The 103,450-nt window shown below is 35.0% G+C and overlaps 3 protein-coding genes across 32 annotated transcripts in view; 1 reads left to right on the top strand and 2 right to left on the bottom strand.

Moving 5' to 3' along the window:
• Positions 1-4,023: 4,023 nt before the first annotated feature.
• LOC106884416 (mediator of RNA polymerase II transcription subunit 24) lies at positions 4,024-56,332 on the bottom strand. Of its 25 annotated transcripts, none has more exons than XM_089361887.1 (26): positions 55,851-56,272; positions 53,664-53,729; positions 51,586-51,658; positions 50,331-50,504; positions 48,469-48,551; positions 47,620-47,732; positions 46,133-46,356; positions 45,184-45,307; positions 44,489-44,648; positions 42,733-42,846; positions 40,926-41,053; positions 39,146-39,340; positions 34,775-34,880; positions 29,444-29,491; positions 23,193-23,335; positions 20,995-21,115; positions 19,536-19,705; positions 17,210-17,309; positions 16,219-16,403; positions 14,702-14,933; positions 13,032-13,266; positions 9,407-9,465; positions 7,485-7,569; positions 7,285-7,359; positions 6,536-6,681; positions 4,983-5,176 (listed from the first exon to the last, which is right to left on the bottom strand). In XM_089361887.1, exons 3-26 carry the CDS (start codon positions 51,641-51,643, stop codon positions 5,039-5,041), a joined length of 3,216 nt encoding a protein of 1,071 aa, XP_089218013.1. In that variant the 5' UTR covers positions 51,644-51,658; positions 53,664-53,729; positions 55,851-56,272; the 3' UTR covers positions 4,983-5,038. The 25 variants fall into 25 exon arrangements, with proteins under 25 accessions (XP_014791270.1, XP_089218013.1, XP_089218007.1 ...); XM_089361881.1 differs by lacking the exon at positions 55,851-56,272 and adding an exon at positions 54,642-54,660; XM_089361879.1 differs by lacking the exon at positions 55,851-56,272 and adding an exon at positions 54,086-54,282.
• LOC106884417 (uncharacterized) lies at positions 54,474-68,585 on the top strand. 2 transcript variants are annotated; one of them, XR_016244085.1, is made up of 5 exons: positions 54,474-54,624; positions 59,115-59,448; positions 59,983-60,640; positions 65,307-66,197; positions 67,558-68,585. XR_016244085.1 is itself a non-coding variant. In XM_014935789.3 (5 exons), the coding sequence occupies exons 1-5, from the start codon at positions 54,593-54,595 to the stop codon at positions 68,020-68,022; spliced, it is 2,211 nt and encodes a 736-aa protein (XP_014791275.1). In that variant the 5' UTR covers positions 54,474-54,592; the 3' UTR covers positions 68,023-68,585. The 2 variants fall into 2 exon arrangements, 1 of the variants encoding a protein (XP_014791275.1); XM_014935789.3 differs by having other exon boundaries at positions 65,307-66,028.
• Positions 68,586-77,942: 9,357 nt separating this feature from the next.
• LOC106884418 (activating signal cointegrator 1 complex subunit 3) overlaps positions 77,943-103,450 on the bottom strand; it is a 491,782-nt gene continuing 466,274 nt past the window's right edge. For all 5 annotated transcript variants that reach the window (XM_052972249.2, XM_014935791.3, XM_014935790.3 and 2 more), the window contains 7 exons: positions 95,978-96,033; positions 94,001-94,169; positions 87,800-87,951; positions 85,936-86,053; positions 80,605-80,719; positions 78,526-78,617; positions 77,943-78,276 (listed from right to left, as the gene is read on the bottom strand). In XM_052972249.2, the coding sequence (XP_052828209.1) occupies positions 78,016-78,276; positions 78,526-78,617; positions 80,605-80,719; positions 85,936-86,053; positions 87,800-87,951; positions 94,001-94,169; positions 95,978-96,033 (963 nt within the window). In that variant the 3' untranslated portion in view covers positions 77,943-78,015. The remainder of the gene's footprint in view (positions 78,277-78,525; positions 78,618-80,604; positions 80,720-85,935; positions 86,054-87,799; positions 87,952-94,000; positions 94,170-95,977; positions 96,034-103,450) is intronic.

The following is a 103,450-nucleotide window of genomic DNA, read 5'->3' as shown; positions in this document are numbered from 1 at the left end:
GTTATTGTGAAAAGCTGATAACAGCCACTGAAATGCAGATGATGAACAGTTATGCAAGGTACAAATCATCTGGTTTTGATGGACAACCTTTTGAGTTTTATGAATTCATACTCAACTTCTTTGGTGACCTCAAATGACTACTACAACTGGCAGTTGAATGAAAAAATTTTAGCTTTGTGGTCCAGGAAGTGGAAATGCTACTGAGAAAAGATGCTGACAAAGGAGATATAGTAGGCAACTGTCAGGTTAGAGACTACTATGAATTATTTTCAAAAGTCTTTAGCCTGGCAATGCTGACTAGTCTGAGATAAACTCTACAGTTACAGACAGATGGATCTGTCTGAAACGTGTGCAGAGAAACAAAAGCCTCCAGCATGCACTTGTTTAGAGCCCTGGCATTGCTGACTCATGGAGTTATATCAAACAGCTACTGTTGTATATGAGACAGATCTGGCCATCAGCCCAGTCTGTTGTGATAATTGCTCTGCCAGCATCCTGGCAGTTTTCCTCTGTTTGGTAGCTGTAGTGAAAAAGTTGTGTGGAGGACAAAGTTGAAAACATGAGAGACTTTCCTCTTTGGTAAGACCTTCATTGACTTTTTCAGGTTTCACTCTGAAAGGAAAGTGAGAGTAGAGAGTGGGGTGCTGTCCCAGAGTGGATCTGTTGAAAAGTAGTTGAGAGCGGTGAACAACAAATACAGAGGGCATTTACCTTTGGTGTTCAAGGATAGTCAGGATGGCGAAATTCTTCAATTGGCCCTGGAAGTCCTCCAGCATCAGAAGAATTGCATTATCATCATCATATTTTTGTTAATGTTTTATACCATGTTTAGTTATATTTTATGATTTTAGTTTTGTATTACTGAATTCTAAGTGAACCCCAACATTTTATGTCTGTCTTTGTATTGTACCTCTAGTGGCAAATAAAAAAAATCATCATCATTGTCATTGCAATCACCATCACCATTGATAAAATCCTTTCCTGATACCTTGAGCAAACAATAAAATACATAAACAAACAAAGAATTATGTAAATGGTCCGTCTATTCAAGTAAAATACACAATTAAACATACTTGAAATGTTATCTGATAAGAAAAATAATAATATTAGTGTTCCTCTTATATGAGTACAGGTGTTTGCTTTCTATACTATAAATATTTATTCTTTCCTTTTAACATTATCTCGTTTTTGTTTGAAGTTTATGAGTTTTGGTAAGCCTTGGGGATAAGAGAAATTTGATATTTCAGAATCAACTTTCGCTGAAGGAAAATATAATTTCAGTTGCTGAGATATTCCTGTTTCGGTTTGACCTTTTGTCCGGTCTGAAACGTGAGATTCCCTCTCATTCCACAACATACAAACTCATTCAATTCACAGATTTCAATATGAAATGTTATCTGGGACTATTATTATTCAAAGGAAATTATTATCATTATTATTTTCGTTTTTTGTTTGTTTGTTACAACTGTGTTCCAACTGAAATAAATCTTATGTCAAAACACGCCAGAACTTGTTTATGAAATAATGTATCTGTTAAATTTATATATTCTAAATGTATATTTCCAGAGCCTCAAATATAAACATTAATGAGGTAAGGTTACAATCAGACAATAGAAAGTCGAATTGTTTGTTTCCACCATTACTAACTGGCTAAGGATGTCAATGAAATAATATCATTAAGATAATATTTCATTTATGACATAAATGCACTTGTCTTAATTTACGAGCATGCAAAATTAACAAGTCATGCATATGTGCGCATGTATGTGTATCTGCTAATATATTTGAGATTGTGTGTATGACCTGGGATTGACCGAATTGTTGCGAACAGAAGAGCAAGGAAGAAGACTAAAAGACATGGGGGAAGGGAAGAAAGCCAAATTTGAGAGAAAGAAATGTTGTGAGATACAAAAAGATAAAAGTAGCAAAAACGAAACAACTGGTGAGAAATCAAACACTTTTTCCCAGCTTTGTTGACCTGCGATTAATACAACTAAAATGTGATTAGTTATTGTATGTACTTCTGTCAAAAACAAAGAAGTTTATCACCTTTGTCAGGGATGCTGAGAATAAGATGCCACTTCAGGCTTATTTGCAATGGCAAAAGATTAGGAGCAGTAAGTTGGTCTGGAGAAGCAGCCAAAATTCTGAGAAACTGTTATTTCAACATCACTAAGGCTGGAAATGGTGCTGATTTTAGAAACATCCAAGCAAGTGGTTCTGTTGAACCTCCATTCCCTAGGAGAAACATATTGAGTAGGAAAATGAGAGTAAGAGGAGGATGCCAAAGTAATGAATGGCCAGCAAGGTGTGATCCCATTGAGGTGGGATACAGAAAGTTTGCCAGCTATCAAGTTGGCTGTGGAAGCAGTAGGTTTCCTCAGGGTGGTTGTGGATCAAGAGGTGCAAGCCATAGAAGTGGCAGTGCTAACTGGACAAAACTGGAGCTTGATCAATCCCAAATAGGTCATCTGGGTCAGGGTGTCAGATGTTGAAAGACCTGAAACACCTAACGTCCTTGGGAAACATCACTTATGACATGTCCAGGTGCATCATAAGATGATGCATGGAAAAACATATTCATATATATCCAATTGTCCTCTATGCTATATGTCTCTATTTTCTGAAGTCACTAATCACTAACCTATGAAAGGGTTGTACATTCTTCATGTGCACCATACTAATAGCTGATCAGGTGGCTAGCTGGCTGGTTCCCTGAAGTTAGTGTTGCTGATCATTGACTCAATTGCATTACAGAACACCAGCTATCTTGTTCTCTCCTCATTTCTAGAAACAAAGCTGTAACCTCCAAGTAAGACCTGGAATCCAATGGGGTGCTGTCCAATATGTCTGTTGAAGTCACCAGCTACAATAAGGTCATTACTGAGTTATTCTGCAAAAGGGTGTTGTAAAATTGGTCCTTCTGTTTATCTGCCAGTCCAGATTGTGGCGTATGAGCAAAGATGGTGCTGGTACTTTATCTGACATTATTAGTCTCAGCTTAATTATCCTATCACATGCTCTGATTACATCAGTCAATCTATCATCACGTTTTTCTGCCAAAAGTTTGCCTACACCACCCATCCCATCACTACTGTCCACCCAAAAGAATTTTATCTTTGTTCCTTGCCCACGAGGAGTCTAGCTGAGGTCCCCTTCCATCTCACCTATTGCACACAATACACATCTATATGCTCCTGCCCTAGAATTTCAAGATCTCAACAGATCTACCTTTCATTAAGTCAGTATTGATTATAGCAGCTCTAAAGTCGTGTACTTATAGGAAAAGCTGAAGAGTAGTTGTGGGTACTGTGGCTAGCATCTGAAAGGGAAAAAAATTGAGTGAACACTTGCCAGGGCTCCTGTACATGTCCAATTAAATGATTACTATTTCAATGAATTACAATTTCCCTCAATCCCACAAACTATCAAGGGCAAGTACCTGCAAGAAAGAAGAGGATGAAAGGTGAAGTGGGGTGTTCTAGCTAGCTGGAAAAAAGAAGCTAAGAGGACGCAACATCAAGGAGAAACAGTGATGGTGTCTTCATACACTCCCCCAGTATATATCTCATGTATGCATTACACACAAACATATACTTTACACATACATATGCATAACAGCGTGGGATGCCGGAAAGGAGCACACTCAAACTGCATACCTATACATAGGGGAAGAGTTGGTAATGAATAGTCAGGGGAGTAAATCAAATGTCTCCTTATTAAAGGTGGGGGTGGGTGAAGCAGTTAAAAAGGTGCAGACACATGAAGTTTTCTTCAAATAAAACTATTGTTCAGGCTTTATAATTTTAGTAACATTCTAACAAAATAAAATTATTATAACTAGGACTTTCTATATGATTTTAGTACTTTCTTATGAATCAGGTACCATCTTGAAGTGGTTGGTGTTAGCAAGAGCATCCAGCTGTAGAAACCATGCCAAATCAGACTGGAACCTGGTGCAGCTTACCAGTTTTCAGTCAAACTATCCAACCCATGCCAGCAAGGAAAACAGATGTTAAATGATGATGATAATGAAAATCATTTTATTATCAATAAATACATTTGTATTACATATGACTGGCCCTCGTGTTGGTGGCACGTAAAAGCACCCACTGCACTCTCGGAGTGGTTGGCGTTAGGAAGGGTATCCAGCTGTAGAAACCTTGCCAGATCAGATTGGAGCCTGGTGCAGCCATCCAGTTCACCGGTACTCAGTCAAATCGTCCAACCTATGTTAGCATGGAAAGCAGACGTTAAACGATGATGATGATGATGGTGTTTGCTGTTTGAAGTCAGAGGTGGAAATCCAAAACAATAGAGACGAAATAAATAAGGTGTTGACACATGCAGTTGTCATTACAAGAACTGAAACCATTGTTGTAGCTCAAACTTTATAACAATATGTACATGTTTGTGTTTGTGGGAGTTCATATTTCCCTTGTCTGCTGGTTTGTAATAAAGTCCTTCATAACAGTCATTCGATTGCAGTCTACCACAAAAGCATCTCCGGGTTTCTTAACTTGACTTGATATGTTGAATGATCTTTGTAAAGAAAATGCTCATTCAGTTTCCAGTTCCCAGCATAAACATGGCCAGGTTGTTTGTTGTTCAAGAGACTGAGTGATTATTACCTCACTTGGAAACAAATGGGGTTGGTGACAGGAAAGGCATTCAACTGTAAAAACTCGTCCCCAATGTACTCGCATTTGAACTATGCAGGCATGGAAAAGTAGACATTAAGCCTTTAGCATTTAAGCTAGCCATATGGAACCTAAATATTTATGTTCAAACTGGCCAAACCTGGCCTTTCACACCAATCAGTTGCCTCATCAAAATCTCAAAGCTATGAGATAATGCATGATTAATTCAAAACGATGTGAATAAATACGCATTACTTTTGACAGAATAATGTGAATGCTAAAGGGCTAAAATGATGATGATGATGAAAGAGATGATGATCATAATGTAACATATAAAAACAGACAAGGGAAATTTTTTAATAATTTTATTTATAAAAACAAAAAAAAAAAATGCTATTTTATACTTTTTTCATCTGTGCATTTTGGTATATTGCTTTAGCTGCTACTTTACGTCCTACAGTGGTGGATAAATCACATATAGAAAGAATTTGTTGATTTGTTAGAGATCCTGGTAAACATTTTAATAACTGAGTAACCTGAAACAGAGGAAGTTTATAGTAATGTTAGAACAATCAATAATCAAGAAATCTTCATTTTAACTATTTCTATAATGGCAGATACTGCAGTGAATTTCTAATTACTTAGCAAATTCAATTCATAAACTAGTTTTGATTCCCAATTTGAATCATTTTCAATTAAGGTACAAATTTGCTTAGGGAGGTTATGCATGTCCCAACTTCTTTTTACCTCTTTTCTGTAAGTCCAAAACTTTGTATCTGACTAAAAAGCCATTATTCTGACATCCTTTGGTTTGAAAAGTATAAAAAAGAAAAGGTTTCTTTGTCTTCATTTCTAAATCCTTTCTTGGGGAACAATATTCATTAAAAGGCTTTGGTTTATATTTTTCACTTGTACTGATATTCTTGTCTATAGAGACTGAAACATTTTATATATATCTAACAATTATAAAACAATGCCCAAAAGGCTATGAACCGAGTACCTTAAACATTTAGTTACTAAAAATAGCTTCATTTACATTGTCACAGATATTATCAATCAATCAATCAGATGGCAGAAGGCAACTTAACAATACAAAGTTTGAATCTCTCTAAGGATTTGGAGTGATTAATTTTACATTTTCAATGATTTAACCCATTAGTATTTAAACTGGCCATATCAGACCAAGATACTCTACCAGTTTTATGTTCAAGCAGACCAGATTTGGCCTCTCACACCAACCATACAATGTCATTCTAAAAATACACACTCACATCAATGAAATCTTGAAGCAGTAAGATACTGCAGGATTAATTCAAGCCAATTTGAATAAATAAACATTATGTCTGACAGTGTAATCTGAATGCTAAAGGGATAAACTAGTATTTATTTACAAAATAATCAAATTTTAGACTAGTGAAAAAATATTAATTTGCTTTAATGCCTGCATTAACTCAAGAGTTATTCCAAACTTCAAAGAAAAAAATTCCTCCTGAACTAAAGAAACCATTACTAGCAATGTAACCAGTTCCCAGTGCACTGTTGTAAAGTGACTGGTGAAGGATTAAAGATAATGTAGGGTAGATGAGATACTTTAGTCTGGCCAGATTATTACAAGCATTTTATGAAAGAGTCAGACAGGTTGAATGGTGGGACTTAATCTTTTTTCTAAGTGATGTCAGCGTGAATTTCAAATGTAATGTTATAAAATGAAAATTTATTGCATTATAGTAATTATCAAACAAACACAATCTACAAATTAATAATATACAATTTGTAAAGTAAAGGTGTTGAGTCGATATAAACACTTCTGATGAAGTGATTCTGGGGTTATTTTTCAACATATTGATAATGTTTGTTTTCTTCAGAATTAAGAAAAAATAACACTGAAAACCTACCATTCCTTGAGGCATGAATTGAAGAATAAGACGAGAATATTGCCTGCCACATCGTACTGCTTCTTCAATAAGTGCAGCTACAAAACCAGTTCGAGGGCTGATTATACTGCTGTGTAAGAGGGAGTTCATCATCCTCATCAGATTCACTATTGAGGGGAAAGAAAATATTTGAATATTATGAAAAATTAACTTCAAAGATATCAGCTGACAGAGTAAATATTTAATCTCCTCCTACTTCACACACATACACAGTCATAAGAATTAGATCTGAACCTAGTTCAAAGTCAGGCAATTTCCAATAAATGTGTCATACAGTGCATCTCCTCATCAAAACAATAAATCTATAATCATCCCTAAACTTCTCACTCAGTTTCTATATACTTGAGTGAACTGTAGCAACATGAAATAAAGTGTCTTATTCAAGAACACAACAAGCAGCCCAGCCTGTGAATCAAACTCACTACCTCGTGATTGTGAGCCTGACACTCTAACCACTGAGTGTATATCAGATACCATTAGGTAAGCTAGAAGACTCATTAGCATGCCAGGCAAAATGCTTGGCAGCATTTTGTTCATCTTCATGTTCTGAGTTCAAATTTTCTGAGGTCTACTTTGCGTTTCATCCTTTTGGGGGTTGATGTAATTGACTTAGTCCTTCCCCTGAAGTCGCTGGTCTTGTGCCAAAATTTGAAACCAATATTACATACAATGATTTTCAGATAACTAATATAATTTAAACATTTACTTACAGACTGCTTTGTTCAAAGGATCTTTAGTATCATAGGGTGGTGATGGTTCACCTTCTTCTTTGGCAGTAATAAAATCTGCAAGTCATAAAGAGTAGTCAATGTGAAAGATATCAACAATAGTAATCATTTCTATGAATAACATTTCAAATGAATTTAATAAAAGACTATTTTTATAGAACAAAAATTATATTCATATTTACCTAAATTAAAACCTTCTGAGTCGAGTGTAATTTGTGGTTCATGAACTTTACGCATTTTGTTTTTTCTATTTTCATCTTCAGGTTCCTGAAAGGGAAAATGTTACAAGAATAAAATTAATTTTCATTATTGCAATAGTCATAAAATATTGCCCTCTCTTTGCTTCAATTTCATTTGATTTAGTAATTAATCATCTGGCACAAGATCACCTCCTCCAATGCCCCCTTCCTTGTCTCGCAAGTTACTTGGTGATCCTGCCAGTGCTGGCATCATGTAAAAAAGTATCCAGTCCACACTGTGAAGTGGTTGGCATTTGGAATGGCATCCAGCTGTAAAAACCATGCCAAAATTGACCTCACCTGTACTGGTGCCATGTAAAAAGTACTCAGCCCACTCTGTGGGGTGGTTGGTGTTAGGAAGGGTATCCAGTCATTAAAAACCATGCCAAAAGAGACACAGGAGCCTGGTACAAGCTCCTACTTGGCCGGCTGCTGTCAAACTGTCCAACTCATGGTAGCATGGAAGGCGAACATTAAATGATGATGATGATGATGATGATGCATGTTAAATAAAACATGCAACAAAGATAGTAACATTACTTCTATTTCAACATTATAATGGTTTGCTTAGCAGAACATTAATTCTGTGAAGCAAAGCATTCTTAAGTCTAATAATATTCTTGAATAACATGTAGTGGATCCACAGTGAACTTAGCATTCTACTGTGAGTTGTAAACTTCATGACACCAACTGTTATATTGGCTTGTAGAAAGTAGTCAGAAGTTGGTGAAAATAGTTTATAACATGAATTTTTGAGAAGGTCTATAAAGAAAGAAAGCACTAAAACAATATGATACTTAATAAAACAGTACCACACCTTCTGTCTACTTTCTTCTTTTATTAACCCATTACCTCCCATAATTCTATTAACTGGAATTTTTTAATGAAACTTTGATTTCTAGCATAAAACAGCCTTAGAAACACGCTGGAATGATCAAAATAACATTTTAAATAGAAATAAGTGAGATATTGGGTGAAAAATTAGCAAACCTCATTTGAATATCAGAGAAATATATCTAGTAGATATAGCAAAAAGGTTAGATATGTGTAAATATTGACAGATAATTACGAAATTTGTAATTTTTAAGTGATCTCATATGAGATCACTGGTAGGTAATGGGTTAATATAGAATCTGTACAACACAACATAGATATATATATATCCATACATATATATGATAAGAGAGAGAGACAGAGCAAGCATTTGTAGATAATGTGCATGCAGTTGTGCTATGACATTTTAACTACTAAATACTTTCAAATGTGAAGACTGTCTGCAAAAGTCATAAAGTTGGTCTGGTTATGAATGCTAGAGAAAGGAAAGTAATACTCATCACTCACTGTTTGGTAATTAAAACCCATTTCACTATAGTTCAGTAAAATGAAGCAAAACCAAACCATAATGTACCATAGTTTATAATAAAATGCAATACTTTATCAAGCACGTGAGGGATCAGTGATCATACAACAGCCATCTTAATCATCATCATTGTTTAACGTCTGCTTTCCATGCTGGCATGGGTTGAACAGTTTGACTGAGGACTGGCAAGCCAGAAAGCTGTACCAGGCTCCAATCTGATCTGGATGCCCTTCCTAATGCCAACCATTCCAAGAATGTAATGGGTGATTCTTACGTGCCACCGGCACGAAGGCCAGTCAGGCAGGACAGGCAATGACGACACTCGAATGGTGCTTAATATGAGATAATTACGAGAGATGCTTCAAAATTAAAAAAAGATGGATCATTTTTACAAGATCCATAATAATAAGGGTGATATTTTCGAAAATTCTATAAAATATTCTGAATCTCAATACACAAGAAATTATATATTGGGGCCTGACTGCTAAATAAAATTAACACATACCTCCCAGTCTACTTCATGGAATGGGCGTTTTCGTCCTCTTTTAGTGTAATGGAATGAATCTGAAAATTACAAGAACAAGCAAATGCCAGTGGAATTAGGCTATTGTAATAAAGTTCAAAATAAATGTCTAATTATATAAACATTAAAAACTTTTAAAACAAAAGAGAGACATTACCAAACATATCAAAATATAAAATTACTGATAACAATATAAAATATATTTCCATTTACATAATACATTTTAATAGCAAGTGATATCTATCTATTTATCAATAAATACATGTATATATATATATATATATATATATGTGGTCTGATCAATAAGTATCTGGACTTTTTGCTATAGTAATGAAGCTAAAGCATGCAGAGTGAAGCCGCTTAGCACAGATTGACCATGAACTTTGCTGTGCATGCACACTAAATTTTAACATTCTAGCTCACTTCCACTGTTTACAACAGTGCTTGTAAAGGTGTGTTGCGTGTGATTGTTGCATTGACCGTGACAGAAAGTTGAGCAGCAAATCTACATCAAATTTTACCAAAAGCTTGGTGATACCTGCTCAGAGGACTACACAATGTTTTCAAAAAGTTTTCATAGTTCTCGACACAATCAAGATCATGTGCAACTGAAACCTGAGGGTCTTTTTGGTGAGCTGAATGCAGTTTTGGCACTAACTTGGCAGACACGCGTCTCACACCCAAATCTTAAGTGATAATGGACTGAACTGAACCGTAACTAATCTGCACATCCTCTGATAGCTTACAGATAGTGATTCGACAATTTTCCCCTCACAGCTGCATGTACATCTGTGATGTTTTTCTCAGCTCTGCTGGTTGCAGACCTCCCAGAACGTTCAACAATATCAACATTTTTTTCGGCCACCTTGGAAATGTCTGACCCACTCATACATTTGTGTGCAGCTCATATACTCCTCTCCATATACGTTCTGCATCTTTGCATAGACCTCTGAGCAGCTATTGCCATGACAACTTTCTCAGTCATGGTCAATGCTATGATCACACACTACACACCTCCCTTCCAATCACTGCTGTAAACAGCGGAAGTGAGCTAGAACGTTAAAACTTAGTGCGCATGCACAGCCAAGTTCAAGGTCATTCTGTGCCAAGTGGCTTTACTCTGCATGCTTTAGTTTCATTACTATGGAAACAGTCCAGATACCCATCGATCAGACCTTGTATAAAGATGGTGCCACATAAAAAACACTTGTGCTGGCACCATGTAAAAAGCACTTGTGCCGGCACCATGTAAGGTGGTTAATATTAAGAAGGGCATGCAGCCATAGAAACCACACCAAAACAGACAAATGGAGCCTGGGTAGCTTTCCAGCTCCTGTCATCAAACTGGCCAACTCATACTAACATGGAAAACAGATGGATGATGATATATATCAGGGACATGCCGCCTAGGTAGTCAAAGTAGGCACTTGCCTACCCTGAATAAAATAGATTGATAGTAACATTTTCTTGTTATGGCAAAATATGCACCTAATTCAATAAAATTATGAAGGTTACTCTGATTATCATCATCGTTTAATGTCCGCTTTCCATGCTAGCATGGGTTGGACGATTTGACTGAGGACTGGTGAAACCGGATGGCAACACCAGGCTCAAATCTAATTTGGCAGAGTTTCTACAGCTGGATGCCCTTCCTAACGCCAACCACTCAGAGAGTGTAGTGGGTGCTTTTACGTGTCACCCGCACGAGGGCCAGTCAGGCGGTACTGGCAACGGCCACGCTCAAAATGGTGTCTTTTATGTGCCACCCGCACAAGAGCCAGTCCAGGAGCACTGGCAATGATCTCGCTCGAAAATCCTATGACGGCCAGTCAGGCGGTACTGGCAACGGCCACGCTCAAAATGGTGCATCCCATGTGCCACCCGCACAAGAGCCAGTCCAGGGGCACTGGCAACGATCTCACTTGGCTTGCCGGGTCTTCTCACGCACAGCACATTTCCAAAGGTCTCGGTCAGTAGTCATCGCCTCGGTGAGGCCCAATGTTCGAAGGTCTTGCCTCACCACCTCAGCCCAGGTCTTCCTGGGCCTACCTCTTCTACGGGTTCCTTCAACTGTTAGGGTGTGGCACTTTTTCACGCAGCTATCCTCATCCATTCTCACCACATGTCCATACCAGCGCAATCGTCTCTCTTGCACATCACAACTGATGCTTCTTATGTTCAGCTTTTCTCTCAAGATACTTACACTCTGACGGGTATGCACACTGACATTACACATCCAGCGGAGCATACTGGCTTCATTCCTTGCGAGCTTACGCATGTCTTCAGCAGTCACAGCCCATGTTTCACTGCCATGTAGCATGGCTGTTCGTACACATGCGTCATGCAGTCTGCCTTTTACTCTGAGTGAGAGTCCCTTTGTCGCCAGCAGGGGTAAGAGCTCTCTAAACTTGGCCCAGGCTATTCTTATTCTAGCAGCTACACTTTCAGCGCACCCATCCCCACTACTAACTTGGTCACCCAGATAGCGGAAGCTATCGATTACCTCTAGTTTTTCTCCCTGGAATGAGATAGAAGTTGTTTCCTGTTTGTTTACAGTGTTTATTGCACCTGAACATCTGCCATATACAAAAACTAACTTTGTAGTTAATCTGCCTTTGATATTGCTGCACCTCTTATGTGTCCATAGCTTGCACCGGGTACATCTTATAGAGTTACTACCTACTCCTTTTCTACATACTGAGCAGGGCCATCTACCTGAAGGGGTTTGTGTTTTATCTACCTTCCTACTTATTAGGATTTTGGTTTTTGCTAGGTTGACTCTAAGGCCCTTTGATTCTAGTCCTTGCTTCCACACCTGAAATTTCTCCTCTAGTTCTGATAGTGACTCCGCAATTAGTGCAAGGTCATCAGCATAGAGGAGCTCCCAGGGGCAACCTGTCTTGAATTCCTCTGTGATCGCCTGGAGGACTATGATAAATAGGAGGGGGCTGAGGACGGAACCTTGGTGGACCCCTACTTCTACCTGGAATTCATTACTGTACTCATTTCCAACCCTCACCTTACTGGCAGCATCTCTGTACATGGCTCGCACAGCTCTCACTAACCATTCTTCTATCCCAAGTTTCCTCATTGACCACCAGATAAGGGATCGGGGGACCCTGTCAAAGGCTTTCTCCATGTCAACGAAGGCCAGGTACAGAGGTTTATCCTTGGCTAGGTATTTCTCCTGCAGCTGTCTCACTATTTTATTTTTTTGTAGATTAGGTAGGCATAATTTGCCCCTGCTTTTCAATCTCTGTATTAAAGCCACGCATAAGCACTGCTGTAGTATACATGCTGTGTACACTTCTACAACACCATTTTGTTTATGTGCTATAAAGACAGATGTAAATCTGCCTCCAAGTCAGTCATGCATGTGTTTCGCTTATTTTTTTGTTTTTCTACATAAACGTCACCAACTGCCTACCCTGAGTAATTACTGACAGCATGTGCCTGATATATATATATATATATATATATATATATATATATATATATATATAAATATATATATAAATATATATATATATAAATATATATATGAGAGAGAGAGAGAGAGAGAGAGACACACACACACACAGAGGATTCTACTATTAAATATACTCACCTTTACTATTTGATTTTGCCATCTGAGCTCCTACAATGCACATAACACATAGTTTTGCTAACATTGCACCTCGGGGGTTGACGAGCATATGCATTTTATGTCGGGAACTCAGTATGTTGGGAAGAGTGTGTAAAAGTAGACTTAAGCTGATGTTCTCAAGGTCCATGTGGCAAAGAGCAAATGATAAACTAAGAGATAAGGATAAATCTTCAAGCCGATTACCAGCTAGCATCATCTGCAGGAACATGAAATTTGAACTTGTTAAGAATCTTTGAAATGTACAGCATATAAGTCAATTAAATATTATTCATGATAATGAAACAGTGTTTAATAAAATGTACTTCATTGGGTAATAGTAACTGAAATCAATGGCAAGATTATATTTAAACATAGTTAGATATGGTGGCTTGTGTAAGGAAGTATACTTTCACTTCATGGAAATAGGATACTTGCATTCTTTTAGGTGTTTCAGTCATTTGACTGTGGCCATGCAGGAGCACCGCCTTTAGTAGAGCAAATCGACCCCAGGACTTATTCTATTGGTCTCTTTTTGCCAAATCACTAAGAAACAGGGATCTAAACACACCAACATCAGTTGCCAAGCGATAGTGGGGGGACAAACACAGACATAAATAATAAATACATACACACACACACACATATATATGATGGGCTTCTTTCAGTTTCCGTCTACCAAATCTACTCATAAGGCTTTGATTGGCCCGAGGCTATAGTAGAAGACACTGAACCTGGAACTATGTAGTTGGGAAGCAAGATTCTTACTACACAGCCACTCCTGTGTCTATTATTTCACTTTATATTGTATTTGGAGGAGGTCTGTGGCATAGTGGCTGGAAATTTGGCTCACAATCAAAATGTTATGAATCTGATTCCTGGCTGTGTCACTGAGCAAGACCCTATTTCTCATTACTCCAGTACACTCAGCTGGTAAAAATGAGTAGTACCTGTAATTCAAAGGGCCAGCCTTGTCTCACACTGTGTCATGTTGAACCTCCCTGAGAAATATGTTAAGCATACCTGTGACTGTGAAGTGATCAGCCACTTGCATGTTAATTTCATGAACAGGCTGTTCAATTGATTGCATCAACTGGAACATACATCATAACTGACAGAGAGCCAGGCCATTGCATTTACTGAACAATAACAACATTGCTGGTTAGTTTCCAACAATAACTAAATCACTGCATTTTTAATGGCACAAGTGACAAGGGATTGGATGTGCAACTGAGGCACAACAAATATTACACAGGGTATTTTTATTCAAAGGACCATTTTTTCTCCTCAACACTGTTTAACTCTTTCACCTATATGTACTATAAAAAGATATACACATACATATAAAACGGCATCTACACAGTTTCTATCTATCAAATTCCACTCATAAAGCATTGGCACTCAAAGCTATTGTATAAGAAACTTGCCTAAAGTGCCATGGAGTAGGGTCAAGCTCAGAAGTATGCGGTTATGAAGCAACTTCTTAACTATACAGCCATGAAGGATACTTTCATAAATACATATTTCTCCAATTTTATATATTTCTCTCTTGAAAAACAACCTTGTTTGTATTTAAAGTATTATTATAAAATTGAGAAAATTGACTGATATCTTAAAGGAACAAATACAAAAGAAAAGGAAAAAAGGATACTTACTGCAACAAGCCTATCACTAAACCAGTCAGAGCCACATAAATTTAATAATTGTTCTAAAGCATGTAGACTCCGTAAATCTACCCAGCCTTTTTCAAAGATGGCTTGTGTTGTCTGATCCATGACTTTGCCAGGTAGAGCCTTTGGGGGAATATACTGCTGAGCAGTTGAGCGTCTTGAGGCAGGTAAAATATCATTACTCATTTTGCACAAAATTATACTCATAAGATGAGACCTAAAATTGTTTTAGAAAAAAAAACTGATTTATGAAATAACAAAATTTTATTTTAAAATACTTAGGAATGCCGATATTTTTGGAAATTATTTATTAGTTTTAGTTCAACAACATTACAGTTAAAGAGTTTAATAGAATGACTCAGAAGAATAACAAAAAAGTTAGCAACATTTTCTGACCTATAGGAGACATTTGACAGGGTCTGGAAGTCTATAATTATGAAGGGGCAATGAAGCAACTAGGTGGTGAGTTGACAGAATCATTAGCACATACAAGAAAATGCATAGCATATTTATTCTGGCTCTTTGCATTCCAAGTATAAATCTCACTTTGCCTTCCATTCCTTTAAGGCTGATAAAATAAAGTACTAGTCAACTACTAGAGTTGATGAAATCGGCTTGTTCTCCTCCCCTCAAAATTGCTGACCACGAACCTGGCAATGGAGCAGCATCCCATTCAAGGGGAGTGTTGTGATCTGTCATTTGGAAATTGGATAGCCAGCCTTATGAGGCCTTGGGCTCAAGAAAAGAAATACAGTTGAGCACCGGGATTGATGTAATTGACTTACCCCACTCCCAAACTTGCTGACTTTGTACGAAAATTTGAAATCAATATTCAAACAGGTGTCCTGGATAGAGCGAGCAAGCTAAGAGAAGAAATCATTGCAATGGTCACTAATATATATATTTTAGAAATGGCTATCCTTATTTTGTGGGCTCATGAGTGCTGATGTCATGTAAAAGCACCCAGTACACTCTGTGAGGTGGTTGGCATTAGGAAGGGCATCAGCCACAGGAACCATGCCGAAACAGACATGGAGCCCAGGCAGCTCTTGTCAAACTGTCCTACCCACACCAGCATGAAAATGGATGTTAAATAATGATGATGGTGACAATGATGATCGTGTTCAGGGTGAAAAAAAAGTTGGTCACCAATTTAGTCATATTAATGTTGTGCAAGTAATTAACATTTTAAGTGTACCAGAAGCATTGAAAAAGCCATCTGTGTGAAAAACCACAAACCAAAGACTATTTCATTAGGTGGCTGGAGGAGATGTGATAGCAGTGGAGAATGTGAAATACAAAGAAATTTAGGGGATTATTAGTGTGCAGGCAAGATCTCCTTTAATAGAAGAAGGACATTCATTTTGACAATAAAACATTAACAACAATAGCATTAGCCCAGTTTAGAGAAAAGTAAGTTTACTGTATTTTGTTAATGAACAATGCAGACTTAAAAGACATGCTAAATGTTGTATCATTGCTCAACAAGAAATGATAATTACCTTTCATGATAATTTTCTGATGGATATTGTCCTTGGGAATCTGGATTAACACGACTGAGTTGTTCAAGCATGTTATGTGGTTTTGATCGAGCTTCTTCACCAACTGTGTTCATGTAACTACATAACCAGGCTGATACTACGACGGGTAGACAGCACATCTTTTTCTTTACACAATCTAATATATTCTGTATAAAAAGAAAAATCCATATTCAAAATAAATTGGTTTGAAAATATAAAACTCTATAAAGAAATGCAGTAAAAATATTTACAAACTGGAATGCTTTGTATTTATTTCAGAAAACAACATGTATAGCAATAATGTAAAAACATCTTCAATAAAAAGAAGTCGAGTACAAAATAGTTTTAAAATAATGAAAATCACACTAAGTCTGCTTTTAAATACTGATTTCTTCAACTTTTTAACTTCCAGTCCATATTTACTCTACAAATGATCAAATGTTATGGGTGAATATGCATAATTTTTTTTTTCATAAACTAGAAACACTTTCAATTATTGTTTTTGTTGCTTCATTTTTACGTTTAACAAGACTGTAGCAATAGTGCAGATACCTTGCTTTGCCTTGGGCTTGCAGCTCCCTTCTTTTTGTTTCTGTTGCTGAAGATTTTTTTAACCTGCAGTTAAATTCATCCTGACATTTGCCAACTTTCTTGACAATGTTAATCAATCTGTAGTGTCCAATAAACACAATTCCTTTTTTCAGCTTGACCAATTTTCTGTGTAGGCAAACACCAAATCTACATTTGTTTTCCCTCCATTATTTTCAACCGTGCTTTTGTCTTCAGATCCAAAGAAACATGGCTTAACATACATAGCTACTCAAGGCCTCAGCTAATAGGTTTGTCAATCTAGCTATACTTAAAAATAAGCTTTTAAAAATCCACTGATTCAATTAAAAAGACAATTTAAAAAATAAATAAAATACATTAAAATAAACATTCACAAAAGGAAAAACAAAATGATAATAATTACCTTAACGTTATCAGCAGATAAAGCACCATGTTCCCATGCAAACAGAACTTCTTGCATTGCAAATGGAGCATTCATACAGATTTCATGCCAGCGAGCCATACTGCAATAAGATATGTCAATATAATAATATAAAATATTTTAAATAAACCATTTAAAAAATCATCCAATATAAAAATATGATGTTCAGGTGGAGTCTTTAACATATTGCTACCTATTACTGAATATAGTCTCCTTGTAACTGCCTAAAGATGCCTCAGTCAAATCACAAAAATAACTTCTATTACACATTACCACAAGCATGAAATGAGACTTTTTGTATGTCTGTCAATATGTATGTATCATCATCATCATCATCATCGTTTAATGTCCGTTTTCCATGCTGGCATGGGTTGGACGGTTCGACTGGGGTCTGGGAAGCCAGGAGGCTGCACCAGGCCCCAATCTGATCTGGCAGTGTTTTTACAGCTGGATGCCCTTCCTAACGCCAACCACTATGAGAGTGTAGTGGGTACTTTTTACCTGCCACTGGTACAGGGGCCAGAGGTGCTGGTATCGACCAAGATCGGATGTTGTTTTTTACATGCAACGGGCACAGAAGCCAGTCAAGGTGGTGCTGGCATCGGCCACGTTCAGATGGTGCTTTTTACGTGCTACTGGCACACGGCTCACAACTACAATTTCCATTTGATTTGATTTTGATATTGCTGATGTTGATGTAGTATGTATTAACACACACATATCATCTGTTCATTTTTCCATGCTGGCATGGGTAGAACAGACACTTATCTGAGGCAGTATTTTCTGCAGCAAACCCATACCTGTCTCTCAAGTAAGGGATATGTTTTTATACTCCATGAAACTTTGAAAGTGCATGGCCACAGTGCTCTTGTTATTAGGGAACATCAGCATAACATGACCCACTATCATCGACCAAAGGTGTAAGATACACTTTTTTAAGAGATTGTTTTAAATAAGTCCTTTGTTGGATCATACTGTAATTTCACTCAGTATGAGAATGAATACCTAAAGCTAAGCGCATCTTACACCTTTGATGGATGATAGTGATGACTAACATATTAATTATATCGTCTCACCAATAGTGTAAAAATGTATCAAAGCAATTGTAGTGATTTTTGAATAAAGAATGTTGTTCAAATCATTTTCAATTATTTACCTATTTATATAAATGCAATGGATACCATTGAATTCCTGATGTATAATCCACTAGCAAGAGCATTTCTACTGTATGATGTCAGCTGGTAGCCAATAACTGTGGATGAGCTTTGCATAACATACTACAAAGTTTGCCCGAATTTTATTTAACTAATATAAAGAGATCTAGGAAACTTTTTCAAAAATAGTGTTTCATTTGTTTGTTTATGCTTTTAGATCCATTCAAATTACAGGTTCATCTGTAGGTAATCCTCTATAAATCCATGCAGTAGTACAAGCGCACACACGTCAAAGTAACCCTTTTCAACAAATACTGCTATACTTTTGTACGTTTAAATAACAGTGTGCAACACTTTATTACCAGAACACTTGTACACCTACAAATTATACACTTAACAGTCATGGACATAACTGAATGGCTGAAACCAGTAAGAGTGAAAGCTAACAAAACTCTAATACTTTTGAACTTCTAGGCTTTATTTCCTTATTGTAGATATACGTATATACTTATACAGCAATCAAGGTAGTAGGAGTTAAGTATCTTGGCCTTCAATAGTGAAATATAAATCATGAAAGTGTTTGCCAATAAGGGAATCCTTGTGTATGCAATGATTTCCTTGCAATGTTTCATGCTACATGGAAGTCAATGGGGAAAATGCAATTCATGTTACAGAATTCTATGTTATGGTAAAATTTTCAGGAAAGCAACATTTCTGTAATCCAGACGATACCTGTATGTATCTTTGGCCCAACCAGTCGTAACCTTCATATACATTCTAGAGTAGAACATTTAAAGGAAATAATCAAATTTCTCTAACTCTGCAGCTTAGAGTGAAGATGTAATACGAGGGGGTGCTGAAAAGTTCTTGGCTTTGAGTTAAAGAAAATACAGAAGATCAGTTAATTATGATTTTATTGAACATATTCCCCGCTCAGATTTATACACTTACTGCAGTGGACCCTCAGTTTTTTTAAGCCATGTAAAAGAACTTAGAAGGTTGGGTCTCCAACCAGGCTTTTCACGATACCCTTAAAGCCAGGAACTTTCAGCACCTACTCATACATGACAATCAGAAAATAGTGATTACACAAAAAGAAAGTTTAAAACTGATTTAAAAAAAATCTATTTTGCAGTAAAGTTTGAAGTTCCTACCTGTTTTTATGTTCCCCTCCATTTGTAAACTGGTTTAAAAGCAAGTCAACTTTGTGTTGGTCACTAGGACTGCTATTCTCTATACATTTGTATTTACCATCTTCTGGCAGACATTTCATTGACCACTGAGCAAAGAAAGACTCTGAGCAATCAGGACTTGAAGTAATTATCTATATTTTGAAAAGATAATTAATGGGTATGAACAATAATGTGAGTGAAAGGCTGTGAATAGAATTAGAGATGTCTGATAAGACACATAATAAATAGAATTGGTAAAATAACAGATAGTTTGTAGGACATCAGAATTAATGAAGTGTATGATAGACAGGCAGCCAACCAAAAGTGTATAAAGTTATGGCCAACATGAAAATTATGAGTACAGTAATCCCTCACCATATCGTGGTTCACCTGTCACAGTATATTATTCAAGCTTACATTGGTGTTGTTTTTGCACTTGTAATAAAATAAATACATACAAATTCTAAAAATATTTAAAAAATATACAGTACAGTATTGTTTCTACTTCATGGATTTTCACCTACTGCAGGGTGTTTTGGAATGTAACATCTGCGATAGTCAAGGGATTACTGTATTTCTAAGGAAACAGGCGAATTTTTTTTGTCATACTTTGTTAAATCAAGTGCATACTTTTCCATGATTACAGAGAGTTATAAAATTTTAGGAAGCCTTTTTGGTAGCTTCTGATAAGAATGAAAGACTGAAGTTATCATAGGTTTAAAGTAAAAGTGATAGTTTGGTAGACAGTAGTGTGAGAAGAGAGAAGATGTCAAAAGAAAATGCATGGGCGACTGCTGGTCTTCAATAAACAGCCTTGCCCAGACTTGTGCCTCAGAGGGGAGCTTTCTAGGTGCAATCTCATGGTCATTTATGACCAAAGGGGGTCTTTATTCTTTATCACTTTTAAGAAACATTTTTTAATTATCTAAATGAAAATTCTCTTAGAAAGATGAAAGGAATGTTAAATTTTCATTCACCAATTAGCTATTTGGAATGAGGGGACGATAACAAAACCATAGTTATGGTGCACCACCCTGGTGACTGATTGTGGGAATATTAAAACATCACAGTCACAAATATGAGTTTTACATCCTGTATGGAAATTCTCTTGACCAACATATAAACAATTATATAGCTGATCTGAAAAAAGATAAAATTAAATATCGTACTCATATAATGTAGTTTGTTTATGATAAATCTATGGTTTTATACTTCATTCCAGTATACTGTCTCAGCATTGTATTTGCATGCACAGAATCATGCATTTTTCACATAAAAAAACCACTTGAAAATATCTTTCAATAAGTGTATGATGAAACTCATTAAATTTGTTCTCCCCCACCCCTTAAATATACATGTAAAATAGGTGTGTGTTTTAATCAAAAGTGCATCTTATACACTGGCAAATACAGTGCTATTAATATAACAACAAAATAATTACCTCAGCACCATAAAGTTGTGCTATGTGACATAACATTAAGAAAGAAATGTCAAACAACAAAGCTCTTGTATTGGCTGCTTTCCCACCCTCACCAGTTGCTTGACGTGCAAATTCATTAAACCTAGAATAAAATATAAGAAATACATAGAATAAAAAAAATTAAGGGTAGATATTCATTTCTTTATTTTATGTGCATTTTTGTATGCAGGCATAGGTTGAATGGAATACTTATTTTACAGTTGGATGCAATTCCTGTTGCCAACCCATAACTATTTTTCATGTAAGGGATTGTTTTGTTTTGTTTTGTCCTATTGTGCTAAACTTTGAAACTCCAGAGCTATGGGATGTAACGTGCACTGGAAATGACATCTCACACACACAATAATACATATATGTGTGTGCATGTGTGTATACAATGGACTTCTAATCGATTTCACTCACAAGGCATTGGTTAGTATGGAGCTAAAGCAAAAGACACTTGTCCAAGGCGCTGTACAGTCAAACTGAACAGGAGACCACATGGTTGCAAAGTGAACTTCTTAAAAACACAACCATGCCTGGAATTCAAAATAATGAAGTTCTTTATATTCATTAAAAAAAAATTTTCTTTACTTACATGAAACCACATAATTATGCATAGTTATACACAACATTAGTGGTTAGTGTTTTGCACTCACAATCAAAAGATTGTGGTTTTGATTCCCTGGCTGAGCAGTGCATTGTGTTCTTGAGCAAAACACTTCACTTCATGTTGCTCCAGTCTACTCAACTGTAAATGAGCTCCAGCAATAGCTGAGAAGTCAATCCTGTGATAGACTGGCATCCAAGCCCGTTCAGGAGTGAGTCTTATAATCTCAGTTACTTAAACATCATGTAAACTGGGTTAAGCTCCAACCTTATGAGTCCTAGGGGTCACCACAGACTAAAGTCTATATCTATTCTGATATATTTACGTTGATGCCTGTGCTGGTGTCATGTAAAAAGTTCTCATGCTGATGCCACATAAAATGCATCTGTGCCAGTGCCATGTAAAAAGCATCCATGCCAGTGGCACATACAGAGCACCTGTGCCGGTGATATGTAGAGAGTAACTATGCCGGTGCCACACAGAGAGCACCCTTGCTGGTGCCATGTAAAAAGCACCAAGTGGTTGGCACTAAGAAGGGCATCCAGCCATAGAAACCATGCCAAAAACAGACAGTAGGAGCGTGGTGCAGCTCTCTGGCTGGCCAGCTCCTGTCAAAGCATCCAACCCATGCCAGCATGGAAAATGGACATATGATGATGATATTACTCTTAAAACTTAGAATACAAACGATCCTGAAAAACTATTGTACATCAAAACCCAATAGAAATTGTTATTCAGCAAAAGTTTACTATTAATATTGTTGGTAGAAAATTAGTTGCACTTTCTCACATAAGACTTCAAATCACTGTGACTCTACTGCTTATGGTAATAATGAATTTAAAGTCCATGTTCCATCCTGGAATGTGTTGGATGATTTGACAAGATCCAACTAGCCAGGAGTCTGTGTTGGGTGCCAGTGTCTGCTTAAGCAAAGTTTCTATGGTTGGATGCTTTTCCTAATGACAACCACTTAAGAGTGTACCAGGTACTTTTTTTCATGGCACCAATCATTGTTGATAAACCAGTATAGCAGAATAATTTAATAACTTAACCATTATAATGCTGAAAGAATGCTTTACATCTTAGGAGTGATGTCCAAGAGGTGTGCTAATTAAAATAATCAAAACCATTGCAGCCACCTACCTCTGTACATAAAGCACTCACCATTCTCAAATAAAAGATGACTACAATTTTGTTGTCCTTTAAATTAATATTTCACATGAGTAACCTTATTAAAATGTTGTCAAAGATTATTTAAAATAATCAACGCTATTTAAAATCAATAACAAAACCATCTTTAACCCTTTATCATCCACATTATCCTTTCAAAGGTAATGTTTATTTATTCACATTGTTTTGAATTAATTATGCATTATCTTGTAGCTTTTAGATCTTGATAGGATTGTTTATTTTTAGAATGATATTGTGGGGTTGGTGTGGGAAGTTACATCTGTCCAGCTTGAACATAAAAAAAAAAAGACAGAATATTTTAGCCATATATGACTGGTTTAAATGCTAAAGGGTTAATTGATGCTGAAAAAATTATGAATATTAAATTGATGATACTTACTTGACTAGCTTGATAGCAAAGCTTTGCAGCTTTCCAGTGGCAGCAGCAGCTGCAAGAATTAGTTCAAAACTTTTCCCAGAGAGCATATGTGATAATACTCCAAGAAGAGGTTCTTGGTTTTTTGAGTAATCAGCATCTAATGTCTATAAAGAAAGAGAAAAGAATATAAAATGAAAACCAAATTTAAGTATATGAAAAAAAACAAACAAAAAACTCTAAATCTCTTCTGTCTGTAACAAGAGACAGTTAAATGCTATGCAGTCATTGGTTTGTACAGATCTAATTTGTTTCATCAAATAAAATTCTTTATTAAAAAACTGGTCACTCATCATTACCTGATGTCAGTTATGTCTCTTATTTAACCCATGAAATGATTCCAAGTGTAATATATACACGTGTAGATATCTCAAGTATATTATACATTTATGTGTGTGTGTGTTTGTAACTGGATGTGTGTGTATGCACAAGTGTGCACATGCACATGCCTTACTGCATATCTTTTTTTTCACTGCTTAGTTAGGGAGGAAAGGGCAAGCAATAACTATGACTGCACCACTTCTTTTTTCAGGTCTTCTAAGTCTGATGGAGGAAGTTATCCTAAAGCCAGAGACATAACCTGAATGTTTGCATTAAAATGAATTTTGCTAAAAGCATCACAAGACCAAGCGGTGGGGTTAATTATACAAATGACTAAACCATGCTAGAGTGCTATTATTTAAGCATAAGATAGCAGTCTGCTTACTGTCACAGATACTACATTAAGCTCATGCCAAAACAAAGTATCTCCTAACCTGAAGATTTATTTCTCATTTATTCAGCATTAGGAAACTAGGCACTGGCATTAAGGTCTTTGTGGTTTAAAAAGGATTATTCTTTACAGATACACAGATGAATGCAGTGAGGAAAATGTAGAGTTTATTTCCTACATATTTTGAAGTAGTTTTCAGAACCTTATGTGTTGACATGACTATTACATATTTTTACTGAAACATAAGGTTTGTAAATATTTCAAATGGCTTTTATTTAATAATTGTTTTCTAATTTCCTCTCTATTTTACTTAAATCAACTAGTTACTTTTCCACTTATCCCCACCAATAATGTATTTCAAAAGTAAAAAGCCAATTTGTTTGTATGTAACATGAAATTTCACATATACTCTGAAGTTAATTTGCAAAAACTTTTCGTAATTCCTTTAGCCAACCAAAGACTGCAAACATTACAATAAAAACACAAACAAGCAACCTTTAGGGTGTAACTTTTCTCTCAAGTCTTACCTAACTTATGTAGCCTATAAATTTTAATCATCTTAGAATAAATGAGAATAGCTTCTTTAACAAATCAAATTTAAAAGGTATTTCTCCCTTCACTTATTTTATTAAGTTCTCAGAAAGTTCAATGCTTCTATTGTTTTTCTACTCCTAAACTGTTTATCTTCCAACTTCATATGAAAATTACAACACACACACACATATTTTGATCATATTTCTAAGGAGCAGGATAAATATTTTCAATATACACCTTCAACATGTTATATACCACTTTAAAAGAAAAATCTTGTTTAAAGAGATTTTTCACATTTTCTCCTACTCTTTAAAAGGGAAAAAATCTTCAGATTAAAATCAATATTGCGAGGCACCAATATAATTTATGAAATGACAGATAAACTTCATAATGAAAAAAAATGATGATTTGGATGTCAGTGCTTCTATCTATGCTGATGCCACATAAAAATCACCTGTGCTGGTGTCATGTAAAAAGTACCTGTGCCAGTGCCATGTAAAGAGCACCCATGCTGGCACCATGTAAATTTCACCCATGCCAGGTTGCATAGGAAATGCCCATGCAGGTGCCATTTAAAAAGCGTCCAATACACTCTATAAAGTGGTTAGTGTTAGGAAGGGCACCAGACTGGAGCCTGGTCTAGCTCTCCAGCTTGCTAGCTCTGGTCAAATCGTCCAACCCATGTCAGCATGGAAAACGGATGTTAAATGATGATGATATCTGTCTATTAAATTTTACATAAATAAAAACACAAAGTGTATCAAAGTCTACTCCATTGAAGCTGCAATAAAAGCAAGTAAGCTTTTCTTAAAATTCTGTTGCTCGAAGACATTCTCAAACAGTCTTTTTACTTTTTATGTATTGTCTCTATGTGAATATTCCTTATGTATTATCTGCACAAGATAGAAGAAATGCCATTTTCTATTGATTGTGGCAAGATTGATACTTCTGCATTTAAAAATTGTTTTTAAAGATTAAATAACAAACATGAAGTAAAAAAGAAGGAATTTTTAAAAGCAATTAAAAGAAAACAATATTTAAAAGAGTCCAAATACCCCACCCCCGCACTACCACCACCTCAAAATACTATAAAAATTTGAAATAATAACTCAATAATTATAAAATAAAATTTTACAATATTTAATCAGTTGAGGTTTGGGAGTTATATGAACTCACTACACTTTTCAAGGAACATTAACACTATTTTAAAGTTCTTACTTTTCATCCTCATAAACTGAACCTGTACAATAGGAATCCAAGGCTAAAATGCTACCAAGTATGGATTTTAAAACACATGCTATGGATGAAATACATTAATACATTAAATCTGAACTGTTATGAGATAGTCACAAGTGGAATAACCCACAACTTTAAAATGTTTATAGCAGTTAAATCATTAAGATGAATTTAATATCTAGTTTGTTAAAAGTTTCATTTAAAGGACTTATGTATATAAATACATAATTAACTTAATGCATCAATTAAATGAAATATTTCTAGTAAAAAAATATGTATTTAAGATACTTACCCAATTTGGTTATAAATATTTTGATGTAAGGAAAATAAGGCTTAGTACTAAATGTAGGAAGGCCATCTTATCTTTAATAGTGTAGATGTTTTATAAAATGTCTAATTTTGATAGATCTAGTCCAGTTTAAGGTGTGAGTGCTAGGGAAACACATTCAGTTCTAAATAATTCAACTATCTAGGACTAATTTAGAAAGGAAATGGAAGTCTGCAAAGGTAATTGATATTATTATTATTATTATGATACCTACCATTTTGTTACCTTAAAAATGTATAAAAGCAAAAATCAAAACAAAAGAAAGACAGAAAATATTTCTTTGAAAGAAACTCTCCTAACATTTTTAGATAGAAACCAAATGAAAATTGGTTTCCAATACTTACTTGCTTGTGTTCCATAACTGAATATCAAGACAGATGGAAAGATGGGGAGAAATAGATAGAAATGAAAAAGGAAGAAAGAGAGGAGAGAGAGAGAGAGAGAGGGGGAGAGTAGCATGTGTTACACATACACACACTATATAGAGCTACATAGAGAGAGGAAGTCTGTGCAATGTGAGCATGTGAAAAAGAATAACAATAGATAGCAAATTTCAACATGATTGAGTTGCAGTTTTCTGGTGACTGTTAGAAATAACTTCATTGGAGTAGGGAATGGGCAATGAAAAGATATATAAAGTGTGAAATAACAGGGAAATGGATTTAACTGGGTCTGCAGAAGTGTGCATATGTGCTAGTGAATTCCTTTTTCATCTAGAGTGCAGCAGATACAAAATAATTATGGTAATGCTGGAGAGAGAACATTTGTAATAACATGGTACCTTAAAATTACGTTAAAAGTTTCTAGCGAGAATGAATTATTTCATAAATCATTTGAAATTTAACTCAGGAGATTACATATACATATGGTACAAACTTGTTGAAATGTAGGTGATTTTATAACTTCTGTTGACCACCCAGGAAAAAAAAAATAACCATGAGAAATGTACCTTGATTTCTCAGTCACTATACCCCCTTACATACATACAAAAACCATACATTGCTTAGTCAGTGAAGCACAAGCCTAACAGATGAAGGGTTGATGTCTTAAATTCTGTAACAAACATGGTTTCTGGCAAAGGAGAAATCATTAATACTTAACTTCACTGATCCCCTAATTGTTAGTAGATACCATAGATGAAGTACACCTCACTGCTACAAGCAACAGGAATTATTGCATCATTAGCAAGTGTTTTATAAGTTTACATTACTCAGCTCCAATCTTTTCATAGATTTAGCAAAGAGAACTGGTTTGCTCTAGCCCCTACGTAAAAACAGAGTTTACTATGGCGTTTCAGTGACTCAATGAGACAGAATATTAATATATACATACATATATATATATATATATATATATGTATACACACACATACACACACTTATTTATAGATCTCCCAATGTATCTTTTGGTATACTTTTATGCAATAGAGTGCTCAGTACACTAAAGTAGAGTTAAAATAATGTAATCTAATATACATGCAAAGATATTCACACAAAGTACAATAGAAAATATGAATATTAAAATAAATATCAAATTTACTCTAGATGTGGCACTGTGTTTCAACTACTAATTCAATTTCATATTTTTTTCATTTTATCACATTTACACACACACGTGTGTATTTATGGCTTTGTGCTAAAACATTACAGTGCTCAATTCATGCATTTTTGCCTTTAGGAAAGTGTGTAGAATCTGTACAGGTAACTAAACAATGTTACAATAAGTATCACATAGGTCTCCAAGTGGATATAATGCAGTGAGTGAAATGGCAGTTAAGCTACTGGACATGTGATTAGCTGGGTTTTGCTATGTAGAAACTTTCCATGTGTCTTCAGCTTAAATATTGTTTGTGAATTACCCTCCTGTATTTTCCTTGGGTTACTTTTATTACTAACATCTTTCTCATCACCTAAAAGTGCAGTTGTCTTTCATGAAACATAACACTGAATTGCTTTTCATGCCTTGGCAGTTCTTCAACTAATCTCCACTTTCAGCTTTTACACATTAAACAGACACTGTCTGCCTTGCTTCTCTTATAATATAATAATCACTACTGGTCTTCAACATGTACTGCATAATTTTAATATTGCTTTCAAGTTCTGGCACTAGGCCAGCAATTTCAGGGGGACAGGTCGATTAGATTGACCCCAGTGCTCAACTGGTATTTATTTTAGGGAACCTAAAAGGATGAAATGCAAAGTTGACCACGGCAGAATTTGAACTCAGAACATAAAGACAGATGAAATACTGCTAAGTATTTTGCTCAGTGTGCTAATGAACCTGCCAGCTTGCTGCCTTTTAAAATTTTAATCTTATGTAGCATTACACTCTTTAAATGACTTATATAGTTTGCCTTCCATAACAAGGAGAAAAGTTATGTGTCACGAACAGAGATAACAGCTAACTAAATAATTACTCCTAAATTTTAGCTACTAAAAATATAAAGCAAAATACCTGGTGTTATCATACTTTTAAGGAACATACTGCTACCTAGTATTTGAGCCATGTTCACCATCGTTTTTTTTCTTTTTCACGCAACTATATTGCCAAACTTCAAAGTTCTCTTTTTCAGATTTCGACAGATTCAGAACTAGAAATGTAACAGGCCTTGAAGTAATATCTCCTGTTGAGATAGATGGATTGATAGGGTCTATCTTTTTACAGAAATGAAAGAGAGCAAAAGGGATGATAGAAAGATACCTGCACACATTTGCAGATGAATGCATATATGCACATGCTAATTACATGTCAATGAATAATGAACTGCACACAAATACAACAATACAGCAGCTGAATTAGAGTAAATTAAGAAATTAATAGAATAATCTAAGAATGTAATAAAGTAATTTTTATACTAATAGTGGACAAGAAATCATATTGTAGACTACTCTAAGAAGTTAGTACAATGTTTTAGAAACTTATGGCATGCACTGCAAGTAAAGATTTTATATGTAATTAGTTCAAGAATGCAGTTAGACAATTTGTAATTCTGAATCAGACTAGATTATCAAATAATTATTGTATCCAGCCCTAACTCTAGTTTATTTATTGCGTATAAGGTTCAGTATTGTTGGAGAGAATTCTAAATAGAAATCATTTGTAGTCACAACCAAGATAAAAAAGACATCTTCTGTACTCGTGAAGGATTTATGTACATGATTAGACTGGTTAAACAGAGAGGGTAAGAGATGGGTAGGGTACAAGAGAGAGAAATATAAATATGTGTGTGTGCATATATATATATATATATATATATGTTTATATATATATATATATATGTTTATATATATATATATGTTTATATATATATATATATATATGTTTATATATATATATGTGTAGTGTTGGAAATCAAAGTAAGTTATTTCTGGTTTCACATAATACTGAAAATCATAGCAAACTTACTGAATGCACATCTTCTACAGTCGTCATATTATGAGGGGAACCAGTAAACTGCAAGTCAACCGAATACTTTTTCAGAATTTAAAACACTGGACCAGGAAACATTAAGTCAAGTCATACTGAAATAAAAACTTTCAAGCAAAGTTTGCTTGTAGAGTATTATGTATTGAACCTACCAAGACAAAAAAAAAAATGGAGTAACTTGTTGGGGGAAGAAAAAGGGAGGGGAAAAAAATCTTGTAATTTTAAACATCTTGTGGATTTTGTAGTCAGAGTGAATCAGTTTCCAACAAGACATCTTTACAGGTTTGAGAAAAAAAAAAAAAAAAAGGGTGACTGAATTCATTTGATGTAGATATGGAAATTGAAAAATATTCATCTCTATTGTCACATACTATTTTCATTTACAGAAAATTTTGATTTAAAAAAAAAAAAAAAAAAGAAAAATGATTTAAGTCAGAATGTAATGATATTTAATTTAAATGTTAATTTAAGTTCATTATTTTGAAGCAATTTTAATAATTCTTTCTAATATAGGCACAAGGCCAGAAATTAAAGGAGGGGGGGGTTCAGTCGATTACACTGACCCCCCGCCCCCACCAGTATTCAACTAGTACTTATTTTATTGACTCTGGAAGGCTGAAAGAAACGTCCTTGGCAGAATTTGAACTCAGAACATAAAAATAGACGAAATGTTGCCCAGTGTGCTAATGATTCTGCCAGCTCACAACCTTGAAGCAATTTTAATAATAGCAGAATATTTACTGATCAAGAGACTCTATACTTAAAGTGAATTCAGATTTATTTTAAAATTCATTTTGACTGGAAATTTAAGTTTTGACTGATGGTTTATTACCTGAACACTCCTTTTCATTCTTTTTCCTATATAATTATCAAAAAGAAAATGTTACTTCACAGGTGGAATAAGGTGTCAGGTGAAACAAAGTCCCAGTCAAAATGAATTGTATAACATTTAATATTTAAGATGTAATATTTTAATGAACTAGCAAACCTAGCCAAAACTAAAGAACTCATTACCATTATCCACATAAGAACCACACCATCTGAAGTAATTTTATTATCATTATAATTAATATTAACAAGGCAGCGAGCTGGCAAAATCGTTAGCGCACTGGACAAAATGCTCAGAGGCATTTCATCCTTTTGAGGTCAATAAATTAAATACCAGTGAAACACCGGGGGTCGATGTAATCAATTAGTCCCCTCCCCCAAATTTCAGGCTCTGTGCCTATAGTAGAAAGGATTATAATTAATATTATATTTCAATGGAGCTAAAATATGCTGTCAAGCACACATTAGATCCAATATTCTGTTCAGCTTAAAACAAATTTCAATAATTTATTTCAATAGGATTTTCAAATTCCAATATATTTGTTGAAATGAAAATTTCTAAATTTTCTTTAGTCCATACAAAGAAACATACCAAGAGTGCAATGCAATGCAGTGTGTGTGAAAGAGAGAATGTGAGTGTAGTCAGAAGGAAATGGATAGATGTCTGGAACAACAATGAGTGGCTCAAACCAATACATCGCTGGCACTGACATTTTTTACCATCTTTAAGACGTTTTGCAGTCTTAATGTCATTCAGCTGAACATGGGCTCCTATAATGTTCTAATTCTATGGAGTTGTCAAGATTGACAAATGGGAAGTTGAACCACCAACACTTTGTTGTTCCAAAAAGAAAGTCAGACTTGACCCACACAGGATACTTCCACCAAACCTAAGAAAACACTTGAATACATTAAATCTAAAGTATTGTTTTAGAAACAAAATATAAAAATGGTCTGCTTTTCTTTCCACATTTTCCAAATACAAGGTTGGATTTTCCAGCAGTTTTCCATAATCCATGAGGATTGAGGAATCTTAGTCTTTAAAATGGCATCACAATAATGGGATACATTGTGTGTATTATGTGAAAACATTTTACCTTCAAAGTAAACAGGCATGGCTGTGTGGTAAGAAGTTTGCTTCCCAACCACATAGTTCCAGGTTCAATCCCACTGCGTGACACCTTGGGCAAATGTCTTCTACTATAGCCTCAGTCTGATCAAAGCCTTATGAGTGGATTTGGTAGTCAGAAACTGGAAGAACACCCATCGAGTATATGTATGTGTTGTATGTATGTGTGTGTGTATATATATATATATATATATATATATATGAGAAAAAATAAGTTTAAATAGAACAATTCAAACTTTCTGAAGGATCCAAAAAGAGAGAAAAAATAATTTCCAATAAAAAATTCATCATATTCATAAAAATTAGCCAGAGCAAGTACTAAGAATATGAAAATAACAATTGAAAAAATTTGTTATAGGTATAAAGATATATATATATCTATAGATATGTATATACATTTATACATGTATGTGTGTGTGTTTCTGTCTGTAGCGGATCAGCCAAAGAGACAAAGAGAATAAGTACTAGTCCTGGGGTTAATTTTTTCAACTAAAACCCTTTAAAGTGGTGCTCCAGTATGGCTGCAGTCAAATGACTGAAATATATAAAGAATAAAATGCAGTCTCTCTTTCTATGTGTGTGTATATGTTTTGGTTTTTTGACCTTTTACCTGATGAAATGAACACAGATTACATGTAGTATGTTGCAATATTACACAATCATTTCTATTTGTATTCAAATATGTTTGTTTGTGACATATTTCAACTTCTAAAAGAAAATTCACTGCAGTTACCACGGAAAAAGAAAAAAAATCTCTATAATAAAATGTGTAAAAACATCATATCTGTCCAATGCTGCCCCCTATTGGATTCCCAGATGTGTTTCTAGTTCTTTAGCGGTTATCAATGGGAAATACCGAAGAAAGGTAACTCTGGGCAGATTTTAAAGTTGTAGCTTTAACTAAAACACAGTGGGCAACATTGACTAAGTTGTACCATGGGACTGCCAGACCAGAAGAAATTCAACAGTCACCAGCACCAAGCAGTGTTAAGACATAAGCGAACTTTAGGTAAGTTTCTCCATGGTAACTGCAGTGAATTTGTCTTTAGAAGTTGAAATATGTCACAAAGATATTTTAACTCACCTAAAGTTTGCTTGCACCTAAAAACTGCTTGACACTGATACTGCTGAATATACACACACGCCCTCACACACACACATATGGGAGTCTAGCTCTAAAAGAATTTTTCTCAAGGGCACTTTGGTAAAAACATGAAACTATCATTTTTTGTACCAAATTTGATGGTGGAAAAGCAGATTTCATTATCATTTAGAGAATCTATAAATTATATGCTACCATTTGTTATTATATGGCTAGTTAACCTGCAAGAAATAGCAGCCAATTTCTCAAATGACACACTAGTGTCTTTAAAATGGCAAGAACATACTGAACAGTCTGAGATAAACTATATAGACTTGATCCATTGCCTGGCTCCATCTGGCCTTTTGATGTTTTTCACCAAGTTCACTGTTTATAGTATTTGGATCAAATCTTCAGCATGAGGACATGTTCTTCTTTTCCTTCCACTAGTTTCAGAGGCTGTAGAAACAATCATGACATCCTTTTTCATTAAGTGACAGAGAAAAATGTCTGTAAAGGCAGGATGGCCATGGCTAGCATACCAATCATAAGTCTGCTCAACCAGGACTAACCTAGGGCAAAACAACAGCAACTTCACTTTAGTTTCCTTTATCATTAAATTTTCTCATTTACATTGTTCCAAATTAATACATTTACTGCCTTTAGCCAGTGCAAGTAACATAGAAGGGTTAACTACAAGTTATTTTAATACTGTTACCATTTACAACTTATTACCATCATTGTTTTGATGTCCACTTTTCCATGCCTGTCTGGGTCTGATGGAATTTAGTTGAAGTGGATTAATTATGGCATAAAATATACATTATGGTCATGATGACCAACTAAAATCCTACAAAGGCTACGCTCCAGCATGGCTGCTGTGCAATGACTGAAACCAATAACAGAATATATATTTTGATGGGATAAACATTGCTAATCTTGTTCTAAGTGTTTTAAAGACAGTTTGATATTTTAAAAATATTTTATAATATCTTAGATCTCATTAATTTTTAATGAAAAAGTAAATTAATATTCAATGTCAGAAATATATTAATAAGTTGTCATGTATGTAGATGTATAAGAAAAAAAATGCAAAGTCATTAGTACCAAAAATATGAGCCTAACAGGGACAAAAATTTAAAATCTAACTAAAATATTTTCTATTAGAATTAGTTAAAAGCCAATGAATCTGTTTATAAATCAGATAATATTAAAAAAACAAAGGGTTTTAGAAAGATGAAATAAGGAGAAGAGTAGTTCCGAATGCAGAACTACTAAATGTAAAATATCAAGATAGAGTGTATATTTGTATATTTATGAAAATGTAGATAAGGAAAATAAACATATGGGCAGCAAAAAATAAGTGGGTATATCATCTACCTCAGCAGCAAAGACATTACTAGAATGTGACAGTTAAGTTTCTTAACCTGGCTATAAATAACATTATCCTCTTTCACAAAAACACATCAGAAAATCACTGAAATAAATTACAATAATTATATTTATGTATATATTTCATCATCATAATAACATTTAACGTCCGTTTTCCATGCTGGCATGGGCTGGATGGCTTGACAGGAACTGGCTAGGCCAAGGGTTGCACCAGGTTCCATAGTCTGTTTTGGATGGAAGCCCTTCCTACAGCTAGATGCTGTTCCTAATGCCAACCACTTTATAGAGTGTACTGGGTGCTTTTATATGGCACCCTGCTTTTAGGATCTCAATTTTGTTGTGGTGGGTGGGTCTTGAATACATCAATGTGCCATATATCTCAGTCCTCTGTCATCTCCTTCGTCAGGCTCAGCGTCTTGAGATCAGCCTTCAATACTTTGTCCCAAGTCTTTCTGGGGCTCCCTCTTCCACAACTTGCCTCCACTTTAAGTTATCAGTACTTCTTTACGCAATATACATATATATATTTGCATTTTAATATTTCATTTAGGCATTGCGAAACCAATACCCTGGTATAGAACCCAATATACATATGCTTCAGAATGAAATGTTAATCAAGTACAGAGTGGTAATAAGAAAATGAAATGATAAAGGAATAAACGATTATTTTATGAACTTTCTTAGCTTACAGCTGTTTCTGCTTATAAGATGCACTGGACTCATAGTTGAGTACCTGCATCTTAAAGCAGAAACAGTTGTAAGCTAATGAAGTTTATAAGATAATCATTTATTCCTGTGTCATCTCATTTTCTTATATGTATATATATATATTTGCATAAAGCTAGTTAAATGAAAAGAAGGAAGAGTAAAGCAGTGGTACCTTGAGAATACTTGTGACTGTAGGCTCAGCTCGTAGAATCAAACTAACACTGGGTTGTGTGTTTGAAACAGCATCCGATGATCTAGGTTTTTGTGTTTCAGAGTTTCTATGAAAAAGAAAAGAAAAAAGACAAACCTTTCCAATCACAAACCAATGTTTTAAGAAATTAAACTGGAATTTACTTGAAAGATAGTTTCTGGAAGAAAAAAAACAACAAAAGAATCATTTGCCTATCACGTTGCCCCCACATGAATTAGAAGAATACACAGTTGCTAAGGCAACAGAGTTTTGGGGGAAAATATCAAAACAAAATTTAATAAAACTTAAACTGTTAAGATTTTCCCAAAATATATATGTCCAGATAGACAGAAAAAATAAGAATCCGTTCTCAGTTTTTCAGCCTCAGATCACATTTATAGACATCTTACATATATATAGCATTTTATTTATATATACACACACACTTACAGTAAAAATCATCATCAATGTCATTTAATTACCATGTTCCATGCTGGTATGGATTGGATAGTTTGACAGGATCTGAAGAATTCAAACACTGCATTGTGCTCCAATGTCTACTTTGGTACAGTTTCTACGGCCCTTTCTAATGCCAATTATTTTACAGTATGTATTGAGTGGTTTTTTCATGCCAGCAACACTACTGAGGTTACCATCCAGTTTGCAAGATTATGAACCCTGAGAGAAAGGATAAGGCTAAGCACTTTATGGATGCAAAACCCTGGGTAACCCTATGAACCAGCCATAACTTGCTCTAAATACTCTACTGATCTATAACTTAGAGTGTGCTTCTCATATGGATTTATGATTTACTGACAATGTATACATATATATATATATTTGGAAGAGAGTGACAAAGACACAGCTTGATAGTGAGACAAGAGTTGGAGAATATTTGTGAGTAGAAGCTTACCTAGCAAGCACATAGAGTTTCAGACGTGCAGTTGGTGGTTAGCACTAGGTGCGTTTTTATCAAGCAAACTTGTTACCAAAAATATGTATTTCAGCTGTGAACATACACACTAGCTTATTTCCAGCCATAGTATATATAGAAGCTCCTATGTTAATTTGTGTAGTGTCATTCAACATGAGTGAACAGTGTCAATTGTAAAATATATTTATGCTATGTAAAGCAGCAGCAGCTTTCGAGTTTTAAGGAGAAAAAATACCGTGTGTGTGTGTTTGTATATATCTAACATGTACACACTTGTCCCAAACCAGGCTGTGTGATGTGTTCTTGAGCAAGACACTTTATTTCACATTACTCCAGTTCACTCAGCTGTAGAAATGAGTTGTAATGTCACTGGTGCCAAGTTGTAACAGCCTTTGTTTTCCCCTTGAATAACATTGGTGGCATTGGAGATGGGAGGCTGGTATGCATGGGCGACTGCTGGTCTTCCATAAACAACCTTACTTGGACTTGTGCCTCAGAAGATAACTTTCTACACACACACACACATGCAATCCCATGGTCATTCATGACTGAAGAGAGTCTTTACCTTACCTTTATCTTTACACTTGTATCAATGGTCATGCTTGTGTGTGAACAGACAACTATGTTCATTCTTCACCCTTACTTATATAAGTATATGTATATATAATATACACATGTGAGTGAATCACCATGCTTGTTATGCCTATACACAAAAATCTGTCAGTTTTTCTTTCTGCTATTCCCCTTTTTCATTTGCCTCCACTCTAGTCAGTGATCTCTGCAAGCAACTATATTGCTTGCTTGACTTTCCATCCTTCTTTTTGTTAAACTTATCAATCTCAACCAAAATCTTCTATTTTCTTCCCCCCAAAGAAAGGCTCTGCCTGAAAAATTAGAATTGCTTAGTACAGAATTTGAAGGTAGTCTGAAAAACTGAAACTACTGAGAAAGGAGAGCAATTTAAAGATATGAGATGTGATCATTATAATAATAATCTTCACCAGCAACTTATAGTTGTGTATCTTTATCATAGGCTTATAGTAAGATTTGGAGAAGTCCTTCTTTTAAAGAAGGACTTCTCCAAATCAGCTCCAATTCAACAGAGGATACCTTTGGTTTTATGATACTAAAACATCTTGATTTCAAATATTCATATCACCTTCTATCACGATTCCATATAAGAAACTTTTAAGTTAGGTCCCAAACTCCAAGTTAATGAATATAATGTTAGTTATTTCATTAAATCTCTCCAAATTCTAAATTATTTTCAGAATTAATTGGAAACTATGGCCTGTATATTTCATTTGAAATATAGCCAGTAAAAAGTTAATGATGAAAATATTCTAGAAAATATACCAGTAGCCAAGTATAACATTCTTCATTAATCAGTTGTTCTTAAATGCATTCCTTCGGTTTTATAATTGCTATCATTGATATTGTGGTACATAAATATTATTTAGAAATCAACATTTAGTCCTGAGCAAATAAATGCAAATGTTTGTTATGTATAAGACAACCAACAAAGTTGGATATCTAAAACAACAGAATGATAAATATAATTGTATAAGAAATAAAAAATACTGAAAAGTTTGTCTGATAGAAAAAGATGAAATGGAGAAGGTTAATGTTCTTATGCTAAAAAAAAAAAAAGAAGTTTACATCTGAAAACAATAGCATATAGATAGATTTAATATATCAAATATAAAAAAAAATCTTTAGTATTCTCTGCTTGCCACAATAGGTTCTAGGATATTTTTCTGTGTGTGTGTGTGTGTGTGAGAGAGGGAGGGAGAGAGAGAAAGAGATTCTTTCCCTAGCTGTGCAACTTGTTTGAGCAGGACTGAAGATTTTGGTTACTGTTGCTATATAGATGTGCAAAGTGAATTTTACCAGAGCATATCAGGCTTCAAATTTTCAAAACTTCATTGCTGGAGACTGGCAACACAACACTGAATTTTGTGAACTGTGACGTATCTGGCAGTATACTATTTTGATGTGAGTGTTTATGTACTTTGCTTAGACATGATAGAAGTAGCAATAACTTTCAGATGATCTTGTAAGTAGTCTTCTGAAGTTTGGAGGCAACTTGTAACAGCAAAGGCTTTGTTAGTAGTGCAGACTACAATAATGAATAATATTCTTCAGGTTTTAAATAGTAATATAGGGTTTACTACTTTTGTTTCATGGTGCAGCCAGAGCCAATTATGATGTGTGAAATACGGTTTTTTAACACCTGTAAATTATTTTGTCTGCTGAAACAGGAGCATGTACTTATATTAAGTTAAGCATATATTTCATACAAGGAACATATGAATGTGAAGAAGCATAATATTGAAAAAAATAAAGTTACATTGATAGGTACTTTCCAATATTCATTGTTGATAATATACAATATGATTATATTATACTAATAATAATTCATTACACTCTATCAAGTATAGAAAGTATTTGAGACAAAATATTTGTTCATAAATTTTTAATAATATTTTATTGAAGTTTCAATAACCAACACTCACTTACCTATAATTTCTGTGGTAACTGCTCTAAAAAATGGTTGCTCGATCAACAAAATAATATAATACACAAAGAAATAAAAATGAACAACACTCTTAGTACAGTTAAAATGAATAATAATGAAAGCAAATGAGGAAATATTTCAGATCGTCAATTTACCATGTCTTTTGAATATCTCATATGAAAATGAAAAAGAGAATAGATTTATAACCAGGAGCGGTGGTAGATGTAATAACCAGCCTGCACTCAGTGTGTTGGCTAAGTTTTGTGGTTATAAACAGGATATTTCATAGGTATCAGCTTTTAAATTAATCATGACAAACAGAAGAATAATGAAGGTGGCATTCAAATAATGCTACTCTGCAAGCTTGTAGCATCATATATAAAGAGTAAGTAATTGTAAAGATTCACTTGAGTTAATCATTCTGTTAAAATAGTGAATGGCACAATATATATATACTCTTTATTGCCAACTACACAATTTAGGATTTTTTTCATATTCATCATCAACATATGTTTTCCCTTGCATTGTAATGATACTCACAAATATGAGAATTTGGAAGTGACTCTATCGGAAAACAAGAGACATTTTAAAACTGGAAACCTTGTAATTCCTGTCCAACCACTCTACCAAATGTGCTATTACCTGGTGTCCTAGTCAAGAGGACAAAAACAATTCCGTTAAAATATTTCCAATCTTAGTTGACCAACAGCACTTGGTAAATTCAATAAGGAACATTTAATATTAGTTAATTTCTTTAAAATTAAAATATTTCCTTGTCAAGCCAAGATGGCAAAAAGCATAATCAAATAATTCATGGATTTATTCACTGAACATCTGTTTAGTAATGGAGAAGATAGAAGATGAATGATAATAATTAACTGTTGCTTAGTTGGGGACTTACATTGAACTCAATAACGGTGCAGGCTGCATAACATCAGTCCCTAGCTCAACAGGGGGGTGTAGAGAGACGGTAAGTGAAAGATGGAGTTTACTGGCCACAGAAACTAACCTGCGTTGCTGCAATTTAGAGCCCTGTATTTCAGTTAGCAAGGAATACTTCTGGCACTCCTTCAACAAAAATGTAACACAGTCACAGCTGCAAAGAGAATTTACAAGTAAAATATAATAACCAGAAAGTAAATGAGATTGTTTTTATACGAACTGCTAAGACAGAGTGAAGATCTAATATTGAAGCATAGTTAATCGAAATAATTAACAAAGGTAAAATAATTTTAATCGCTTATTTTTTGGTGCACACAAAATATGAACTTTACCAAATATGTAATAAATTACTAAAATTTTTAAAAATGGTATTAGTATAAGAAAAAAATTAGAAACATGTGATTATAACCATAAATCACCATTTTATGTCCACTTTTCAATGTTTTTTGGCTGGGTCTTCTTAATTACAATGTCTTACCATTTGTTGCAGTACTTTGAGAGATTTAACCTCTTCAGATTAGCGTTTACCATTTCTTCTCATGTCTTCCTTGTTCTTTCACTTGAATCACCTGTCATCTTCCATATACATCACATGTCCATACCAGCACAGTTTTCTCTCTTGCACAATACATCTATTTCTGCTTACATCCAATCTTCTTTTTTCTCCTCATTTGTGCTCTGTAATTCATGCACCAGTAAACATTATTCACCCAATGTAGTGTGCCTGTTTCTTTTCATTCTGGTCTGCATTCTTCCTCCACATCAAAATGCTTGTAATTCACTTCTATGCACAATTGCATTTGTATACAAAGATAGAATTCTTTTGTTGCCAGAACTTTTCCTCACTCTGGTCGTACTTTGGTTGCAATTCTTTCAGAACATTTACCTCTAATCTTTATTAGATCATCTATGCAATAGCAACTAAAAAATGTTTCTAAGGAAGTTTCTAAGAATTTGAAAGAATATATTTCATGAGTGCTCCTCCTGCTAACTGCTCCAGCACATATACTACATACAAAGTTCTTTTTGCCTCTGTCAGCCTGTTTGTGACCCATTGCATTTCTTGTGCACCTATAGAATACAAGTAGTATGTATTACATAGTTACTACCAATTCCTTTTCTGTATATTGAACATGGCCACATTCTGAATGGTATGAGAATCCTTTCTTCTTTCTTGCTAACTAAAACATTTCTTAGTTTTGCTTCCACATTTGGTATGTACTTCTCTTCTTGTTCACTGGTATCATAGATAGTACACAAAAGAAAAGCTATCTACATGGTCAAATAACTATGCTTCACTGAAATTCTGTACTCCCTCATCTGCCATTATGCTCTGCCTTCTCTTCCTCACCTTTTACAGACTTCTTATATCTAATATATCTAATATACTTAAAATATCTTCTTATCCATTCTTTAATGCACTGAACTATCAACCTTCTTTCATATCCCTGCAGTACTTGAAACTCTAACACTTCAAGCAATAAATTAACAATTTTAATTTCATTCATAATTTTCCATTTAGATTTGTGAGGACTCTGCCTGCCTCTGTTTAAGAAAACTCTTACATTTTACAAAAATGGAAGTACAAATGTTAAAAGACACTAAGCAAATGTTAACACTTTCGAAACTCAAACCTGTACTATGTTATAAACTAAACCACTACTACAAATTGTAGACTTATCAATTTAACTAATGCTTTAGTGCTTATTGTTTTATTCAGTGTAAAATAGCATACTTACTTAAGCCGTAAATCTGTGACATCCAACAAAGGTACATAGCTTAATAGTCTATCAAAACCCAATTCAAGTTCATGAGAAAAGTCCTGGCCGGGCGATTGCCGTTGAATTCGTAATAAAACCTGCGGGAGCTGGTAATGGAAAATTGTCAAATTTAATTATATCACAATTAATTTAAAGATGGGAATAAAAACATAAGATGAATATTTGTCAGAGTTAGTATTTATGAATATCTTTCCAAGCCTACTTCTGCTCTCATTATGGGGATACATTTTTTACTCAATTTTTCCATGCATACCAATGTAGCAACCTCACTTTCCCATTTCTTAGTTTTTTAAGTGTTCAGTTTATCCTACAATATTGCACAAAATATACTACATATTGTAATGAAACTTGGACAAATTTCTTGGACTCCACAAAAGTAGAGTTTGTATCATCTACACACATTGACAAAAGGTTACAGCTGATGGAAAAACAGCCATATGAATACTTTAAGGAGGAATAAAAATAACAACACAAATAAGAACATATCCATATGTTTTGCTAAGAGGAGAAAAATAGTGGAAGATAAGTTCTGTGAGAGTGAGGTTAAATGTATATCACAATCTAAAATAATTCATTTTCCTGATGAGATGTTGAAAGGTATAGGAAAATAACTGTATTGCTGCAATGTTGGTAAGAAGACATTCACTCTGTAATGTAAATTCACAACTAACAAAAGAATTCATAGAGAAGCCATATTGCTGTGATATCAGGGATAAATTGTTCTCTACAATGATTTATTGAGACACAACTACATACATACAGTGAGAAGCCATATCCCTGTGGTGTCTGTGGTAAATAATTCTCTCTTACCATTTTACATGCTGGCATGGGCTGGGCAGTTTGACAGGAGTTGGCAAGGCCAGGATCCACATCATGTTCTATTGTTTGGCATAATTTCACCAGCTGGATGCCCTTCTAAAGCTAGCCACTTTACATAGTGTACTGGGTGCTTTTTGTGTAGCACTAACATCAGTGCTTTTTTCATGGCACCATCATCACCAATAATTTTTTTGTGAAACCAGCACCAACAGTCACCAAGTATCTTGCAAAACAAAAACCCCTCAACTGGGATGGGGGTGGGAGTAGTATTGAGGGAGAGTGGTGTTGTGCCAGTTGTGAGATTTAAAGTATAGAAGAAACAGATATAGGAGTCTTGCTGTAGAGTAGATAAATGGATGTTGTTGTTGTTGTTGGCACTCCGTCGCTTACGACGTTGAGGGTTCTAGTTGATCCGATCAACAGAACAGCCTGCTCGTGAAATTAACGTGCAAGTGGCTGAGCACTCCACAGACGTGTGTACCCTTAACGTAGTTCTCGGGGAGATTCAGCATGACACAGAGTGTGACAAGGCTGGCCCTTTGAATTACAGGCACAACAGAAACAGGAAGTAAGAGTGAGAGAAAGTTGTGGTGAAAGAGTACAGCAGGGTTCACCACCATCCCCTGCCGGAGCCTCGTGGAGCTTTAGGTGTTTTCGCTCAATAAACACTCACAATGCCCGGTCTGGGAATCAAAACCGCGATCCTATAACCGCGAGTCCGCTGCCCTAACCACTAGGCCATTGCGCCTCAACAGCTAAATGGATACCCCAGTTGGAAAACAAAGGAGAGTGAGTTAGAGAGGAAGATATATAAAACAGCCAATAATCAATCATAACAATTTGGTTGTTATTTTTAGCAGGTCAAGCCACCACACTACAATCATTGATAACATGGTATAAAGAGAGGTACACAATTTAAAAGATGGAATTAATTAACAACTCTTACTTTTAAGAAAGTAAATGCTGCCCATTTCAGTTCCTCTTGGCCGCCATTGGAATCGATTAGTCCCATAAAGCAGGCTCGCATTAATTCACAGTATAACTTGGCACGATTAAGTTTCTAAAAAAAAAAAACAAACAGAAATATCAAGTAGAATGTGGTAAATTTATTGAATTATATATTAAGCTGAGTATTGACTAACCTACAACAATGTATGAATGGCCTACATTACAGAATTGCATTTTGTGCAAAATGTACTAAAGGGTGCATGACTCAGTAGTTAGGGTGTTGCACTCACAATCTAACGATTGTGATTTCAATTCCTAGACCAGGTGGTGCATTGTGTTCTTGAGCAATACACTTCATCTCGCATTGCTGTGCGATCACTTTGACACCTGGTGTGTGGTACGCAATGCACCTGTTCAGATAATGTCAATTTGATGGAGAGAGTGAGCCAATGTATGGCATGAGCATTTGATCACTATAAACAAATTACTTGTGCAGGTCGTTTGGCAAAAGCTGAATGCTCATCTTCGATGGGAAAGTCTGTCATATTTTCTCATATGTGTATTTTTAATATTAGCAAAGTTAATTAAGTTTATAAAAGTAAACATAAAATTATTGTAGAATCAACAATTTTCTAAATTATGTAACTTAATTAAACTAACAATGGTTATAATGTAAAGATAGAAGTTGAAAAATATCATTTGTATTAAAACAGTGGTTTGCAACCGGGGTCCACGCAACAAAATAGTAAATTGGGGATCCACAATAGTATTTTAAGGGCCCCTGAAAAAAATTTGCTTTAGATCTATGTATTGGTACATATTGCAAGAAACAGCTAGGTTTTTTTCTCTAATGTTTTATATAGTACAACCAACACAAGTTAATGTGTGAAAAACAAAATAGGAATTCTGAAAGAAGTTTCTATAAAACTAGTTTTTTTTATATCTAATGGGGGGGGGGGGGGAATGTTCACAAAAATAAAATAGTAATCAAAGGGGTCCACAGATAAAAAAATGGTTGAGAACCCTTGTGTTAAAAGAGGTAATTCTGCAGATTAATATAGTTAATTCTTTCAATACTATCCTAAGACTGCCTTGGTTTTTACAATACAAAATAGCTCATGTAAGAATGTTCATATTTAAATAAATACAGCAGTGAAATCTCAAATCACACCCTACTGCTTGGTGGTGGTGGTGGTGGGGAGTAATCCTTGAAACACTATTCCTATAAACGAGGATGGTCATGGTTGGAAAGCTTTAGATCATAGGCGCACTCAATCAGGACTGGTCTGGGGTTAAACAGTAACAAGGGAAATTCATACTTATGAACGTTACTAGTTGAAGACAGAGCAACAATATTTAGAATCTACTTTGGATATTGACAGCTATACAATCACAATCACAATGGTTTGAATCAACTGAGGAACTTGAGAATTGAAGGCCAAATTCAATCTTCAATATTGTCTTTCAGCTCAAAGTTTTAGCCAAAAGCAAAATAATCCACATAGAAACAATAAGATAGAGATGTGTTATTAATGAAGTTTGAATTGGTGTACAAATTTATGAACTTTATTAAATCATTTCCGCTAGTGCAGACAACTACTACTTTCTTTGGACTAATTATATTTGCTGTTAATTATATAACTGAACATGTTGCCATTTCTTCATTTTATCTAAATGCTGACCAACAAAATTCTAAAGTTACAGAAAATACTCTAACAAATGGTATGAAATAGAAAATATCACTCATTATTTACTGCAAGTTTCTCTATAACAAGCAGCTGTTCCAGGAATGGTTGTACATCATTTGTTGGGTTTAGAACAGCTTCAAGAGCTACCAATGCATTTACTGTTGGACAAACTGTTAAATGACTGACTTCTAAAACTGCTTTATCTGAAGAATTTTGCATTTCTTGACTGAAAAAGAAAAGATATTTATTTAATCAAAAATTTGGTAACAAGCAATAAATATGAGCAATTTCTAATTAAATTCATTTGCAAAAAAAACAAAAAAAAAAACTATTTTGAGTCACATGCTAAATAGCTAATAGTGTAGTCCAAGAAATTAGGCTAATAATAATTTAATAACATATTCTGTGTTATTAAATAACAGATCTGCTTATATTTTGTTCATATAATTGCTTTTCCAATGATTATCTAAATTTTTTTTTTATATTTGAAAGGAGTTACTACTAAAATAGTATAGAATAAGACCAGATATTTCATGCTTTTGTTTTTCATTGTTTGTCTCCAAATAGTTTCAATGCTGAATTAAATTTCTAGAAAGTTGAGAAGTATGACATTAGAAGAATATTGGATATAGATAAAAATATCCTATGTTTATAAACAGATGATTTACTGCACTTGGAAGACCTAGTATAATTCTTGTATAATCTAATAAATATTTATTATTTGAAAGACTTGTCACAGTACAATTGTAGTTGAAACGTACCCGCCAAGAACCAGTAATGTTTCTATAACCTTCTCTCGTTGCTGGATTGATATGACATTTTGTTGTAATTGTGTAACTGTTCCTCGGACATTCACTTCTGTCTGTTCAAATTCTCTGTAAGTCTCTGCCAATAAGAAATGAATATGGATCAAAAAAAATAGATAGACAATTATTTTGGTTCCCAAAATGTACAGGGATTTCAATGACACTCTCAAAAACTAAGTTATGAATGACAGAGAGAAAAGGTTAACATATCTATTAAGACTTAGTAAATATTGAACAAATTTATTTGTCTAAGGTCTATTTTTCCAGCTAGTATGGGTTAGACAGTGAGTTATTTTGAGGCAGAATGTTCTTTCTGTTACCAACCTTTATTTGTTTTTCAAGTAAGGGATTTTTTTTTATTCCAGTGGTCTTCAAAAGTGGATCATTCAAGTAATGTGAACATCAACACGTGTGTGTGTGTGTGTGTGTATGCATATATACTGGCTTTCCTGCAATTATTGTTTACCAAATTCATTAGTCAGCTCACGGCTATAAGTATTAGTCACCCAATGTCCTGTGTAGTAGGAGTGGACCACATGGCTGCGAAGTGGACTTAATCACATTGCGAAAGTTACTTCTATTGAATGTAAGCTGGCAGAATCATTAGCATGCTGGACAGAATGCTTAGCAGCATTATTTCTGTTTTCACGCTCTGAGTTCAAATTCCACTGAGGTCAACATTGTCTTTCATCACTTTGGGGTCAATAAAATAGATACTAGTCAAGTACTGGGGTGGTATGTAATCAACCAGCCACTCCACCTTCCATTTACAGGCCTTGGGCTTACAGTAGAAATGATATTAACTAGGGATAAAAATAATTAAAATTTTAATTGCTCTATGTTGCATAGAGTAATCATTTGACCTCAATAACAAGAAATGAGAATAGTATTGGCAGGTAATTACCATTATCTTCAGATCTGGCAATGTATAACAATGCCCATATAGGACCTCCTTGCATTATCTTCTGGATAGCAGTACACGTTCGGTCTATAATGGTGATATGTTCTTGAGTTTGTCTACCTTCAGCAAGTCTTTGCAAAGATTTTAATATACAAAGTAGCAACCAATGAAGTAGCTTTTGTAATGAACGTGATAACACCAGAGGAGAGTCAGCAGTACAAGCAAAACTGAAAAACAAACAAAACATGAGAATTAGCATATTAGCATATATTATATTACTAAAGAAATATATATTAGTGACAGAGGCAATATCAATACTGAGAGGTAGTATTTATGTCCACTTAAACATGGATGTTCTATTAGAACAAACTATACTGCTGTAGTATGCACGAGAAAAACTCTCATATCAGCATTTTTGGTGCAAAACACCCTCTTGTTTATATCACAAACCAATATGAGAGTTTTTCTCATGCTAAACTGCTGCAGTATAGTTTGTTTAATAGAATGCCCGTGTTTAAGTGAGGATAAATATTACCCTTTGATATTAGATTACTTGGGAGGATCTACAGGGAAGGAGGGGGGGGCAGGAATAATCAAATAGTAAAAGGGTTCACTGCAAGACATCTCGGGCAAATGATTTTTTTTTACCTTAGCCTTGGTGCAGTGAAAATGGGTAGACAGAACTGTACATGTAATTTAAAGGACCAACCTTTTTATACACTGTCATGGTAATTTTCCCTGAAAGATATGCTGAGAGTACACGTGTCAGTGGAATACTCAGCTATTCATAAAGTCTATTGAGGATACCATTCTGTTGGTCAGACAAATAGAAAACTTTCTATCAAAACCAATGAAAACTCATTTATACATAGGAATGTGTGTGTGTGTGTGTGTGTGTGTGTGTGTGTGCGTGTAATATATATATATACCAAGATCTTAATATCTTTATTTAACTTTTATCTTTTACCTGTTTCAGTCATTAGACTGTGGCCATGCCGGGACACCATCTTGAGGAATTTTAGTCGAACTAATCAACCCCAGGACTTATTTTCTTTTAAGCCTGGTACTTATTCCAGCGGTACTTTTACCAAACTGTTAAGCTATGGGGATGTTAACACACCAACACTGGCTGTCAGGTGGGGGGGGGGGACAAACAGACGCAAAGACACACACACACACATATACATACATATGTGCATATCTGTATATATATAATTGCAGCGTGGAAGGTGTTTAAATGGCTTATAAACACCTTCCACACTGGAATTGTTTTCGTTCTAGCACACGATCTCACATCAGGTCACTTGCTATCTCCGTAATATATATATATATATATATATACACGCACACAATGGACTTCTTTCAGTTTCTGTCTTCCAAATTCACTCATAGAACTTTTGGGAGTGAACCAGGGACCATGTGGTTTGGAAGCAAACTTTTTATCACACAGCCTGTACTGAAATGGAAACAAATTAGCTTAACAAACTTACCTAAACTTTACTGTTACACTCTCAACCAGTTCCACTAAACCAAGAATACAGTAAGGTCGATTGAAGTCTTCAAATTTTGTAATGTTTCGGTAGGCTACATTGTGAGTGATGAGCTGAAAACAAATGAATAAGAGATTTGTAAACAGGCTTATAAAATCCAAATTATGCTCTCAAATATTAAATATTTAATATGCAAGTTTTATAGATAAAGAAGACACTAAAATTAACTTTAAACTCTTGAATAAAATATAATGAAAAAGCTAACTTTAAAAAGCTGCTATAGAATCAAACAAAGCCTTTAAAAAATTTGATATCATAGTTTATATTTATAACAATTCATTTCTTTATTGATACACAAAATGTACACATTTCCAAGAAGTAGACTGTCGATCAAGATGATTCTACAAACAATTTTCATGCTGATTTTACTCCTATTATTGAAATGTTTTACTAATTAATTCATTAAAATGCAATATAATGATTTCATCTCCTGTGACTCAAGAAGACCCATCCACCACAACAGAATTGATGTCCTAAAACCAAGGTGCAACGTAAAAAGTACCCAATACACTGTTAAGCAGTTGGTGTTAGGAATGGCATCCAGATGCAGGAACCAAACCAAAGCAGATTATGGAACCTCGTGAGGCCCCTGGCTTTGCCAGCTCCTGTCAAGTCACTCAATCCACTCTAGCATGAATAACAGATGTTGAATGTTGATGATGATTTGTTAAAATTAAGAAAATACTTAGAAAATTTACATTTCAATGATTTTGTAAGTGAAATTTTCAAAATAAAAAACATGGCATCATTACAATTGAATAAAATCTTATTTTTATAAACGTAACTTACTTGAGAACTGATAGCATGACGGAGGTAAGACATAACCAAAGTGTTTGGGCTCGTACCAACTAAAGCTTGCTGTAGTAGTATTTCTGTATGAAAAGTAAAAGTAATAATCTTTTTAAAGTCTTAGCTACATAAAACAGTTTTACTGTGAAATAATTTTCTTCTCTGAGTAGTCAAACACAGCATGACAAAAAGAAAGCAGAACATTATTTATAATTTAATGCAATAAAAACGTATCACACTTTTGACTTCCTTCACATAATTTTATTTCAAATTCAATAGTGACTAATTATACTGATTTCAAATTTTGGCACAAGGCCAGAAATTTTCGGAGGAGGGAGTAAATCAATTACACTGACCCCAGTGCTCTACTGGTACTTATTTTATCAACCCCGAAATGATGAAAGGAAAAAAATCAACTTCAGTGGAGTTTGAACTCAGAGCATAAAAACAAGCTGTTGCAAAGCATTTTACCTGATGCAGTAATGATTCGGCCAGCTTACCACCTTATCTATACTATTAATATCGATTTCAAATTTTGGAACAAGGCCAGCAAATTTTTTTTGTAGAGTAAGTTGATTACATCAACCCCAGTACTCAAATGATACTTGTGCTCGGCATGCTAACGATTCTGCCATCTACGCTAGTAATATTAATTGTTATACTTATTAGTTGAGACTGATCACATGGATTGTGAATAGTCTGTGGTTCTTTTAGATGCATACCAATTCTAATACTAAGATTGTAAATGTACAAAAAACACTTTATAGAAGTTAATAGATCCTATAACTGGTGTTGTTACATTGAATGATAAAAGTTATATAAAGCACATGTTATCAAGAGCTAGAACAACTTTATATCCATGTCATATATGAGAGGTCCCATGAAATGTACTTAATTCTGCTCTTATTTGCCTAACTAAACAAAATAAAAAATATATGCTCCCCCTCTATTTTATATTTGGATGGTTATCAGAGGGATAAAAGCAACTGTGCTAAGAGATAAACCATTTTACCCATGAAAATATTAAAAAAAAATAATGGATGTAAAATAGAAGAAAAATGTCCCACATACAAGAAAAGTCCTACATCATAATTGTGGTTTTAGATTTAAATAGCTTTATCACTATGTAAAGGGAAAGATACATTGGTATGAGTGGAAGTTATGAGCATAGTTCAAGAAATAAAAATCTTTTATTCTTCCTATTGTTGAAGAGACAAAAAAGCATAATTTCTGAAATGTACTAATATCCATTCTCATTATACATTCCATAATATTTTAATTTATCAACTTGCCTGAACTATCTAACTTTTACATTCATACCATCAATATTAGACATTCCAGGTATGAATTTAAGAAAGAAAAGAGTAACAGGCCCACTACAAGACTCAAGCCATATGTCTGCCACCTGCTGTTAATTCATCCATCTATTCAAGCAAAAAGATAATCAAACCAGCAGCCAAAAGAAACTAAAAGATCTATAAAATACACAAAATTGGAATGGTGTAAAAGCTATTTGATATATACTAAGTCTAGTTTACATTTATCAGGTTTTATTCATCATTAACCTAAACCTATTTTATGTTAGCTACCTGCTGGAAGAGAGGCTGAAAGCACAGTTGAGATTTAAATTGCTTCTGTGATACAACAGCTGGAAGAGTCAATTATGCTAGAGGGCACAGAATTATACTATTAGTCTTTATTTAATTCATAGTTGGAAACGATTTTCCTTTACACCCATTCAAGATAGATTTAATAGTACAAAGGGAAGCTACTTTAGTTCTATAATGTCAGGTAACACTTCACTATTAATAAAAGCAAGTGGGGAGTTGTACATAATAATAAAAAAAAAAGTTAGCACCAACCAGCAAGGTCACAGTTTTCTTCAGGGTAGCTAGCAAGAACTCGTTTCAAGCAAACTCCCCATCTTATTTCATTCCATCGCTCTCGCCATGCTTTCACAAGCACAGCTCTCACGAGGCTGGAAACAGAATCAGTTTTAGAATCTGCAACCATATTTTCTGTTAATTTATGCGTCTCTGCAAAAATATAAATTACAAAATTAAAAAAACAAAAACAAATACAGTAAGCAGCAATTAATAGCATAACTTGACTAAACGTATAAAATTTCATTTAGAGTTTTACATGAGTTTTTAAGGTAACAGGGCTCAGATGTTTTGCAAGTTTGAGACATTTGTATATGAATTGATAACTTTAATGATACAAGCACAGTAATGACTTGACTATGAGATTCCAATGGCTGTAGATAAATTTCAACTCATGACACAACAGCGAGTAGTTGAACTCCTTAAACTAACAACTTTTTATACCTACATAGAAAACAAATAAAATCTAAATATCAATTTTAGTATAAAATTATCAATATTGATGTTTTAGAATACAAATTTAATTTACTGCCATTCCTTTTTCTAAAGTTATTGTCTAATGTACTTAATGTTACACTACAGACACATAGGGTTTTTTTTTAATGTTAAATCTGAATTACTGTTTTAAGTGGTTTTAAATGTATAAGGATTATTTGCCATTAGTTTAAAGCATAAAAAAAAAAAATCTTTGCAAGTGTTAGTCAGGTTTGTATTTCTGCACATGAATTTCTGTTAGTTATGGTGTTGAGCACATTTGAGACATGTGATGTTTATCTGCAAGTAGTTTGCTGAATCTTAAAGATGCATAGCAGACATTTAAAACAAGACTGTCAATGGTTGAGGACTTAAGTTTTCTATTCAAGAATATAAGGCCAGAATAGGGTTATTTTTAATAGTGTGTGGACTATTTGCAAGAAGAAGGCAGCATCAGCTAACTCATGGATCTGTTGGATTGTTAATCTCAAGTTGGAAGGGAAGGTAGTTATTTTAGCATCAATGTTGCAAATAAATGTTCCATAGTACAATTTCCTGTTTGCAAACAATAAAATATACTGACTGATTTCCAGTGTTTTGAATAATCAAGATGATCTAAGTGATGCCAATACTGGAATTTTGGATGTGAAGTGTTAATGATTTGAAAGTGTTAATTTTCCCGAGGTTCTGTTTAGCAAAGAACACATGAAAGCAGTTGCTTAATTATATTAGTTTTTCCTAGAGGAGTAGAATATCATACCTGGATGAACTTTCTGTGAATTTAAGATTGCCTTGGAAGGTGGGTTTCTTGTCTTCATGTCTGCTGAGAAAGACTGGGGGCAAAAGTATAGAGTATTGTAGGGGTATTAAAATTTATCAAGTTACAAACTGATTTGAGAAGGCTTTACACAGTCCTCAGACAAATCTTGAATATTTTGGACAGTGGCAAAATTAGTACTAGTTTGTAAGACATACAAACTGATGTCTTTTTGCAGCAACAAGAAATTAAACACAAGACAGTTATAATTTCAATTTGTCATCATTTCAGTTTCTATGAAACAAGAATATTTTACTTTGGTGTAGAATCTTGTTTACTTGTGAAAGCTCTTTGAAGCTAGGTTTTGCTTTTTGCATCTAGAATGTCTTTTCTAATTCCTCTTACGATACTATAATAAAAAAAAATAAGGTCACCAGCATATAGTAGTAGTTCAGGGGCAACCAGTTTTAAGTTTTTCTGTTATGACTTGAAGAACAATGACGAATAGGAGGGCATTGAAAATCGAGCCCTAGTGAACTCCTACATGTACACTAAATTCATGGCTCTCATCTTACTGACAGCGACACCTGTATATTCCTCGGGGAGCAAGCAAGCAAGCAAGTTAGTTTTTGTTTGTGGCAGATGTTCAGGTGCAATAAAGACTGCAAACAAACAGGAAACAACTTCTATCTCATTCCAGGGTGAAAAACTAGAGGTAGTCGATAGCTTCCGCTATCTGGGCGACCAAGTTAGTAGTGGGGGTGGGTGCGCTGAAAGTGTAGCTGCTAGAATAAGAATAGCCTGGGCAAAGTTTAGAGAGCTCTTACCCCTGCTGGCGACAAAGGGACTCTCACTCAGAGAAAAAGGCAGACTGTATGACGCATGCGTACGAACAACCATGCTACATGGCAGTGAAACATGGGCTGTAACTGCTGAGGACATACGTAAGCTCGCAAGGAATGAAGCCAGTATGCTCCGTTGGATGTGTAATGTCAATGTGAATACCCGTCAGAGTGTAAGTATCTTGAGAGAAAAGCTGAACATTAGAAGCATCAGTTGTGGCGTGCAAGAGAGACGATTGCGCTGGTATGGACATGTGGTGAGAATGGAGGAGGATAGCTGCGTGAAAAAGTGCCACACCCTAACAGTTGAGGGAACCCGCGGAAGAGGTAGGCCCAGGAAGACCTGGGCTGAGGTGGTGAGGCAAGACCTTCGTACATTGGGCCTCACCGAGGCGATGACTACGGACCGAGACCTTTGGAAATGGGCTGTGCGTGAGAAGACCCGGCAAGCCAAGTAAGATCGTTGCCAGTGCCCCTGGACTGGTTCTTGTGCGGGTGGCACATGAGATGCACCATTTTGAGCGTGGCCGTTGCCAGTACCGCCTGACTGGCTCCTGTAGGATTTTCGAGCGAGATCGTTGCCAGTGCCCCTGGACTGGCTTGTGCGGGTGGCACATAAAAGACACCATTTCGAGCGTGGCCGTTTTCGTGCGGGTGACACGTAAAAGCACCCACTACACTCTCTGAGTGGTTGGCGTTAGGAAGGGCATCCAGCTGTAGAAACTCTGCCAAATCGGACTGGAGCCTGGTGTTGCCATCCGGTTTCACCAGTCCTCAGTCAAATCGTCCAACCCATGCTAGCATGGAAAGCGGACGTTAAACGATGATGATGATGATGATGACCACTGATCACAGAGTGAGGGACCCTGACGGAGGTTTTCTCCATGTTGACGAATTATATGACAACAAATTCTAAACTGATTTATATAGACCCTCCCAAGAGAGTTCACACAGAGAGACTGAATGCTTAAGTAAATGGAACTTAATCTAATAGCACGCGCGCACAGATACGCATACGCACATACAAACAAATAAAAGAATAAAATGAACGACAACAATAACAATGAACACAATTGCAAGTCAAAGTAAAAAAACTTGTCGGCTGCTAAACAAGATGATACTAGCTGCCATTTGCAAAAGTGAAACTAGAATATGAAACTCAAGGATCACCCAAGGGAGATCTGCACCAGTATAAAAACAAAAGAGAAAGGTTTCGCCTTTCGAAATGTCAGAACTCACCTTTTTTCATGATAGAAGTCGTCCAAGCTCGTAGAAATAGCCGCCAAATCGCATTCAAATCAAAATCTGTCGACACAAAAAGGGAAGAATATATCTAAGCGATGCTTGAGTTTAGAACAAATAGACATTATATTTCAAAAATAAGATAGACTGGAATGTCTTTGATCGCAGGTTTGCTCGACCAAGAAAAAAGACATACCAAGTTTTTGTTTTGAAAAATAAAACCATAAAAACGTAACCATGCTTTATATCAGACTATGCCAATAATTAGAATAAAGAAAAAGAAATCAATGAATATTTTTGCTGAATGTACTATTTAAGAATAGTATCATAAATAATGAAGAAATTCAAAATAATTGTTAAAAAGAGAACAGAACAGAAATAGACTGGAAAATGTCTGAGTGCGATGGTGAAATACTTACTTAATGAATGGAAAAATGAGAAAAGTCTGCACTAATTTAATGTTAACATAGTATTTAAAAATTCACATTGAAGAATCAACGTTGATAATAGCATACAATATATTCTTAAATAGCATAAATAAGTTAAAATGTCATATTTACAATTCAGCTACTTCTCCAAATGAAAGCCGGACATTGCGATGTACATGACAATATTTAAAATATATTATATTTTCTACTTATATTTAATAACTTAATTTCAAAGTGGTTTTAAATATGTTGGAAAAAATAAATATGATTTAATTCGCAAAATTTAACCTTTATAAAAAGGAAAATATTAATTTAAAGAAATAAACTAGCATAAAGAAATATTTATTCGTAACCAATCAAATTATAGGAGTACATTAACCTCACTTTCTAATATTAAAAAAAGTTTCCGTTTATTTGTTGGATTTTTTAAACATTGAGTGTTTTAATTTTCTAACTAACTCTGGCTAAGTGCTTTTATTTAGCTGTTTATTTTTATAAATGGAAAAAGATTTAAATGATAATATTGATCAGTAAGTATGCTAATTACATTTGTTCGTTTTCTCTGTGTAGATCCCATTTCCTAGTGAGCTCGCTAGGTGCCCGGATCTATCATTCAGTCCGCATTTCTCTCTCTCTTCGGGCTTTTGTATCGCATCTGACACTTTACCCAACTACATTGTTTAAATTTGGGTGAAATGCAGCGGATATATAGAATTTTACAAAATAATGTTTTTGATCCCCACCTTCTCAATGAACAAAAAAATCGATGAAAAACACCACCATAGATCAGAAATATATTTTTTTAGTATTTTGTTGTGATAACTTCAGTTTATAAAATAGCGAGAAAGCCTCTGCGCAGACGCTCAACCTGCTAGCAATAGCAGTCAATTTTCCCTTGAATTAAACCCCACTGTCATAAAAAGATATATAAAACGAAAAAGATGAGTCTGAAAAATAATACCAGATGCTCATGATCGGCATTCTTGATTGGCAGTCAGCTCGTTCACGGCTAACTTAAAAAACAATAGCATTTAAATAGTAGCTTATTTTTGCTCTTTCAAGGCATTCATTGAATAGAAATTCAAACGTTGCAATCTAGAAGTGAATTTTTAAAATTTTGGAAATATTTTAGTTAATAAAGTCACTAAAAATTCTACAACTCCAGTATAAATTGCTTCTATGTTTTGAAAGCGTAGGGTGTTATTTGGAGGAGAATTGGTTACTATTTCTAGCAGATTGAGCGACTGGGGACAGGCCAGTTTCGTTGGTTCCCATATGAAACGGTATAATTTATTGTTCATAATTCCTTGCAATATTTATTATATTTGAGATGCATAAACAAACAAACCTGTCACACTGACACTCCCCCTCCTCCTAAAAGAAACTGTGGAGTCCGTAAACAACATGCGTCGTCATGAAATAAGTGTTGGTTACTCTAGAATTAATTCTTAAAGCCTGTTGTTTACCCGAACATCAACAGCAACTATGTCAGGGCTCTTTTGAACACTGATCATCTTAGTAAAATAAAGCGGAATATGTTATAAAGTAACGAAAATTTTTCGAATAAACTAAAAATATATAAATGAGCTTATTGTATACAATGTACTAAATCGGGGGAAGGGGGAGGTAAAGAGAGTATTGAAAGCTAAAAGTGCATGCACGGCACAGAACGGAATGCAAAAAAGACAGAAAAGTGAACAATAAAAGAGCCAGATTTACTTAGTCGACAATTCAGTATATTCAATGGGATTCTTACCTTTGAAAGTTAGAATTTAATGTACATAACATGTTGTCCGATTTAAAAAAATAAAAGAAATATAGTGCAATCCTGGGAAGTACTATAATTTTCATCATTTGCAACAACAGTTTTAGTAAAACAAACTGGCTTAGATGAGACAAAAACTCAGTTAATATTGACTTGATGAGGATGTAATTATAGGGGGTGGAACGTGTTCCTTAACATTCATTTGCTGTGTGGGATTTTATGTGATGAGCTCCTAGTATACTATGAATGATCTTAAAAATAAGAAAATGTGGAAGTTGAAAGATGCATTTGCTCATTGGTTAGGGCGTCGAACTTACGATCGTGAGGTTGTGAGTTCGAATCCCGAACCGGGCTGCATGTTGTGTTCTTGAGCAAGACACTTTATTTCACGTTGCTCCAGTTCACTCAGCTGTAGAAATGAGTTGCGACGTCACTGGTGCCAAGCTGTATCGGCCTTTGCCTTTCCCTTGAATAACACTGGTGGTGTGGAGAGGGGAGTCCGGTATGCATGAGCGACTGCTGGTCTTCCATAAACAACCTTACCCGGACTTGTGCCTGGAAGGGTAACTTTCTAGGTGCAATCCCATGGTCAGTCATGACCGAAGGGGGTCTCAGCAATTCTTTTATTTTGTTTCAGACGATTGACTGGTCATGTTGAACGGTTTTAATCAAAAAAATTGACACCAGGACTTGTATCTTAAGCGTGGTACTTATTCAATCAGTCTCTTATTCTGTATTCATTTAATAAGCCTTTTTACTATAGGCACAAGCCCTGAAATTTGCAAGGAAGATGTCGATTATTTTGCTCCCAGGGCTCAACCAATATTCATTTCATCAACTCTGAAAGGATGAAAGGCAAAATTAACCTCAGAATTTGAATCCAGAATGCAAAGACAGATGAAATGCTGCTAAGCAATTTCCTTGGCATGCCAACAATTCTTTCATCTTGCCACCTTAATATACATTTAATACTGTGTATGTGACCTGAATGATAAAGATATTGAATGATTAATAGGCTACTACTTCTCTAGCTAAAAGAAGGAAGTTTGTATTCTTTAAATGGTGCCTTGCACATGACAAAAAACACTTAAGATCTAGACAGTGACTCTACTACCTCTCCTCATACAATTTACCACTGCATGTTTTCAGCTGAGGACCATTCTGCACACTCCATGATGCAAAACATCTGGCTGTGTCCTGACATGCAACATTTTTTGCAAAATTACCTACCTCTGAGATTTATCTGTCATTGGTCATGTAGGTCAGAAGCTTCCAGTCAGGTTGTTCCATCATATTGTTTAGTGATAGAGCTCTTTCCTATTTTAATTCTATCATCTTGAAGGAACATCAGGGTTTAGTTACCTCTTACACATTTTATCTTTCTCTATATTTAAAAAAAAAAACCTATATGTTACCTTTAACCACATCCACTCTTATGTAGGTAATATTCTACTTCTCTCTCCCTTCCAATATACAGGCTTTATACTCAATCTCAACTCCTCAGACAGACATGCTTGTCCTCCAGGAATTGAAACTCAGAAAGCATTCTATCACTGTCCAGACTCATTTAACAGAAGCAAAATGCAATACTACCTATCTCAAATGGCATCATGAACACAGCTAAAAAAACCCATTACTTTCTGTAAAAATGTTAAGTTTTCTAGTCTCTGATAACCTTCCATGTTGATCAAATATTCTCCATAAGACAGAGTCTCTCAACTCTAAATAAAATATAAAACTCATTTGTCCAAGTGTGCACGTTATGTACAGGCATGTTCTGGACTGCATAAGAAAGAGTAATGTGCTAGATTACTAAGTGTTTTCTCGTGATGTATAATCTTTGGCCCATCACCAAACTGTCCTCATTTTAGCTTTTATCTCATCCTAACTTGATAACTTCTATCTTACTTAGCTTTGGTCTAAAACCATGTCTCAGGCTGGAGCTTATTCTGGTTTCTGTGTTGCATAAGTGACTAAGAAACCCTTTTGAATGACATATCAGTCTATTGCAGGGTTGATCCCCAGCTGTTGCTCATATGCATTTTCAACTGAATGGACAAGAGCAGTATGAAATGAAGCATTTTACTTAAGAGCACAACATACCACCCAGTCTGGAAATTGAAACACAACCATAAAATCATGAATTCAACACTAACCACTAGGCCACATGGTTTCACTGACTTTTTTTTAGCCCCTCCCAACTAAATGTATCCAAATGTCCTGTTATAATGGATTGTACAATGGGTTCATCTGATATATAAAGCTTTCATGTTGCAACATTTCCAGTAGTTTTCAAGTAGCACCAAATTCATACTTATTAGGCCTTTCCTTTACATGATATATGCATTTTTAGAAAATTTTATGTGGAGTTAAGCATTACACTTGATTTATAATAGATTCTGAACTGTGAGCTTGAATTCCAGCAGACTCTACTTTGTCTTTAGCATCAATAAAGTAATACCAGTAAACATGGTGAATTGGCAGATTCTTTAGAGCATTGGTTCCTAAAGTGGATGGTATCCCCCCCGCCCGGGAGCGTTGCAGAAGAGTAGGGCAATAATGGATAATGAGGTAGCGATTCATGTAAAATGTAGGGAGATAATGGGGTAGTGATTCATGTAAAAGCAATAAAATAATGGTTCATAAGTTTTATTTGTGAAATACAGTTGCTTTGAATTTGCTTCAGAAAGAAGTCTATGTTTGTTATGGTTAGTTGGAGTGGGGGCGTTAGGAATGTGGCCTGGGTGTCAAGGGGGGTGGCAGCTCGAAAACGTTTGGGAACCACTACTTTAGAGCATCAAATAAAATGCCTCACTGTATTTGTTGTGACTTTGAGTTCAACTCCTACTGGGATCAACTTTGCATTTCATCTTTTTGGAATAAAAAAAAACAGCAATCTAGGCTGGTGGATTCGGGGAAGTGTAAGAACCTCTCAGATGTCTTGCAGTATTTGTTCTGGGTCTTTGCCTTCTGGGTTCAAATCCTACTTTAGCCTACTTTGGTGGTAGACTCAGTTTAACATCACTTCCTGGTGCTTTGGATGCCTTTAGCAATCCACTCTGGTGCAAGCATTCTCTGGTTTGAGGATATCTTTCTCCCTTCCACCATTCAGTCTTGGAGACCCTGTAAATAGTTGTGGGCACTACCTTCTCTTGCCAGAGCTCATTATATCTCCTTCCCTTTTACAAAAGAAGAGCATTTATAGATTCAAGAATACTTTTAATTTTATTTTTATTTTCTATTACTTTTATTCAGAAATGATTTACCTGAACAAGCATCATTTACAATTGTATCAGTACCATCAGATTGTTTCCAAGAAGGACAAATTCCATGGAGTAACTTACCATCTACAAATTTGACTCTTCAGACAGTTTCTGGATTAGAACAGTATGATATTCCACAACGTGTTGTTGTTGAGACACTCATACCATTTAGTGAAGACACTGTAAATTCAACCCTTATTCAGTTGAAGGAAGATGCTGCAAGTGTAGAATCAAATACTATTTCCAATGGTGAAACAACCTTCGAAGGAATTGCTGCCAACTTGCACGAGAGGAAATACGATCAAGTCCTTCATGAGCAAGGGGAGGTAATATTACAGTTTTTTTTTTTTAACGAACTTTTTTTTCTTCTTAATTATAATTTTCGTTAGAGCGGTGGTTGACTGAATTTGTTGGACATCGGACAATAAAGCCTTGCGGTATTTGTGTGTCTCTTTACATTGTGAGTTCAGATCCTACCGATGTCAACCTAGCCTTTCATTGTTCCAGGCCATGTGTAATTTCTGACCTTGTGCTTATATATTGAAGAAACAAAATGTTTTGTAGTCATTAGTTACGTCCCTTTACATTCTAACAACAATCCCATAGGTAGAAAGGTTGTCGATTTTGCCTGTCATCTGGGGTCGAGTAATCTTTATGGATTCACTGTTTGGAGCCTACTCAATTTATACCTGGTGAACACTGCCTCCAAGTACAAGCAGTACATCCTTCCCTCCAAATCGGTGGCTTTTGTTAGTGTAGAAATAATTATTTATCTTCATCTTTATATTTAATTCTTTAAATTTTAACTTTATATTATTTATTTCATCTTTTCTTAACTGCATTTTCTTTACTATTTTCAGATATTTTCACATCTTACAGGACTATTATCGTCATCAGTAATGCAAGCAATACCTCATAATAATCAGACATTTTTGGATAATTTACAGTCAAAATACAAAATTGCTGTTAATATGACTACTGAGGGAGCAAGTGTCTCGGGATCGTTTATCGCCCTGACACATTTGGAAAAAGCTCTTCGTCATCTTTTAGACTCTGAATATACACACAAAGAATGTAATGTGGACCTGAATGCAAGTTGTCATAAAGAGACTTTAATAAAACCGGATATGGTTGATAAAGGAATATCATGTAATTTATTACTACCTCAGATCTCCCTCCATGGTCGTGAAGTTAGGCAACATCCGCGCTATATCAATTATGTAAATTCTCTTTATTCATCAACTCATGAAGATCAAAAGCAAACTAGTATAAAAAAGCGTAAAGTTGGTAGGCCAAGGAAACAGCTATTGGCACCAAAAGATAACATAAAACCAAAGACTGATGCACAAACACAACAGACTTTATGTTCAAATGAAACTTTTGAAAAAGGTACTGAATCTAATGAAAATATTCCAGATACAGTATCTCTAGATTGTGGTCAACAGCCAGAAAATTTTTCTTTTGAAGAAGATTTATTGAATAGTCAAGAAAATATTAACAAAGAGGTACAAACAAAAGGTATTTATTTACCCTTTTAAAGAGAGAACTGTAAAAGGAAAATAAGTAATGTATATGGAAACAATGACTAATTACAGGGGTATAGGTTCATCATCATCATCATCATCATCGTTTAACGTCCGCTTTCCATGCTAGCATGGGTTGGACGATTTGACTGAGGACTGGTGAAACCGGATGGCAACACCAGGCTCCAGTCTGATTTGGCAGAGTTTCTACAGCTGGATGCCCTTCCTAACGCCAACCACTCAGAGAGTGTAGTGGGTGCTTTTACGTGTCACCCGCACGAAAACGGCCACGCTCGAAATGGTGTCTTTTATGTGCCACCCGCACAAGCCAGTCCAGGGGCACTGGCAACGATCTCGCTCGAAAATCCTACAGGAGCCAGTCAGGCGGTACTGGCAACGGCCACGCTCAAAATGGTGCATCTCATGTGCCACCCGCACAAGAACCAGTCCAGGGGCACTGGCAACGATCTTACTTGGCTTGCCGGGTCTTCTCACGCACAGCACATTTCCAAAGGTCTCGGTCTGTAGTCATCGCCTCGGTGAGGCCCAATGTACGAAGGTCTTGCCTCACCACCTCAGCCCAGGTCTTCCTGGGCCTACCTCTTCCACGGGTTCCCTCAACTGTTAGGGTGTGGCACTTTTTCACGCAGCTATCCTCCTCCATTCTCACCACATGTCCATACCAGCGCAATCGTCTCTCTTGCACGCCACAACTGATGCTTCTAATGTTCAGCTTTTCTCTCAAGATACTTACACTCTGACGGGTATTCACATTGACATTACACATCCATCGGAGCATACTGGCTTCATTCCTTGCGAGCTTACGTATGTCCTCAGCAGTTACAGCCCATGTTTCACTGCCATGTAGCATGGTTGTTCGTACGCATGCATCATACAGTCTGCCTTTTACTCTGAGTGAGAGTCCCTTTGTCGCCAGCAGGGGTAAGAGCTCTCTAAACTTTGCCCAGGCTATTCTTATTCTAGCAGCTACACTTTCAGCGCACCCACCCCCACTACTAACTTGGTCGCCCAGATAGCGGAAGCTATCGACTACCTCTAGTTTTTCACCCTGGAATGAGATAGAAGTTGTTTCCTGTTTGTTTGCAGTCTTTATTGCACCTGAACATCTGCCACAAACAAAAACTAACTTGCTAGTTAACCTGCCTTTGATGTTGCTGCACCTCTTATGTGTCCATAGCTTGCACCGGGTACATCTTATAGAGTTACTACCTACTCCTTTTCTACATACTGAGCAGGGTCATCTACCTGAAGGGGTTTGTGTTTTATCTACCTTCCTACTTATTAGGATTTTGGCTTTAGCTAGGTTGACTCTAAGGCCCTTCAATTCTAGACCTTGCTTCCACACCTGAAACTTCTCCTCTAGTTCTGATAGTGACTCCGCAATTAGGGCAAGGTCATCAGCATAGAGGAGCTCCCAGGGGCAACCTGTCTTGAACTCCTCTGTGATTGCCTGGAGGACTATGGTAAATAATAGGGGGCTGAGGACGGAACCTTGGTGGACCCCTACCTCTACCCGGAATTCATTGCTGTACTCATTTCCAACCCTCACCTTACTGGCAGCATCTCTGTACATGGCTCGCACAGCTCTCATTAACCATTCTTCTATCCCAAGTTTCCTCATTGACCACCAGATAAGGGATCGGGGGACCCTGTCAAAGGCTTTCTCCATGTCAACGAAAGCCAGGTACAGAGGTTTATCCTTAGCTAGGTATTTCTCCTGCAACTGTCTCACTAGAAATAAGGCATCAGTAGTGCTTTTACCTGGCACGAACCCAAACTGCATCTCATCTAAATTGATTCGCTCCCTAATTAGTTGGGCTATGACCCTCTCTGTAACTTTCATAACCTGATCTAACAGCTTGATGCCTCTGTAATTATTTGTATCTAAAGCGTCCCCTTTACCTTTGTAGCAGTTGACTATGATGCTGCTACACCAGTCATTGGGTATGACTCCTTCGTGTATCACCTGGTTCGTAATACGGGTGACTAGGCTATAGCCAACACTGCCAGATATTTTGAGCATCTCTGCAGTGATTCCTGATGGGCCGGGGGCTTTCCCGGTCTTCATACTCTTAATTGCTTTATCTACCCTGGTACTATCAACTCGGATAGCTGGTCCCTCTATTGGGTCGACATACAGCAGGCTCTCTTTCTCCCATTCATTCTCTTTATTAAGCAATCTATCGTAGTGGCATCTCCAGACCTCTTTCTTTGCATCCTCATTTAATGCAAGCGTACCATCATCCATGCGAACACATTTCTCTCCTACAACATCACTATTCTCTCTCCTACACTGTCTTGCAACACGAAATACCTCGAGTCTTTGGTCCTCACGGCGCAGAACATTGGCAAATCTTTCCTTATCTGCTTCCCCTCTGGCTAAATAAACCTGTCGCCTAGCCTCCCTTCTGGCACATTGGTTCCTACAACAAAATACTGAATTAGTTGACTTATTTCTATGGGTCATAGTGGACCATTAAAATGATGCTTAATTCTAGATACCTTAATGCTATGCAAATATGAGATTGTCTTTTACCTGTTTCCAAAATTTAGGTTAAATTGGGGCATGTAAAATAAAGTATCCTACCATATGAAGTTGATCGTTCTTATTCCATGAGCTAATGGTCTGGATCTTAATATTAATATATTTGAACAATAAGAAACATAACATTAAAATGAAAGTACAAATTAAGTTCAAAGTAATTATTAATTTTTAAAATAGACAAATATATGAGGGGGTATCCAAAAGTAACCAGAAACATTCTCTGTAGGACAAACCCGCTGTAGTTTGAGCTTCTGCCCCTAGAAGCCACTTGATGCAACCCTCAGGCATCAGTCTGTCAATCAGCGGCATCGTATGATGTCGTACTGCCACGTGGTGCATCTTTGTTTTGCTGTGCTTCTCCCCTGTTTGTCGATTTTTGCAATGGCTGAAGTGAAGGAACAGCATGCTTCTGTGAAATTCTGCCATGAGTAAAACACAAGTTAACAAGTGGTTTTCATACTTTAGGAATAGTCACTTGTTGCTTGAAGACCAACCTCATTCAGGGTGACTGCTGATCTCCCAAATGGATGAAAGCATCACGAAAGTTCATGAACTGATCTTGGAGGACCATCACTAAACAATCAATGAACTTGTTGATACTATTGGTGTGACCTGGAGCTCCTGCCAACGAATTTTGAATGAGGAATTGCAAATGGAAAGAATTGCAGCAAAATTTGTGCCTCACTTCCTCATGGAAGATCAAAAGCAGTTGTGTCTGAATGCATATTGTGAACTGAAAGATGTTAGTTGATCTGGACCATTTTTTGAAGCTCATCACTGGTGATGGAAGCTGGTGCTACAGAATTTGCAGATGTGGAAGAGGTGAAGAAAGAAACGATGGAGGCACTAAAAGGTGTCACTTAGCAAGAGTTCCAGCACTGCTTCCAACATTGGAAAATGCATCTGGACCAATGCATTGCTTCAAATGGAGAATATTTTGAAGGCAATAAATGTGTAAACACGTAGAACTAAGTGAATAAAATAACATTGCAAAATTCTGGTTTCTTTTGGGTACCCCTCATATGTAAAAAATGGGATTTCTTAGTAGAAATACAATGAATAAATAAGAGAGTTTTTTGTTTGTTGTTCCCATGTATAGGATTACTATCATCAAATTTAAGTTGAAATGTGTGTGCAGTTTTTTGCTCAATCACATGCCAGTCCTATGTTAGCATTGAAGTATTTTAGATCACAGATATCTAGCTGGCATGACCCAATGTCTCTAGACATTTTCAGTATTTGGTGCCATTCCTTGTTAACTGAGTACTTTATGAGCTCATTTACCTGTTATGCAATTTATGTTTAATAATAAAGCAAGCTAAAGTAATAACTTATGGTTCTCATAATTTAACCCTTTAGCATTCAGATTATTCTCTTGAAGGTAATGTTTAGTTGCATCCTTTTGAATTAATTATGCATTATCTCATAGCTTCAAGATTTTGATAACATGGTAATTTACTTTTAGAATGACATTGTGACATAAGTGTGAGGGATCAGATCTGGTCAGTTTGAACATAAAGCAGGCAGAATATTCTGGCTGGATATGGTTGGTTTAAATACTAAAGTGTTAAAAATAATCTGCTTATTGAAAAAGTATTAAAAACCTATAATATAATGCATGTAATACTATATAATAATCATTTGTTGGGTGGCGGGTAAGCTTTAACTGATGAAGATTAAGACCAAAGAAAGATAATAATAATAATAATAATAAATCTTGATGAACCATAATATGAAATAAGACTGAAAGTTCCAGCCCATGCTGGCATAGAAAAAGGAAAAAAAAACATGGACAAAGTGTGCTCTAGGCTACAGGTATGTTATCTAAAGTACTGTTTTGTTTTTTTGAGATTAGGGCAAGAGTGTTTGGCTTTGTGGGCCAGATTGAAGCCAGAGATAAATGTTATGGCCTAGATAGGGACAATCTTTCCTAAAACCCACTTTCATAATATGTAGATTTTATGTTAGTAAGAGTTATGGGAATTAGTATAATGATAATGAGAGACTTTGTCTTTTGATGATATGCGACTAAACTATGAATCTGATTTAGGTGATAGTTTCCTAATATATAGATTTTTCTGTTTTATATTTTCAGATGACAGTTCTCAGAAAATATTTATCAACAAAAGTAAACGTTCCACATTCACAGGACGACGTATCTTGAAGAAAAACTATGAAGCCTTAGCCCCATTTAAATTTTTTTGTAGTGAATGTTCTTTCAAATCCAAAAGAGAGAGCCATTTTATAAAACATATTAAATTGCATGAAAAAGATAATAATTTGTTCCGGTGTAAACAATGTGATTTCACTAGCATCCGTTTGAGTCATCTCAGGCGGCATGAAGTCCTTCACAGTAATGCTTTACTGCAGTGTATGAAATGTAAATACAGTACAGACAGTAACAAGCTACTTGCTCGGCATGTGAAAAATAGACATAACACACAACGTAAACATCATACCTTGTTGTACGCCTGTCCAAAGTGTCAATACAAGACTCTACGCCGGCATTTATACTGTAGCCATCTACGTTTAAGTCATAATGAAACAGTTACGAACGATAACTCAGGTAATATTCTAACGAAACTCACTAAAACTTACCAATGCGATCTTTGTAGTTATAAAACTCAGCGCAAGGAACATTATGTGAGACATAGAAACAATGTTCATTGTAATCAGCGTCCATATTTGTGTGATCTTTGTGGCAAGGCCTTTAAACGACCAGATGCTTTAGCACAGCACAAGTTTACACACCTGGATAAATCTGCAAGGGTTCTTCCATTTACTTGTACACTATGTACTAAAGCTTTTCGATCACAGGTAAATAATACAGTTTTGAAGCATTCTAATATGTATAATTAATAAGTGTTACCTTGTATTCCTTTTTCTGTGTTTGCATGAGGTAGAGAGGATTTGAAAATTTGGATCTTTGCTTCTTGAATATTATGGACTGACACCTTTTATAAAAGTAACCACTCTGCTATCTTAGGTAAGTAGTGCAATGTGCTTTGCCTAAGGACACTTGGTAAAGCTTAGTGCTTGGTTATCACTTATTTAAAATTAAAGCTGCTTCTTTTTTTTAAATGGTTTCTTTATAACAAATGACCGGCATATTTTAATATTACTATTTATATATGCTATTTTATTTATCCTTCTTTAATCATTTATTAGTAAATTAATCTATGATAATCCCACTTATCATACTTAGTTCATTCACCTCTGCTATCAATGTTTCAGTGTCATACAGCATCATACATCTGTGATGCACAAAATACAATCTTTATCAATAAATGACTGCAAAATTGTAAACTGTTCTCTGTCATAGGGTCATTGTCATCATTATTGTAACATCCACTTTTCCATGCTTGTATGTCTCAAATGGAATTTGTTGATGCTGGATTCCCTACCCAGCAAGATAATATTTACCCATGGGTGGACGTGTTACCATAGAAAACTGGAAATGAAGGTTGCTAATTGTATGACATTGACATGTGTTTACATCTATTATGTAGTGTCAAGTCAAGGAGACAAACACATAGAGATAGACACAGTTTAGGGATCTTATCTTGCAGGTACTTGGTAACCTTACCAGTGCCACATAAAAAGTACCCAAGTGGTTGGCATCCAGCTGTAGGAGCCATACCAAAGTAAACTTAGAATCTGATGCAGCCCTCTGGCTCATCTGTCCTTGCTGAACCATCTAATCCATGCTAGCATGGAAAAGGGTATGTTAAATGATAATGGCAAACTTCTTTCAGTTTCGATCTACTAAATCCACTCACAAAATTTTGGTTGACCTGGGGCCATAGTCGAAGACACTTGCCCAAGGTACCATGTAGTGGGATTCAATTTAAAACTACTTGGTTGAAAAGTAACTACTTAACCATACGATCATGTCTGTGCCTGTAAGGTTGTAAAGAAAAATTAGATTTAATAGCAGAAATATTCTAAGATTATATGAAAATAACTATTACAAAGAAAGTGTACAGACACCTGCCTCCATCAAATTTAAATTTTGATGATGGATGTTGTGTTGCTGTTAGTGATGGATGTGTTTGATTCATTAAATAATGTTAAGTTGGTCACTTCTATTGAAATTATTTATTTAGTGTTATATGAAGCATCAATTCCTGACAAGTTAAAGTGTAGAGTATAGGAATAGTTAATGAAATCAGTCCCTGCACACCTAGTATTTGATTGGTATTTATTTTATTAACCCTTGGAAAAAGTATTTCCCAGTGAGCATGAAATATAATATATGAAATACATTGCTATACATTCTTGTTGAGAACATGATAATGTTCACTTTGATTTGTTATATTCTGACTTATTCTATGTTGTATTTTCAGGCTCATCTCAATGAACATATGACAATGCACTCAAATATCCGAGCACATTTATGTCACTACTGTGGGGCTTCATTCAAAACACGTTCAGTTCAACAGAAGCACATTCAGTCAATCCACGTGAATCCTCGGTCTTACAACTGCTCACTTTGTGATAAACGGTTCAATACAAATTATGCACTCATGAGACATAAGCGGACACATGATGGATCAGATGTCCAGTGTGTCTTACCACACATTGAGTCACATGACAGTTGCTCTAATTTGCAACAAGTCTCTGTGCAGAGCTTTACCAATGATGCTTCAACATGCCAAGAGCATGAAGTTTTAGTACAAGAAGTGATGGCTGCTTCCCCAATAGGCGTCACTTATGATCAGAATGGCGATAATATTCAACAACCTTTGGTTCAGACTAATGAAACAACAGCTGCTTTACTTTATTTAACCAATAATCTACCACCATACTGAATTGATATTTATTCTAACTTCATTTCTAAAGATAGGGCATATTACACATATTACACACTCACATACACGAAGAGTATTAAAGCTCTTTTGCTGTTTGAGTCAATTAAGGGGCTTGTTTGCTTACTTGACCTGCTACAAAATAGCAGCCAAATCTTCCACAAATCATTACTGTAGGTAATGTAGTCTTTGATACCCACTAAAAAAAGACAGGATGGTCGTAGGTGGAATGCCTTTAATCATAGACCTGCTCAGTCAAGGTTGAACTGGTATTAAACAACAAAAACAACCAATTTGAATTTGAAAAAGAACAAACCAAATGATGGGATTCTATTAGTTATCCGATTGCATTAGTAATTGCACCACACTGAGTTTAAATCAGATTCTATCTTGAATTAAGGTATAAATGTTTTTACTTTCACTCAAGTTTTAAACCCCACTATACCCTTGCCTCTAAGCTAAGTAATCTTTATTCAATACCTTGATAAGAATTACCTCAAGAAATACTTGATATAAACAGAGTGTGATGTAATCAATAACAACAAATAATCAATATCTGGTTCAGATCTAAGTCATTTGGAATTATCTTTTTGAATCTCAAATTAGTGTTTACAAAATGTATATAATACATATATATATATATATATATATACACACATACATACATATACATATATATAGATACACATATACATACATACACACATATATATATATATTTATATATATACACACACATATACATATATATGTGATATATATCAAAAAAATTAGTCATTAATATATAAATGTAATTTATTCATGTGTATGTATATATATATAAGATATTTTTAAAAATAATATTTGTAAAGTAAACTTGGGAGGTTTTTTTTTTTTTGTTGACATTAAATTTATCAACAAGTAATAAATAAATTTTCTATTAATATATTTACTCTGTATGTTTTTATATTAATTCATACTGAATGCCATCTATGAAATGGGATTTTGATTGAATTCATTTTCAATTTACACTCACATGTGTACTTTCTGTTATATACGAGCTACAATAGGTGCAGGAGTGGCTGTGTGGTAAGTAGCTTGCTTACCAACCACATGGTTCCGGGTTCAGTCCCACTGCGTGGCACCTTGGGCAAGTGTCTTCTACTATAGCCTCGGGACGACCAAAGCCTTGTGAGTGGATTTGGTAGACGGAAACTGAAAGAAGCCCGTTGTATATATGTATATATATATATATATATGTATGTGTGTGTCCCCCCCCAACATCACTTGACAACCGATGCTGGTGTGTTTACGTCCCTGTTTGGCAAAAGAGACCAATAGAATAAGTACTAGGCTTACAAAGAATAAGTCCTGGGGTCGATTTGCTCGACTAAAGGCGGTGCTCCAGCATGGCCGCAGTCGAAGGCAAAAGAGTAAAAGAGTATAATAGATATAATTTATTGTGCAAATACATCTTTTTTATTTTTAATTTCTTTTATTTGTTTCAGTCATTTGGCTGAAGCTGTGTTGAGGCATTGCCTTAAAGGGTCTAGTCAAACAAATTGATCCCAGCCCTTACATTTTAAAATCTAGTACTTTTTCCAACAATCTCTTTTGCCAAACTTGATACACTGCCTCCTACTTTTATCATACCACCTGTTTCACATCTCACATTCAATATCAAATATATTTTTTTAGTTATTATTTCTTCAATAACTGCATAGATATAAAGCAGCAAAGCAATTGTAGTAATTGAATTTCAAGGAAGTACATTCTGAAGCAAGTTAATGTTGGTTCAAACTTATATATATATATATATATATATGGTCACATTAATGTCATAACAAGCATGTGGGACATAGCTGTTAAATACATGTAGCCACTGATATAGCAATCCCAGATAATGTTAATCTTTTGATTGAGGAACCTGAGGAGATTAGCAAATATCATGACTTGGAGATTGTAATAAAAAAAAAAAGGTGGAACAATAAAATCAAAACAGTGCTAGTTGTCTTGAAGCTTTCATCATCCTTAAAGACAGACCCAACAGACATTTTGAATAGCTTCGGGGTAGACAATGTACTGGACAGTTTCAGAAGATTGCATTATTGGGAACTGCTAACAATCTGAGAAAGTTCTTCATCTTATGTAATATTCAGGTGTTTTACTGAGAACCAATTCCTGCAAAATGTCATTTAACATGAACAATAATAATAATAATAATAATAATAATAATTTTATACAGTAGGCACAAAGCTTAAAATTTTGGGGAAGGGTGCTATCAACTCCAGTTCTTGACTGGTATTAATTTTATCAACCTCAAAAGTATGAAAGGTAAAGTTGACCTCAACAGAATTTGAACTCGGAACTTAAAGCCAGAAGCAATGTTGCAAAGCATTTTTTCCCCAGTGTACTAATAATTCTGCCAACTCAGCGCCTTTGTTGTTGTTGTTGTCGTCGTCGTCGTTGATGCTGCTGCTGTAGCAGCAGTAGCAGTCAGTGTGTGTAACATATAAGCACAAGGCCTGACATTCTGGGGGAAAGAATTAGGCAATTAAATCAATGCTAATACTTGATTGGTACGTTATTTTACTGAGTGCGTATAAAAGTCAAAGCTGGCCTCGACCAGAATCCAGAATATAAAGGGCCGTAACTCACCACTCTACTTCACTACCTTATAAAATATTTAGTAACAACGATTTCATCTATTGGCGCATGGCCACACATTTGTAGAGGAAGAGCGTAATTGATTTATTCAATGTAGTACTGGTACTTATCAACACTTGGAAAGGTATAACATAGGATTTGTAACCCAGGTCACAAATTTTTGAGAGTAGATGTAATTTATTTAAAAGCCCCATTGCTTGACGAGTGGTTATTTTATTGAGCCATGGAGAGATGAAATGCATGACTAAAATGTAACATGCAAAATGAATAACACAAATTGGGAAAATAATAACAAAAGTATGAAATAATAATAATAATAATAATAATGATGGTTGCTTCTGTCAATTTTGATGTATGAGTGTTTGAAGGAGAGGATTTAAAGAAAAAAGTGAGAAAAAGAGAAAACTTTAAAATAAAACAACAGAAGAAGTTGCATCTCTTGGCAATGGATGCATAAATGTAATTTGAGTCCAGGTATGGATTTTGCTATGAAGTCACAATGGGGACACTGTTGATTTGATTTTGTCTGGGATTGGGCAAATATATCTGTTGATTGTAGGATATAATTCTTTTATTGTTCTGTTTCTTCAACTCAAATTATGTTGATGCATCATAACACATTTTATACCATGCAGATTGATCGAGGCAATGACTTTCCTAAGATGTCAAGTTAAGCTGTAGAGACTTTAGTGATTGCTCTAACTTATTCTTATACCTGAGAACAGGTCTTCCTTTACTGTGGTATCCCTCTACTTGTTGGCCATACAAAAGAACTTTTGGAATGCGATCAGCTTTCATTCTCAGCAGCCTGCTTTGGATACTGGAGATATCACATTTTTCTAAGATTTTGATAAGCTCTAGATTTCCTCAAGCACTAGAATAATATTTTTCAGATTTCGCTTCAAAATCATAATAAGTAGGAAGGTAGATAAAACACAAACCCCTTCAGGTAGATGGCCCTGCTCAGTATGTAGAAAAGGAGTAGGTAGTAACTCTATAAGATGTACCCGGTGCAAGCTATGGACACATAAGAGGTGCAGCAACATCAAAGGCAGGTTAACTAGCAAGTTAGTTTTTGTTTGTGGCAGATGTTCAGGTGCAATAAAGACTGCAAACAAACAGGAAACAACTTCTATCTCATTCCAGGGTGAAAAACTAGAGGTAGTCGATAGCTTCCGCTATCTGGGCGACCAAGTTAGTAGTGGGGGTGGGTGCGCTGAAAGTGTAGCTGCTAGAATAAGAATAGCCTGGGCAAAGTTTAGAGAGCTCTTACCCCTGCTGGCGACAAAGGGACTCTCACTCAGAGTAAAAGGCAGACTGTATGACGCATGCGTACGAACAACCATGCTACATGGCAGTGAAACATGGGCTGTAACTGCTGAGGACATACGTAAGCTCGCAAGGAATGAAGCCAGTATGCTCCGTTGGATGTGTAATGTCAATGTGAATACCCGTCAGAGTGTAAGTATCTTGAGAGAAAAGCTGAACATTAGAAGCATCAGTTGTGGCGTGCAAGAGAAACGATTGCGCTGGTATGGACATGTGGTGAGAATGGAGGAGGATAGCTGCGTGAAAAAGTGCCACACCCTAACAGTTGAGGGAACCCGTGGAAGAGGTAGGCCCAGGAAGACCTGGGCTGAGGTGGTGAGGCAAGACCTTCGTACATTGGGCCTCACCGAGGCGATGACTACGGACCGAGACCTTTGGAAATGTGCTGTGCGTGAGAAGACCCGGCAAGCCAAGTAAGATCGTTGCCAGTGCCCCTGGACTGGTTCTTGTGCGGGTGGCACATGAGATGCACCATTTTGAGCGTGGCCGTTGCCAGTACCGCCTGACTGGCTCCTGTAGGATTTTCGAGCGAGATCGTTGCCAGTGCCCCTGGACTGGCTTGTGCGGGTGGCACATAAAAGACACCATTTCGAGCGTGGCCGTTTTCGTGCGGGTGACACGTAAAAGCACCCACTACACTCTCTGAGTGGTTGGCGTTAGGAAGGGCATCCAGCTGTAGAAACTCTGCCAAATCAGACTGGAGCCTGGTGTTGCCATCCGGTTTCACCAGTCCTCAGTCAAATCGTCCAACCCATGCTAGCATGGAAAGCGGACGTTAAACGATGATGATGATGATGATGTATATATGACACATTTGTTAGCAATCCCCAGTGCTTTAAAAATAATAATGGTTTCAAATTTTGGTACAGGGCCAACAGTTTTTGAAGCAAGGGATAAGTTGATTGCATCGGCCCCATTGGTACTTATTTTATCAACCTCGAAAGGATAAAAGGCAAAGTCCACCTCAGCAGAATTTGAACTCAGTATGTAAAGTCATGAAATGCTGCTAAATATTTTGTCTGGTGTGCTAACAGTTCTGTAATCTTACTGCCTTATGAAATAATAATAATAATAATAGTACCAATGCCCAGATGCAGTACCAGGCAGTGGCTCTCATGGCTTTTCATCTTAATTGATTGGAAGTGTTATCATGTACATTGTTTTGTCTTGGTATAAAAGATGGGCTACAGCAAATATTCTGCTTAATACCACAGATTTGCTTGTCAGTTGTTTGACCGTAACCAGTTGAGCATGGCCCTTGGTGGCTGACAATATGTGCATCTCTGATCATGAGCAGAAGTAGTGGGGAAGCATCATAGCCATGTGTTGAGAGGAGTTCTTTGGGGTTTGAATAATTCACCTTTGGAAACATGGGTGTTTTGCTCAACATCCTTAAACAAACCTTTTGAGCGGGATGGGCTATTCGACCTGAAGAAAATTCTAACTGAGCCCCACCTGCAAGGTCATGCGCTGTTTATCTTGATATGAGATCACCATGTCGCGCACATATGGTTGTGATGCATTTGCCTGGTGTACCCTTATCAGACGGGTAGTCATGATGGGTAGAATAGGCTTCGTATATTTTACCCCAGTGTCACTTTGATGGCATGCACTGCTCTCTCACTCAATAATAATAATAATAATAATAATCCTTCCTACTAAAGGTACAAGGCCTGAACTTCTGGGGACTAATCGATTACATCAACCCTAGTGTTTCACTGGCACTTAATTTATTGACCCTGAAAGGATGAAAGGCAAAGTTGACTTGATGAAATTAATGATAATAATAATAATCCTTTCTACTGTAAGCACAAGGCCTGAAATTTGGGGGAGGAGGCTAGTCGATGTAATCTACCCCAGTGCATAACTGATACTTATTTCAACCCCGAAAGGAAGGGATGAAAGGCAAAGTTGACCTTGGCAGATTTGAATTCAGAACCTAAGGATGGACGAAAGGCCACTAAGCATTTTGTCCAATGTGCAAATGAGCGCCAGCTTATCACCTTAATAATAATAATAATCCCTTGTACTAGAGGCACAAGACTTGCAATTTCAGGAAAGGATGTAAGTTGATTACATTGGTCCCCAGTGCTCAACTGGTACTTATTTTATCAACCCTGAAAGGGCAAAAGGCTAAGTTGATCTCAGTGAAATTTTAACTCAGAACATCAAGACAGACGAAATGCCACTTAGCATTTTGTCTGCTGTGCTACCGATTCTACCAGTTCACCTTAATAGTAATAATAATAATAATAAAAGCTTGATCCTTTCTAATTTTGACACAAGGCAAGCAATTTTGAAGGGAGGGGGAAGTCAATTATTTCGATCCCAGTGTTCCACTGGTGCTTATTTTATCGACCCCAAAAAGATAAAAGGAAAACTTGACCTCAGTGGTATTTGAATACAGAAGATAAAGCTGGAAGAAATGCTACTTAGCATTTTGTCTAATATGCTGACAATTCTGCCAGCAAAGCACTTTGATAATAATAATAATAATAATAAATAAAAAATGTAAGTTAACATACAATAAGAACTGTGTTAGAAGTAAAAGAGAAAAACTTTTCTTGGGTAAGGATGTTTGCTTTAAGAGTTGGCTTCACAACATTGTTCCTGTTTGGACATCACTATGTAGCATCTTGGGTAACTTCCACTAATCTCAGGTTGAGCAAAAGAATCCATTGTATGTATGTGTGTTTTTTGCTGATACATATTGACAAAAATAATCGTAAGCAGTGGTGACAAAAAAATTTTGGTGCTCTTGCAATAATTGTTCTGCTTTAAATTACAGATACTCCCTTGTAACTCTCACCACTAGAAATACAGTCAACCATTGACTGGCCTGCTGGTAACTTGTAACCAATGTTACTAATATTTACTAACTGTGACATAAAATATAAAAGTAACTAGCTAGCGCCATGCCGTCAAAAATGACAGCTAATTGTAGTATTTTATATATATATAGGCGCAGGAGTGGCTGTGTGGTAAGTAGCTTGCTTACCAACCACATGGTTCCCAGTTCATTCCCACTGCATGGCACCTTGGGCAAGTGTCTTCTACTATAGCCTCGGGCTGACCAAAGCCTTGTGAGTGGATTTGGTAGATGGAAACTGAAAGCCACTCGTGTATATGTGTATATATATATATATACATATATATATATATATATATATATATATATATATATATATATATATATATGTATATATATAAGCATGTGTGTGTGTATGTCTGTGTCTGTCCCCCCAATATCGCTTGACAACCGATGGTGGTGTGTTTACGTCCCCCGTAACTTAGTGGTTCGGCAAAAGAGACCGATAGAATAAGTACTAGGCTTACAAAGAATAAGTCCTGGGGTCACTTTGCTCGACTAAAGGCGGTGCTCCAGCATGGCCGCAGTCAAATGACTGAAACAAGTAAAAGAGTAAATAAGGTACAAAACCAAGTTTTTAGTTTAATAATTCTTTTATTACCAAATTTTTTGTAAAAAATCTATCCACAACTAACATCCCTTGATTGCTTGCTTCCTTCAAAAGAATTTTAAAGTTTTCCTTCCTTCCTTGTACAACTTATGGCCACATAAAGCTGGCCGTGACTAAATACGGGAGCTGGCAAGTAAATACCAGCTATTTTGAAGCTCTGTCCTTGTGATTTGTTTATGATCACAGCAAAAGCTGATATCACAATTATGTCAATGTTATCTAGTGGTTATCTTTTGAGATGGGACATCGATCATCATTTGTTACTGAAAGAATGCTGGTTCACACATATATTCACATACTTCGCTTGTACATGCACACACATATACTCACACAGAGTTGAAACGCTGTTTGATTTTTCTTTTCACTGTTGAATGTTCACCATCCCACTTCCATTGCACACATACACACACACATACACATACACAAACATTTACATACACATATACTCACACAGAGTTGAAGCGCTGTTTGATTGCTTTTTCCACTGTAGAATTTCCATCATCCTACCACCAGTTTGCTATCACCCCTTCCTTCCTTATTCATCTATCACCCCTTCCTTTCTCATTCATATATTGCACGAAGAAAAACTCAAGAGTATTATTATAGTAGATAATTACATCTTGTTATAGTATTAGGTCCATTGCTAGACTGACTGGATCTAATCAATTTATTACATCATTCTTCTTCCCTTCATAAAATAACCACCAATCAAATATTGAAGTTGACTATAAATCTGATTTAAAATTTTTGTCATTGTACCAATGTAAGAAATTATTATTATTATTTTTATTATTTTCAAGGTGGTTGAGTGGCATATAACACTTTATTATATCTAGTGTCATCCTTGAAATCCTGTTTAGCTCAGTTTTGCCCTTCTATCTTACAATGCACAAGTTATTTAGTTCCAAAATAAAAGATATTCTTATTACTGAGTTGGTAGACAGGTAGAAATGTTAGCAAGTCAAACAAAATGCTTAATGACATTTCATCTGGCTCTTTATGTTCTGAGTTCAAAATCCCTTTCCTCTAAAACTGCTGGTTTTATGCCAAAATTTGAAACCATTATTTTCAAATTCTATCAATGTTAGATTTACCATTCATACTCTTTGGGTTGAGAAAATGAGTACCAGTTGAGCTCTGGGGTTGATATAATTTTCTTCTAAAGCTTCAACATCACAACATAATTCAGGAGTTGACAGATGATAGAAAACATGTTTGTTTTGTAGGCAGGCAAATCTAACCTATGCAAAAAATGGAGAGATATGGATATAAAAACAAGAATTATGATGGTTCTCAATCAGACATAGTGCTTCAAGTTTATAAGCAAGAGGGAAATGATATTTGTGTGACACTCAATACTTTCTTCAGGACATAAACATTGTGAATGAAACCGTAATTACTAAAACTAAAAATTCGGTCATACACTAACAATTATGGTGGTTAAATAATAAAAGTCTCGTTTTGAAAATAAGTATATAAATACACATAAAATATACCTGGTAATTTGCTTCCTTGCAAATCATGAAACCTGCTAATTATGGTATTATATAATCAAATTGTCCTTTTAATGTAGGATTAAACTATCATCTTTTTTTATTTCCTCCCCACTCATTGCAATTGGACAATTTGATCGGCACTATCTTTTAATTAGAATTAAACCCACAATTCACATCTTATCCATGAACAATGAATACACAATACAAATCATCAGCATCTTCATAAAGGCTAAACACAAAAACCTGAGAATCTTTTATGAAAGTTATACATACTTCACGTGGCAAAAACAATGAGTTCAAAGTCTAGGTCTTCTTTCCAAAGACGAAGACTTAAAGGGTTACTAATCTATGACCAAACCCCTAAACTAGAGTACTACTTAAACACCTAATACATTACCCTTTAGCATTTAAGCAGGCCATATCTGAGTTCAAATTCTGCTGAGGTCGACTTTGCCTTTCATTCTTTCAGGGTCGATAAATTAAGTACCAGTTGCGTACTGTGGTCGATCTAATCGACTGGCCCCCTTCCCCCAAAATTTCGGGCCCTGTGCCTAGAGTAGAAAAGAATATCAATATATGCTTCAAATTTTGGCACAATGCCAACAGTTTTGGGGAGGGGCTAAGTTGATTACATCAACCCTAGTGCTCAGCTGGAACTTATTTTATTGACTCCCAAAAGAAATGAAAGGCAAAGTTAACCCCAGCAGAATTTGAACTCAGAACATAAAGATAGATGAAATACCACTAAGCATTTCACCTGGTGTACAAATGATTCTGCCAGCTTGCTGCCTTTAACAATAACTATAATATTTATAATATTGACGTCTAGTTGAAGGTAGTTTGGACCCAACTGGCATGAGACCAGAGCAATAAATTTTTGAGTTGAATTAAAAAATCACATTTAGTTTTCTTGAATCAAAAACAAAATTTCTTCCAAAATAATTATTCACTCCAATGAAAAAGAAACAACGCATTTATTCAGCAAAGTCTTTTAATAACAAAGTTTCTGATTATTCATTTTCATTTTTTCTTAAACCATATATACATTATGAAGGCAATACTTCCAAGAAGATATCATATTGCTGATCTAGTCCCAGGTATGAATCACTCATCAGGTAGAATGTGTAAATGAAACGACCAGGTTTTTCCGGAGTGAAGAAGGCTAGCTGAGGCCGGCTATGATAGCGTACATAAGCAACTCTTTTTAAAGCAATGAGTTCCTGTGATTCTATCTCTCCTAAAATTAATATCCACCCTTCGTCTTTACCTTTAGGAAATTTGGGAACATAAGCTTTAGTGTCAGGTTTCTGAAAATAAAAAAATAAAACAAGGTCATAGTTTTGATTTTTAATTTAATTTTCAGTATTTTACACATATGATTAGAGCCTTAGAACAGATATTTTAGTAATAGATAACATTGTTTAAATATATACTCTTAGTCCAGATGGAACTAAGATTTATTTCAAAATCTTTATAGTTTCTTTTTATCTCAGAAATTTAATTTCTTACAAGAAAGAAAAAAAGTTAGTAAATATTAAATATGTTACAGTACTTACTTTTGTTTTATTAATTTTGCTTAACTCCAATTGTAAAGTATATTCTTGATCAGCATTCACTTTGATCCACTGTTTTGAATTACGGTGCCCTCCTGTGTGAACAGAGTTGTGAATACAATTAAATTTTTAGGATAACTTAATATCTGTATATGTGAGGTTGTAACAAATTGTTTTAGGATCAGTGATTGATTACCTTCAACTAATTGATAGTAAATAAACAAAAATAAATTTTTTTAAATGAATCTAAAGAAAAAGTAAATGTTTATGTCATCTTAATATGATTCTGAAAAACGCTCAAGTTGGAAGGCTGTCAAATCACAAACCCTTTCAAGTAGATGGCCCTGCTTGATCTGTAGAGAAGGTGTGGGTAGAAGATCTCCTGCACCTAAATGTGTGCGTGTGAGAGTATACATATTTTATAATTACAATAACAAAAGTTTATCAATCCCCATTTTAAAAACATCCACTTGGTAAAAATTGTAGTTGACATTAAAATTTTTCCTGTATAAGTATCTTTATAAGCACTAGCAGAGACACCCGGCCTTGCTTGGGATTAAAATGGCATAGATTTTTATTGTTTTACTTGTTTCAGTCATGTGACTGCAGCCATGCTGGAGCACTGCCGTTGGTAGAAGAAATCAACCACACGATTTATTCTTTTGTAAGCCTAGTACTCATTCTGTGAGTGTCTTTTACCAAACCGCTAAGTTATGGGAATGTAAACACAGCAACATCAGTTGTCAAGCAATGGTGGGGATACAAACACAAGACACGCATACACATATATACGACAGTCTTCTTTCAGTTTCTGAGTATGAAATCCACTCACAAGGTTTTGGTTGGTTTAGGGTATCATTTTAAGCATATATATATATATAGTAGCTGACATACCCGATAATTCCCAGGAAAGCGGGCTTATCCCTTGGTTCCATTCTCATAACTGTTTCGCTAATCCAGTAACAACAATACAAAGTATGTAGCTCTTAAAATGGTTTTTGTGTATTTATTTGAGAATACTGAACTGTCTTACAAAGGATCTTGTTTTTAGGAATTCCCAATAAGTTATGAATACCCAAATGATGAAGTCAGTTATGTAATAATATGAAATTAATTACTCTATAGTAAGAATTCAAATAAATGGCTTTAATACATTCCCAGAGTTTATAGATTTTAGGAGGAAATACTAATAAGGTATGTATACTAAAATTGTGAAACATGTTACGTAATAACAGGCTAATCAGATATGAGATAATAACAATTCAAAGTAATTAACTGTGAAATAAAGCTTTTGTGTGTTCCCAGAGAATATTACCCTTAGTGGTGCTAGTGTCGGTATATTCGTGAATAAGTCACTAATCGAAATAAGTGGATCTATTTAGGAGAATACTATTTACTTGTTTAAGTGTTGTATTGGATAAATTGAGAAAATAGCTAAAATAGTTCAAATACTAAGAAATAAGCATACTGATAACGGATGGGTTATTTCCCTTGGTGGTTATTTCCAGGAGGGAATGGGTTATTTCCCTTGGAAGCTTAAAAATAATTACTCCCACTGTTCACTCATGCCCAAATCTTATTCCCCCTGCTGTTTTCCCGAACATTTTTTTGAAATTAATTTATACTTAAAACCTCTCCAGACACATAAGCAATGTGTATGTGAAGTTTAAGAAGAATCAGTCGAGCTGTTTTGGTGCAAAACGGGGACATACCGATACACATACACACACAGACATTTTCAGTTTTAATATGTAAGATAAATATTTATTAAAATCTTATACAATTCTTCCTTAGAGTAAAATTTATACATTATTGTCTATGTTAATTTAGTTTAGTCATGATACCTTACTCGCCACTTAGGTACGCACTAGGCATAACAACAACTTAAAAGGAATGCACTATAAAAAGAAAAAAGGTAAAGAATTACTGAATTAGAGACCTCCTTACTTGTATGGTATAAAAGCATCCTTACATTATGAACTTAATTACATACATGTTTCTGCTTGAAGACTCAAAAATCAAAATAAAAGCTAAAACAAAATAATGGTATAAAACTTTTACAAATCAAGATAGGGATGTTACCTGCAGTAATGGCAATTTCTACTGTCTGACTGTCTTCTGCACCATTATCTGATACATTCTTTTTTAGATGCATCTTGACTTCCAGCTGTGGTAGTTTTGTTAGGACTTGATACACCTTGAAAGAGAGTAAAGTACATTAAAGCTATCTTTTATCTTTTACTTGCTTCAGTTATTAGACTGTGGCCATGCTGGGGCAACACCTTGAAGAATTTTAGTTGAACAAAATGACCCTAGTACTTATTATTATTTCAAGTGTGATACTTATTCTACTGGTCCCATTTACTGAACCAACAAGTTACAGGGACGTAAAAACACCAACACTGGTTGTCAAACAGTGGTGGTGGTGGTGGTAGAGCAAACACAGACACATGATGGGCTTCTATTAGTTTCTATCTACCAAATCCACTCACAAGGCTTTGGTCGGCCTGAAGCTATAGTAGAAGACACTTGCCCAAAGTGCCATGCAATCGTACTGAACCTGCAATCATGTTGTTGGGAAGTAAACTTCTTAGTTGATTCTCACAAACTCTTGTGATAATAGTTTTCAGCCATTGGACTGTGGCCATGCTGGGGCCCCATCTAGGGTATCATTTTAATTCTTCATATATATATTCTTGTACTAATGATCTCTACATACTGTATAACAAAGTTATCTTTTGATGCAAAGAGACATAGGCCTTATCTTACAGTAGTATCCAAACACAGAGATTTCAGCACAATTTCAGTAAAACCAAATTCCATTCACAACAAACAAGTCAGCCTGAGGCTATAGCAGAAGATACCTGCCTAAGGTGCTACACAGTGAAATTGAACCCAGAAACATGTGGATTCAATCTCACTCTGTGCCCAGTTAACTACTTAACCTAAAATCCATTTAGGGATTCATCAAGAGGAATCTCTTAAAGAGATGAAAGTGCTAAATAAATAGTTTTATCAAAATCCTGACTATCTCCTTTTTCTTAATACATAAAATGTGTATACCAAATCAAACAATCTACTTGCACATGCACACATAAACACATTTGGAAATCACAAGACACTTCACTTCTAATGAAATTATGGAACACACACACACACACACACATTATATATCTATATATATAAAAATGAGAATGTCTGTCTGTCTGTTTGTCTGTGTGAATCCCTAAAACTCGAGAACTACGCAACCAATTTCATTCAAATTTTACACATGCCTTACTTAGGGTTCCAGTTGTGTTTTAGTCAAAAAAATTTTTAACTTCTTGCAGAGTTCGAGCCCATGTCAACATAATATCTCCTCCACTATTTAAGTATTACGTGTCAAAAGTGAAACAAAAACACTCATGTCAAATACTTTCACTTTAAAAATGAAACTATTCTACTAACTGAAACAATCACATTTCGATACTGTAATGACAGATATTTTCAGAGAGAGAGAGAAAGAGAGATAGAGAGATGTATATGTATACATATAGATGTATATGTACACGTTATTCCACTAACTGAAACAATCACATTTCGATACTGTAATGACAGATACTTTCAGAGAGAGAGAAAGAGAGAAAGAGATGTATATGTATACATATACATGTATATGTACACGTATATGCATAGATATATATATATATATAGATATAGATCTATATGCATACATGTATATGTATACACATGTGTAGATGCATATATATATATAGATGTACATGTAATATGTACGAATATATACATATATATACATGCATACAGATATCTATACATATATACACCCATCACACACAAACAAATGCACACAAACACACACATTAGTCATTTGTTTTCTTATCCAAAACTACGTCAAAAGTACTGAACGGATCTTTATGAAATTTGGAAATTATATTCTATGTATAACGGCCATAACTCCCATGAAAATTCATATATTTTTGATGTTGATGAAATTTTAACCCGAACATAACAGATGAGCATTATTTGTAATTCAACAGTACAACAGTGTAAGACTACCCTTTTAGATATACTTACATTGTGATTTCTGCAATGTGGTGCATAAATTGTCAAGTAAATGGGACACATCTTTGCCTCCACTGATTCACTTGCAAAGTGTTGAGTAAAATTATTTCGTTGCAGACCTCCTTTGGGTCTTTTTATTATCACTACGACACACATAGTCCCCAGTTGGTAACATTGATTTCAAGGCCCTCCTAGATGAGAGACTGGCATTCCACTTAATGTCTATGTTCCATGCTGGCATGGATTGGAGAGTTATTAATGTAAAAATATGGTATTGTAGCTACTAACAGTTGAGGGTTGCGTAGTCTAGACGGCGTTTTTAGATTTCATTATTCTCTTTAACCCGGGCAAAGCCGGGTATTTCTGCTAGTATATAATATAGTTGAAAAATATCGTTATAGGTATAAAAATACCATAAACAATTATAGTAAAATGGAGGAGAAAAAGATGTTGAATCAAAATTAGATTTAATACAAAATAGGATTCAATACATACGCGCGTTTCAAAGGACAATAAAAATATGTAAGAAAAAAATTATAACCATAGTAATTATAATTAAATTTATGCCTTGTCATTTTCATCAGTCCAGAGAATTTTTGTAAGGACATCAAAAAAAGTTTAATAAAATAAAGTAAATTAAAATAAGATACAATAAGGGAGGATGCAAGTGGGGTAATAGGGAAAAAAATTGGATTTCTCATGACATATGATAGGGCCGAGATATAATACACTTTAATACCATATTATTTTGTGATGTACAAATTGACACCATGAGTTTACCTTCAGATATACTCATTAGGTTATTTTTTTGTATTATCTGAAATAGAATACCCGCATATCTATTAATCCCCAAAACTGAATTATTATTGATTTCTATTATATATTTTGTATATTTCTAGATAAATATATATGATAATCAAGACCCCACTGTACGATATGCAGATGCATGTAATGCTAAAGGGTTGTACCTGATTGATTTGGAAATTCGTTTTTCCCAAATTATTTAAATTATGATGATGATATATATATATATATACACACACAAACACACATATATATACATACATACATATATATATATATATATATATATATATATATATATATATATATATACACACACACACACATATATATACATATATATGTAAATATATATATATATATATATATATATACACACACACATATATACACAACTTCAAATGAAATAATCAGTTTATAGAAACTGGCTCCTGATTACAAACATTGTCTCTTATGAAGTGCTAAATTTATCTGAAATTTCCATTATGTGTGTTGCCTATTTTGTTACTAATCATTTGTTTTACTGTATATTGAAGAAGCCATTTAACTTTTTTCAGTGACTGGTAAAGTTTAAATTGCTAAACGTACAATTTAAGCTTGTTCGTAACATTACTTCAAAATTTTAAATTCAACTAGTACTGGTTCTGTAATGAAATTCAAATCTCTGACTTTCAAAGGAATTCTATCCTAAATTTTGCTGTTAGAATAGTTGGAGTAATGAACATACATTTGGAAAGGATTTCAAGTTCCTCAATGAATGTATTATGAGCTATGATTTTGTAATTGGCTTCAAAGCTTTGATGATTTTTGACTACTCACTCATTTAATCAATCATTAGTGGGACCTAGCCAAAGATTTTCTTTGCAGTTGACAAACATAAGATCAGTCATTGCTAGAGACTGACAAAGTTCAAACTATGAATTAAGAATTTAAATCCGGTTGTAGACTTTACTTTGAGATTTTAATTTTTTTCTTTTATTGACTCCGAACTGAAACTACCCTAAATCTTTTTATTTAAACTTTTTAAATATTTTCATTGATTTAGTCTAAAGGAAGGAGTTGCACACACGTCCTTTGTAAGCCCTTTGTGACTGGTGAGCACTAGCATAGCTAGAGGGGGTGGCACCACTTTTGGGTATGCTATAGATATGTATTCTTTGTTGGGGTCCAAGGGTGGCAAAATGAAGGGTTGCCCTGTGTAGCACACACCCTAGCTATGATAGTGCTGGTGAGATGATGTGGTTAATCTTTTTGAACAGTTATAAAACATGTTCAGGAAAGGAATTGCAGAGGATCAATATTCTGCTGAGGATGGGCTAGACATAGTTATTAGAGCAGGATCTGGACATAATATCATTGATGAGAGGAAAGATGAGTCAGAAATACTCAAGGGGAGAAGGCATGAGATCATTCAGTTTCAAAAAGCAAAGGCCACAACAATTGTTGTTGTATAGTTCTTGGTCAACTCTGATTGGGTAAATCTATGATTAAAAAGCATTCCAATTGTAACCATTTAATATGATGATGATGACGATGATCTTTTTTTTTAAGTCAGTACAGTGCAGTTTGAGGGAGATTTGGCTGCTATATCTAACAGGTCATGTGACAGCGTAGAGGTTCTCTTGTTAGTTCACCTCGATAACTGTGTAGAAAGGATGGTCATTTAACAAAAGCCCATCACTTTCCAGAGTTCTTACCAACACTGAACATTTTCCCTGCTTAATTACAGAGAACAGCTTAGGTGTGCAACCAAAGTCTAAACATGTTATCCATTTACATTTTTCATACTCAGCTTATATATATACCGTGGAGGTGGTTTTACATAAATTTGGCACTAGCCAAGTATCACACATGTAACAATTTTGCTCTGGGAGTGTTTTGATTTTCATTAAATGTAATCTGCTTGTTATAGTTGAAATTCAGTTGGTTATACATTTTATAGTTTCATTTTATGCCCACTTACTCCCTTTCTTAAAAAAAGCCTTTCTGTGTGCTTTAAAAAATTTTCCATTTGTGGGTCCTCTCTCACTAGAAAAATTATTTCAATTTTAGAGGTTTTCAAGTAAATTATTGAATTGTTGATATTATATTTTTGAAAATTTTTCAGTTATTGATCTAAGGCCATACTGGGGTCCTCTTCTTCCAGAATTAGTCTATTAAAACAAAACTGGTAGTCATTTTACTCTGCTTGGGAGAATCAAAAGCAAAATATAATCAACGGAATGAAACCAAGTGTAACACAACATTTTGTCCAACATATCAATTCTGTCATCCACCCAATAATGAAAATAAGGTTAATATTTATAAAAAGAGTGAAAATGATCTGCTATAGAAGAGAACTACAGAAGAATTCTAGTATTTAGTTTTCTTTTATATTAAAAATCAGAAGGAAAAATAGAAACATAATCATAGAAACAAAAATTACAACATCAAGTAATTTCTCTTTTTAAGAATATATTTTGATAAAGACAATAAATCAAGATAAATAATATTTTCAGGCTATGATGATACAAAAAACTGTAAGAATTTTAGAAGCCATCTCCTTACCTGTTCAATATGGGCTCGACGCATTTCCTCTTTCAACATAGAAAACAACACTTCGAACTTGCCATCACACAATGCCATTAATTCCGGTAAACATTCAATTAAATTACCGTTAGGTTTCCTGTTTTTATTTATTAAAATAAAAACATAATATAAAATTAGACATTTAAAAAAACAATTCTAATGAAATTAATTTTTTAAATGACAAATCAAATCGGAATGGCTACCTGCTTTTTGGCACATTAATTCTTTTACTTGTACTTCAAATATTTTTAGGCTATCAAAATTTCTCAGGTCTAGAACCTTCATTAAACAAGTTTTTTCCTTAAGGATTTCTCATCTATTTATACTATTCAAATCTTTAACCCTAGATTGTTATTTTGATCAAACTGAACTCTTTATAACTTGCAATCTTATAGCAAAAACTACTTCTATAATTAACTCCAGACATAGTAATTTATTCATCGTTATTTTTATATCTTTGTCAGTTTTAATCAATAAAAATACATAACTATGAGAATGTTCCTGATATATTTCTGTTCAATAAACTACACACTTTAGCCATGGAGATATCCTCACAACCAGGATATAACTGACATCATTCATTTGTTAATATATTACAGCTGATAAAAAAGATGGTAGACTAACAAAATCAGAGAGCAGTGGGCAAAATGCCATGAGTTATTTGGTTACGTCTCTTTATGTTTTAAGTACAAATCCTGCTAGAATTGACATTACCTTTCATCTTTCTGGCATTGGTGTAATAATATTGAGCTTATTTGCATACAGTGCTCAGGTGCAGTACAACTCATCAGAAAAAGATTAAAGCAAAAACAGAAAGCAGCAATAAGTCAAGTCAAAGAGGGAAGGGAACACTGGCATATCGAGGATAGTGCTGTAAAATTTCAGGAAGCATGGAATTTTTGAAGGATGCAGTGTCCTGACAATCAGTGCAGGTAATTATTCCATGTTTTGACAATTCTGAGCATTAAAAAAGTGTTTCCAAGAGTCATGGGTACTAGTTTTTTTGACTTTACGAGTGTATTCATAGGTAGCAGAGTTTCTGAATTAGGAGTGGTCAATACCGTTGATGAAAAGATGACAAGACATTGAAGCTTTAGTGTGTCATATCCAGATAAAGAAGCTGTTCAAGATATAGTGACAGATGGAGAGAATTCATCTGGTTGCTGGACAAGATGGAGGTTCCAAATTAGAGATGGAAATTGCAAGTATGGATGTACTATAGCCATTTGTAACTTTAAATATATAGCTAGTGAGCAGCTGGCAAATGGTCTTATTGAGTGATACCTTAGATTTTTTTTTACAAGTTTGGAAATGTGGTTTATCAAGTATAGCTCATTGTTGACACTAATGCCTAAGTTATATTTATCAGCAGACTTTTAAAGTAGAAGCTGAGTAGGAAGTAGGCAGATTCCATGTTTTTTTTAGCACCCAAAATGTATAATGATGCACTTGTCTACAGCCAGCAGGCTATTACAGCATTATGTGTAGGAAAGGTCTATATCATATATGATCCCCAGGCATAGCTTAATGCTATGTGCATGTCTAAACTTGGGAACAGAAATGAAGTTAGCATCTATTTTGTTAATATATGCAACAAACAATGGGGGACCAAGAACAGATCCATGTGGATATTATCATCCTTTCCTCCCAAATTTGTGAACTTGTGCTCATATTAGAAAACAATATATAATAGATGATAATTCTCTTTCCATATTCTCAAAAGGTTATTGGATTCTCCTTTTTCTCTAGCACAATCAGCTTTTCGAACTGTTCAACTTTTTCATAGGGGAAGTAAATCAAAGTTTGATCCACATTGTTTGTCTTAAGTTGCTTTGTTGCTTACCTGAAACACTCCAAATGATAAGTCATAACATGAGGCAAACAAAGTAAGGTTGACTCATGACACCAATGTCCTTGTAGAACCATTTGAAGTAGGTTGATGATACACATACTAGTCACAAGCCACCCTTGATCAGCACTGGTATCAAGAAGAGCCTACAAATGAGTTTAATAAAAGATATCACTTTACAATGTTATGCTACAATAAATTTAATTCTGTAACAAAAAAAAAACAAAAAAAAAAATAAATAAAAAGGTATAAATACAAACAAATTTCCATATAAATCATTTAAAAAATAATACCCAACTCTCAGCAGTTTTTTCTATTAATCTCTCTTCTGTCACCCACTCACATAAATAACTTTGTTCTCCACCAACATACTTATGCTTTTCTCACTGTCTTACCATAAGCTCAGCTTCTATCACCACTCTTTCTTCTATTCTTCCTCTTATCTTAGGAGCTTTATAGACTTGTGAAATACAAAACAACTTCACTAGTGCAGGTACTATGATAAAATCCTCCAGTGCTGTCTACAAAATAGTTGGCTAATTGAACTGAGAGAACATACGAACTGAGAAGATACTTTAGTCTTGATGAGGACAATGACAACCTCTCAAGTACTGGTGCCATGATAAAATGCACCCTGTACACTCTGTAAAGTGGTTAGTGATAGGGAGAGCATCCAGTCATAAAAAGCATACAAAAAACTGAGATATGTGAGCAAGTAACTCTGAACAAGAACTAACTTGAACCATGATGAGTCCTCTTCCTCATGCCAGTATGGATACTAGATATAAATTATGACAATGAATTACAAAAGTGAGGTCAATATCAATAAGAATAAATGAATTTCTAAATTCTCGTACATGAATGGTTAGGAACTTACAAGTAACATTAAAAATATCACTATGACTTCCAACAGTAACTAGTTCCTATTACTCTGCAGGCAATTTATCTGATTTATAATATTTACCCATTAATATGACCCCAAATTATCATTCAAAGAATATTTTCTGAATTCTGTTAATCTCTGTAATGTGTGTCAAGGTTACAATATATCAAATATGAGAACAGAAAAAAAACAAAAACAAATACTTAATTGATGTTGTTTTCAATGATATGACATAATTTTTAACTCAAGTTATCATCCTTAGATAAAATACTTTATATAAAGTTTTTATGTTGATTTTGACAAGATGGAAGTATACTGAGTGAAACCAGTTTGATTCTAGCACAAGGTAGTTCTATCTGTAAATAGCTGTGTACATCACAAGAATGTATATTTTGAACTAAGCCATGCATATCTACTCTATTCTTGCTTCAAACCTTTACACACACACATACACACACACACCAGCAGCAGCAGCAACAACAGTAATGTACATCATTGCAGTAATGGCGATGGAAAGATGGAAAGAGGAACGAGATTCTAATCACGTGATTCAAGTGAAGTAATTGTTTAAACAAGGTCGGCCTTTACTGAACAAACCTATACCAAATGCATTACATCCATTTGTTTTATCTCTGAACATTATGTTAATCCAGGACTGCTTCATCCAATGCATCCTTCACTCTTTTATAAAACAGTGCAGTATGATTTCCAATACATTTGGTCGCTAATTCTATTTGGCTGATTGACTACATAGAACCGCTCAACAACAGCTGCTAAAGTAGATTTACTTTCTCTACTCCCAAGTTCAATAATTTATTTTATACAAACTAAAAGCACCTGGATATGTTCCCTGTTAAATTAACCTGATGTTGTTTATACTTTACATACTTTTAATATTTATTTAGTAAAAAGGCAACAAACTGGCAGAATTATTAGCACACCGGGCAAAATGTTTAGTGGTGTTTCGTCTGGATGTTCTGAGTTCAAATTCAGCAAAGGTTAACTTTGCCTTTCATCCTTTTGGGGGTCAACAAAATAAATACCAGTTGAACATAGGGGTCAATATAATTGACTTATCCCCTCTCCTGAACTTGATGGCCTTGTGCCAAAATTTGAGACCATTTTTTATTTACAAAATAGGTGGCAAACTAGCAGAATGATTAGCAACATTTCATCTGTTTTTATATGCTCTGAGTTCAAATTCTGTTGAGGTCCCCTTTGCCTTTCATCCTCTTGGGGTTGATAGAATAAATACCAGACAAGTACTAGATTCAATGTAATCGACTTACTTCCTCTTCCCAAAATCACTGACCTTGAGCCAAAATTTAAAATCAATATTCATTTACTATTCTTTTTATTTCCCACTAATATTCTGTCGTTCTTTTACACTGTACAACCTTTTATCTTTTATATTTGTTTCAGTCACTGGACTGCAGGCACCACCATCACCACCACCACCATCACCACCACCACCAAGGGTTTTTAGTCAAACAAATTGAGCCAGTAATTAAGTTCTTCCTTCTTTTTAAAAAAAATCTGGTACAGATTCCACTTGTCTCTTTTGCCAAACCACTAAGTCATGGGGATGTAAATAAACTAACAGCAGTTGTCAAGTGGTGGTGGTGTGACTAACACCGAAACAAAGATAAAAACACAGACATATATCACATGACCGACCAGACTATCAAATGCTGTTACACATCCCTGGTCACAATGCACTTTGCATTGTTTTAGTCATCAAATGACGCTACCCCACTGGCTAGGCAAGCAGGCCAACACTCTCACTTGATTGAAAGGAGACTGAAGCAATGTGAAATGAAGTGCTTTGCTCAAGAACACAATGCACTGCCCGGTCTGGGAATTGAATCCATGAACTAGAGATCGGGAGTGCATCAGCCTAATCACTATGCCCTGCGCATTTACATGTTTGTGTCGTAAGAAGCTTACTTCCCAACCTCACGGTTCTGGGTTTAATCTCACTGCGCGGCACGTAGGGTAAGTGTCTTCTACTATAATCTTAGGCCAACCAAAGTCTTGTGAGTGGATTTGGTAGATGGAAACTGAAAGAAGCTTATTGTATATATGTGTGTGTGTGTATACATATATATATATATATATATATATATACACACACACACACACATATATTTATGTGTATGTGTCTTTGTTTGTCCCCCACCACCGCTTGACAACAGGTGTTGGTGTGTTTATGTCCCTGTAAATTAGTGGTTCAGCAAAAGAGAACGATAGCATAAATATCAGGCTTAACAATAATTACTGGGGTCAACTAATTTGACCAAAAAAAAAACATATTGTTCAGGGCAGTGCCCCAGCATGGCTGCAGTCTAATGACTGAAACAAGTAAAAGATAAAAGATATGCACAAAATGGGCTTCCATGCAGTTTCTGCCAACCACATTCACTCATAAGGTGTTTGTTGATCTGGTGCTTCCCTAATATATTTTAAGCCCCCAAACTACATGCTTAAAATATATTTAAGGGTTTCAATATTTCAAATAAAAGCAAGGAAATATTTGGTGAATTAAGGTATAAAATGTATTAAAAGGAGTTAATATTCACTCTTTTCCCTAACATATAGGTTATGTATCAATTTTGGAATCCCTTATTTAGAAATATACCAAAATTATATTAATAGGTAATTCCTTTAATTTTTATACAACAATAAAAAATATAAAGGAAAAGAAAAACTAACAGTATTATAGATTTTTTTTTCTCTTAGTGTATTTTCTATGTTTTTCGTATTAAAAAGATATTTGGGAATCTTGGTGCTAGAAGGTTACCTCCCTTTATCATTACCATCTAAATTTATAAAACATTGCGAACACTACATCACCCCATGAGCGTGCGAACACACACAGAGAAGAAAAAGGCAAAATAGAAGTGTTTTATCTTCATGTAGAGATTAGCAATGAGAGAAACTAAAAGCAAAACAGAACCAGTTAGTAGTTTAACCCTATGTCAACTGCCACTGAGCAGAACTATAATCACAGATATTCCAGCCTCAAAACCATTTCAGTTTTTCTTTTACATTTGTTTGTCACCAAGTATATTCTTTCTTTTTCAAGACAGCAGGGTGTGATTTGAGGAAGATTTCATTGCTATTTCTAGCAGGTCAAGTGACCACATTGAACCCCTCCTTTATCCAGGCTAGTACTCATAACCCATTATAGTTATAAATAATATAGACAGCATTAAGACTTCCCTTTACACAGACTGTTGACTTTGCCTTTCATCCTTTCGAGGTCGATAAATTAAATACCAGCTGCGTACTGGAATCGATCTAATCGGTCCCCCTCCCCCACCAAAAAAAAAAAAAAAAAAAATTTTGGGCCTTGTGCCTAGAGTAGAAAAGAATACATTATTTGCATTTTACAATTTCTTTATTCTTAGCGTAGACAAATTTCCAAAGCCTCTGGTTTGAATGCTATTTCTAGCAACAAAGTTTGTTAATTCCTTCCCCAGGTCTTCATTTAATTGCAGTTAATGAATAGGGATGGGGTAAACTCCATAAGGGTGACTCTAGTTGAAGATGCTCAACAGGCATGAGAAAAGTGAGATAAGATGGAACTCACAGATGAAACTTAAATGCCTATGTTCTGAGATGAGTTATAGTTACTTAGCTGATATTTTACGAGAAAATTAACATCAGTTTTAGAATGTATTTGTATATTTATGGCTTTTATTTTTACTTAAAGAAGTGCTGAGCTCTAATTGTGGAGTGAACTTGTAGAAGAGATCAAACCAGGATATTGTAGAGTGAAGTGGTGAGAAAGAATCTTCAGATGCTGGGCCCCACTAAGGAAATGACAAGGGACCAGGAGTTGTGGCAATTTGCTGTACTTGAGAAAACGCATGAAACCAAGTAAAGTCGCAGTCATCCATACATACAGGCTTGTCCTTTACAGGTGCTGGTGGCATGTAAAAAACACCCAGCACACTCTGCTAAGTGGTTGGCACTTAGGAAGGGCATCCAGCTGTACAAACCATGCCACAACAAACAATCTGAAGTCTAGACAGCTTACTGGTTGGCCAGCTCCTGCTAAATTGTCCAACCCATGCCAGCATGGAAAACAGATGTTAAACAATGATGATGATGATGATGTTTCAGTCACTGGACTGTGGCCATGCAGGGGCACCTCTTTACAGGGTTTAGTCGGACATGACCCCAGTACTTAATTTTAAGTCTGATACTATTGGTCTCTTTTGCGAAACCACTAAGTTATGGGAATGTAAACAAAACAACATCGGCTGTCAAGCAGTGGTGGGGGACAAACATAAACACACACACCAATGAGCTTCTTTCAGTTTCTATCTACCAAGTCCACTCACAAGGCTTTGGTTGGTTAAGGATATATTGTAGAAGACGCTTGCCCAGTGGGACTGAACCTGAAACCGTGTGGTTGACAAGCAAGCTTCTTACCACACAGCTACAAATTTATATCCATTTATGTATATAAATTGTTTTATTCCTGAATATGTGCATTCATTCCAAGCTGGCTTTGAAATTAGAACTCAAATCTCTAAACGATTGAAACCAGTCAATATTTAATCTAAATATTGTCGTCATTGTCATCATCATCACCATCATCATCATTTAACATCTGTTGTCCATGCGATTCAGACACTCCACGAGAAGATGTATCACAGATTCAGAAAATAATTAAAAGACAAGAGACAATGTTGCAGTAATTGTTGATGATGATGATGATGATGTTGGTGGTGATGATGATGATGATGTTGGTGGTGATGATGATGATAAGGAGGAGTATGGTGGAGTGGTGGTGATGATGGTGACAATGATGATTGTGATGATGATGATGATGATGAAGGCAACAATGTCAACATTGACAACTTGTTTCAGTGTGACAATGCAACGATTGATCATTAATGTTCTTTCTAATAAAGTATGCAACAGTACCAGATTGTTTAATGAAAATTTAAATTAAACAGCATGAATAATATAAATGTTAACCCTTTAGTTAGCATATTTCTGCTGAATTACACTGCATTTGTTTCAATTAATCTTGAAAATAATTAAAAATTTAGTAACATAACTTTGTTGTTATTAAACTGATATTTGGAACATAAGTTAACATGATATTTTGACAGAATATTTTAATTTAAACCACTTTAAAGCAAGAAGTTCGTATCATGGACCAATGGCAGCTTCAGTCTGGTTGATATCAAAAGGGTTAAGTTTGGGAATAAAAATAAAAATATCTTCATCTTTAGTTTCATTTTTTTCTTTGTGGAAGAACAATGTCTGGAGAAGACCAAAGGAGAATAACTTACCTGAAGAATTCTAATTGCTTGGTCAAGAACAGATTTCGTGTCAGTGTAATAATCAGAGGAGGGTAGTGTCAGAGAGGAGAAATGAGCCTGAAGGAGTAGGTTTGTCTTTGTATGTGATGAGTCCATTGTATGAGGACTTACTTCCAATGGTAACTGTTGAGCAAGTTCACTGGGAAAAAGAAATGTATATTATAATGATAAGCTATTTTCATATAAAAACAAGGACATCTTACATGGAGCTACACGGCCTCACATGCACAAAAAAGAGGGAAATAAAACTGTGTACCCTTCATAATTTTCTCAATGTTGTAAGTAATGTAATAGAAGACAGATCGGGCCACAACTAAGCAGGAGCGTTTTGAAGAGGAAACAATACAGCTATACAGTTAATTGATTTGTTGATGATATTTATTATCTTGAAGAACGAAATGGAATGTTGATTTCAGCATGGCTTGAAGTCAGAAGAGCCAAACACCATACTTCAAACTGCAAAACATTTCACTAAGCTGGCGCAGCAGCAGTGGCACCAAAACCCACAGCTTTCTGTACAACTGACTTTGTACAGATGCAATTATTTTATAGGAGTGCTTGCTTATTTTATTGATTGTGAGGGAGAGAGTAAAGACAATGTTAGTTTTGGCATAAACTAAACTCAGATGGGAGAAGGACTGAACAAAATATTGGAAAACATTTTAAATCATTTTTCTTTCTGTACAAACATCAGTATTCCATCTAACAGGGCAATAAGAGTTTGCATTTTATCATCAGCATTTAACATTCACTTTCCCAAGTTTGCATAGATCAGGTGAAATTTGTTCATCAGATTTTCTCTGGCTGCATGCCCTTTCTGTCACCTACTGTCACCTGTTTTCAAGCAAAGTAATACTTTTCCAAAGCCAGACGTGGAAAAGTTTTCCATGGAAAACAGGAAACAAGCAACCTCACATGATGATAATGCTCATCACATGATAATTAAACAAGGTTACACACATACATGCATACATGACAGGCTTCTTTGAGTTTCCATCTACCAAATCCACTCAAAGGACTTTGGCTGGCTTGGGGCTATAATAGAAGACATTTGCCCAAGGTGCCACACAGTGGATGCTGTGACATTTATATTTTCTCAAAGACAATTAATGATATAAAAGAAATGTTCTGACACTAAAATAAAATATATCAAAGCTAATATAATATGTAGAGCTACTTAACATACTAAATTAATCAAAAGTTAATAATTCACAGATGCTTTGCAGAAGAAAAAAAGAACTAAAGGACATTTTTCAACAAATGGAAAAATAACATTGTCTTGTGAATTGAATAGAAGACTGACAATTTTGATTTATAGTTATAAGCATTTAATTTTATGGATTTTGTTAGTAGATTTACGACAACCACAAAATCTTAATACCTGCTTCTTTTTTCCTAAGTGTTGATTAAGTATAAGAAATTAATATCTTCTTTAGAAGAAGATATTAAAAATTTACTGAAGTAGATAAACATTGATTAGACAAGCCTGGTTTTATGTACTATTAAGGTTAGTTTTGACGGTATTTAACCCCAGGCCAGCTTTAATTGAACCAATCTATGATCAAGTACATTACTGGTGTAACAAATCCCAGAACATTCGACAAACACAATGCATCTAAAACTACAGTGTCCAAAATGTCCTTTCCTTCCATTTTTAAGACAGTAAAGTGTGATATGAGAAGAATCTGGTTGTTATTTTTAACATGCCATGTTACCTGTATACAGGTTCATCTTTATTGTTTGAAATTTTTAGTTTTTTCTAAACTGCTGAAGTAGTTATAATTAAGATAAAATTTCATAATTAGTTATATTGAATATTCTTCAAGATGGCATTATTACAAACTGGAATGCTGGTGAATTAATCATATAGTTGATAACATTAAAAAAGAATTAAATAAAAACAAAACCTGTAGGTAATTTCGGTGGCAGATAATGTTAGAAACTGACCTGTTTTGCTGATCTTCATTGTGACGAACAGGTAATTCAGCATATTCATGTGAATTCTAGGATGAAAATATTCAAGAAGGAAAAAGTTCTTATACTGAATGAATTAAAAGAGTAATGGATTAGATTAATAAATTAGATGAATTATGGTTGAATATTTGAAATGACAGTTCACAAGCTGAATGTATTTACTGTTTTATTCTTTTACTGTTTTCACTTATTGGACTGCAACCTTCAGTAGCCTTTTTCAGTTGGTCATATATCAACTACAGCATTTATTTTATTGCACTTTATTGACTGGATGTCTAAACTACCTGCTGAAATAAAGGGATATAACTTGATGCACAGTTTGACACATGGATGCACACATGTATACGTGCGTGTGTACATGCACACACACACACATGTATGTATACCTATATTTGTCTGTCAGTCATCTGTCTGTCTGTCTATCTATTTATCTATCTATCTAGATGAGTGGTTCCCAACTTGGGGTCAATGAAACCTTGGTAGTCTGCAAAGGTAGTCCTGGGGGTCTGTGAACTAAATTCAAAATTCCATATATATATATATATATATATATATATATATTCATATATTAATATATATATACACACACATACATAAGGATAGGCATACTAAAAAGGGTCTGTGGGAAAACTCATTTAAATAAAAGGGTTGGGAATCACTGTGAAAAGTTTGGGAACCACTGATCTAGATAGATAGATAGATGTAGCCTGAGGCTAGAGTAGAAGATAAATGCCAAAGCTGCTATGTAGTGGGATGGACAGAACCCAAAACTACAGGGTTGTGAAGAAAACTTCTGAACTACACTACAGTGTAAAAAACACCCAGTACACTCTACAGAGTACTGGGCGTTGGCATTAGGAGAGGAATCCAGCCATATAAACCATGACAAAGCAGACAATGGGACTTGGTACAGTCTTCTAGCTAACCAACTGCCGTCAAACTGTCCAACCCATGCCAGCATGGAAGATTGATGTTGAATGATGATGATGATGATGATATACATGTTTGTGTGTATATATTTGAAATGGCTCTGAGGAAGCTATGAGATGTTGCGCTTGCATTCAGCTTTAGGTGCACAGTTCTTCATAGCAAACACAGCTGTAAGCTAATGAAAGTGATTACATAACTCCTACTTTCGTCATTCACTTATACACACACACATGATTGTGTAGTGCAGATAATGTAATTAAGAAGTTCACTTTACAACCATGTAAATTTTGGGGTTCTGTCCATCCCACTTCATAGAATCTTTGGTATGCATCTTCAACTCTAGTCTAAGGCTGACCAATGCCTTGTGAGTCGAATTGGTAAATAAAAAAACTGTATGGAAGCATGTGTGTGTGTGTGGATGAATGTACATATGAATGTTGGTATTCAGCAGCTTTGTTTGTTACTGTTTTAGTGAAGTGATGATATGATATTGATGTCCCTTGTTGACATTAAGAATGGTCACTCTACATATTTGAAGACCAGTAGAATGCAAGAATAATCCCTAATTTGAGAAAAAAACAAAAAAAAACAGTTAAGGGCTGGCAACAAAATGGACATCAGGATGTAAAATACTGCTTCAAATCTAGTCTCTGTCTAGCCCATGCTAGTACAGAAAAATGGACATTTGGACATTGAATGAATGAACGTATCACACATGTATGTGTTTGTATATGAGTGTGAATGTATGTGCATGTTTGTGTATGCACATGCGTGTCTATATAAAGACACATATACATATTCAACAGGCTTCTACACAGTCTCTGGCTACTGAGTTCCATTCGCAATTCATTAATGAACTTGAGATTATAGTAGAAATTACTTGCTCATGAAGCCATGTAGGGAGATTGAACTTAGAAGTATGTGGTTGTATATAAACTTCTGAACTACATAGCTATGCCTGTATCTATTTGTTAAAATTTTTATTATTTTTTTTCCCTACATTTTGCTTCCTACAATAAATTAACAACAAAGTAAGATCATTCAGAAGCATGCTCTGCAGCTTGTCCAGACAGTGCCATTGTGGAGAAACAATTGTTAAATCATTAATGATGGTGGTTTGAACAGGGAAGGGGGAGATAATGATGATTCTGAAATAATAATATAATTTGATGTGAATTGCCAATAATTAAAACAATACAATTAAAAATTCATTTGATGATAATAATTATTCAGGTATAATCACTTAATTTTACAATTATCTTTGTTGTAGCTTATGCAAATATTCCAACAAAATTAAGAGTCAAACTATATAAAAAAAAAGAAGCAAACTTTTCACAAATTCATTTATTTTTTAAGCAAATTTTTGTTTGAAAATGGTTACTCTGTATCACAAGTTTTATGTTAAAAGTAGATTGAAAAAGTAGTGCAAGTTTTTGTAGCTTTCATTTCAAATTTTTAATATTTCTTGGTGTTTATAGACTTAGCAGTTTAGCAATACTATTCCCAGCAGTGAAGTTTCTCTTATTTATCTGACTATAAAACTGGGATTTATTACAGCTAAATACTTAGCAATAGGAGCTTTTAGATAACATTGTTTCCAGTCAAAATAATCACTTTGTAGCATAATACAATGATGATTTTAGGCACATTCTATGATGCAGAAATTAAGATGATTACTAAAATGAAATTTAGCAGAAAACTCACTTGGAATCCAATTCCTTTTTATCATGAATGTGTTGTCTTCCTAATTTAATCAATCTTTTATTTCTTAATGAGATATTGCTTGCGTATGCTTGATCACGAATTGAAAAATTGTGAATTACGTTTACAAAGAAATAGAGAAGACAGGCATCTGTTCATGAATACAATAAAATCATGCACCAAATAATGAGGTAATATTATTGAATTTCAGTAATATATGGAATTCTTATTGGAGGTCTTTCAGTAAAAGGAAACTTGTATAATAATAGATCACAAATAGATATTTGTTCTGACTTCTTGCATTCTGAATTCAAATATACTGAGGTCAAAGTTGCCTCTTATTCTTTCAGCGTTCATAAAAAGGCACGAATCCAAGTCAATAATGAACAGGCAGAACCTCAAGAATGCTGGACTGGATGCTTCATGGTATTTGTTCCAGCATTTTGCATTCTGGGTTCAAATCCTACTATGGCCTAACTGGCTGGTAGATTTACTTCATCAACTGGTTTAACACCATTATCTGGCATCTTACGCGTTTTTAGTAGAGTCCAATCTGAATAGTTGCCTCCTTACCTCCTGTCTGTCTGTGTAAAGATCCTGGGCACTACCCCAGCACCAATTACGAAAAAAAAAAAACGTAGTAGTAATTTAAGTTGTGTGTTTCATGAGGAGAGATTTTAGATAAAGACTAAATAAGCAGAGGAAAACATTTATGGCAAATGTGTGTGTGTGTATTAGCTAATTTGTAAAAAAAAATGTGGAAGATTTAGTGTCCTTATTAGAAACTTATTTCCTAAGCCAGCAATATAAAATGTCTTTATACTTCAATCAATAGTCATTATACTAAAGCTTTCTGCTGGAAGTACTTTATTAACTAATGAGCTACCTTCATGAGGTTTATGTTAATAAAAAAAAAAAGAAGAAAAAAACTCATAAAACTTTCTTCTATATAATCTTTTGTTGATTTCTCTTCTTTGAAGAACGGAGCTTTTCTTCTCATCTTTATGATGTATATTTATTTTCTTCCAAAATTTATTTTTCTCAGTAAGTTCAAAGTAGAGATCAAGTAACAATTTCTATTTCTTGAAACCTATACCATAGGGTTGAGAGTGAACCTATAGCCCAATGAAGACATTATTCCACACTAAGCTAACAATGCTCTATTATGAAGAAAGAAAACAATACAGTACAAAGACGAGATGAGAATGATAAGTTGTTATATAATACACTGTTGAATTAGTAAACTATCTGGTAGAAATACTATTTCAAAGAAAGAGAAAAATACATTGGAAAACTTCTTTAAAAGGAAATGATAAAATATTTATGGCAATAAAATCTTACAAAGAGGAACTTATAAATTTGTTCAATATCAGAGTTGAATATCTATCAAATCATCCAATCTCATTTGACATATTTATAAAATCATGAAGATTTATATGAACTACTAAATGACAGAATATATATATATAATAATCAATTAGTTTAACAACTATAACAGTTACGGGTTTGAACATGTTAGAGCATTCAATAAATATCTGATAACAATTCAGGAATTCATGTTTACATTCACAGAAGAGAAAAAAAAATATATATATATATATAAATACAATTTTCTTTCCTTTTTTTGTATTCAATTTATTGATTTAATCTATTTGTTATGAGCTAAGCTTGATTAAACTAGGTATGACAAAAACTTGTTTATGAAAGTTTGTTTAAAAATATAATGCTTAGATTGTTTTCTTTTTTTTAAACAAGTTTAGTTAGAGAAAGCGAATATGAAAGGCAATAAAAATATGAGGGTATTGTGACCATAAAAACATTTAACTTCTGTTTGCACCTCTTTGTTATTTCTGCCGTGTTGTAAGATTTCTAACAATGCCTCCTTGTCACGTTAATGCTCTTGTATCTAAACTGATAGCTCAGAGATCATTTTGAATCCTTCACAAGTATGTTTTGCATGTCTTTGTTTTGATTGTCTTTTGATGTTACAACTAAAACTACTTTAAAAATGGACTTTCAGGTCAAATAAAGGAAAGGTTTTTGTCATACAATCCTACTTTAAATAAAACTCTTGCTCATTGACTGTTCAAAATTTGTATGATATTGTATTCTTCCATCCCTTACAAAGTAATTCTAGAAAAGTTCTCTTACCTCTCCTTCTGAAGTGTGTGTGTGTGTGTGTGTGCATGCGCACGTGTGTGTGTGTGTATGATGATGATAACGGCAACACATATATAGTTAAAAACACATGCATACACACACACATCATCATCATCATCATTTAATGTCTATCTTCTATGCTGACATAGATTGTTTAAAGGGTATGACAAATTTGATAATTATGTCCTCCAATGTTGAGCTCCAATGTCTGCTTTGGCATAGCTTCTACAGCTGGATGCCTTTTCAAATGCCAACCACTTTACAGAGTTGTTGGGTACTTTTTTTCACAGCACTGGCACTAGTGAGGTTACAAAATAACTCATGAGACCCTCAACTGAGTGTGTGTGTCTGTGAGGAGGGGCAGCATATAAATACATATATATATATATATGTATATATATATATATATATATATATATAAGCAAAAATTTCGATTCAGATGAATTAGGTACTTAAGTTGAGGCACAAGAATTTCGTACGGTATTACTATACAATTTCATCATAAGGTGATTAAAATCAAAATAAGCAACAAAGATATCCAGAGGTAATGCAGTATGATCGTTTCAAGCAACTTCATTTAATTGAACAATGCAATCTTTACATCAATTTAAATGCAGAGCAATCCTCAGCTGCATAAAGACATAGAATTAAATTAAATTAAAACAAATGGACACATTAGTATACTTTTACCTAAAACCTCCAAGAAAGTAAGGAGATAGACAAAGAACATGCTGTCTTCACTTCAGCTTAGAAGCTACTAAAGTATCAGGAAGAAAGACTTGTTAGAGATCTAGCTTGTCACTGTTTTTTGGGCTCAGTTTTTAATTTATAGTCTTGTTTATGAAATCTTTGTACATCAAAATCTAAGGCCAAAGAACAAGGAGCAGTGTCTGTTAGGAAGGGGCTGAGGGAGTCGACAGAAATCATAGTAGGTATAGTCATAAAACTATCAAGATTAATTTGAAGCAATATAATAAGATTTGGTAAAGGCAATCTTAAATCAAGGTGTAAACTGACAATTAAAGGGGCAAGCCACTAGTAGACCATTGATAATGATACAGGGGAAATTTTATCATGGGGTACTATAGTTAAATATTTTAAACAATATTGCCATATTGTATAAAGTTAAAATTTAGGATTATTCAGAAGATTTTTATGAAGAATATTATAACAAAAGGATAAATTTTTTGAATACTTTTGAGTATATACCAAATTTTACACAATAGAGGGAGGAAAAGAAATTACATAGAAATAGTTTAATATTTATACATATTATATACTTAAATACTAACTTATTAAATGGTACCTGAAAAGATTGATCATTGGTATTTACTGGTATTTAATAAAGGAGTACTGAAGCAAAAAGAACATACTAACTATATATTAATTAAATTATAATCTAAGCAGTTTATTATAAGTAGTGAAGATACCGGCATTGTTTTATATAAGCTAAGTATGAATTCATAGGGGTACAAAAATTAGATTTATTTTATAAATAAAGGCTATTATAAAATAATAAAATGATCAGGTAGGGCAGAACACCATAGAAAAGGAATAAAATAGCTTAATCACTAAAACCATGAGGCACCACTATACTCACTAAAAAGGAAGGAATGACTGGAGATAAAGAAGAGTGGAGGGAATTCTTTAGGCTTGCTGCAGACAACTACTTGAGCTGTGTAAGTGGCATGATGGAGGAATGTGATGTATTGGAAGACAGAGGACTGTTGTAAGTTGTGAGATGGAGGATTATGATAGGTTGTGAGGTGGAGAACCATAGTGGGTTGTGAGATGGAGGACCATGACAAATTGCAAGACAGAAGCCTGCACAAGTTGTAAGATCTATCTTGAAGATGTAAACATAGAATGATGACATTGATGAGTGCACACACACATATGCACACACACACACATGACAGAAATGTTGCAAACTGTATTACATGTAACTGTCTAAGGAGAGCAGTAAATGAGACAGGATAGAGAGAGACTATTTAGTCTCCCTGCATGTCTAAATGTGATAACCTCTCTAAAGCAAGTGGAATGATAAAATGTATACTCTGTAAAGTGGCTGGCAATGAGAAGGACACCCAACCATGAAAACCTTGACAAAAAACGAAAAGTACAAGCAAGATATGAAATCTATAAACTGTGCCACAGGGCTACTCCTCTAGGAGGGCAGTAAATCTGAATAATAATTGATAGAGAGTAGAGAGGACACTTTAGTTCTCTTGCATGGGTCAACTTCTCTAGTGCTTGAGCCAGGATAAAATACACTCAGTCTACACTAAGGCATCTACAGTAACAAAATTGCTTTTTTTCATTGTTATATAGATGACTTAGACTTGTTATTTGGCATGTCATCTTGTTTTTTTTGCAAGGGTTTTGCAGCTGGGTGTCTCTCCTATTGCCAACCCTTGTACAACATGAACTGAGAGCATTTTATCATTAGAAGTGTCTGGAGTTCACTCCACTCTGTATCACTTTTTATTTGCAGTTACCACTCCTCGACGGATTGCCTGTATATGATACAAAGGATGTGGTTGGACACTGATTTTGTTTTCCAAGGTACAGAAGCAACAACGTATACTAAGCATGTATATACGTGCACACGCATAAACCACTGCTGCCATCACCATAATTTCACATCCATTTTCC

This window comes from Octopus bimaculoides, chromosome 1 (assembly GCF_046866305.1).
Source record: "Octopus bimaculoides isolate indiv1 chromosome 1, ASM4686630v1, whole genome shotgun sequence".
NCBI lineage: Eukaryota > Metazoa > Mollusca > Cephalopoda > Octopoda > Octopodidae > Octopus > Octopus bimaculoides.
This window is presented reverse-complemented; position numbering and strand designations above follow the sequence as displayed.

What these genes read in the sequence shown, in the direction of transcription:
- LOC106884417 (XM_014935789.3), top strand. Translation starts at nt 54,593, where the DNA reads ATGGAAAAAGATTTAAATGATAATATTGATCA. An exon ending in TTAAATGATAATATTGATCA is followed by an intron (nt 54,625 to 59,114) that starts GTAAGTATGCTA and finishes ACTTTTATTCAG; the next exon opens with AAATGATTTACCTGAACAAG. An exon ending in CTAAAGCTTTTCGATCACAG is followed by an intron (nt 66,029 to 67,557) that starts GTAAATAATACA and finishes TTGTATTTTCAG; the next exon opens with GCTCATCTCAATGAACATAT.
- LOC106884416 (XM_089361887.1), bottom strand. Translation starts at nt 51,643, where the DNA reads ATGAAGACAAGAAACCCACCTTCCAAGGCAATCTTAAATTCACAGAAA. An exon ending in AGAAAACTGTGACCTTGCTG is followed by an intron (nt 48,552 to 50,330) that starts GTTGGTGCTAAC and finishes CTTTTCATACAG; the next exon opens with AAATACTACTACAGCAAGCT. An exon ending in CAGCATTTACTTTCTTAAAA is followed by an intron (nt 41,054 to 42,732) that starts GTAAGAGTTGTT and finishes TTCCATTACCAG; the next exon opens with CTCCCGCAGGTTTTATTACG.